This window comes from Callorhinchus milii, unplaced genomic scaffold (assembly GCF_018977255.1).
Source record: "Callorhinchus milii isolate IMCB2004 unplaced genomic scaffold, IMCB_Cmil_1.0 Scaffold3, whole genome shotgun sequence".
Lineage (NCBI taxonomy): Eukaryota > Metazoa > Chordata > Chondrichthyes > Chimaeriformes > Callorhinchidae > Callorhinchus > Callorhinchus milii.
In genome coordinates, this window is record NW_024704744.1 from 29,417,822 (window position 1) to 29,562,000 (window position 144,179).

At 40.0% G+C, this 144,179-nt stretch overlaps 5 protein-coding genes and 1 non-coding gene across 6 annotated transcripts; 4 read left to right on the forward strand and 2 right to left on the reverse strand.

Annotated features, from left to right (window-relative positions):
- Window positions 1-4,563: 4,563 nt before the first annotated feature.
- trnad-guc lies at window positions 4,564-4,635 on the reverse strand. The gene has a single exon. It is a non-coding gene; the product is annotated as a tRNA-Asp (tRNA).
- Window positions 4,636-6,507: 1,872 nt separating this feature from the next.
- Window positions 6,508-7,543, forward strand: LOC103182323 (trace amine-associated receptor 4-like). The gene is given in 2 exon segments (XM_007899302.2): window positions 6,508-6,645; window positions 6,647-7,543. Coding segments are annotated over 2 exon segments (1,035 nt in total).
- A 4,912-nt stretch (window positions 7,544-12,455) lies between these two features.
- LOC103182324 (trace amine-associated receptor 4-like) lies at window positions 12,456-13,484 on the forward strand. Its single transcript, XM_007899303.2, has one exon. The coding sequence runs from the start codon at window positions 12,456-12,458 to the stop codon at window positions 13,482-13,484; it is 1,029 nt and encodes a 342-aa protein (XP_007897494.1).
- Window positions 13,485-22,191: 8,707 nt separating this feature from the next.
- LOC103182325 (trace amine-associated receptor 4-like) lies at window positions 22,192-23,069 on the forward strand. The gene is given in 2 exon segments (XM_042333334.1): window positions 22,192-22,726; window positions 22,729-23,069. Coding segments are annotated over 2 exon segments (876 nt in total).
- An 18,298-nt stretch (window positions 23,070-41,367) lies between these two features.
- On the forward strand, window positions 41,368-56,487 carry stx7l (syntaxin 7-like). The gene is made up of 9 exons (XM_007899231.2): window positions 41,368-41,517; window positions 45,113-45,182; window positions 48,471-48,561; window positions 49,996-50,133; window positions 52,311-52,363; window positions 52,679-52,760; window positions 54,490-54,562; window positions 55,370-55,452; window positions 55,585-56,487. Exons 1-9 carry the CDS (start codon window positions 41,406-41,408, stop codon window positions 55,678-55,680), a joined length of 798 nt encoding a protein of 265 aa, XP_007897422.1. The 5' UTR covers window positions 41,368-41,405; the 3' UTR covers window positions 55,681-56,487.
- Window positions 56,488-59,782: 3,295 nt separating this feature from the next.
- Window positions 59,783-100,035, reverse strand: moxd1 (monooxygenase, DBH-like 1). Its single transcript, XM_007899305.2, has 13 exons — window positions 99,957-100,035; window positions 91,385-91,653; window positions 86,567-86,716; window positions 84,487-84,654; window positions 83,835-83,918; window positions 73,713-73,892; window positions 73,337-73,439; window positions 69,256-69,422; window positions 66,513-66,704; window positions 65,558-65,617; window positions 63,756-63,898; window positions 61,384-61,552; window positions 59,783-60,313 (listed from the first exon to the last, which is right to left on the reverse strand). Exons 1-13 carry the CDS (start codon window positions 100,033-100,035, stop codon window positions 60,161-60,163), a joined length of 1,917 nt encoding a protein of 638 aa, XP_007897496.2. The 3' UTR covers window positions 59,783-60,160.
- Between the last annotated feature and the right edge of the window lie 44,144 nt (window positions 100,036-144,179).

A 144,179-nucleotide genomic window follows, 5' to 3' on the forward strand; every position in this document is an offset into this window, starting at 1 on the left:
ACCTGCATATTAATTTTTGTGACTGGTGTACAAGGACACCCAAATCCCTCTGAACACTAGCACTACCGTGTCTCTCCCCCTCTCGAAAATAATCCGCTTTTCTATTTTTACTACCTAGGTGAATAACTTCACACTTCCTCATGTTATACTCCATCTGCCACCTTTTTGCCCACTCACCTAGCCTGTCTATTTCCCTTTGCATTCTTCTTGTGTCATCTTCACAGCTTACTCTCCCACCTAGCTTTGTATTGTCTACAAATTTAGATATTAAGTTCTATTTCCTCATCTATATCACCGATATAGACTCTAAATAATTGACGCCCAAGGACTGATCCTTGCGGCACTCTACTAGTCACATCCTGCCAATCTGAGAAGGACCCATTTATCCCTACTCTCTGTTTTCTTCCTGTTAGCCACTCTCCAATCTATGCTAATATATTACCTTTAATTCCATGGGCTCTAATCTTATGCAACAGTTTTTTATGTGGCACCTTATCAAATGCCTTCTGGAAATACACCATTTTGTAATTTTTATAACCATCTTATAAAATGTCTTTGCCAAAATTTCAATAAAAGTAGATCACTTACAGTAGTCACCTTTCCAAAAGCCTGTTTCTGCAACAGCCCCTTCAGTCATCTCTCTCCAACCCTCCCCTCTCTCACCTTGTTTGGTTTGCTATCCCTTCATGGTAAACCTCTTCAAAATGTTATCCTAAGCAAAAGGCGCTATTATAGGTGCAAGTTTGCCCACAAAATACACAAAGTTATACACACTTTACCCTATATCATGTGAAAGTTTTTGAGACGTCATAACAACATGATAAGGCACTATATCAAATGCAAGAATTTCTATTATTATATTATAAGTTGTTAAAAATTTCATTGGGCATTACAAGAACTTACAAAGGACTACTTTTAAGCATGGGCTAGATCAATTTTTATTGCAAATTGTATCAATATATATTGTAAAGCAAATTCTGTCATTAATGTTGTGATATAGCTTAGAGGTAGAATGCTGAGTTGTTCCATAAAATAATTTGCTAAAGTTTTCACATGGGATTATTACCTAATATTATGGTTGTGGAAATGGAAACAACCTAATGGCATGGATAGATTAGATTTCAACCAATTAAAAATGAAACCAGAAATTATTTATTCACAGAAAGGGTTGGTATGAATGTAGAATATACTATCCCAGAAGGTCATAAGTATATAATTGTTGCATTCATCACGTCCAGGCTCGGCTGTGCTAAATCCCTGCTTGTCAACCATCTCAGCTCCAGAAGCTGCAGATTATTCAGAACTCTGCAGTGACTGATCACCCCCATCCTCACCTAGATCTCTAGGCTCCCCATCCTCAAGAGGATCGATTTCAAATTCTTCAACTTCACTTTTCAAGCCCTCCATGGTCTTGCTCCTACTTATCTCTGTGACCTGTTAACACCATACCAACCTGTGCACTCCCTCTATTTGATGGGCACTGACCTGTGTGATCGGGTCTTCAACATTTCTGCTCACATCCTCTGGAACTCCATCCTGCAGTCCCTCAGCCTCACCCCTTCCCTCTTCAAAACCCACCCACCTCCATGACTGTCCTTTGACCACTCTCCCAGCACCCCCTACCCTCGAACCCTCTTGATTCCAACCCCCAGCTCAGGTGCAAATCCTTAGCTATCCAGTGCCTTTAGATATCCTTCAGACGGGAAATGAATGTAATTTTTTTGTTGCATTATTTAAAAGGGAGATAGGTAAGGACAAAACATCTAATAATAATATATAATAATCATTGCATTTGATATAGCGGTTTTCACGACTTCTCTAAGTGCTTCACAGAATATGCTGTAAAGTGACTTGACTGTATATTTGTGGGTGAATATAAGGCTTTTAAGATATATGGAGAAAGAACAGGGAGATTAGATTAAAAGTACAACAAAAGCAGAAAAATATAGAATTTAAAATAATTTATTATTACAAATAACAAAATGCAATGGAGTGATTCTCACTAACACAACACAGGCACTTGGAAGGAGAAATTCCATCTGGGTCTGGATTTATTCTATTTTCTTAGTATTTCAAAGCATCCAGAATGCGGCATTTTGTTGAATTCAGTCTTTACTTTGAAGCCAGATTGCTGAAACTCTTGATAACCAGTTTCAAAATTAAGGATGTATTTAAGAATCTGTCAAGTGTTGGCCACTCTGAAACAATATATCAACAGAGTAAGTCTACACCCAGGTAGAATTTCTGCCCCCAGACTTCAACATGAGGGGTCTTTTATTTAGGAAATTCTTAATCTCCTGACTACTTTTTCCTTTGTGCACACAATTGTATTACCATCAAAAGATGAATAATAAAGATAACACATTTTTACCACTCATGATTAGTAAAACACTGTGTTCAAAATAATTGCATTAAAGATTGCATAATAAAGATTGTGTAATAATCTTTGAGTTCAGTTTATGTTTTCAGTGAAGAATAGTGCACGCTTTGGAGATTTTACAAGCTGCAATCTTGTCAAGATGTTTAGCTATATCGTAAACCAATAACAGAGAGGGTCAGAGAGTTTATAGCTGTTGCCTAAGCACTAAGATGCCACCTCTTCTGGCTCCATTGGATATACTCAGCATCCCTATACTGTTGACATTCTCAACCTTTGATCTCACATCTCTTTCAATGCTAAATCAGCATCAAAAAACTGTAGATTTCTCTTTCTTTTAGGCCCTAATGCACAGAACATTGGAATAAGAGTAAGGCTGGAATTCCATACAAAGGTGCGGCCTTGCAACGATTCCAGTCTGTCTCTTATTCAAAAGGAGGGACTCCGGAAGGCATGGCCTAGGAATTAGGTGGGCAGAGGACTGTAGAAATGGCTCTAGCCTGATTCCTGAAGGTCCCTTTTACAGCCAATGTTGGATCCCTCATTGTGGTCTTTCAATGCCGTTTAACAGTGCGACAACTTGTCTAAATAAATATCATGCAAAAGAGCACTTAACAGGCTGCTTTTACTTTAGAAACAAGGACCCCACTAAACAGGGATCTAAGATGGGCCGGATCCAAGTGTTATCAGTCGGCTTTAGGTATTACCATTATTCAGAAGCTGGAAAGACTGTTTATTTTATCTGTCTGTTTAAATACGTATTTTAACCACGTTCCCTAAATAAAGAAAGGGCTGGTTTCAGGAATATTACATTTTGTACAATGTGCCACATGTAATTATAACAAAATAAACAGTCAATTCACTTTACAGTATATTCTGTAAAGTGCTTTGAGCTGTCTCGAAAATGTGATAAAGCGTTATTATCTCTGTTACATAAATGTTACACTTTGAAAAAATATAATTGTAGCTCATGAGAAACACATTCCAACTAATTTCAAACTTTATAAGTCACACCAGGCAACAATAAAAGGTACACAGTTGGAGAGTTATTATCATACCACTGCTTTTTTGGCACAAATTAAGAGTGTTTCAATAAATATTGATTAGGCAGAACCAGTTATTAATTTCAAGAAATTAAATAATCTTATTCTGATTAACTAATTAAAGGGTCTGGAAAATACATTTAAAGAGAACAACAGCAGTGAGCAAGATTCCTTTGCAAAACAAATTCTATCCAGGTCTAGATTTATTCTATTTTCTCAGCTTTTCCGAGCGCCCTAGAATTTGTCAAATTATTGAATACAAGCTTAACTTTGAAACTGGTTTTCTATATTTTGTAAAAGAAACTTACAGAAAACTAGCTTGAAAATTAAGGTTGTTTAGGAACTGTTAATTCTAGATACTCTGAAATGCTAAGAAAATAGAATAAGTCATGGCCCAGGTGGAATTTCTCCCTACTGTCTAAAATCATCATTTACACAGAATATTCAGGTGCTTTTGCACACCATTCTGAGAACTAATGTCACTAATGATAGTAGTTACTGCAATGACCCAATGGAGGCTGTTAACCTTTTGTACAAATATTTCACTTTACATCATCAGAAATACTTTACAATCATGTCATCTTTTATTTGCTAGAGTTGGGTGTTTTCCATTAAATTGTATGCATTAAGATGAAATAACTTAACTTTAGCATATCAAGTTACTCTCAGTGTGACCAGGACTGATAGACTGATCCTCAACCAAGCGCAATACAAGGATGAAACACGAGTAATCTACGCCACTCGTAGATAATCTATATCCTGATGTATTTAAGAGAAATTTCACACCACTTCATATATAAGTAGAGTAACTGCTATAAAAAATCCTTCTGTAACTAACAATAGTTATAATAATAATAATCCTTGCATTCGATATATTGCCTTATTATTTCGTCGAGATGTCTCAAAGCGCTTTACAGAATATACTGTAAAGTGGAGTGACTGTATATTTTGTGGGTGAAGCCTAGCTGCCAATTGCGCACAGCAGTGTCCCACATCCAGTGTCATGGATTGAGTGACCAATTTATTATTGTTTTAAGGAATTAGTACCCACGGAAAAGTAATCCACCAATCGACTAACAACCGGGTTCCTACTTACTGCTAGGTAAATAAAGGCATGTGGAGTAAGGAAACTTGCCCAACATTTCGTCCTGCCAGGAATCGAACCTAGGTCTCTCGCTTGACAGGCAAGTGCTCTAACCAATGAGCTACAGGACTCCTACATCTATTTAACTAATTGTTTTACTAATTATTTTAATTAAATAGATGCAGTTTCTACAAGAAAAGAATAAAAGTGATGCCCTATTGGCTGTCACATCCATACATCAATAAGAATGGAGTACACCCCTAGTATTAAAGTTGACTGTGAGAGCATCAGCCTGCCAGAGGATGCTTGACTTCAGACCATGCATGGCTGTATCATGTTAATTAAGTTATGTAATATGTGTTACTGATCACATTGTCGCAGAGGTCAGAGTGAAGCGGAGATTGGGGATGAACACACTGAAGACAATCAATAATACCAACTCGCACCAACTGGAACAGCAGATGCTTTTTCAGGGAGAACAATACTTTCTGGTAAGACTTATTGCAGCAATTTCTGGTAAAGAGAAAAGGTCAGTGTTTTAAGCCACAGATAAATATTTACAAATGTAATGAAAAATTAGAGATATATTGTTAGTTGGAAAAGCAAACACAAATAAGGCTTTTAAGATCAATAAGATCAGCGATGTATTATTAGTTTGGAAAGCAAACATAGGATATATTATTCATAGGCTCTACTTAAATCTAGTGTAACAATAATAATACTTACATTTAATATAGCTCCTTTCATGTCAGGAGGACATTTCAAAGCACTTCACGGGATGTACTGTAAAGTGGAGTGATGGTGTATTTTGTGGGCGAACACGGCAGTCAACTTGCATGCAGTAATGTCCCACAAACAGCCATGAAGTAAATGACCATTTTTATTTGGGGTGATATTGGCCACATATTACACTTCATTGCAGAATCACTGTTTGATCATTACTTTTATTGATCTATTCTATGCCATTGGTGATGGGGCCACCTCAGTTCGCTTGGGCTAGCAAGAAGGCAACTGCTCCTGATCACCTTCCAGTAACCCTTACTAAAATGTACAGTGCGTGAGGGCAGAAATGAATTCAGCTTCAATGGTCAAATAGGTTGTTGGAGTTTACTGTACAGTAGCATATATGATGAATGAACATTTTTTGTGAGATATCGGAGCGTTGAATAACTCCATCTAGAGAACACAACAAAGGAAAGGAAACAAAATGAAAAATACGCGCATCAAAAATTGCAATGTCCAATTTTCTTGAAGCAAATATTCAGTAAATAATAATAATAAACCTTGCATTTGATATAGCGTCTTATCACATTTTTGAGATGTCTCAAATCGCTTCACAGAAAACACTGTAAAGTGAGCTGTTTATTTTGTGGGCGAAACGTGGCAGCCAATTGTACACAGCAGTGTCCCACAAACAGTTGTGGATTGAGTCACCAAATTATTATTTTTATTTATTTATTCACTTATTTTTGAAGGGTTTATTATCCCCGGAAAAGCGATTCGCCAATCGACTAACACCAGGTTCCTATTTACTGCTATGTAAACAGAGGTGTGTGGAGTAAGGAAACTTGTCTAACGTTTTGTCCTGCATGGGAATCAAACCCAGGACTCCACAAGTATATAATGGGGGTGAAAAATGCATTGTTTTATAACAGTTTCAACATGATCTGTTATGGGACATAACATTTTGCACCCCAATAAATTCACATGTTATACACGAGTTTCAAAGCTGATGAAGCAAATATAGACACAGCAGGTATAATTTATAATTGCTCCGATTATAAATTAAGCACTCCGGGACGCTACCCTGAGTGAAGGGCGCTATATAAATGTAAGTTGTTGTAACCATTATGCAGTTATGAATGTTCAAGCTTCTTTAACTTTAGAGTGAGAAAAAGGATAGTTTTAATTAGACAAGTGGACACAAACTCATGTGCTACCAAAGAAACTTGCCATCAATAATTTAATACAGCCGACATACACACCTTTCCAAGGACTGCAAGATGATCAATTCAACTTCTGGTGAGAAGGTAGAAAATGTACAGTACTGCTTCGAATTTGTCAATGATTCTTGTCCCAAAGCTATTCGATTCATACCAACCTGTACTATGCTTTACATTTTTATGGTTTTTATCAATAGTGATCACTGTGCTGGGAAACCAGATGGTGACCATTTCAATCTCACACTTCAGACAACTCCACACACCCACCAACTGTCTTGTACTTTCCTTAGCCATTGCTGATTTCCTCGTTGGTTTGCTTGTCATGCCATACAGTATGCTGAGATTGATTGAAACTTGCTAGTATTTTGGAAACTTGTTTTGCAAAATTCACTCCAGTTTAGATATGATGATGAGCACAGCATCAATATTTCATCTGTTTTGTATTGCAATTGATTGCTACTATGCAGTGTTTGACCCTTTGCTCTACACTACAAAAATCACTCCTCCTGTAATAACCACATTTGTTGCAGTTAGTTGGGTAGTCCCTACAGTATTTGCATTTGGGGTGGTTTTCTCAGAGATTAATCTGGCTGGAATTGAAAACTTGTTAGAAACTAGTTCTTGCATTGGCAGCTGTGCTCTTCTGTTCAATGAACTGAGTGTTAGCTCTGGTAATAGAGTTTTTATTCCGAGTATCATTATGTTAGGTATTTATATCAAACTATTTTTGGTGGCAAGGAAACATGCCAGGGCTATTGAAGGTGTAACTGAAAAAAATAACGCTTCTGAAGGGAAGACAAATAGAATTTCGAGAAATAAAGAGCACAAACCTGCAAAAACTTTGGGTTTAGTCATGGGCATCTTCTTAATTTACTGGGTGCCTTTCTTCATAACTACCATTATTGATCCCATTATCAATTTTTCAACACCACCAATTATCTTTGATACATTTGTATGGTTTGGTTATTTCAATTCTGCTTTTAACCCCATACTCTATGCTTTCTTTTATCCCTGGTTCCATAAAGCATTGAAACTGATTCTTTCCTGTAGGTTATTTGACTCTGATTCTTCCACAATTAATTTGTTTCCAAAATAATCACTCACAGATCCTTGCATCAAACATGATGAAGCCAGGACACTGTGAAAAACTGTTAATGTGGTATGGTACTGAACTGTATAGACCAGAGTGGTCCAACCTATTGGCTGCTCGATGCCCTATTTGAGAAACGTCCGCATAAGCAATATTTTTGTGTTTCCTTTTCAGGAACATAACATACCATTTATTGGTTATGGAGAGAGTGAGTGGACCAGATGAAATGGAGTGGGGTTGGGGTGAGGTGGAGGCAGTTTGACCACCCTGATTTAGACGAAAGAGGGTTCAGAGTGCCAGGTTTAACTCCTGGTCTATACTGAATTAACTAGTATCATTAGGGGGCAGTGGGATCACAAGAGTTCATGAAAGGTTTGGATGAAGAAAGCCCTTTTCAACCCGTTTGATGTCATTATTCCAGAATACTGACTCTTATCATTTTTTCAGTACAGTATTTAATTATTTCTTAAATGGATCCTGGCTCAATCATCCTTCTTGGTAACCCAATTCATATATCAACTGCCCCTGTGTAAGTGGCTGCTGAAAACCTAGTCTAAGCTAAGTGGTGGGGGTGGGTGGGGGGTGGTAAAACCTCACTGCCAAAGTTCACACATTATGATAGCAACAAAAGATGATAGATAATGCTCATAGAAATATAGCCCAACTAGAACAACAATTTGCATTTATGTAGTGCATTCGAGCATGCAAAGTAAAATGTTTGTTTAGACATTTCGGATGAAATATCATTTTAAGCTTTTCTGTTTTGTTTCTTTATTCATTTTTACTTTATTCCGTTTTTATATAGTGTCTTTCTGCTTCTTTGTAATCTTTCCATTTCTTGTGTTTCATATCACACTGTCTCTGGCCGAGAATAGAGTTCCAGTGTGATGGGAGCAAAGATGCTGAATGCCCGACCACCATGGTGGGGCGGGAAGTGCGGGGGACCTGAAACAGGCTGGTGTCCACTGAGCGGAGGGAGAGGGCAGACTGATATGGGGTTAGGAGGTCGGAGAGGTAGGGGGAAGAAAGACCGTGGAGGTTCTTGAAGGTGAGAACGAGGGTTTTGTACTTGATTCTCTGAGGGATGGGGAGCCAGTGAAGCTGGGAAAGAATGGAGGTGAATGGTTCAGTATGATGAAATCTGAATTATGACCGAAATCAGTATTACATGTGAAGAATAATGCAGGTGAGTCAACAGTTTACTAAGTTCCCAAAGTTTGTAAACTTTATTAAATATTTTCTTGAATCTTTTATTCTGCTGAACTATTCTGAACCTTACATATGAATTTTTCACCCACAAAACATACAGTCAATCCACTTTACAGCATATCCTATGAAATACTTTAATGTGTCTGAATGACATGATAAGGCGCTATATCAAATGCAAGGATTATTATTATCTATTTTCAATACAATTACAAAGAACAATTGATAGAATTTAAGCTTCACACACAATCTGAAGGTTTTCCACTTATTTGATGCCATATTTACCTAATTCTTATTTCAGTTTTTAATATCCTTTATTAATGATCAGTATGCTACTCGTAGTACAGTATTCATAACGTACTCTGTCTTTAATTTTTACTACATTTTTCTACCTAACTGTATCTTTATCTTTTGTTTTTTTTCTTATTTTGTAATTCATTTTGTGTGTTCCTATCTTTTAGGCTTTTATTTAAAAAAACAACCCAGTGTTTATTTCTGCAATTTTTGTGAGTTTTCTTAGAAAGTAGCATAATTTTTCTACACTACATTAATTTAGATCAATGGGAGAAACGTTCTTCAAGGACTGTCCAGCTTACTCACAGCTTAGAAATAGCACAAAAATGTCTTATTGGCTGGGCTATTCAATGTCATTAAGATTGGGACATAAGACAAATACTTTAATCTCCTTAAAATTCACTGGAAGGCTTTCTATCTGAATTTGATGTGTGTCCTGCTTCATAGCCACATAAAGACACAATGTAACTCTGTGTCTGTGGAAAAGGGAACACTGATCTTACATTCTGGGTTAAATTGACTACATTTGGATTGGATTACCAGCAGCGGCATTTTGGGATTGGATTGAGCAGCAGTAGTTAGTTATGCAGTAAAGATCTTGCAATCTCTCTTGAAGGACAAGTTCCTGCAATAAAGGTATTGATAGCTTTATATTTAACTTCTATAGGAGTAAAACAATTACTTCTACGTTTTAATATTGTGCAGAATTTTTGATAGTTGCAATACTTGTCGACTATTAAGCTATTTTCTTAAATCTTTCATTCTGCTGACAGTTCTGAACCTTAAGTATGTATCTATTATCTGCTAAATTAAAATCAATTAAAAGTTGATAATATCAACTGATAACAAAAGTTGAAGGTTTTCAGTTTTATTCCATACCAAGTCATTACACAAATTCTTATTTCAATTTTTAAGATTCTTAATTCATTCTATCCTTTAGTATTGAAAGAATAACTGTTATTTTCTTTCATGCAATTCCATGCCTGTTCAACAACCTGTTGTTACAGAATAGATGCAATTATTCAATTTCAATTTTAAAAACTTGTTGTTTTGATGATTTTCTGAATTATTTGCTATTACACAATAAAAGAATCACCAAACCAGTACATGGAGGATATCTCAGTACTATATCCATAAGAGGATTATTAATACATGAGTAAGATCTATCAAACACTCTTTAAAGGTTTAATATTTAATATGAAATGGTATTGGACTGGGTGTCAGGGAGTTGGATGAGGAGTTAAGGGAAATGAAGCAATGGTCGAATTTATTGATGATGGGATGTTTGAAATGGTGAGATCCCATTTTAGAGAACTCAGTATTTGGTAAATTGTTGAACTTTTAAGAAGTTGCCAAATTCTGCACACTTTACAATACTACGTAAATAGAAACCTAAGTAGAATTTCCCCATGATGTCTTACACTGATATTTCAACATTACGTACATGGGTGCAGCTTGCAGGAGATTTACCTTAAATAATAATCCTTTTGTTTGATAAAGCGCCTCATCACGTCATTCAGACGTCTCAAAGCTCTTCACAGAATATGTTGTAAAATGGATAGACTGGGTATTTTGTGGGCAAAACATAGCAGTCAATTGGGCACAGCAATATCCCACAAACAGTTTTTTTAAAAAATTTTGGAGAGATTATTACCCACGGAAAGCGATCCGCCAATCGACTAACAACCAGGTTGTTAGAGGAAGGAAACTTGCCTATGGTTTCGCCCCACCCACACCCGATTCTTTTCACTGCAAAGTAATTGTTTTTGATGTGCCATTTACGCTGTTGTTTGCCCAAAAAAGCTTTTTTAAACTTCAGTTTTAGGATTAGGCATGAAACAGTGTGGCGTTCCTAGTACTCACTGCCGGGCAGAAAATACCTGGCCTGAATGATGGATGATACAGAAATATTACAGAGTTCTGCTTTGAAGCCTTATTATTGATTCATTATTAAGGGGCAGGCTTTGACAAAGACAGGTATAATAAATTGCTCATGTCATGATTCAACCTTTGCTCAAGCATTGGAGCCTTGCCTGTCTTGACCCCAAACACAGCACATGGTTTACGTATTGTGTTTGGGGTCAAAACAGGAAAGGCTCCATAGCTGGTGATAGAGAAGAAATGCAGATAACATTCAAAGAGTGGGTGGAATCAAATTGGGAGCAGGTTGTATCTGAAGTTAGGCATTTATGAAGTTAAGAGGAACAAACAGTAAAGGCAAACAGCTCCTGAAGGAAGGAAGGATTGATATTAGAATATTCAGAAAGCTAGACACATGACTACTGGAGGCAGAGATGTGAAATATGTAGGACAGACACTGTGCAATAGGAACATCAGATTATAAAACAAATAAATATTTATAAATGCTCTGAAAGAAAGTTGCATGTTAGAAAATGATAGAGTCAAAGTTGCAGTATTCCTAAACACGTTCAGTTCTTTATTGAAGGAATGAGGTTAAAATCTAGTTTGAAAATGCCTCCCTTCCCAACCCCCAGTTCCTTCTAATAATTTCATCTGAACTTTACAGATTAATAATCTTCTGATCCCAAGTCTTGCTTGAAGCTTAGTCATTGTGTACTCATGTTTTCTAGCTCTCTGAACACAGTCAAATTAGCACATGTTGAAATCCATGTCATCCAGCATTCCCAAACCTGTTTAAAAATCTGTCCCAGGAAGAGGGTGACAGTGATAGTGCTCCCACAATGTTAATCTGAATTGTGTTCCCTCTCAGTTTTCTTTTACTGGTGATAAGTTTGATTCTGTGATTTTCACTTCCTGGTTTAGAATTATTAGGGTATTGGTTGGGGCACTCGTTTCACAAGCAAGAGGACCCGGGTTTGATTCCCGGGCAGGGCGAAATGTTAGGCAAGTTTCCTTACTCCACACGCCTATGTTTAAACTAGTAGTAAGTAGGAACCCAGTTGTTAGTCGATTGGCAGATAGCTTTCTGGGTGTAATAATCCCTTCAAAAAAAAACAAATCAACAAATAATAATTTGGTCAGTCAATTCACAACTGTTTGTGGGACACAGTGTGCAATTGGCTGCCGTGTTTCACCCACAAAATATACAGTCAGTTCATTTTACAGTATATTCTGTGAAGCACTTTGAGAAGTCTCAGTGACTTGATAAGGTATTATATTGAATGCAAGGATTATTATTATTAATAAAAGTCCTAAAATCCAACTTTCTTAGACTTCTTTAAATTTACTCCAATTCGTCAAAAGCTCTTTTTGAAAGTTGGTCCTAACATTTCACCTGATGTGTATCTAAGTATGTTTAAATTTACATAAAATATTTTTTCTTTTACAGGAATAGCAGAATAACTACAGATTAAGGACTTGGTAGAGATTACTCCAATCAATATCTTTTAAAATATCTGCTTTCTCATCTCAGTGTGGCTCAAGATTGTGGTTACAAATGAATTCAATAAATCTTGAGAATTCAGAAGATCTGCAATACTGCTTTGAATTTAACATGTCCTGCCCGAAATCCATCAGATCAACAACAACCACTGTAACAATGTACATTTTTATTACAATTTCAATAGTAATTACAATTCTTGGAAACTCAGTTGTGATGATTTCAATTTTACATTTCAAGCAACTGCAAACACCCACCAATTACCTGGTGCTGTCTTTAGCTTTTGTGGATTTTCTGATGGGATTTTTCGTATTGCCTTTCAGCATGGTTAGGTCTGTTGAAACATGTTGGTATTTTGGGGATACATTTTGTGACATTCACTCAACTTTGGATGTGGTGTTAACTACGGTATCCATATATAACTTGTGTTTCATTGCGATTGACCGTTACTATGCAGTTTGCGAGCCTCTGCTCTACAGTATAAAAATGACTCTTCCTATGACAGCTTTGATTATTACGTTAAATTGGCTGTTTGCTATTATTTATGGATCCTGCGTGTTTTTGTCAGAGTTCACTAAAAAGGCAAGTGGTCATTATAGAACCACAATTTCCTGTAAAGGCAGCTGTATTGAGTATAGGTTTGGAGGACATATGGATGCATTGATTGTATTATTCATTCCCACCTTTATCATTTTAGGCATATATCTCAAGATATATTTTGTGCAAAGGAAGCATGCTCGAAAAATTGGAAACATGCCAAATAACATCAACTCTAAAGAAGAAATCAATGTTAGAGTGCTGCAGACCAAAGAAAAAACGGCTGCCAAAAACCAAGGGGTTGTGATGGGAATCTTTGTACTCTCTTGGCTACCTTTCTATTTAAGCAGTATTATTAATCCTTACCTTAATTTTGCCACTCCGCCAATTTTATTTGAAGCTTTTACATGGTTTGGCTTCTTTAATTCCGCTTTCAACCCAGTGCTTTATGCTTTCTTTTACCCCTGGTTTCGCACAGCACTAAAATCAATCCTTACTTGTCAGATTCTGAGACCCGAATCTTCTATAATGAATTTGTTTCCAGAGTAACTATAATCCAGATTTCATGGAGTTGCAGATAATGTGTGCACTTTAAACCAGCATTGCCACATAATTCAGCGTAAACTAACACCTGAATTATTCGTAAAAGAGAATTGGACTCATACAATGTTATATAGTATTTCCTTACTGTATTCCATTTGTTTGTGAAAACAAAATTTAAACTGGGTAAATGTAAAAGGTATTATATTTCTCTATGTTTCTACGTCAAATGTTGTTTACCATGTTACATTTTCTATAGTGCTGTATTACATTGATGTTTAACATTTGATGTATTTAACTTGGACGAGATATATGTCAAAGAAGGTGAAACCATACAGTATTTTTGAGACAACACTTTAATTGAACTTTTGTGAGGTTTAACAACTTAGTTATCAATTAATTTTTGTGGCAATAGACTAAACTATTAAATGAAAACCAAATCTCTAAAATTACAGAAGCCTTATTTTTCTAAATAAGAACAATTTATTGATGTAATGCTCTTTTTGAATTGTAAAATAAGACGTGAGATCAAATTTAAAAGAACAATACAATACAAAATTACATTTGTAAAGCGCCTTTCACGTCCCAACGGGAGGACGGCCCAAGGCGCTGAACAGTCAGGGATTCGAACCCAAGCGGAGGTGGGGGGGGATTGGAATCATGGAGGGTGGAGGGCAGAGAGGGTAGGAGGGTGGCCGAAGGCACGGTCGAAGTGGAGGGTCTTGAGACGTGCCTTTAATGAGGCAAGGGAGGGTGCGAGGCAAAGTGAATGTAGGATGGAGTTCCATAGGGTGGGGGTAGATATATCATCCAGAACTCTGCAGCTCGTGTCTTCTCCCGCTCCAGGTTCCATGACCCCATAACACGCATCCTCGCCCAAATCCACTGGCTCCCCATCCCTCAGAGGATAAACTGAAGGCCCGACCGGCAATGGTGGGGTGGGCCGGGCGAGGGATATGGAGCAGGCTGGGGCATGGTGAGCGGAGGGAGCGGACAAGTTGATAAGTGGTTAGCAGGTTGGAGAGGTAGGAGGGGGCAAGCCATGGAGGGTCTTGAAGGTGAGGATGAGGATTTTGAACTCGATCCTCTGAGGGATGGGGAGCCAGTGGATTTGGGCGAGGGTGGGTGTTTAGGGGTCATGGAACCTGGTGCGGGAGAAGTCACGAGCTGCAGAGTTCTGGATGATCTGTAGCTTGTGGCAGGAAGAGTTGGGAAGGCCAACAAGCAGGACACTGGCATAGTCAAGCCTGGATGCAATGAAGGCATGTATGAGAGTTTTGGCGGCCTGAGAGGTGAGGAAGTGGCGGAGTTGACCAATGTTGGTAAATGGATATTACAAATGCAATGCAAGAGCATTTAGTTTTCACAAAACATGTAGAAATTTATATTCATTTAATATAGGTGAAATTAAAAAAGATTTTATTCTAGTAGTATAATACTGTAACACTATCATCTGCACACATGTATATTCAAAGCTTAATGGATCATTGTTATACAAGGTGAAAAGCAGTACATGTTTCAAGAAACCTCACAAAATTCTGCCAAGAAAACTTAAACCACCTCAGCATCTAAATTGGTCAAATTAGCTAAACTGTAACAATGTACATTTGTGCGAGCAATATTTATGCAATATTGTACAAATAACAAAGTGTGTTACGAGGCTTTTCTGGTTTAATGAAAAAAGCAAGACAGGCAATTTTATATATATTAATTATATTTTTCTCTCCTGGTTTCTTCCTTTCTTTTTCTTTCTTGCATTTCATATCTTACCAGGATAAGTAGCTGCAAAAAGAAAGGAGAGATAGGTGAATGCATAAAAATGTTACAAAACGAAACACAACAATCTCAGTCTGGCTTGGAGATACTAGTGTGCGGATGTGAAACACACAGGGTAAATCCTAAAGTAAGTCATTTTTGACAACTATAATGCACTTCTTAGCAGTCGGCCACTGAACAATAATGGAAGATCTCTGGGAATAGATTTCTCCATTTTGTCTTTTGATAGTATTATATTACAGAGAAACTAAATGGCAACTAGAAAAATAACATGTGAGTTTACAGCTGTCTAACATGATAATATGAAAGCAGAACTCATGTTATCAGAACATAACTTATTAATAGCATAATGTATATATAGCTCATACCAGCCAATAGAGACTGTCACTTTGAAGTTTAACGACAAGTACTCAGTGCCTGCCTTGTATTGCCATAGGTTTTCCTATAAGAGATGTAATAATCAATCAAACTTGTTTCCTGTAAATGTGAAATAAAATTGCTGGATCTCTAAAAATGTTTGTTATTATCATGAGAAATGTTCAACAATGAAATGGTATTTTGTTCCCTAGGTGTTCAGTTAAAAATAACATTTCATTAAGAGATATTGGTGTGGATATAGATGTTATTGATAATTAATCTCCATTCATTCCCAGATTTTGTTGTGAGGACATATTTTGCAATCTGATTAAAGTTTTATTGATATTCCTTTCTACCAAACCTTGGGTAAACTTTAGGGGTATAAAGGCTAAGCTACATGATATAGATTGAAGGGATTACTCAAGGACAAATCAGTTGAGGATAAATGGACATCTTCAAAAATCTTTATGCAGAGCTCGCAGAAGACATACTTATCAAAGTGCAGCAGGAACAAATGGAACAATGGGCCAAAACGTATTATTTATCCAAAGCAATCTTGTGAGCTAGTTCATGTGATTGATGAAAAACAATGAACCATAGTTTGTTTTGAAGCAGGTTGTGAGAAAAGCATCAATGAACTCTATGATCACCCCAAACATTTCAAATTCAGTGCCGGAATGTCCAGTTGCTCTCTTTGGTGATTTTGAGTCAAATAATAGTAACTTACTTGCATTTAATATAGTACCAATACTGCCAAAGTTAATCAAAGAGAATTGTGTCAAGCATAATGTCTGCAACCGTGTAATGCTCCAAGCAGTTATCCTATATGAAAGGTGCTATATAAATGAAAGATATTGTTGTTATTTACCATCTGTACAAAGATTAATACGTGATCTAACAAATCCTATTTTCCTTTTTCTATTGTTCTGGTTGTGGTATTTTTGTGGTATCTGATCATCTGTCTGATAATACAATGCTGCGCTGTTTAACTAACACTTGCTTGACCTAGATGTTACGTCGTTAATCCACTTAAGAGTCCAATCCCTAGATCTCATTTCCACATTAATTTGATGCCTGCATATTATTATCCTGAACTAGTTAAAGACACATCCTTCTGGTTAGGACCAGGTATAAAACAAAGACTTGAAATGCCCATTTCAAACATGGGAATAAAATTTATGATAATTGAAGTACTCCTTAACTTATTTAAGGAATATTCAATAATGACCACCAACAACAATTTACATTTGTATAGTATATTTTAGGTTAGGAGGACGGCTTAAAGTGCTTCACCTGAGTTGAGGGACAGTGGGGAACTGAGGAGGGCAGTGGGATGGTGTGCAGAGGGGAAGTAGACCAAAAGTGTGCTCAAGAAGATAGATTTTATGGTGGGCAAAGTTTTGCAATTCCTTACATTTGTTCCTTACCTTTTATCTAAGTAAGAGATACAATTTACATTCATAGTATAACTTTGGAGTCCTGTAGCTCAGTGGTTAGAACACTCGCCTCGCAAGTGAGAGACCTGGGTTCGATTCCTGGGCAGAGCGAAATATTGGGCAAGTTTCCTTAGTCCCCCCACCTCTGGTTACCTAGCAGAAAGTAGGAAACCGGTTGTGAGTCAATTGGCGGATCTTTTAATTATATATTAAAGGTCACCAAAACTGCGGTCACAAAGTAAGGACATAAGATGGGCTTTAAAGGTAGACAGTGAGAGGTGTGAGACTCCGGGATGGAGTTCTACAGTGACAAGGGTGGGAGCAATGGGCATAGAACATTAAACAGTCTAATACTCACTGATGGAAGGACATGATTGGGGTGATAGAGTTGCAGTGGGTCACAGAGGTAGGGAGGAGCGACAGAACTTACTGAATGTAGGAAAGGGGAAGAAGATGATCTGTGTTTAAAATATAGGGTAACATCTGTGGTGTTCTTAAATAGATCCCACTCTTTATTTAAGGAACGCTTTTAGGACCACAAGCTGGTGAGTCTCTTCTCAGGTAGTTGGTTTGTATTTTAATATTTTTATATTTTAATTCTATGTGCAGTATTTTTGTTCTCAGGGACTTGCCTCCGCCATTTTGTTTTTATCCTGAAGTGATGGCTTTATTTGGTAAATTTTAGGCTCTCCAAAGAGGGCTGTAGATTAATTGTTTAATTTTTGCTTGCCTATGGTTCATCCACCTGATGTGACTAAAATTCACATTCTCCTAGGCTGAAAAAAAATAGCTTTCAGTGATCAGCCCACAGGGTTTGGGTCCTAGTTTGTTCAAGTACATTGTTTGGCCTAGGAGAGTAGAGATTTCAACCTCACCAAGCTGATAAAACTTGAGATAGCAAAGCTAAATCCAAAGACCTAGAGCTCTGTGGAGGACTTAAAATTTACAAAATAAAATTGTTGCTTCAGGGAAAAAGCAACATGGAGACACAGAAACCCTGAGTGGAGCAAACTACTTACCTGAGGAAGGTCACAGTCTCCAGGTGCTCATGAAAGTATTCACAATATTACAAGATTAGTTTAGATGAAGAAGGCCCTTCAACTCATCTGATCTCATACTTTCAAAACACCAATCTTACAGTTCTCCGATCACAGTATCAAGCTACGTTTTAAATGAGTCTACTGTCCTCGCTTCAATCACCTTTCCTGACAAACCTGTTCCAGTCATTAATTACTATCTGAGTAAAAGAATAACTTCATTTGTTGTCCGACTTGAAATTGCCCTTTACAACTCTAACTTCTACTGTCTTGATGCATCTTAAAGTATTGTTCTGGATTCAGTTTTTCAATCTAATTTCTATTTTTATATAGATTCATGAAGTCCCCTTTGTATTCTCTCAAGCAAATCCTTAAATAATGAATGGTCTGCATTTAGGAATACTGCAAATTGTATCTAATAGTGATACTAAGGGAAAAAATAAAGTTGGCTTTTGAATTATTATCGCTCATACTTCCACGTTATAAATGAGAAGCATTTACTGCTGGTTATAGTGCAAGCACGGCTGAGACCACTATTCATGCCTTTCAGCACAATCTTGCTCTTCAATCATCATGGCATCTTGCTACAGACGTGACTTTGGGCTTATGTATCCATTTTTTCTGACCATTTGAACTGAAATGTCTGAAAAAGAAGCCAAGGGTTTTAACATCATAATATCATAGGTTTAGTATCTGTCTTTCCACCAAAGCAATATGTTAATACAGTAATAGGGAAACTAAGTAGCCAATTTTTATTGCATTCATTTTCACAATCTACAGCACTAACATTTTATAGATTGAGAGTTTATTTCTCAATTACATTTGCTAATGTCATTTATATTTTGTACAAGAAGACAGTATCTTAATTCTATTATGTAACATATAGATTTTAAGGCCAGCAAAATCCAAATTGGCTACTTACGCAAAACAGGGGTGTGTCCAAGATTAACAAGATCACAAGATTTCTCACTCCAGATCACCCACCTTACCATCACTGCATCAAGCTGCTTTTTGAGACCAGTGAGTCAAGGATGCCTGCAAGAATTTCGCTCGGGGGTTGAGGAGAGGGGTAGGATTTAATTTGAGTGAGGGAAGAAGGGGCAGGGAGCCAGGCTAAGACCAACCTGTCTGAATGGAGTCAGGGAAGGTGTAGCACAAAAATTGCTTCCACACTGTATTGTACCATACAGAAAATTCTGCACTTTAAGACATCCTCCTGATATGAAAAGCATTATGCGAAATGCAAAGAGTTTTGTTATTCTTGCCGAGCTTGTGCAGCATGCTATTAAGTATGTTTTCTCAGCGTTTATTAAACTGTACGAATAATAAATAATAATCCCTGCATTTGGTATAATGCCTTATCATGTTGGAAGGATGTCTCAAAGCGCTTCACAATATTTACTGTGAAATGAGGTGACGATGTATTTGTAGGCAAATGAGGCAGCGCGATTGTACACAGGATTGTCCCACAAACAGCCATGGAGTGAGTGATCAATTTTTATTTGTGGATTGTTGGCCAGGACATCGAAAGAAACTATCTTCTCTTTTCGAACAGCACCATGGAATTTTTAACATCCACCTTGAACAGGCAGATTCTCTGACAATTCTCTGACAATGCAACCTCCCCCCAGCACTGCATTGGAGAGTCAGTTTAGATGATGTGAGTTCTACGTCCCATCATGGGTCTTGAACCGAAAACATTCTGACCCAGAGGCGAGAATACTACCACTGAGCTAGATTAACACACAAAATTAATGTGCACCAATAACAACAACTTGCATCTATATAGTGCCCTTCATACAGGATATGTTTTAGAGCGGATCATTTATTAAGGTTTCCTTACAACTGTTTTGCTACCACAATTTTCATATCCGATTCTGCTATAATTCATCTTGGATCAACCATGGAAAATTTGTCAAGGAAATGGACAGGCAGGTATTTACTGCTGAGGTATAATATAAAACGACTTAATTCGCTGCACAATGTTACGTCAACAAAACTGGATACAAGACCAGAATTTAATTCTTCTTGAAGTTAAGTGGGAGTGCTACTGTGTCCAATCGTGCAAGGATAGTGGCTCACAGTGAACTGGTTCACGACAAATTACAAAGTACTGTAGTGTGATTCAAGGACCTGAGTTTGACATTCTGAGTTGGATCAACAATATCAGATTACACAATTCAGTTCTTGGATACGTTTTTCAAGGATTGCATCTCCCAATACATGTATGGATCTGTCTTGAATTAGGTTATAGTAGGACACAATAAAATCCATTTTTTTAGAATTACCTGTAGTCTTTTTGCATTTTATTAAGAACAACTGTGTTATTGTATCACACACTATCTGCATTAAATCATGACTGTACTGTATGTAAATAGCATTTGCGTTCCTGCATTTTACTCTTCTTTATCTAAAAACATTCATTGTACCAATCCTTAATCATTTGTACCAGTTTCTTATCATCAATAGTCCACATGTACATTTTTCAGCAAAATGACTGTTTTACAAAACATAGAATTTGTTTTGCATTTATTGTGATTTTATCATTGCTGTGTTCTTTCCCTTTGCTTCTCTATAGCATGCACTTTCCTCAGCTAAAAGAAAGAGCTAAATACATGATCTCAGATCTCTGAATCATTTGCTGGGAGGTGTGAAAGAATAGCATGGAGTGAATAGCTCTACAATTCTCTTTCCCCCATTGTGTGGGTGCGGTCTTGCCACTTTGCCACCTCTCACAATGGCAAAGTTGACATTCTTGGCTTGTGGTGAATCATAAGTCCATTTTTATTGCATTTGGAGTGGAGTATCGTCTCCTAATCCCATCCAGTATGCTATTACCCACTACACAAATTAATATTTTTTCTAATTTTAATGTTGTCTAAAACATTGTGTAATTCTGCAGCAAATGTATAAAATGGCAAATAGATGTTGGATATAATTCAGTTAATATATCTGCAGCAGAATTATGTACAGAATTATAGATATTTTCACTAATTCATCTCAAAGTTCTTAAGATAAGGTTTATCTATTCTCTAACACTAAATATATAGTTTTGAATAATTTTAGCATTGCTGTCGGATGTTTCTTGTAATATTGTGAAGCATTTAACACCAGTCTACTGTTTTACAAATTTACTTGTATTAATCATACTGTAAAGATACAATGAAAATAGTATTTTATTTAGTAGGAATGTATTTAACGTACCATGTTTTCATTTGCTATGCAAGTAACAATTACTACAATCCTAGTGTTCGGATGAAATGTGAAACCGAGGTCCCGTCTGCCTGTTCAAGTGGACGTTAACAATCCTGAAGCACTATTCGAAAAAAGAAAGGAGTTTCTTCAGGTATTCTGGCCAATAATTCACCAAATTAAATTGGTTATTCATTTCATGGCTGTTTGTTGGACATTGCTGTACACAAATACACTGTAAATCCTGTGAAGCACTTTGAGACATCGTTCTGACATGACAAGATGCTATAACAGAGCAAGGATTATTATTATATTATTGTTTTCCAGTTGTACTACAACTTTTATTAAATTGCAGTGTAGTGCAATATGTATAGAAAACTGGATTTTATTACATTCACAATATTCCTACTGTGCCTATGTTGGGATGTTTTAGTGTCAGAGCTCAACAAAAAATTGTATTTGCAAAATACCTTTTACAGAGGATCAATGTCTCTGCAACAACTTTCACAGTATTTACACAGAAAAAGTTTACAAATTAAATATGAATTTAAGAAATTTTCAGAATTTTAAGAGAAAATGGTTTATATAGACAAAGGCTTGATGGAATTTGGGGCAATTTTTAAAAAGATATTAAGCAATTGGTAACATAGTTATGTTTAGTAATAGGTATATGCTTACATTTACTTTATACTGATTTTCCCCAGATAGCTTGGGAAATTCAAGTAAGTAATCACACTACAATGTTTATTTATATTTACTGAAGATATTTTTTCCATACAGGAACTACAACAAGTAATAAAGAAACAACTGGAATGAGAAAAATTAAAATAACCCACCTGAATATTTGAGAACTGACAGTGTGATTCAACAGTTTACAGCTGAGAGGACAAATGAATTCCACAGACTAAGAAAATAGATATGCAGTTTTGTTTTGAATTTGTTAATACTTCTTGTCCAAAGGTCATCAGGTCAGCAGCAATATACACAGTCACGTATGCTGTTATAATAATTTCAACAATAATTACAATTGTTGGAAACTTAGAGGTGATTATTTCAATCGCACATTTCAAACAACTGCAGACACCAACCAATTATCTTATCCTTTTGTTAGCTACTACCCATTTTCTGATAGGACTGATTATACTACCTTACAGTATGGTAAGGTCAGTTGAAACCTGTTGGTATTTTGGTTATGTGTTTTGCAAAATTCATTCTAGTTTGGGTATGATGCTGACCACAGCCTAAATCTTCCACTTGTGTTTTATTGCCGTCGACCGTTACAATGCTATGTGTGACCCATTGCTCTACATTACAAAAATCACCCTGCCTGTTTTAAGTATGTTCATTACAATTAGTTGGGCACTTCCCAGAGTTTTTGCATTTGGGATTGTCTTCTCAGAAATAAATTTAAAGGGAATGGAGGATTATTTTGCTGCAATTTCTTGTCATGGTATGGTGTGCTCATATTTAATAAGCAATGGGGGCTTTTGGATCCGGTCATTGCATTCTTTGCTCCCAGTCTTGTCCTGGTGGGCATGAACATCAAGATATTTCTCGTGGCAAGAAAGCACAGCAGAGTAACAGGAAACAAGTCAAACAAGATTCACTCTACAAAGGAAAACAATACCAGAATCTCATGCAGAAAGGAACATAAAAATACCAAAACTCTAGGTATAGTAATGGGAGTCTTTCTGATATGCTGGCTACCTTTTTTCATAGATACAATTATTGATGCTTATATTAAATTCACCACACCACCAGTTTTATTTGATGCATTTGTGTGGTTTGGATTTTAATTCCCCTTTGAACCCAATGATTTTCTGCTTTTTTTATCCCTGGTTTCGCAAAGCACTAAAACTTATCCTTTCCTTTAAGATATTTAACATCGATTCTTTTGTGAGTAATTTGTTTCCAGAATAAAAGCAATGATAAAGACCTGAACAACAACAACCACCATAACAAAATTACATTTGTATAGTGCCTTTCACGTTGGGAGAACATCCCAAGGTGCTGAAATGCTGAGTGCTGAGTTTACACAGACCCGTGTTACTTTTGTGAAGCTTATAGATAAGAATAGAATCCCACATCATACTGTCTGCAGATTTAAGCTTGAGAAAATTGCAACAATAGTCTTATTTTAGCGGTTTATCCTTAAGTATTCTTTAAAAAATATTGTGATTGTAAATACTGTGCACAGACAGCTATTTAAAAGTACTTTAATATTGTGATATGTTGTACGACCCTATAAAACAGCATTAATGTGTCATTCAAAACTAGATTTATTCCTATGATGCTTTTTTCATTAAATTGAATGGTGAACATGACCTTGTTAAGCCAGTGCTATTGTTTTAAATGTCCGTACTGCAGATTTCAAATTTCCTGTATGAGTCATCTGAGGGTCATCAATACGCAGATGGCATTTGTCTTATGTTTGTATTGAATTTGTAGGTGGAAAATTAGTTTGCACTTGTCAGTGTATAAACAACACAAAAGTGATGCTAAGGGAATTTTGACCTGGCACTATGTGCAATCCAAAAATAATTGCCATTGTCATATTTTAGAAATGAATATTAGAATACTTAATAATAATTCATATGACATTTGACACAAAACTCCATAGGGCCATCACACCAGTCCCTGCCAGGCTCCCAATTACTGAACAGATCGATTTCAAGAACCTCTCACTCATTTTTAAATTCCTTCATTCCCTCGCACCTCCCTCCCTATCCAAACTGCTTAGCTCCCACTCCCCCAACCGCTGCATCTGATCTGCTGGTTTCGGCCTCCAGTTTGTCCCTTTGCCCTTCTTCTCCACCATTGGTGGTCGTGCTTTCAGCCACTAAGTCCCGAAACTCTGAACTCTCTCCCCCAATCCCTGTCTTGTCCCTCCCTCCCTTCAAATCCTTCCTTTTTGAACGTGCTTACAGTCACTTCGCCCCTCCCTCTTCCCATGGCTTGTTCTCAGACTCCGCCACTGTCAAGCGCTCCTTTGATGCTACCCCGTGTGTAGGACGCTATATAAATGCAAGTTGTTGTTGTATTAAACTGCTGTTTCCACCATTGGTTGTTCTGTATGGGTGCTCAATGTGAACTACACATTAGGGGAGCTATTCTCCTTTTATGAGTAATTTGCCAACATTGGTTGGCAAACCTGTATCATTCTGAATTTGTCAATAATTTATTGGCCTTGCTTGTGTTTCCTTGTAAGGGGATTTATCACACAATCATAGTATATTACAGACCAGAAGGAGGCCATTCGACCCATTGTGCCCGTGATGGCTCTTTGGAAGAGCTATCCCATCAATCCCACTGCCCTGCTCTTTCCCTACATCCTTGCATTTTTTTCCTTTTGAAGTCCCTATCTAAAGTCCTTATCTAATGGAATCACATGGACCCAATGGAAATGATTGTTCAATATTTACAGTTGACTCTTGGACCAATGAATTTATTCATCTTTGCTAAGTGTGAGCAACTATGCATAGTCCATTTATCCCCCAGGAACTTCTTGCAATATGCATAAGGAGTCAATGGAGTAAAAGGTGCAACATGTAACACGTTAATTTTACTTGGTACTAATTATAATATTTCTAATAAATGGAGTTAAATGTATGATAAACCAGATACAGTAGACAATGTTGGGCTCACTAAAGGTTCGTTTGGACTTACCAGCTCACAGGAATCCAGCTTAATACTGATTTTTCTGGCACACCCAAGGCGAGCCTTGTTTTGACTGCTTGCTCTAATTTATCAGCAATGCAGTAATTAACACAGTTTGTAATTAACCCAGATTCTATGAGGAATTACAATTATGAAGGAGAAAATATCAGTTTTGCCCAGTGAACTGAATAACTCTTTGGGAATTTATATGACTTTATGGATTATTATCCAATAGCTCAGTAGTTAGAATAATTGTCTCGCAAGTGAGAGACCTGGGTTCGATTCAACATCAACAACAAAATTACATTTGCAAAGCGTCTTTCACATCGGGAGGACGTCCCAGGCACTGAACAATCAGGGATCAGGACCCAAGGGTGGGGGGGCAGGGTTGGGGTGATGGAGGGCAGAGAGATAGGAGAGCGGCTTAAAGCACGGTCCAAAAGGAGGGTCTTGAATCGAGTCTTGAAGGAGGCAAGGGAGGGAGCAAGGCAAATGGATTGTGGGATGGAGTTCCAAAGGGTGGGGGTAGAAAGGCTGAAAGCCCGGCCGCTGATGGCAGGGTGGGTTGGGCAGGGGACATAGAGCACGCTGGAGCCTGCTGAGCAGAGGTAGTAGACACATTGATATGGGGGTCAGCAGGTCAAAGATGTAGGAGGGGGCAAGGCCATGAAGGGTTTTGAAGGTGAGGACAAGGATTTTGAATTCTATCCTCTGAAGGATGGGGTGCCAATGGAGCCGGGTGAGAGTGGGAGTGATCGGGTCACGGAGCCTGGTGCAGGACAAGAAGTGAGCTGCAGAGTTCTGGAAGATCTGCAACTTGTGGACGGAAGTTTCTGTAGTCAAACCCTGAGGTGACAAATGCATGTATGATGGTTTTGGCGACCTGAAGGGTGAGGCAGTGGCGGAGTCAGGCAATGTTGCCAAGGTGGGGGAAGGCTGAGCAGGTCATGGCATGGATATGGGGGAGAAAGGACAGTTGAGGGACGGACAAGATACCCAGGGTCCTGACTGGCTCAGTGAGGTGGAGTGTGGATCCATGGATGCTGATCCTGCCAGTGCCTGAGGTGCGGAGACACTGGTGGAGCCAATCAGGAGAGCCTCAGTCTTGATTGACATTCAACTGTAAAAAGTTGGCTCTCATCCAGGACTTGATATCAGACAGATAGTCTGTCAGGACGTCAGTTGTCCTGGAATCGAGGGTGGAGGCAGAGAGATAGAGTTGGGTGTCATCCACATACATGTGGAAGTTGACTCCATGTCTACGGATAATGTCACCGAGTGGGAGCATGTAGAGGTTAAAGAAGAGAGGACCGAGGACAGAGTCCTGGGGAACACTGCACAAGAATATGTGGGGGCTGGAAGAGAAACCGTTAGCAGAGACAAATTGTAGACGGTGTGAGAGATAATACCTGAACCATTCAAGGACAGAACCTTGAAGGTTGAGGTGAGAGAAGAGGCAATGGAGTAGAATGGAGTAGTCCATGGTATCGAAGGCAGCAGAGAGGTTGAGGAGGCAGAGGAAGCCCTGGTCACAGATGGACAGGATGTCATTTGTCACCTTGACCATAGCAGTTTCCGTACTGTGAGCAGCATGGAAATCCGATTGGAGGGGCTCATGAAGGGAGCAGTAGGAAAGGAATGAGTGAAGCTGGGAAGCAATGACTCTTTCAAGGACCTTGGAAAGGAAAGGGAGGTTGGAGATGGGCTGGTACTTAAAAAGCAGGGATGGGCCCAGGGAAGGTTTTTTCAGGATGGGTTGATTATAGCTGTTTTTAGGCGGATGGGAACGGCACCAGATGATAGGGAAAAATTGATGGTTTCGGAGAGTAGAGGGGAGAGGAGGTGGAGTTTGGAGGGAAGGAGAGCGGTGGGGATGGGGTCAAGGGAGCAGGTGGTGTGTTTCATGCTGGATATGGTGGTGATAGAGAGGAGGGCGAGACAGGTTTTAAATGTGGAAGGAGGGATGGGTAGGGGTCGGAGAGTGGAGATGGGGAGGGCATAGTGGTTTGGAGGGTGGAGGCAGTTGAATGGATCCTCTCGATTTTGGACTTGAGGAAATCCAGCATCTCCTTATAGTCAGAGCTTGAGGAGAGAATGAGCGAGGTGTGGGAGGGTGGACGGAGGAGCCGGTTGGTGATGGAGAGTAGGAGCGTGGGGTTGTTCTTCGCCTCCAAGATTGTCTTGGAATAGAAGGACAATTTGCTGGAGGTGAGAGCGGAGCAGTACGATTCCCAGCAGGGTGAAACATTGGGCTAATTTCCTTATGCCTCTGTTTACCTAGCAGGTAGGAACCCAAGTTGTTAGTCAATTGGCAAATGGCTTTTCCAGGGGTCATAATTCCTTCAAAAAAATAATAATAAATTGGTCACTCAATCCACGAGAGTTTGTGGGACGCTGCTGTGTGCAATTGGCTGCCGCGTTTCGCCCACAAAATATAGTCTGTGAAGCGCTTTGAGACTTCTCGAAGACGTGATAAGGTGCTATGTCAAATGCAAGGATTATTATTATCCTGTCATTAAAATTCAGGTACAGGTGTAAGATTTTGAGTTCCTCATCATATAATACAAAAAAACTGATTAGCAAGATCTCAAATTGATGTTAGTACTTTATTCAATCAAAAAACGACATTGATAAGCTGTTATACTATACATACAACTGGGATAAATCATTCAGATACAAGGATGATCAAATCCTTCCTCCAGGGAGAGATGGTGACCACTTAGAGAACATCAATCATGTGTTGACAGCTGATTTTTCTCCTTCAGTGATGGTGTCTTGTTCTCCTACCAATGTATTGTATTCACAACTTTTATATCGTATTCTCATTCCAGGCCATGCCAAGGTCTTGCTTTTCCACACAAGCCACGTACAGCCAGTCCTGCTGGTTTCTTATCTTTGCTTTACTTTTCGTATTGAAGTTTAACCTGTTTACATTCCTTCAAACCTTATCAAGCAACAATGTTTTTACATCCCCTTATCAAAGATGCCTTGCTCATCCTGCCTCTCATAACAGGTGGTACCTGGTACAATAACAGAAGTTTTAATAAACACCAGGCTGCACAACAACTCCTGCAAAGTTTCTTTCTCTCTCTATCAGTTTTTTCTCACAAAAACCAGCTTGCTCAAGATCACTGGCTCCTTAAGATGAGCAGGGCATATACAACAACAACAACCAAATTATGTTTATGTCATGCCTTTCACGCCAGAAGAATGTCCAACGACCAAGTTATTGGTCACCATGTGTGAGCACAGGTACCAATACATTTTAGAAATTTTACTGTCAACAATAGCTAGCATTAATTCAATTTGCATCATTGATCAGCATTTCCTAAACAAGACAATAGCAACAACAAAATTACATTTATGGAGCGCCTTTCACGTCAGGAGGACATCCCAGGGTGTATTATGTGGAAACCCCCAGTAATTCATTTATTTGAATGTATGGCCGAGAGTGAAGTCATTGACATATGACCAACGTGGGGTCAAATACCAAACATTGGAGATTAGAGATTACTTACTTTGTTTGCCCTCATACATAATACTGCGTGCAAATGTCATCTTATACTGCCTGATGAGGTCATCTGTCCATAGTTAGACTCTAAATATCATTTAAGGCCAATTAGATGTGTGAAATACTTTTTTTTATAACTGTTGCTATTTGATTGTCAAACCATGCTTCATTGAGCGTATGTGTTCAGGATATAAACCAAACTCAACTGTTTAGCTGATTCATAAATTATTTCAGTAAGCTACAGCTTTTACTTATTTACCCACAGTTGTTCAACAAAGCGCATGAAAAGCTCCTTGAAACCCGATCACAAAACTAGGAGATAAATTTTAAATAAAAAAACAGAATCAAGATAAAAGTAAACATTGTTCTCCTTGAAATAGTGGATACATAGAACAGATGCTCCCAGCAAAGCTGGTGGTTTTTAAATTGTTTAACACCTTCAAAAAGGCACTCGTTCTTAGGAATGGAATGGGTTTAAACATAAATGAAGAGGATAGTTGTGCTGTTGGAACCAGGAGGTAAGAGTGTTATCAGTTGAGAGTAATGTTCACAAATTTAATGGGGTGGATTCATTTTCTGAGTGTGCTTCAATCGAATATTTGAGCAAAGCTCAGGAGCTGAATGGATGGGTTGAATGCATGGTGAGCTTAAAGACATTTCCTCTAATATCCTTATTAACAAGCCAACCGATATTGTCTGTCAGGATTTCTCTGTGGGGGTTGTTATTGCAGCAAAAATTATAACCAATTTTCTGCTGAAAATTCATTATTAATAGCATTAGTTACAGGAAAAGTTAACCATTACAGTTATTATTAAGTAATGCAACTATTTTTTACAAGACCAGCAGTACAAAGGCTGTCTTCACCTTCACTTTGTAACAAACAGCCTTTACTTGGATAATATTTAATTTTTTTTTGGGGGGAGAAGGTAGATCTTTCCCCAATTTCACCCCTCTTTCTTCCCAAAGGCTATGACTCATTCTTGGATATAGTTCCATGGGACACACTCATCTTTTGTTGTCTCACCCAATAATAAGGATGAAATGTCCTTGCTTCCTCCCTTTCCTCCTTCAAGGCCGGTCTCAAGACCTTTCTCTTTGACCGTGCCTTCAGCTTCCCTCTCGACTCTCTACCCCCTCCTCGCTGCCTCCCTTCCCTCCCCTCACCGCGACCATTTCCCCCCTGCTCGGGTCCTGACCCAACTGTACAGCGCCTTGGGACGTCCTCCCGACGTGAAAGGTGCTCTATAAATGGAATCTTGTTGTTGTTGTTGTCCTTCACAAACATATCCATCAATGTTAAACTAACATATTCTGCAGTTGCTGAATGCTGTCATCAATCAGGTTAAGGACTGACTTATATGAAGTCGTGCCAACCTTGACTGGAATCGTTCACGTCTCATTCAAAGATTTCTCAGCAATGACTGCAGAGCTGTTGAACAATTGATCCCTTATCAGCTACGAGCTGTACCCATTGCAGCTACACTTGCAACCAAAGGATCCAATATGGAATGTAGATTGACACAGAGACAGACACACAGACATTTCATCTTTATCTATACTCTTCTGGGAGGACTCCTGTGGAAGGATTCATTTTGGCTGTGCTATTCTTTGAGTGGGCAACTTATTGTGGCGTGCTGTTGCAGTCCTTTTAGCATTGAAGAGCAGCCGCGCTGTTCTTTGTTCTTCAGTTTAATTTAATGGGCCTTCTCTCTTTTGTTTAACAATCTTACTTATCCTTGAAAGGTTTTATTTTCACTTAGGCATCTTTATATTGATAAATATAAATGTATAAATGTATAATTTATAATCACTGGAATGTCCTCCCGATGTGAAAGGCGCTTTAAAAATGTAATTTTGTTGTTGTTGCCATGGTTTAGCCTCGTTCTCTGTTCTTTATTTTGTTCCTAACGCTGCTTAGCTACGCACGTACTCTGAGATGCAGGATGCCATAGCGCCAGTCAGCTGGCTCAGCCACCAGGTGTAACTGCAATGGGTATACGTCTGTGCTCTGTGAGGCATGATGCCACAGTGCTACTTGGAACCGGTAGCCACCAGGTGCAATTGCAGAAAAAAACGCCAAACTGAAAATAACTAATGAACGATAGGAGATACCCGAAAACAAATATGCCCATGTCACTCCCAAATGCAAGCCCTTTCCAATGAGGTATAAATTATGTTTCTGCGTCCATCGGTTATTGAAATCCTTCTTGAAGCCCAGACAGACATTGTCGTTTTATTAGTATAATAGATAAATATAATAAAGAAGATAATAGATAGAAGATAGATACAAGAAGATAGTAACAATTTGAGTATTTTAAAGTGTTTAGTTGGTGAATTGCTCAAGATTCAATCACAACATTCATATCACATGGTATTTCCCTTATGGTAACTGGTACTCATTACTGTAGTCCAACACTGAATGCATCTCAGTAAAAGTGCGATCTATATTTTTTCAACCTCTGGTACATGAGCAATAAAACTGAATACCTCTTGATGAACAATTTCAAAATGGACAATTCTTTTTACAGAAATATCCTGGAAATTGATGGTTTTGGTATTGTATGGAACAGCAACAGATAAAACTGTGCCACATAGCTATTTTGTATAAAAACATATTACAAATTAAAAGTTAGCCCTTAATGTATCTTTCACTTTCTCAATCCAAATATTTTTTATGGTTAAAATTTCAAGATGGCACATAGTATTGGCGGACACTCCAATGCAGCACTAGGGATGTGTTGTATTATTGGAGGTGCTGTTCTTCAGATGAGATGTTAAACTGAGGTTCTGCACAACATCTGGTAAAGATTCTACGGCAAGAGAAGAGAGTTTCTCCCAGTATCCCGGCGGACAATTTCCCAGACATAATTGGTCAGACTTCATAGCTGTTTGTGGGACACTGCTGTGTGTAAATGGGCTGCCCCATTGACCTACAAATACACAGTCAGTATAGTTCACAGTATCTCCTGTGAAAGCACTTTGAGATGTCCTCCAATGTGAAACCTGTGCGTGTGCACATTTCTCCCACAAATTACATAGTCAGACCATTTTACAGTATATCCTGTGAAGCGCTTTGAGACGCCTCAACGACATAACAAGGCACTATATCAAATGCAAGGATTAGTATTAATACGGGTCTCCTAATGCCCCCCCACCCCCAGTGCTGCTCAGGCTGCCCCAGTGCTGCTCAGGCTGCCCCCCCCACGCCGCTGGGAGTGGCCCTCCCGCCTTCACACCCAATTTTATTTTCAAATTTGGCGCCAGGCCCCGGGTGGGGTAGCGCGCGTGCGCAGTGGGCGGTCAGTCAGGTGACAGCGTCAGAAGGAGGTTCAGGAGAGACTCGGCTCACAGCCCCGACACCACCACCGCCCCGACACCACCCGCCGGGAGGCCGACACCACCGCCCCGACACCACCCGCCGGGAGGCCGACACCGCCCCGACACCACCCGCCGGGAGGACACCACCACCACCCGCCGGGAGGCCGACACCACAGCCCCGACACCACCCGCCGGGAGGACACCACCACCGCCCCGACACCACCCGCCGGGAGGACACCACCACCGCCCCGACACCACCCGCCCCGACACCACCCGCCGGGAGGCCGACACCGCCCCGACAGCCGCTCACTCACTGCCTGTAAGGTCCCCGGTTGTCTTTGTGTGTTAGGGCCTCCCCCCCCCCCCAGGCCGCTCCCCCCCCCCCCGGGCCGCTCCCCCCCCCCCAGGCCGCTCCCCCCCCCCCCCCCAGGCCGCTCCCCCCTCTCCTGTAGGCCCGGGGCAGTCGGAGCCTCCAGACACCCGCTCCCCCCCCCGCCCGTACCCTGTGTGTGGGTGTCTCTCTCTCTCTCTCCGTGTCCCGCTGTCCCGCTCTCTATATGTCTGTCTGTCTATCGTTTGCTCTCTGTGTCTGTCGCTCTCCCTGTCTCGTGCTCTGTGTGTATCTGTATCCCCCCCCTCCCTCCCTGTGTCCCCCTCCCTCCCTCCCTGTCTGTGTCCCCCTCCCTCCCTCCCTGTCTGTGTCCCCTCCCTCCCCTCCCTCCCTCCCTGTCTGTCTGTCTGTGTCCCCCTCCCTGTCTGTGTCCCCCTCCCTCCCTCCACCCCTTCCTCCCCTCCCTGTCTGTGTCCCCTCCCTGTCTGTGTCCCCCCTCCCTCCCTCCCTCCCTGTCTGTGTCCCCTCCCTCCCCCTGTCTGTGTCCCCTCCCTCCCTCCACCCCTCCCTGTCTGTCCCCCTCCCTGTCTGTGTCCCCCTCCCTCCCTGTCTGTGTCCCCCTCCCCCTCCCTGTCTGTGTCCCCCTCCCTGTCTGTGTCCCCTTCCCTGTCTGTGTCTCCCTCACTCCCTCCCTCCCTGTCTGTGTGTGTCTCCCTGTCTCTTGCTCTGTCTGTGTCTGTCTCCCTGTCTCTTGCTCTGTCTGTGTCCTACTTGTTCTGTATATTGCCTCACTGTCTGCATTTCTGGCTCTAAGTGTCTCTTGTAATGTCCCTCTTGTTTCATTGCCAAGTTGATGGTTTGTGAGCCAGGTTTATGGGGCGTTTCCTTAGTGGGCCGTTTTAGGGAATTTCTTTTTTTGTGTCTTGGTTCCTGCTGTGGATTAGGTTAATGTTTCATTCAACTCTACCACTTTTATTTTTGTTGGTTTTAACAATCGCTTTTCGATTTGAAGATTTCAAGGTGTAATTATTTGCGGAAAGAACTAATGACATGTTTAAATATGAGCAAATAATGTCCCAAGTGCCTTAATAGTACTTGTTTTGGTGGGAGGAGCGATTTGCTGTTGCAGGTGTTGGCTGTTGGTCACATACAATTGCAATAACTAGATCTTTAATTAGAATTAAAATTGGGGAAATTATATTAAAATATCCATTGAGTGATAGAATGGGCTTGATATTTTGAATGGTGTTCTATATAAGGATTTTAAACTCATGGTCTGGGCTGAAACTAAAATGCAAAGCACTGTGTTGAAGATACCATCCTTTTGGATGACGTGTTAACCTGAGGTCCTGTCTGTTTGCTCAGGTGGACGTTAAAGATTCAATGGCACTATTCAAAAAGAGAAGGGAGACTCCTGTAGTGTCCTGAATTCACATAGTTTAAGCCTACACCTCAGGTCTGGGGTGTATTGCATTGTTGGAGGTGCTGGTCTTCGGATGAGATAATCAAACTGAAGTCCCGTTCGCCTGTTCAAGTGGACCTTAAAAATCCCAAAACAAAACTTGGAGAAGGGAGATTCTCCCAATGTCTTAGCCAACAATCTCCCCAAAACAAAATTGGCCATTCATTTCATGGTTGTTTATAGGACATTACTGTGCACAAGAAAATAAAAATATTACGTTTTGATACCCGAGGAAAGCTGATTACCAGAGTAGCCCAACAATTATTTGAAGTCCTGATTCTGTCAATCCTGGAAATAATTATAACAAATCCCCGCCTTGCTCGCACCCCCACTATGTCCCCATCCTCTAGAACTCCATCCTGCAGTCCCTCGGCCTCGCTGCCTCCCTTGCCTGCTTCAAAACGTGTCTCAAGACCCTACTTTTAACAGTACCTTCGGTCACCCTCCTTTACTCCCCCCTCCTCCCTTGCTCTACACCCTCCCCGATCCCGACTCCCCAGCTCGGGTCCAAAACAACAACATCAAGATTATATTTGTATACCACCTTTCACGTCGGGAGGACATCCCAAGGCGCTGGACAGAGAACAGCATTTCAAAAAACACTTGATTGTCCAGCGCCTTGGGACGTCCTCCTGGCGTGAAAGGCGCTATACAAATGTAATTCTGTTGTAGCGCCTTTCACTTCAGGAGGATATCACAAATAAGCTTTAGTGTAAGTGCAGTTAGTGACTGTGGATTTTGTAGGTGATCATGTCAGCCAATTTGTGCACAGTAATGTCCTACCAACAGCTATAAAGTGAATGACTAATTTTATTTGAGAAATTGTTGGCCAAAACACCCCTAACACTCCTTATGTTTAAATACAGTCAAACCTGTTCAAGCAGCCACCAACCTGGAATAGATCACAGATTTTGCATAATAGTCCTTCTCTATTCAGCAGCTACCTTCTAATGCAACCAGTGGCCACTTTTTGTTAGCCCTTTTCACACCCTGTGCCTTTAAACCAATACCTTTTCAGCAGCCTGTCATTTAGACATTAATTCTTTGAGACAGATTTACAAAGTAGGTTAAGCAGCACCAACAAGGGTAGACGTCACTTTCACCCACTGGTTCCACATGGATGTGTATGAAAGATGGCATTACTGTCACCTGTTTTTTTTTTCCTCACGTCTTGCCTACAGCTCGCAACACATCTATTCAGAGAAGAAAGCTGTTCACCAGAAAACGATTATGGGCTTTTTGCAAACAGCAATAACTTCTGATTGTAACAAAATAGTTTTGAATTCTCCAAATACAGTGCCAGTCACTTTGGCCAGACCTCGGTTAACCTCGGACACCGGGTAAATTAGACAAAAGCCCCAGCCCCGATTCTTGTCCGTTTTAAATATGACAGTTAATTTGTGCAACAATCCTGTTGATCCAGGAAAAAATCTGCGCTGGTTGCCACAGAATGTACCAACTCGCGCTTTTTGTATCTCGCGCAGCTCCGTTCAGCCACGAGCGGCTCTAGGATGGGGATCGGAGGTGTCAAGTTGTGACTGCTTAACAGTGGCTGGAGTTGGCTGTCAGTCAGTGAAGGGGGGGGTGGAGGAACGGAAAGAAACGAGGCAATAGGAGGAGTCAAATTGTATTTGATTGACAGGTGGAGCCACTTGAGAATGGGTGGAGTGCCCCATCCATTCACGAGCAGCTCAGGCTGTCAATCACCTTGGAGCCGCCACTAATTGGTTCCCTTCCCACCCAATGGGAGGGAGGAGGGGCTGTTCCTCTGCTGGGCGGGAAGAGGCAATGGTATGTTGGTTAACCTCAGATGCCACTTCAGCTGGACAAAAAGGTGAGCCCTGGTGTGTCTGGCTTAACTGCCTTCGACTGTACATGTATTACATCGAGTCCTACCTCACAAACCCCCAACGGTATATCTGCACAAACGACTTCTCCTCCCGCTCTCAACCGGTCACCTGCGGGGTACCCCAAGGATCCATCCTTGGCCCCCTCCTCTTTCTGATCTACATGCTCTCTCTTGGGGATGCCATTCGTAGACTTGGGGTACTTTTCCACACGTACGCGGACGACACCCAACTCTATTTTTCCACCTCTCTTTGTGACCCCCAGTCCCCTGATGCTCTGTCAGTCTGCCTTTCGGATCTCAGGGGCTGGATGAGCGCAAATTTCCTTCAGCTGAACGTTGACAAGACGGAAGCCATACTCTTTGGCTCTCGTCAACGTTTAAAATCTCACAGCTCTCACCTCCTCCACCTACCCGATCTCCCCCTAAAACTCTCCGAACCCGTACGCTACCTAGGCATCAGGCTCGACCCCCAATTATCCTTCCTCCCCCACATCTAGTCCCTCACCAGCACCGCCTTCTTCCACCTCCGATGCATCACCCACGTCCGCCAATACCTCTCCGAAAGCCGTTGAAACCCTAGTCCATGCCTTTGTCACCTCTCACCTGAACTATTCTATGCCCTCCTCGCCGGTCTCCCATCCACTACCATCCATAAAATCCAGATCATTCAAAACTCTGTGGCCCGCATTCTCACCCGCACCAAACTCCGCTCCCCGGTCACCCCAGTCCTTGCCAGACTGCACTGGCTGCTGTCCCAGAGGGGATCGATTTCAAGATCCTCACCCTTGTATTCAAATCCCTCTATTCCTCTGCACCCCCCCTACCTCTCTGACCTCTTCTCAGAACAGTACCCGTTGCCTTCATTCCTCCGGTTCTGGCCTCCTCCTCATCCCCCGAGCCCTCCTCTCCACCCTCGGCAGCCGTGCCTTCAGCCACTACACCCCAAGGCTCTGGAATTCCCTTTCTCACTCCCTTCGTCTCGCTCCCTCTCTTCCTATTTCCAGGTCTCTGCTGAAGACCTTTCTCTTCGGCCGTGCCTTTGGTCACTTTGCTCCCCATATCCCTGGCTTGGCGCTGGGATCCGTTACTGTGAAGCGCTCTGAGATGCAGTCCGGCGTGGAGGGCGCTATATAATCCACGTTGTTGTTGTGTTAACTTGGTTGTATTTTTGTGGACATTTTTACAGTATTTTTAACTTATGGGTTTGTATGTGCACTGTATTATTCTTTACACTTGGAAACTGTACACACCACAGCGAACCCTTACTCAGAGGCCACCCTTAGATAAATCCCACTTTGGCCCAGTCCTTTGAGAGGTTATTGAAGAAGGGTTTGACCGTAGTGCCATAAGATCTTTAATATCCACCTGAACTTGCCCATAACATTTCATCTGAAGGACGGCACCTCCAACAATGCAGTGCTTCACCAGCAGTGCATAAAAAGTCAAGGTAGATTGAGTTGGGCTGTGTAGTAATTTTATCTTGAGAAGTGATCCTTCCGAGAGATAGTTAAATGTGAATAAGCTGCTCTTTTGAAACTTGTTGCTAACTGAAAACTTCTCCTTCAAGAACTACAGATTGTTTTGTCTCTTACCATCACATCTGTATTAAAATACATCTTTTCTTACGTACTCAGATTTTCAGCAACAGAGACAAATTGTTCCACTTCCACTGTCTTACAAATTATTTTTCAGTTCCTCATTTATCTTGTGAAATTATATACATTTAAATTGTTCCTCTTTCGGTCTTCCTGTTACAAGTTGTCATGTGTAGTGCAGGAACCTGGTCGCAACCTTCTTATAATATTTAAACTGGCAAAATCATGTCTTGCCACTTGAGCACAATGGGTTAGACTCTGGGTTACATTATGCTTTGTTTTAAAAATCCATTTATCATTGAGGGGAAAGTTGTTTCAACCAAAATACATTTTTATATAATTTGGAGATTAATTTCAGACAATTATCTAGTTGCAGTTTCAGCAAGATATTAGAATAATATTCCTCACAGTCTTTACAGTTATTTCTATTAGTTTCCTCACAATTGTGAATATTTAAGACAAGTAGTCTTTTGAGGGGAAGTATAGTTGGCTTATTGGTACTTTTGTTCAAGTGTCGTGAGGTAAACACAAAAGTATGGTATAGAATCTCAGGCATCAGAGCAGCAATGGAAATCCTTTTGGGCTTTCCCTAACATCTATACTCAATTTCCTTTAATTTTAGTGTATATATAGTACAGGAGAAGGCAGGAATCTAGATACAGTATATTGTAGCCTGAAATACCAACAGCCAAATTATGGGAGGGAGCAAATGTCTTTCATGCTTTCCTTGCACAATCTTGCAGGTTTTGAAATAGGGACCAATAATTGATAGTATGAGGTGTAACCTTGGCCCCTATTTTATAATGTTAAGTGTATTGAAAAAATTAGAAATAATAGCAGTTAGATTATTAAAATTCTGTGTAATTGTACAAATAATATTGATTAACGAATCCATCAGAAAAATGTCCTAATGCTACAAGTAGCATTTCTGTACTGCACTAATAACTTGTTTGTTGAGCATTCATTTGTTTCTTTCTACAGTTACTGGTTCCCAATATATGCTAAAATAAGCTTTTAGTAGGGCCAAAGAAAAGGGAAGCGAACTATGATGGATTGTGGTTTAATTTTAACCTTTTTTNACTGAATAGCTTTGCTCTGTTTTCAAAATGGATTATTTTTCTTTTCTGGATATCATATTTGCTAACAAATGTGATGGCAAAGTCGTACGATTTGTGATTTGTCCTGAGCCCAAGAATTTCAGTATTTGAATCTCATCCAAAAAAGTGATAGTCTCTCAGCTGCTGACTCAATTGCCACCATTTAATTTCCAGCCATTCTCAGGCACTCTGTCTGATGGATAACCTTTACTAATTTCCTGAAAACTTGTCGCTCCGAGGGAAAAGGGCTGTGATGAGTTACCCGGCGTGGCAAGTTAGGCAATGTATAATTACATAAATGTGGTTGGGATATTGATAGGTTATGACAAGTTAATCCAGAGTCAAATTATCTGGAGTTTACTGTACAATCATTTAACAGGAATATAAGGTGTTCATTCTTTATAGTGCAAAGTCTCATTGGCTTGATGACCCATTGGACATTCCTGTTTGTAAACTGAGCCTCTAAGACACTGGGTAATGAAATGTATTTTCTTGTGTTGCTTTCTGGCAGCACAGAATCCTGGAGAGAAAGTGAGATCAGTAAACACTTTCTGCACCAACATACCATTTATGAAGTAGCTTTCTGTATTAGGATAGATGCTTTTATTCTGGTGAATGTTATTCTATGACACTTTTTAAAAAAAAATGTTTTCCCTGTCCGAGACAACAATTCTTCAGATAAATTGGTCTTTCTGCTCTTGGCTGTTCGTGAAATATTGCTGTGTGCAAATTGGCTGTTTGCCTGCAGAATACAGTAAATCCTATCAAGCAGTTTGAGACATTGACTCTGAGGGAAGTAAGGGTGGAATTAACAGAGGCTCTGGCCATAATCTTTCAATCCACCTTGGACACTAGTGGTGCCAGAGGACTGGAGGGTTGCAAATGTTACTCTCCTGTACAAAAAAGGGCAGAAAGATAAACCTGGGAACAATAGGCCAGTCAGCCTAACGTCAATAGTGGGGAAACTTATAGAGACTATAATCCGGGACAAAATAAATTATCACTTAGAAAAATAAGGGTTAATAAAGGACAGCTAACATGGATTTGTTGAAGGCAAATCATGTCTAACAAACCTGCTAGAGTTTTTTTTAATGAAGTAACGGAGAGGGTGGATGAAGGTAGTGCAGCTGATGTAGTTTATATGGATTTTCAAAAGGCGTTTGATAAAGTGCCACATAAGAGACTTGTAAGCAAAATATAAGTCCACGGTATCTATGGCAGCATAGATACAGAACTGACTGGGAGACAGAAAGCGGAGAGGCTGGTGAACGGTTGTTTTTCTGATTGGAGGGAAGTGTGCAGTGGTGTCCCCCAGGGGTCATTATTGGGACCACTGATGTTTTTGATCTACATAAATGACCGGGACTTGGGAGTACAATTTCCAAATTTGCAGATGATGCTAAGCTAGGAAAAGTAGTAAACAGTGAGGAGGATAGCAGTAGACTGCAAATGGACATAGACAGACTGGTAAAATGGGCAGACACATGGCAGATGAAGTTTAATGTGGAGAAATGCGAAGTGATGCGTTTTGGGAGGAAGACTGAGGAGAGGCAATATAAGCTGATGGTACAATGGTAAAGGGGGTGAAGGAACACAGAGACCTGGGGATTCATATCAGTAAATCTTTGAAGGTGACAGGACAAGTAGATAAAGCTGTTATACGGGATACTAGGCTTTATAAATAGGGGCATAGAATACAAAAGTCAGGAAGTTATGATAAACCTTTATAAAACACTGGTTAGGCCTCAGCAACAGACTGTGTTCAGTTCTGGGCCCCACACTTTAGGAAAGATATTAAGGCATTGGAGAGGATGCAAAGGAGATTTATCAGAATGGTACCAGGAATGAGGGACTTCAGTTATCAGGAGAGGCTAGAGAGCCAGGATTATTCTCCTTGGAGCAGAGAAGGTTAAGAGGAGACTTTGTAGAAGTTTTCAAAATTATGAGGGGATTCGATAGGGTGAACAAGGAGAAACTTATTTCTACTGGCGGGTCAGTAACCCGAGGACACCAATTTAAAATAGTTATTAAAAGAAACAGGTGAGGAGAAATGTTTTCACACAGCGAGTTGTTCAGATCTGGAATGCATTGCCTGAAAGGGAGGTGGAAGCCGATTCGATCTCTTCTTTTAAGAGCGAAGTAGATAGATATTTGGGGAGGACAAGTTTGCAGGGCTATGGGGAGAAAGCGGGGGAGTGGGTTTGATTTGAATAGCTCTTTTCAAAGAACTGGCACAGACACGATGGGCCAAATGGCCTCCTTCTGGGCTATGTAATTCTATGGTTCTATGATTTGATACAGCGCCTTATCACGTCTTCGAGACATCTCAAAGTGCTCCACAGAATATAAAGTAAATTGACTATTTTGTGAGTGAAATGTGGCAGCCAATTGCGCACAACAGTGTCCCTCAAACAGGATTTGAATGACCAAATTATTTTTATTTTATATTGTTTTGAAGGGATATTACCTACAGAAAGCAATCCGCCAATTGACTAACAACTGGGTTCCTACTTGCTGCTAGGTAAATAGAGTAGTGTGTAGTAAGGAAACTTGCTTAACATTTCACACTGCCCAGGAATCAAACTCAGGTCCTCTCACTTGCGAGGCGACTGCTCTAACCACTAAGCTACAGGACTCCACAAGCTGACAGGACATTAGTGGACTGGGAGTAGAGGCACACTCCTGATAATAATTCCTCAAGAAAAAAACAATGATAATTTGTTCACTCAATCCATGACTGTTTGTGGGACATTACTGTGCGCAATTGGCTGCTGCGTTTCTCCCACAAATATACAGTCAATTCACTTTACAGTATGTTCTGTGAAGCTCTTTGAGACATCTAGAAGATGTGAAAAGCGCTATATCAAATGCAAGGATTATTATTATTTGGGTGTTATCCGCATACACGTGAAAGTTGACCCCATGTCGGTGGATGACATCACACTCTGGGGTCCCCAAGCCTGGTTTTGCCAACTTGTACTTAATACTGTCTTGAATTGGATAAGCAAATTGTATCCCTCTGGAGATTCCAGACACAGGAATTTACAAATTGTAGGTAACATACTTGGAACTCTGGTTTGGACACTTTTAAGCATGACAATGTTTTTTTCCATGTTCAAAGGTGCTGTTTGTATGCAATACTTTGCATACCATTGCCAAGATGATGTTCATTTCTAACTTTGCTGTTTGGAAAACAGAAGATATTGAAATCTTTGTATTTTAACTTTCTCCAGGTTGGCTAAAATCTACAAAAGGTGGTTACCTGAACTTTTGATGGTGGTCAACTCTTCTGTTTGATCTTGCAATTAGCCATGTCTTACGGAAGAATGGAAGATGGTTACACAAGTGGAATGGCAACCTCTCTGGATGCAAACCAACTGTCCCAGACAATAACTGCCAACATCCAGAAGATTGCACAGCAAAGTAAGTTGTGTTACAAGTCCTGTTTTTTTTCTTTTCTTCTAAGTAGCAATTTTTTTATTTTTAATGCAAGGCACTCCATTTTCATAACCTAAGTTTGAAAAAAAGCTACATTTCAGATTTCCATATGTATGCAGATGACACCCAACTCTATCTTTCTGCTTCCACCCTCAACTCCAGGACCACTGCTGTCCTAACAGACTGCCTGTCAGACATCAAGTCCTGGATGAGGGCAAATTTCCTACAGTTGAATGTGAACAAGACTGAGGCACCTCAGGCTCTGGCAGCATCAACCTCCATGGTTGCACATTACAACTCACCAAACCAATTTCATTACATCGAGGCTCGACTATGCAAACTCACTGCTTGTCGGCCTTCCCAACTCCTCTCTCCACAGGCTGCAGATAATCCAGAACTTTGCAGCCCGTGTCATCTCCCGTACCAAACTCCGTGACCCCATCTCCCCCATTCTCGCCCAACTTCATTGGCTCCCTATCCTTCAGAGGATCCAGTACAAGATCCTGGTCCTCACCTACAAAGTCCTCCATGGCCTCGCCCCACCCACCCTACCTCTGTGACCTCCTAACCCCCTACCAACCCGCCCACTCCCTCCACTCAGCCGGCTCCGGTATGCTCCACGTTCCCCGACCCACCCGCCCCACCATTGACGGGAGAGCCTTCAGCCACTCTGTCCCCAACCTCTGGAATTCCATCCCCCAATCACTCTGCCTCGCCCCCTTAGCCTCTTTCAAGTCCCACATTAAAAAAAAACTCCTCTTCGACCATGCCATCGGTCACCCCTCCTGACCCCACTCGGGTCTGAAATGCTGTACTTGGAAGGCAAGGGGGAAAAGCAGGGGCATCGAAAGTACGGTCGAGAAGGAGGGTCTTGATATGGGTCTTGAAGGTGGCAAGGGAGGGGGTGAGGTGGCGCGACTGCGGGATGGAGGTCCAGAGGGTGGGGGCAGAGTGGTGGAAGGTCCGCCTGCCAATAGTGGGGCGAGCGAGGCGGGGGACGTGAAGCAGGCCAGAGCCCGCTGAGCGGAGGGAGCAAACAGGATGGTAAGGGATTAGGAGGTCGCAGAGGTAGGGGGGAGCAAGACTGTGGAGGGCTTTGAAGGTGAGGACCAGGATCTTGAACTGTATCCTCTGTGTGATGGAAAGCCAGTGGAGTTGGGTGAGGATGGGGGTGATAGGATCGCGGAGCCTAGTGCGGGAGAGGACATGAACTGCAGAGTTCTGGATGATCTGCAGCCTGTGGAGGGAGGAGTTGGGGAGGCCGACAAGCAGTGAGTTTGCATAGTCGAGCCTCGATGTAATGAAAGCATGTATGAGGGGTTTGGAGGCCTGTGGTGTGAGACAGTGGCGAAGCTGGGTGACGTTGCGGAGGTGGTAGAAGGAGAGCGGGTCCTGGCGCAGATATGGGATCCTATGGCACTATTTGAAGAGAAGGGAGTTTCTCCCATGTCCTGGCCAATATTGCAACAACTTTCTTTGGATCGGCCTAGCTCGACAGCCACACTTGGTTCACAGAATGATCTGAATGTCATTGGTGCTCCAAGCCTCGAGACAGCTGAGTTGATTGTATCCCTAATATAGTTATTGAATTGGTTTTCAATGAGCTAAATGGGCTTTTTACCAAATGTCTTCATATGCAGATCTAGCTAATTTTTGTAACCAAATTTTACCATAATGTGTCTTGAAGTAAATAACATGCTCTTTGTTGGCCGGGGCATCTGTGGATCCTCTGAAACCTTTTTTGTTGCTGCTTATTTTACTACCTATGGGCTGTTTGTATACAGTAGAACCCTATTATGCAGTATTTGGGTCCATAAAATCCCAACTCTCCGACCTGCATCATCAGATGTGCTGCACTGTGATGCTGCTGATCATCGGACCTTTGATGTCGCTGCACATACGTGCAGAAAGCCAAGTAGCTTCCAAGTGCTAAACATGGTTGGTTTTGGCATCTATTGCCACTGATGCCACTTCGTATAATAATCCTTCCATTTGATATAGTGCTTTATCATGTCTTCGAGACGTCCCAAAGGCTTCACAGAATATGCTGTAAAGTGAATTGATATTTTGTGGGCGAAATGCAGCAGCTAATTGCGCACCCAGTGTCTCACAAACAGTCGTGGATTGAAGTGACCAATTAAAACATTTTTTTAAGGTATTACCCCTAGAAAAAAACAATCCACCAATCGATTAACAACCAGGTTCCTACTTACTGCTAGGTAAACAAAGGTGTGTGGAGTAAGGAAACTTGCCCAACATTTCGCCGTGCCGGGAATTGAACTCAGGTCTCACTTGCGAGGCGAGTGCTGTAACCACTGAGCTACAGGCTATGTGCTCCATATGTGCAGAAAGTGGTAAAGGGACCTTTTTTAAGCGAGCAGGATGTGGACTTCTGGTCCACAGGGCACGTGCCAAAAGCCAACTCGTGGTTCTCGTGTAGTTAAATGGATGCTTATCACTTCAGGTTTGTATTCTCAATTTGAAAATATGACCCCTTAAGTTATACACGAGCACTCTTATTGGTTACCCACCAAATAAAATAAGGCTGCACCAAAAATGTAAATTGCAATTTAGCATCTTGTGCATTTATTACAAACCACTAGAGGGCATCCATGGTATATTTTAAACCAACTTTGAATGGTTTAATTGAATTGAATTTTTATTGCGTCTAAACCAGAACAAAAAGCTTCAGGCTGGTTCCTAGCAGCAGTTAATTTGAAGGATTATTTTTTAATTTGGATAGGATCCTACATTAATAGTGATGCTTGTAAGGTTTAGAAGCAGAGGCTCATTGTAAAGCAGTGGTTGGGATAATAAAATTTAATGAGGCAGAAATAGCTGGTTTCACAGTGCAACATGCATACAGCTGACTAGCTTGATCAAGCGCTCTGAGACTCCATCCGGTGTGAAGGGCGCTATACAAATGCAAGTTGTTGTTCCTAAGGAAGGCTGACATCCGGGTCATTTGGTCACAACGGACATAATTTCCTGTTCACTGTTCGTGCAGACACTGATGACCCAGTGGAAGAGTCAGCCAGGATGTAGGGAACAGGTTGTCTTTGGAACAATGACTGTCCATTGACTATCTTTGGAAGGGGTGGCCTTTGAGCATAAAGTTGCCTAAAGCACGAAAGTCCTCTCGCTTTGTGCGAGAGGTACAGAGCTCCACTTGCGTTTAACACGCAGTGTGCAGGAAATGGAGACAGTGACAACCTGACTTTTTTTGGAATCTCACTTTTTTTTGTGCTTCTGAGGTTTTTGGGGTTTCCCTTATTAGACCCAGACAACTGTATTTCAATGGAGTTGCCTCTAATCATTTTGCCCATAATGTAGCATGAATGTGTGCCATTAACAGCATCTGCATTAAGTAACACCAACTTTTATTTATATAGTAGCCTTCACACTGGACGGTATCTCAAAGCACTTTAAAGTAGTTGAAACCTGATGTATGTATTTACTGTGCATATCTACTAATCAATTTCTGCTTTGCATTTAAAATGCAGCTTAAATATATAATATTTACATTTATGCTTTCCACACCTAAAACTGTATTAAGGACACTATTTTTTCCCCACTTCAGCTGCTGAGATCCAAAGGATTTTAAATCAATTTGGAAAACCTCAGGACAATGCAGAACTCAGACATGAACTGTGAGTATAATGTGTATATGGGATTTTACCTCTTTATATAAAATAGAAAAAGGAAGTGTTAGATTCCACAGTTTTATTAGTTGGTACATTTATTGGTTCCAGAGTAACTGGAAAATGTTGTCATGAATTCTCAGTGGAAAACATTTGGGGGAGGGTTGGTGAGACTTTCCCTTCTTTTCAATGAAGTGAGATTACCGTCACTGCCAATCAAAGCTTGGAAATGGCCTTTTGAAACAATGTTAGTGCCTCTTAATGTACACAGTGGAAATTGGAAAGGTACTCAAAGTAACAGGTTTGCTGGTACCTGATGGCCAGAAAGTGCTTGCAATGTGAACTGCATTTTTGGCAGGTAATCGCATGAATGTCATGCTGATTTGGGCCGCGATCAACTTGCAACTAAGGATTCATTAGTTGATGTGATTTACTGGGATTTCCCTACAGGAAACCGTTTGTTGCAGGTACCACAAATGTGAACATTCCTTTCAGACCTTGTGTCATAAAAGACCAGATTCGTATTTTTAAAACGTTCGATAATTGAGCCTCTTTCCAAGTTTCCTTTATTCAGTCTGTTTTTTCAGAATGTAGACTGAAAGGCGTTTCATAGTTTTTCAGATTGTGGAAGTGTATGTGTCTTTCTTTCAGCAGGTGGCAGTACAACAAATGTCTAATGCTGGGACAAGTTTGAGATTATCCATGTATTTTTGAATTCTGATAATAATAATCCTTGCATTTGATATAGGACCTTATCACATCATCAAGACATCTCAAAGCACTTAACAGGATTTTTTAAAAATAATGCGATCAACTATTGGAAATATTCTTTTATATTTTGCAGTTTAAATATTTGAATTAGCCAATTAATGATTGGATGTATTCCATAACTTGCTAAGCTACTTTCGCCATGCTGCAGCTTTATGATCTTATTCAATGAGGATTTGTCTGGTATGGAGATGGATCTATTTTGTACATTTTTAAAAAAAAAGTGAAGTTGGTTCATGGAGTCTTATAGCTCAGTGGTCAGAGCACTTGCCTCGCAAGCGAGAGACCTGGGTTCTATTCCCCGTTGGGCAAGTTTCCTTGATCTACTCGCCTGTTTAACTTGCAGTAAGTAGGAACTGGTTGTTAGTCGCTCTTTCTGGGGATAATAATCCTTAAAAAAATAATAATTTAGTCAATCAATCCATGACTATTTGTGGGACGCTGCTGGGCACAATTGGCTGCCACATTTCACCTACAATTATACAGTCAATTCACTTTACAGTATATTCTGTGAAGCACTTTGAGAAGTTTAGAAGATGTGAAAAAGTACTATATCAAATGCAAGGATTATTATGTTTTGTTTCATATAATGTCACTTTTACTGATTTGGAATTGCTACCACAGCTGAAGTTTAACAGTCAGTAAACCAAGCTCATTGCCTATGAAATTTCTTAAATCAAAGTCCATGTCACATGAAGTAAATTCTGGTATTGTCCAAATAAGTCCTCATTTTGCTCTATCCGTAGTTATTGATGGTCTTCTCTTTATATTTGTTCTGATGTATGTAAACACTAGCTTGTGGTGCTAATGCCACATTTGCTGATTATAAAATTTGGGAGCTAAAAATATAACTGAACATTGTTTAGCTTTTCTCTTTTGCATAGTCGCATTGACTTGTATCCAGTAATGTGCTTGGGCTACCTTTAAGTATATATCATAAATTCTTGGTAGAGTGAGAAAACGTAGTCTTCTTGAGATAGAATTGAAGAGCTTTGCCTGATAGGATCTTAGTAGTCTTTTTGGTGGTTGACTATCCTATCTAGCTCATCAATGACATCCAGGAGCAATTACGTTATCTGAATGCTATAGACCGACACACAAAGGATACAGAGATTCTTAAATGTACGAAAAGCTTATTGATTGCAATTATTGGAGATATGTCTGTTTGTTTACTCCCATCACTAACCTGGAGAGGGGCGAGAAAAGAACCTGAAGACATGACCTTCAAAGAGTCATGCCGCATGAGTTTAACTAGTAAAGAAGATGGACTTCTTTTACACAGATAGTTGAAATTTTTTATTTTTGAGCCAAGTAAACAAGGAACTGAGTGATAATCAATGCACACTAACCTGAGAAATTTACTGAGTGATCCTGGAGTGAGGTGTGGCTTTCCTTGCTAGTCTTCCTTACTCAGCAATTAGTTTTGGTCAATTGGTGATCAAGACTGTTTTCAGTACCAAGCATTCAAATGCTATTTTGCGAAAATGTTGCTGATACATTCTCTTGCAAAAAAGGTAATTGAGCCTATGCCATACAATACAGCAACTTGCCGTTCACATCTCATGCCTTAGAATGCTTTACAAAGTTAGTGTCAGACTCCAAGGGTGGTGGGTGGTAGTTATAGGCATGGATGAAGGGTAGGTTTTTAGGTGCATTTAACAACCAATAGAGGGGATGAGATGGAGGGGTTAGAAAAATTAACTTCAAGGTTAGGGAAGTAGTAGCTAGGGCTCCACCACCAATGGTGGCGTAGAGAGGGTGGGTAATGTGCAGCAGTCCTGATTTAGCTGAGGGGAAGGGGGCAAGTAGAGCTGTGAGGTAAGAGAAGATTGCAGAGATAAGAGAGGTGCTAGGTAGGCCCTGAAAGGATTTATAGGTGAAGATGAAGATTTTAAGTTGATTTATTTGAAGACAGCGAGCCAGTCTAGCCTGGTGGACTGGGATGATGGTGTGAATTTGGTGCAGGTGAGAATGGGTGGCAGCATTTTGGATTAGCTTATGCTTGTGAAACTAGGGAGATTAGTAATAATAATAATAATAATAATAATCCTTGCATTTGATATAGCGCTTTTCACGTCGGGAGGACGTCCCAAAGCGCTTCACAGAATAGACTGTAAAGTGAATTGACTGTATATTTGTGGGCGAACGCGGCAGCCAATTGCGCACAGCAATGTCCCACAAACAGTCGTAGATTGAAAATGACCAATTTTATTATTGTTTTTGGTTTTGGAGGGATTATTATTAGGCGTGTGGAGTAAGGAAACTTGCCCAAGGTTTCGCCCTGCCTGGAATTGAACTCAGGTCTCTCACTTGCAAAGCGAGTGCTCTAACCACTGAGCTACAGGACTCCACTAGTAAGGAGAATGTTTGAAACATCAAGGCAGGAAGTAACAAAAGTGTGAATGAGGTTTTGGTGGCATTTGGTGTGAGATGGTGGTCTAGTAGTTTTCTACAGAAAACTGGTATTTCCTTGTTCTACACCATTTATACTTTGGGGATTAATTGTTGAATATTTGCCTCCAATCCTAGCCAACAGAAGCAGCAGTTAGTCAGTCAACTTGCCAAAGAAACTGAGAAGTACGTCAAGGAATTTGGATCATTACCAGCATCAGGTGAACAGGTAATGTTTTTTTTCTTTATAGCAGTTTGTATTTTAAAAGTACATGTGCATTTGAATTTATAGTTCTGTCAATACCTAACAATCAAGTCCATCTCTTAACCTTTAGATTTCAATTGAATATTTGAAGACTTTTCTATCTTACAGTAACTGGAGGAATAGGAAACTGCTTGTTCTCTCAAATCTGTAAAATCAACAAATTAGAGTATATGTAGCATGGTTTCAATATCTGGTGTTCAGTTCCAAATATTCAATTTAAAAATACAAGTGCAATATTTCAACTATTCTCTAATCTATTCAATTTAAAAATTGATATTGAATTAAGATGGTATATTGCAGGTTTTAATATACGGCGTGTGTGATAATTGTGTTTAAGGCAACCATCAGAATAACTTTGTCCAATTTAGTTTTACAAGATTTGAAGTGCACATTTCAGCTTTATTCACAAAGATTGTAATTTGTAACTATCAATATGTTAACTTAATTGCATTTAAAGCACTCTTCACACAGGATAGGGTCTTGGAACTCTCTAGTGGTGGGCTTGGACGCTGAGCAAGTGGGGAGGGGGAGATGACTATAGGTGAGATCGAAAGGGGTACATCTCAACAACAACGACTTGCACTTATATAGCGCCCTCCAGGCAGGATAGCATCTCAGAGCAATTAACAGTCGCAGAGCCTGATTCCAAGCCTGGGATGGAGGTGGCCGTAAGCACGATCGAAGAGGAAGGTTTTCAGGTGGCACTTTTTAAATAAAAAGGGGAGAGAGGAGGCAAGGCGGAGTAATTGAGGGTGGGGTATTCCAGAGTTTCGGGCTGTAGTGGCTGAAAGCGCGACCTCCGATGGTGGGGTGAGGGATGATCAGGAGGCCGGTGCTAGTCGAGGGGAGGAGGTGGGTGGTGGATTGGGGAGTGAGGAGGTCGGAGAGGGTGGGAGGTGCCAGAGAATGAAGGGAGGTAAGAGAGGATGGGAGACAGAGGAAATGAGGCAGGGAATTTGGGGGCATAGTGGCCTGAAGACCTCGTCACCAATAGTAATGTTCAGGGGTCAAGGAGGTGCATCATAAGAGGCTCTTGTATTCTACTCCTAACATCAAAGATTGGTGGATGTGGTATGTTTGAATGGTATGTTCCACTGGAATGGATACAATCAACCTTTTATGGTGTTTTTGGGTGCCTTCCATCAGAACAGAGAGATACTCATCAGGACCGATCTGCACAATATGGCCAGAGAATTTTATGTTGGGTACTGATCTTTTTGATTATAAAACATTTTTACTAGATAATCTTGTGTGTGTGTGTATATATATATATATTATATATAAAGTATTTGAAAGAACCTTGTAGTTGCGATTTCTATTCTAAAGCCACTTTTGGTGATTTTTAAATGTCCCTGATCTTGTACTACACATTTTTTGTCTGTTTGTTTGTTGTTTTAGCGACAGAGAAAGATACAAAAAGATCGCCTAGTTGGGGAATTTACTGCAGCACTGACCAATTTCCAAAGAATTCAAAGAGAAGCTGCTGAAAAGGAAAAAGAATTTGTAGCCAGAGTGCGTGCTGCTTCACGTCTGTCTGTAAGTATTCACTGCTCAGATGAGATATCGCCTTTTTCATGTATAGCCCTACTTTGGATTTTGGCTTGCCCAGTCTCTCCTGAAAACCTGTATAATACCACGTCTTAATGTCTTCATAGTCTTAACCCCTAGCAGTCCCAACTCACTACTCTACTGAAGTCTCTCCTGTAAACTCTTAATATATTTTGTATATCAGATTCAAACTTGCCTTAATGGAAGAAAATAGAGCTACCCTAACCCATGGGCAGGAAACATGGATTTCTTCTGTCCATACCTGCTAACTCTGCCAAGTTTCGACTGTTTTTCAGTTAATGGTTCTAGTGAAACAGGGTTTTGAAGATGATAATAATCTTTGCATTTGATATAGCGCTTTATCACATCTTTGAGACATCTCAAAGTGCTTCACAGGATACACTGAAGTGAATTGACTGTATTTTGTGGGCCTGTTTATATATTTTAAGATATATACATATTTTAAAATGTATTTGAAGTTGGCCTGTTTACATAACGTATCCAGAGTGAAAAGTGGTTACTCATTCCTTGTGTGGCTGGGTGTGGGCCACGGTTCAGGATCTGAAGAAACAACCACAGCAGTGTGAAGACAATGTTTTAATTGCTTTGCTGCTTGGTTCCTCAGTGACATCAATGTTAATGTATTGTGACAACCAATCCACTGACTGCCTCTGAATCATTTAGATAATGAGTCTTCTCACCTGCAATTAAGGTGAATACAACTTTCTGTTAAATGCTCTATTCTCATATGCGCTAAAGACTGTTTTGACAAAGGAACAGCCAGAGTAGAAAACATTAATAATTTCCCAAAGGTGCATTTTAGCCCTGTTTACGATAGTAAATTTTAGTCAGTGTTGTACAATTACCTCTTCTCTGTGCTATACTTGGAAGACTGCACTTTTTAGAAAAAAAATCAGGCAAGCCAAAATATTTGCATCATTCCACGGAGATCTTCGTAGCAAAAAAAGGTGAAATAAAATCGTAGAATCGGTTATCCAAGTTAATACTGTTGTTCAGTTATGTACTCCCTTTCAGCCAGAAGTAGACTACTGGCCATCTAGCACCACACCATCCAAAGCTTCCTGTTCAATCCCTTTTAGTTTAAAATCCTGTCATTTGTTCCACCACCTGTACCTGTTTTATTCCACATGCCTATCACCCTTTAATTTGTTATTCTTTTGACTGAAGTGGTTTAAGATTTCAGTAGCTGGAGAATTTATTTCAATTACTTTGAATTTTTAACTCTGTAGTCACATTGGCTTTGCTTCACTTTTGAGTTCTCAAGAGAGATCCTGCCAGTTTACTAAATTTCACTTGTTTTGCCCACAAAATTCGCAGTCAATCCAATATACAATATATATTTAAGTGATATGTATAAGGCTCTATGCAATTTAACTCCTGTATTCAAGTGTTGTCAGTGACGGAATATTTCTAGTCACATGACCTTGAAATCAGGAACAACAATCAGTTCAGCAGCATTTCTTGGGTCAAAAATGTTGGATTTACTTTAGACTTCTTGCCCAAGCTTTCATTGCTAAGGAGTTCATAATTTAATATGATGGTTGTTAATAACTGTACTCCTTAGGATAGGTGAAATGATTCCATGTGGTAAGAACTGGAATCTGTGGAGGAAAGGTTGCTGTTCATAGTTTAGTATATTTGTATTATAAAATACGAGCCGCTAAACCAAACCTGTTTTTCCCATTCATCATGCACTTTTTTCCTGAGCCATTTATTTTTGTACCTATTTTTGCTTGATATGACTTTTTAAATGCATGTAAATGCTATAATGTAGAAAATATGCTCATATTTTTCAATTCTGTTATTGTAAGTTATTTTGACTAACTACCAGATTAGTATTGCATGTCGCAATCTTATTCAAGGCCACTTCTATGACCTTGAATGAGATTGTGCCCAAAAAATAATGATTTGGTCACTCAGTCCATGACTTTTTTGAGACACTGCTATGCGCAATTGGCTGCCGCGTTTCACCCACAAAATATATAGTCAATCACTTTACAGTATATTCTGCGAAGCGCTTTGAGACGTCTCGAAGACGTGATAAGGCTCTATATCAAATACAAGTATTATTAAATATTTTAAGATAATTTTGTATTTGAAGAAGACAAGGCGGAATACTTAAACGACTTCTATTCCTCTCCCAGACAGGTTTGCCTGATATTACTCAGAAAGAGGGAAAGCTTGTATTTCTTGATAGGTAAGCTTTGCTTCACAATTCTTTTTAATGAAATGTAACCATATCTTTCTTTTGTAAAAACCATACAAAGTTTCCAGTGGATCATTTCTAAGATGCTTGTGGTTACAATTGAGAATATTTCCTTTATCTACTGAAGAAGAAAAATACATAAATTGGTATGGAGTTGTCAAAACACTTCGTTACTTCAGTTTCACGTAATTGCTTTTATAGAATTTGATTTAGATATTTAACATATTTGCCATTCACCAAAATGGTTTTGTTTATATATTTAAAAGTACAAAACAATTGTAAGATTAATAGCTGTTTTTTATACAGTCAGGATCAGGTGGAAGATGGAATTACAGAAGAAGATCTGGAGCTCATCAAAGAAAGAGAATCTTCTATTAGGCAGCTGGAGGTATATCATCTTTACACAAATACATCAGGCAGACCCCGTTTTGACTTTTTCTTAAACATTTTTTTGGTCAATTGGTTTTGACACATGCAGCAACCAACAGCATGCTGAAGGCTATCCAAACTCTAATAAAATTACATTTGTATTGCGCCTTTCACATTGGGAGGACATCCCAAGGCGCTGGACAATCAGTGTTTCGGACCCGAGCTGGGGTTTGGAATTGGGGAGGGTGGAGGGCGGGGGAGAAGCAGGTTGATCAAAAGTACGGTGAAGGGGAGGGTCTTGAAATGGGTCTTGAAGAAGACGCAGGAGGGGTGAGGTGGAGGCACTGCAGGATGGAGTTACAGAGGGTAGAGGCAGAATGGCAGAAGGCCGGTCAACAGTGGGGCGGGGGACGTGAAGCAGGCCGGAGCCTGCTGAGTGGAGGGAGCGGGCAGGATGGGTTACGAGGTCATGGAGGTAGTGGGGAGCGAGGCTATGGAGAGCTTTGAAGGTGAGGACCAGGATCTTGAACTCTATCCTCTGAGTGACGGGAAGCCAGTGGAGTCAGGCAAGGATGGGGTGATAGGGTTACAGAGCCTGGTGAGGGAGAGACATGGGCTGCAGATTTCTCGATGATCTGTAGACTATGGACGGAGGAATTGGAGAGGCTGATAAGCAAGGAGTTTGCATAGTCAAGCCTCGATGTTATGAATGCATGTATGCATTCATAAGCTGAGAGTTCCACCTTCATGCCATCTATGCATTGGAAGATCCCTATCGCTGGATTGGACTTTCTCAACTTGGAGAGACTTGCTTTGTGTAATTCTGGAAAGTGTTAGGTGCAGGTTAGTGAGGCCAATGCTTGGGGACCGCAGAGTGCACTTGGGATTACTACTGGAATTTAATCAACTAAAATCCATATGTTGCCATTGAGAGCACTATTTGGAAAGCTTTCTGCTGCTTGTCCAGCTAGGACCTCCCTACCAGTTAGAACCTTGACTTGCAGGGTTAACAGGAGCCTAGTGGGAAGAATCCATGCCCTCGATGACTGGTCTACTTTAAGTTCTACCGATGACCCAGGCTGTCAACAAAGCCTTAGAGTATTGTGGACCTGCCTGGCTCAGGAACTGGACAACTAAAACCGCTTCAGAGCTGACTCGTTGCTGTCATACTGTTGTCCAGCATCTAACCCTTGAGCCAGCAAGGAATAGGAGAGGTTTCATATGCCTTTCAAAATCTGCACGTCTACAAAGTAAGTAACTGATCAGTTCTTACTTGAAGTGGTTTTACATAGGGTAGTAATTCCTTCAAATCCTTTACTATATAGCATTTGGGCCCTCTTTGTGGCTATCAGTTGTTCATTTCTCAATAAGGTAGTTGGGAGCACTCTTCAAGAACATGACTTGAGGTGGTTGTCACCTTTTCTTATAAGATTGAAGAGAGTGAGCTCATACAGCTTGTTGATCCAGCTTTCCTATCAACCTTCATGGGAATGTATCTGAAAGCTTCTTCAATCCATTTACCCAACATATTACTTAAGTCTGACTTCAGAATAAAAAAAAATCATGACATTTCCTTGAATATTGACATTAAATAAGAATTGGTGTTTATTTTCTTGCATGTTGTACTTAGCAGTTGACATACTGTTTGGCCGTATTGGAATTTTAGCTGATGCCCTCAAACTCAGGCTTCCTGAGGAACAGAAGCCTATTATGTGGGCTTGGCTTAACATTACTTTTGTTCATTTCAGTCTGATATTCTCGATATTAATGAAATATTTAAAGACTTGGGAATGATGATTCATGAACAAGGAGATCTGGTTGGTAAGCATCATGCTTTTAACTTTTGTGTTGTCTTGTATGACTTGTTGTTTTCAAATGTTGGATGAATTAGTAACTTGGTTTTCTCCAGATTTGTTAATTGCCATTAATACAGTATAACAGTGTTGAGGATGTTCTGTTTCCCAGACTCCCCAGCTCCTCTCTACACAAACTGCAGTTCATGTCCTCTCCCACAACAGGTTCTACAACCTCTTCACCCCCTTTCTTACTACCTCTACTTGTTCCTCATCCCCCAATGGATTAAATTATTTGATTGTGAGTAGAAATTAACTATCTAATGTAATAGGACCAACTGGATTCAGCTCTATTTTCATTTCTGAAATTGTGGATTCTTTTGATATTCTCACAGAAAGGTAAATATTGTAGGTAGAAATGCAGGAGATATAACTATTATATTAATGGGACCAAACTTGGCCTGTGAGAGTCTGACCCCAAAAAGCTCAGAGAGCATAAAATACCCAGTTAATCAATTTTCATGGTGGTTTCATGGCAGCTCCAATTTAGCTCTATTTGAAACATCCATTCTGCTCAAAGATGCAGATCTGGCTCCTCCCTGAACAGTCACTGAGGAACCTGGTGCAGGGTATTTCTGTGCTTCTCAGTCTTCTGGAGGCACCAATTCTTGTATTGGCAGCTCATCTGGTACCTGCCTCCTATTGTTTTTTTTTCTAAGCCTGGAACATGTTGGTAGGCTTGAACGCTTGGTTCAGAATTACACATCGCAGTATATTCTGAATAGTGTGACATCCTTGATTTCCTTGTAACACAAATGTCTGTATATTTATCTAGATAGTATAGAGGCTAATGTGGAAACTGCTGAGGTGCATGTTCAACAAGCAAATCAACAGCTGAGCAGGGCAGCAGATTATCAGGTAAAGCATTGATAGAGCATTAAAAACTATGAATAGTTTTCTCAGGACTGGCTGTGGATAGACATAATATTTTCACATTTTATTGCCATACTCAAAAATGTTTGTCTCCAATAACTGACTTGTTTTTCACAGCGCAAATCTCGTAAGAAGATATGCATCTTGATTGCAATACTGGCCGTCTTAGCTGTGGTACTGGGAGTGATTATCTGGGCAGCAGTTTCAAAATGAATTCCCAAGGATTTAGCCTAGACATTGCACTCGATCGACGACTGATAACATTAAATGGCAAAATACTAAGAATGGAAAATCTACTGAAACCTATTAATCCAAACAAGTTATTTAGGAAATTATTCCAAGAGTGCTTTGCTGTAACAAAGAATCTGTATGTTGTATTTATAATTAACTTACTATGTTTAGCAAATTAGAAAAATAAGTGCCACTGTTTTAATTGCTCAAATGTTGACTCATCATTTTCAGGATAAAATGTCTTTAAATTTTTATGTGCCAGGTTATCTCTGGGTTGTGTAAGCATAGCCTTTTTTGTTTACTTCAACCGGATTTCCACACTCGGTTAGTTATACATGTGTGGATCTGTGCTGAAGTGGAAATTCAGTTTTGCACTAAAGATGCCACATTAACCTTTTCTAATTTTCTCAACTGATAACTTGGATTTCACACCCACCCATAGTAGTCACTCATAATAACAATATATTTGGTCACTTCATGGAAAAAGTAATGATACACCTTTAGAATTCTTATTGATTTTTACTGTGATTTTTCTTTTGAGGGGGGGTCTTTGCAACATTGCACTGTATAGAGCCACTCTTTGTTTATACCAGGTTCATCCTTTATATATTGTCTTAATGAGCAAGACAAGGATTATATTTGTATTCGAAGGGATAGGGTTGAATGAGTGTTTTAATACAATTTGTGCCATTTTGTGAATGCTTGCATAGTTTTCTTTCAAATCTGGATTTGAATTAGATATAAGAAAATGTAAATATGCTACTTAATAAAAAAAGGACAAGATTGTTATATTGTGATGTGAAGTGAATTGTTACTTAGTCAGACAAGTGTCTAACTGTAGAAACCCATCTACATGCTTGAGTGTTGAACAGAATTCCACATATCTGTACCATCAACACATGGAAATTTCCATGTATAAAATGAAAAGTGCACTCTCTCCCTGGAGGGAGGTCCCATACTTACCTAATTCTAGATTGTATTAGGTGCACATTAGTGAGAACCAATACTTGGGCCTTCCCAGAGTGTGTATAGGGGTACGACTAGTCTAACCAGTTAAAACTGCCTAACTTGCCATTGTGATTAATATTTGACAAACTTCCCATTGCTTTTCCATCTTGTATCCATCTAGTACCCTACCAGTTTGGGATTTCAGGTTTAACGAGAGGCGAGTGGAAAGAATCCATCTCCTCCAAGTCCTGCCAATGACGCTGGCTGGCCTGTCATTTCTGGTTGCCATGATATCAGAGCTGCCCAGGTCTTAGAACCAGAGGAGAGCAATGAAAATAATCCTCATAATGTCCCTGGTGTTTCAGAAGGGATTGCATTGAGATGCATAATTTTAAATGTGTTTGAAAAAATAAACCCAGCATAATTATTTAGGATGCACCAACACAGTGGAACAGGACATGGGATTAAAGTTGCAAATGGCAATTTCAGGACACCGGGAAGTATTTCTTTACCCAGAAGAAACTTGATGATGAACAGGTTGCTAGGCCACAACTATTTACAAAAAAGAATAGTTGGATGCCGTGATGGCAAGATAGTAATTGGGTCTTCTAGAACAATTGGATCAGATGGGCTGAAGAGTCTTCAAGTTAACCAAGCTCTGGTATTTTGACCCAGGAGTACAAATTGAGCTTTGCATGAGTTTCAGAGATTTATTTGGAATATTTTTTCAAAGAAAATTGTGCAGTACAATAAATGGTCTATCACTAACTATATAGACCAGTATAATTTTTAATGAAATGTTTACATTTAAAAGATCCCATGCAATTGCTCTTGCTTTGCAAACCCAAACTACTTTTGTCATGTGGTGCAGACAACTGACTGGTTTACTTGGCATCCCAAGGTAGACTATTTGTTTTATGAAAAGATTGTTGCTGCATCTAATTCAAAATGATTGCCTTTTAGCAAACTCTCAAAGGTCGAATACTGTTTTAAAAAAAATACTCCACAGAGTCTAAAGTATGAAGTCTCTTTGCTATAGGTGTTATGTTTTGGGCTTTTAACCTTAATAATTCCCTAGTGTTATGCTACTTCATGGCTTTAATATTTTCCATCCTTGCCTTGCATCAGCAGGTTACTTTGCACAAACTATTCCCAGATGTTGAATGAGCCAAGTAGAAGATTTGTGCTTTTGAAAGCTTTACATTTACACTGGTAACTCTGTAGCTAGGATAATTTCCATAGTTCAACAACTTGCATTTATATAATACCCTTCATGGGGAAGCGTCACAGAGCGCATAAAAGAAGCGGAGCCTGATGCTGAGCGGGTAATGGAGGAGTTGACCTCCTGATGGAGGAGCTTGGTCAAAAAGGAAGATCTTCAGGCGGGATCTGAAAAAGGGGAAGGAAGGTTGAGGGAGAGAGTTTCAAAGTTTTGGGGGGTAGTGACTGAAGGCACCGCGCCCGATGGTGAAGAGGACAAAGGACAAGTAAGAGGCCAAAGCCAGCCGAATTAAGGTGGCAAATTGCAGCTATATTTGGAGTCCTGTAGCTCAGTGGTCGGAGTGCACGCCTCGCAAGCGAGACACTTGGGTTCAATTCCAGGCAGGGCGAAACCTTAGGCAAGTTTCCTTACTCCACACGCCTAATAATCCTCCGAAAAACAAAAAACAATAATAAATTGGTCACTTCAACCCACAACTGCTGTGCGCAATTGGCTGCCGTGTTTCGCCCACAAAATATACAGTCAATTCAGTTTACAGTATATTCTGTGAAGCGCTTTGAGACATCGAGAAGATGTGAAAAGCGCTATATCAAATGCAAGGATTATTATATAATAAAGTGAATCCCCTTCACTCATTCCAATTTGTTTGCAATGAAATTAGACCACCTGATTTTACACGAGCACAAATTACACATGAATCTTTATGAGTACTTATGTTTTTTTAATTAACTATGAAGTGTAGATAATTTGATATTCCAAATGATGTGCTGGTTAGGTGGTAGCTAGGTACATTGTAGTTGGATATGATGGACAGCTTTCTCTATTGCAAAACTGTTTGCAAACTAGTGCTGGTTGTGTACTGGAGATGGGTAAAGTAATTTCCTTTGTAAAGTAAATAAATGTTTTAAAAAAATAGTTAACCTTGAGGACAAAACTAAGTGAGTAAATTAAATGCATCTTTCCTCAAAGCTTTTAAAAAAAAATAGAGCAGAGGTAATGTTCAGACATCAACTGAATTCTCCATATTTTTTATATATATTTGTGTATTGCAAATCAATGTATCACATCAATTGTTTCTTCCCAGAGGATACCAATGCTCTGAAATTCTTTGTCTACATACTATGCATTAACCATTCATGATTTCAGTGGAGATTTTGCAATGGTACTTGCCTGTGATTCATCAGCATAATTCCTTACGTTCACTACTTTAAAACCATGCACTGAAGCTTGTGCAATGGCAACAGTCGGGTACGAATAATTAGTTGCAGAGGCCGATGACAATTACATGCATCCAGTGTGCTGGAGATTGACTGGCATTAATGTTTGATGATGCTATTGAACCAGAGGTTACAAACTGGCATTCAAAAATTATGGTGATATTTGCCACAGGAGGGTGCTACAGGAGGTGAGTTCCTTATCTGTAATTCTCTTTCTGTTACTTCTGTTATATCTAAGATGCTACACTGCATCTATTATGATTTCTAAAGGGTCCGATAGCTATTAAATTGTCAACTAATGTGTGTTGGAGAAACCAGTTTCATGTTCCATTGGATTCCTTTATCTTCAGAGTTTTCACTATAAACTCAAATGAATATTTCATCTTATAAATGTGACATGGAAAAAGATTTCTTCATTTGTGGGATTCACATTCAAGGGATTTCACAATGGCAAAGTCTCATTATTCAGGCTTCAGAATAAAAAAACTGAACCTCAGTACTGCAGACATCACACACTGAGATATGAAACCTTTTGATGAGTTGCTCTAAAAGTTAATTTGTACAGTACATCGTTGTTCTATATTATTTAATTATCTTGAGTCAGAATTGGCTCTAAATAAAAGTAGTATTTTACTACACAATATTCCGGTCTGAGCTATGTCTGATGAAAAACCTAGTGGTAGACAAGAAGTACATACACGTCATGAAACAAGTTTATTGTTTGCTTGTATTGGATCTGTCTGAAGTCGAACACAGATGTGCAACATAGGAATATAGGGTTTAGAAGTATGACATTCAGTGAATTACTGGTGATCAATTTACGTTGTTGTCAATTTCCAATTGAACAGTCCGCTTGTTGAAAACGCCATGTGTATTATTAAAAAAGCAACATCCTGGGAGATCAACAAGCAGTAAAATATTTGTGAAAAATTTCATCTTTCAATAATTATTTGCAATAAAAATTATCCTGCAAAGATGAAAGCGATTTGACAACACAATTTCATTTCTCAGCATAAAAAGTAAAAAAANGTTTAAATATAAAAATGCACAGTATGTTTATGTTTATACATGTTGATCACTTTCTTGTATTAACAACAGTACATATAAGGAGTAACAAAAGGATAATAAGTTTATCTGGGCAGTGCTGTATTGTCTGACAGGTAATTGGCTCTGGTTTGGGTTCCCAAGGTACTAGTGAATCTGGTGGTAACATTGGTATGCCATGCACCTATTAAAAGAAGAGAATTGTTTTATTTTCCACATCAGATTTCCAACTTTCTCCTACAATACAAATTTACATTTATGTTACTCCCTTTACATCAGGAGGACCTCTTAAGGTGCTGGACATTCCAGGGTTTGCACCCTTCTATAAAAATTACTATAGGAGAAATAGGATACATGTCTATGAACATTGGTTCTTTGGTTCGGCTGTTGGTCAACTCTGAACGCTATCCCACAATCCCTGCACCTCGCCCCTTCCCTTGCCTCATTCAAGACCCATCTCAAGACCCTTCTCTTCGACCATGCTTTTGATCACCCTCCCCGATCCCGACCCCCAGCTCGGATCTGAAACACTTGACTGTCTAGCACCTTGGGACGTCCTCCCGACATGAAAGGAGCTATACAAATGTAATTTTGTTGTCATTGTCAAGGACAACCTGCTTCTAGTGACAACTGACAATTGTGAAACCCAGCCGGTGTTCAGAGTAGCAGTTTGGGAATGGATGCTCCACCACGACAGTTAGGGCTAAGGGTAATGGAGGAATGTATACCCTAGTTTGGAGAAAGGATGGGAACAGAGCCTGAATAAGCAGGAATACAATTTATGGCAGGCTGCAAAGTTTTGCCATGAGGGTAGTAATCAATGTGTGATCCAAACTGAATCTGCATGCTTCCGCTGATATGAGATTATTATTATGAAGGATCACATTTGAACTTGGGATCAACAAATATAATAATACTGATAATCCTTGGATTGGATTTTATATAGCTCCTTATCATGCCTTTGCGACGTCTCAAAGCGCTTCACAGAATATACTGCAAAGTGAATTGACTGTATATTTTGAGGGCTAAATGTTGAGATGGAGTTTCCTACCCAAGCCCCCATTAGAATATTTTTATTACTAGATATGTACATTTGCTCTAGAATTAAAGCCTTGAAATTATTATGTTTCTGAGTATTGATTTGTTGTCTTCATTTAAAATAAAGTGAATAAAAAGCACAGAAGAGAACACTCAACCCAAGTTCAGGTACAGAGCACCAATAATATAGCCCTCAAAAAGTTAAAGTATACTGACCAGCCATTCTCCTGGGTTGTGTTTAGCACATCTAACGTTCATCTCAATCTTATGTACAAGATCATTAAATTCTTTTCCTTTCTTCCTGGACCATCGAAATTTATCCATTGCTTCAGTGAAGAAAAGGTTCTTGTATTTTTTAGGGCTTTTGATGATAAAGGGCCATGTCCTAAATGCAAAAATGGAAATGTATCAGAATGTAACTTATGGTGCAAGATGAATATCAGTGTCACCTTATTACAGTATTTATGTTAATATTTTACAAATTGTTAAACTATAGGACAATTGTATATGAGGTGTACACTCCAAAATATGGATGTGCTAACCACATTGTATCCCTGTTTATTCAGGAAGGTAGCAGTTATGTCAGACATGTTGAAATTGCTTGAAACCAGTCATCTATTTAGGGGAGAGGCTAAAAAAAAAATCCCACCTACTTTTCCAAAAGTGTTGAGATTCTGTCATGGTTGCCAATAGAAATTCTGTTTTATTTTGTTTCTACTTGCTGTTGTGATAGAATTCCACCCTTTGAGATTGGGAGAAGGAATAATCTCTAAAGGGCTGGGATTTTGTTGTGATAGCAAATAGAAACAGAGTGAAATAAAAACTCTCTATTTCTATCGGGTACTGTAGCAGAATTCCAACCCTTTTGGAAAAATTGATGGGATTTTTGTTAGTATGGGGGCTTGGCTTTCCCTATCCTCCTATGATGGGCTGTCACTGCTTAACACACCGAGTACACAGTTGATTGCAAAGAATGTTAATCGACTACTGTCAGTATGGTATCCTCCAAAGAAATGTTATCTTCTGTACAAATGATATGTTGTCATCTCACCTACCTCAGAACATATTATTGCCACTGAAATTAACACTGGGAGAAATCTTGCTTCCTCCAGCTGTGTTCTATATAAGACCTCGTTCTGAACCATATGTTTAACTCTGAGCAGCGGAGGCAGCATTAAAAAGTGATACAACAAGATGAATACAACACACACGGTTTGAAATAGTTCCAGACAATTCCAGGTCAGAAGGAGAACTGAGGAAAAGGCCTGGTGGAGACTAAACTACTTGTAAAAGAATAATTCTTGGTTTAGGTATTGTCTGTTTTTGGTAGTCAGAAAAAGTGACCCGTGGCCATCCCTCCAAAGCAACTGGCAAAACATAGAGCCAGGCACAAAAGACAATTGTGCTCAGTCATTCAGCATCCGAATGATTATTGTTAAAGTTTATTAAGGGATCAACACCAATTCTAGTCTAGAGGAAAAAAGTCCCTAATAATCTGAATCCCTGGGAATAAGTAGTTAAGCACATATTCATGAGTATGTGGAGGTCAGAGTTCATTTTGAAAATAGTATGCATCTTAAATGAACTTATTCAAGACTGAGATAGATAGATTTCTTATTGCAAAAGGCATTAAGGGATATGGGGATAAGGCAGGGTCAGGTTATTAGCTGGAGTTAGATTAGAAGATCAGTCACGATTGAATGGCGGGGCAGGCTCGAAGGGCTGAATGGCCTACTCCTGCTCCTACATGTTATGTTACTTGCTCATGTGTTTTCAGGTCAGTCTAAATCCTGGAGCTAAAACGGTTTCTTTAGCAGAAATATAAAATATCCTGTTTGTTCTATTGTGGTCAATAATTTTATTGGTGATAATGTTTTATCTATGGAAATCAGAAAGAATAAAGTAAAATGAAATCCTCAGCATTGCTATGTGAAAAACCTCATGTCCAGGCCAAGAGTGAAGCTTTTCAGTCTCTAAATTGGCATCTAAGACAGGGAAGGATGCCAAAGGCTGCTAAGTTGAATGGCAGCTGGTTGGAGATGTACCCATCAGATCTGTTTCTTCTGGCTGGGAGAGACAATCTGGCGGGACTCCATGAGGTCACTTTATTATAAGAAAAATATCCTTTCTGAGAAGAAACATTTCCCACATTATTATCCCTCAGTATTTCTGAGGGCCTATTTATACTGCTGTGTTACGCTACACCCTCCTGCCTGTAATGTGTGCCCAATACAATATCAGGGATTTTTCCTTAATATTATTAAAGATATTATTGGCTCCAGTAGCATTAAAATGTCAGTGACATAATCTGTTGAAATGAACCTTTATATATGGCGGACTTGTCCACTGGTGATAATTGCCTCATTGTGTTTCTTATCAGCCGCTTGAGCTGTTATCTGAAAGCAACATATGCTTGGCCACCATCCTTCTGTAAACTTCCAGAAACTAACATACTCAAATATGGCCATAAAGCAAATCCTGGCAGTACGGTCCACACCTTTACAGTGGCTATGTTTGCATCACGCAATTTCAACCCGTACATTGCTGTAGCACAAGCCTGGTGGAACTGAAAAATCAGATATACTCACACAACTGGTTGGTAAATTTCTTTGACTCCGATAAATTTCAGCTGCTGAGTTATTTCAGGAAGACTCTCACATCTAGCGAGGTCTATTTTTGGATAGTACAGTAAGTATGACAGACACATTTCATCTCTTGTGCTTAGACCACCCTACAAAAATAGCAAAAATACAGACGTTAACAGCTGTTTTATTCTTACTAGGAAAAGCAGCTGCAAAAATACATACATTTACAGCTGTTTTATTCTTACTAGGAAAAGCAGCTGCATGTTTATTTCAGTCCCACAGATTTATACCGCAAAGTGGTGTAGCAAAGATAATTTAAAATCTGTACCAGTCTGCAATAATGTCAGAGTCATCAATGTCAACAGAATGGAACATCACAGATTTTAACACAAATATATAGTTTAAATTAACTCATTTCAACAAGAAGGATTTTGTATCAGATTATTTACTGACTTACTGATTTATTGATTTACTGACTTACTTATTAAGTAAAAATACAAAGATTGAGGAAGCTACTTCATCCCTTTGTACCTCTGTTTACCTAGCAGTAAGTAGAAACCTGGTTATTAGTCGTTTGGTCGATCGCTTTCTGGGGGTCATAATCCCTCTAAAAAAAAGTTTTTTGAAAAAATTTGGTCACAATATCCACAACTGTTTGTGGGTCACTGCTGTATGCAATTGGCTGCCGCATTTCGCCCACAAAATACAGTCAATCCACTTCACAATATATTCTGTGAAGCACTTCGAGATGTCTCAACAACGTGATAAGGCGCTAGATCAAATACAAGGATTATTTATTTTCTTAGATCACCTGGAAGTTTACAGAAGGACTGTGGTCAAGCAGAAGTTGTTCTCAGATCATGGCTGAAGGACTGGTATAAAATAATTTTCCTCTAAATAATGGGGTTGAATTTGCGATATTTACAAATTGCATTCAGCCTGTTAAATTTCAATTTGTGCATTTGATATAACACCTTAACATGTCCTTGTGTTTCAAAGCATTTCACAAATGTTTACTGTGAAGTTTAGTGTATTTATAGGTGATTGCCGCAGCCAGTTTGCTTACAGCAACGTCCCACAAATGTCACATGAAGTCGATGACCAATTTCATCTGAGAGATTATCGGTGAAACCTCCAGGAGAAACTCCTTTATCTTTTCAGGTAGTGCTATGGGATCTTTAATGCCTACCGGAATAGACAGATGGGGTCTTGGTTTAATATTTCATCTGAAGCACACCCCAGCACTGCATTTTTGCAACCAGTGCTTAAGAGTCATTTGCTACATTGTGGCTCACAAATTTTGCCATCCAGGAGTTGGAATTAACTCAACAAATCCAGTTTGCAAATATCTCAAATCAGGTACCAATACAAACGTTCATCTTGCTTTACTCCTTGCTGGGGTTACCTTGCACCTGGAAGGCAGGATATTGGCAGAAACATTAACCTTTTCAGAAAGCAACTCTGTTCTGAAACTAGAAAATTATGATTTAATTAGATCGTGATCTGGAAGCACCTGAACCAATACAATTAGTATTTGGTTTCTATTTTCTCAAGTTGTACCTCCACCCTCGAATCCATATACTGGTTTCTAGTTTCCCTCAGCAGAAATGATAGGTCATTCTATTTGTGGGACATTGCTGTACACAAATTGACTGCCATGCTTGCCAACTAAATAGTTGCTGCACTTTGCAGAAAAAACAAAGTGAAGCAATTTGAAATATCTTGACATGTGATAAGGTGCTATATCAAATGCAGGATTATTATTATTGTAAACTACACTTTATTGTACTTCATCCTTTTCTTACCCATGTCATATTGCTTCGGGATGAGGTGTTATACTGGCATTCAGTCACCAAACTATCACCCTGTGAAAACATTTCAAATGTCCATTAAAAATAGTCAGACGGAAATAAACATTAGAATTGTATTGTACATTTAATGCAAGCCCATATATACAACTTGCATTTATATAGTGTCTTTCTATTAAAAGAACATTTCAAAGCACTTGACAAATGTTGCGAAAACAAGACATTTATGGAAGTTTATCAAAGACATGGTCACAGATCTATATTTTTAAGAGGTTTCAAAGGCAGTGAAAGGTAGAAAAGTGAAGAGGTATTGGCAGAGAGTTCCAGAAGACAAGACATGGTGGTTGATATCATAGCCTCCAATGGTGAAACAAAGAGAATGGAGAGCAAGCATTATAGCCAGGGTGTAAAGTAGAGGGTACAGGCTGGAGTGTACATAGATGCAGTGTAGTGGACTGTGGAGGCATTGAAGAACAGGACAATGCTCTAGTATTCTGGCCACCGATGACACTTGGTTAGGCTGCAGTTAAATAGGTGTGTGGAGCCTTGCGTGGGGTAAAATGAGCCCTGCCCACATATACAAAAGGGAGGGAGACTCCTTCCCCACCCTATTGGTATTCCAAAACTTTTCTTAAGTTATAATAGAAATATAAACATAAAGAGGTGGAGAACAGATTCCATTCTTTCCCTAGTCTGTAAACTATTATTCAATTTATTAAAAAAGATTGAGATCTTTTTTGGAAAGAACAAATCCAAGATTACAGTAAATAAAAATGATTAAAAATAGCGGATTCCTTTAGTAAAGCACCCACACATTATACGTTCACCGTGTTGCTATTAATGTAAGATTAGAAATGATTCCTCAGAACATATCTGATCGTTGGTTGCTGCTTTGTCTTGTTCGCTTCAAAAATGACACTCATAATGACAATGATATAAAATCTATCCATACAGGCAGAAGTACTCTTTCCTCTTGCAGGTAGCGGAACTCTTGAAAATTGAAGTCAAACTCGTCATCATGTGCAAGCAGAGGTTGCTCCACACCATGACGGAAATGCCTTGTTCTCAGTGCTCGCCCCGCAAGGTGTGAGTGGAGAAGGACAGCAAACACATGGATCCCAGAAGGATTTTCATGAGACAGGGCCTGTTGGATACAGAAAATTATTTAAATTACCCACTGGGTAAAGCACCAGCAACAATAATACACAGAATTGCTTCCCCGAAGTTCAGTGATTCAGGTCTAGTTAGCGCACAGAGCAATGGGAGTCTAATTCAAAATTTTGATAATCTATTCCACAAAGTGGAATTTTACAAAGGAGCATCATTTTTTTTAAAATACAAGCAAAATTACTTCCCAAAATATAGTAGCTTTGAGCGTCTGCCCACAGAGTCACTGTACTTTACAGTATGTCCTGTGAAGTGCTTTGAGATGTCTTCGCAATGTGAAACGTGCTATCCCAAATGTAAGGATTATTATTACTGGGATAATAGCAGCCTCAGCAACCAAGCTTCAGCAACATCTGGTTTATGTTTTATGAAGGATCTCATCTATACAAGAATATATAAAAAATGCCATCCTAGGTGTCATATATGCACTGAATGTAAGAGAGCAAAATCATCATTCTCCTCCTCCTGGCAGCCTCAGCACAGTGGTTGGCTTGAGGATTTCTCCATGCCATGCCCAAAGCTCGTCCTATAATTTAGCGCAGCGATAACAAGATCTTAATTTAATTCAGTAATCCGGAGAAGGAAGGGTATAATACCTAGAGCTAGATTAGAATGACTCAAAACCTAGTGTTTCACAGAATGTGTTAAATGTTTGAATCATAAAATCCCAGAAATTTCTCCCCAATAAATTTTAGGTAAAATAATCCTTGCATTTGATATCACTTTTCGCATCTTCTCAACATCTCAAAGCACTTCACAGAATAGGCTGTAAAGTGAATTGACCATATATTTGTGGGTGAAACGCGGCAGCCAATTGGGCACAGCAGTGCCCCACAAACAGTCGTGGATTGAAAATGACCAATTTATTATTGTTTTGTATGGAGGGATTATTATTTTCAACATTGACTTTGGCCATTCAGCCCATTGTTTTTCTGGCACTGCTACCTTTTTTTAAAAAAAAAAGTCGCCCTTATTATTAATCTCACTTTCCTGCTCTTTCCTCAGGCAGGGAGGACAAAAGAATATTTATCAGTGAGTCAGGCTGACAGGCGGTAGCTAAGATATGTGTGGCAGGAAAGCATCTATAGAAATAAACCTTAAAATCCCAATTGATGGAAGGTTTGAAGCAAATACTCCATATCGTGCTTTAGTTAAACAAGGCAGATACTTCTTTGCATTCTCTAAAATGTGAAGAATGATGAGGTAGGCAATGGAATGCTTCCACTTGTCTGGTGTCCAGTGACACCAGCGAATACAATGTGCTATTGAATGTGGATTGAACACAGAGTTCCTTGTTCGATTTCCCTGCTAATGCATTTCAATCAAAATCGTGGAAGAGTCCCCCTTACTAAATCAGTTATTTTCATTTCCTACTCTCTGTACTTAACAATCTCTATGAGTGAGACTGCACAGTTAGTGGAATAATTGGTTTTTCCTGTGGGCCTCTTATCCTTTGAGAGTGCCAAATTTCATTCCATTTGGGTCCTTCAACCGCTGTCAGATAAAGGAAACATTCATCCCTTCAGTCTGGACTGCAATTGAACTTATGTCCCATAGGTCAAAGGATAGTATTTTACCCAGTGCTTTAATAAATCTCAGTCATATATTTTCAAATGACCAAAGAGAAAAAAATATTATAACATTCTTCCACATAGAATTTTTAAAACTGATTATTATGTAGTACCTCAATTTTGTTTTGCATTTGTGAATATCATAATTGTGTGGTATTTTGTAAATGTAAAGGAAATTAAAATATTATCAGTAACTTTCAGAGATAATTTGGCACTACAACAACAACAACAACAAGATTCTATTTATAAAGCGCCTTTCACGTCAGGAGGACGTACCAATAGTGCAGCTCAGATTCCATCTTTCTGATTTAAATTATTGTAGTCAGCAAAAGGTTAAAATCAAACATGTGCAAAGAGGCAGCAAGACATTCTTATATTCTCTTTCAGGCACTTCAAAACCACAGCTTTGCACAGAAGACACACTTTTACTATTAGCATCACAGATCTCATGCTCCAAAGATTATGATGTTCAAGCAGAATGATAGGCAAAGTGAAGACTCTTTGGACCAGCAGTTACCAAATGATGGACTGAAGTTAGATTCAGATATGCAGTCCCAGACACTAGATCCAAGAACCCAATTTGTCTCCAGATACCAGAACTTAGTGTCCAGACACCAGAGGGTACAGTCTCCAGGCACCAGAACTTACATATTCTGAGATGTCTAGAAGACGAGAAAAGCGCTATATCAAATGCAAGGATTATTATTATAGAACCATAGAAATTTACAGCACAGAAGAAGGCCATTTGTCTGTACTGTATTTTATAAGAGCAATTCTTTCAATCCCATCTACCTGCCCTTTCCCCATACCCGTGTAGTTTACTCCTTTTGGAGTATTTTTCTAGTCGCATTTTGAAAGCTAATATGGATGGACCACAATTATGACCCCCAGATTTGACCATGTTTTAGGCATTATACCAAAATTAAGACAGTTCTTTAGAGGGAAAACAAAGCTTACCTCTTCCAAGCATTCCACAGTGCAATGACCCTGTGAAATATATTTTGGCATGTCGGGTGGTATCATATGGTAAAGACTGACCCACACACCAGTTTCAATAATCCCAGCATCATACTTCCTCAACTTAGGCGTGTAGAAAAGCTTTAGCCCAGAGCTGTCTATCAATCCTATAGAAAAAAACAATGGAACAACATTTCTATGTGTAGAAAAGTATTCAAACAACAAAAGAAATCAGCTAATTGATGAGATGTTACCATTTACTTTATGAGATTCGTCTGTTTGTTTTCAACTTCTATTCCTACTGTTTAAACAAAATACAGTTGAATTCTATCATGTTGTGGGTTTGCTTATAGTTCTATTGGGGTGTAGGTACTGACATTTACTTGTTTTTAAAAAAAATCCAAAATGCGTGCATAAATCGCATTGTAGCATTTCAAAATGCTGGCTGGCTTCTCATGCAGTAAAAAAAATGATCAACTTATAGGCCATTAGGTTGTCAACCACAAGACATCAACAGCAGAAGTTCCTCATTTCTTAGCATTGGAAACCAGCCAGTTTTCTGTGTGTTGCATGAATGAGGAACAGCTGTCAGACAATCATGCCCGATAAAAGGCAGCTGGGAATTTATGGATCCCCACCTACTGTCTTATAATTAGGGTTTACTGTATTGGTGGCTCGGTCTTTAGCTACTACACTCCAAACCTCTGGAAGTCCGCTTACCTCTCCATCATGCCACCTTTCTATCTGTCTTTAAACCCTGTCTAAATAGGACCTCTTTGACCAGCTGTGTGCAAAAGACAAATGCAAAAATACAGTATGCAAAAATGCAAAGTATACATTAAACATTTCAAAAGTGACGTGCTGAATTAGACAGATAGTTTACTGTGGGACATTGCTATTTTCTTGAAGTTAATGTAATCAGTGAGAAATATTAGAGATGTGGATCAGTGGGAAATAAATGTTGGATTTAGGATTCATGAGATTTTGGATTTATCAAGTGCATATGGACTCTAGGGTTGAAATTCCATCTAGTTCATTATATGTACAAACTTCTGAAGGGTTTTGACCAGGTAAATAGGGAGAAGTTGTTTCCATTGAGAGGGGAGTCAGTGACAAGGGGACATGGTAGCCACAAGATAAGCGGAAGGAAACTTGGGAGGAATTTGTTCACCCAGAGAGTTGTCAGGATGTGAGACGCCATGCCGAGTAGTGTGGTCCCTTGTAGCTTTCAAGATGGAAATAGATAGGTATATGGAAGAAAGCTGCTTGATGGGTTTTGGGAATGATGCAGGGCAGTGGGATTAAATCGATCACCTTGATCTGTAAGCTGAGACAAATGGCCTCCTTTGGCGCTGTAGATTTGATGTTCCTAGGCTATAAAAACATTTTGTCTTATTATTAATAATAATAATTTTTGCATTTGATGTAGCACCTTTCATGTCGGGATGACATCTTAAAGCCCTTCACAGGATTTACTATAATGCATGGTAAGTATGTATTTGTAGGCGAATGCGACAGCCCATTTGTGCATAGAAATGTCCATCAAGCAACCATGAAATAGACAATTTTATATAGACTGTTGGCCAGGACACCAGGAGAAAATTTAAGGTAGTGCAGAAGGCGTAAAATGTTCTTAAATTTAGCCTTAATTTAAAAGCTAGTTTGCTGTAGTTCTCAGAAAGAAACAAACCACCTTCCAAATTAAGACAGAAGTTAAAAATTTCCACAATTCTATACCATCTAAAATTATGTCACAGGCTAAGGCCAGGTGAAATTTCCGACTTCTAAAGTTGAAAATGTGCTTGCAGGAATGATACCTAGACAACTCAGGAAATAAAGTGTCTCTCTTGCAGAAGTTACACTGACCCACAGGGATCCAATCTTAGGTCTATTCAGGTGGACATTAAAGTTTCAATGACATTATTCAAATAGAGGAGGGAGTTTCATCTGATGTCCTAACTAACAATCCTCCAAATCAATTAATTATTCACGTCAGGCTGATAGTGGGACATTGCTGTGTGCAAATAGGCTAACATGTTACCTACAAATACACAGTCACTACACTTTATAATAAAATAATGTGAAGCACTTTGCGACACTCTCAATGTTACAGGTTGTCATATTGAATGCAAGGGTTATTATCATAGGAAGGAGCAGAAAGTAAGTAGTATTACTGCAATTTTGACATCATGGCTTCATTGACAAATATTCTTGCTTCACTCTATTTTATCATTGTCTTTCTGAATGGTATATCAATGGACTGCAAGAAAAGTAACCTTCTAGATTGTTCCCACAAACAAATGTACTGCAAATATACTCTATATACTTTTGTTAAAGGCACTGAAAAGCTACAGATATATTCACATGGTGTTCTTTCCTGTGTATGCAAAGGGATTCACATCCTCTCAGTGGTGAAACGTACATCATGCTGAATAGTTATCCTTCTTATTCGAACAATCAGTTCTTTGTGCTGTAATAAGCTTTATGGATTTCCCAGGGATTAGGGATTTGATTGTAATCTATGATGTTGTCTTAAATAATTTAAGTTAGCATATCTCATTATGTTTCAAAGCAGTACGTCAATTTAAGAAATCTGAGCATTGATCAGAATCATGCCCCAGGATGACTACAATAAACGTTGTCATAGCAAATAATTATTTCAAGATGTTTTGCCAAAAGAATTACTTGATATTGCATCCGAGTGTTATATTTATGTGAATGACAATACTATGAAACCCACACATGTTCCCCAGATGTAAGGACACGGAACAAGAAAGGGCATTCAGCCAATCGAGCCCACTCCATATAATGCCCAACCAAAACTTATTCTGGTAAGGAATATATGACAATACAATTAAGTTGATGTTTATAAAGTGCATTTTACAACAGGAGGAGATCTCAAAGTGATAAAAATGCTTATAGTTTTTGAATAGTTCTTGCTTACAGAGAAAAATCAGTTGCTGTGTTCACCTATAAATATGGTCATATATCTATGAAGCGCTTTGGTGATGCCTTCCTGACATGAAAATTTTTATCAAATGTAAGGATAATTAGGATTATTTTAAAAGCATGTCAAGTTTGAGCAATGGTGACGTGGGCTAGAGGAATAATCTGCAGGAGTCTTTGTTTAATTATCTTTAGGGTTCAGGACCATCTACAAAAAACATTCCAGGAAACAGTGGGTGGAGTCAGTGTTCATGCTAAGGTAGGCGTTTAGAGGAATTACTCATGCCTCGCTCCCTCTGTCCCAGTATCGGTTGCCTTTAGCACTATATGCCCACTCTTTGGAACTCTCTCCCAAAACACCTCATCAATTCTTTCTCCGCCTTGAAAAGTCTTCTAAAACACCCTCAAACTCCCCTTCCTTCCATCCTGTTTGACGATTCTGATAATTGCTTACAGACTTTAATCCTCTGTGGAAAAAGGTATGAGTTGTTTTTTTAAATGATTTTTCTGTTAGATTGAATGATTGAATGGCCCAAACTGAGGCAGCAATTTGCACCTAAACTTACAATACCAACGGAGTCTCGGGCAGTGAAAGCCCTGCTGACACCACCTGCAAAAGATGGTTTGGTGGTTGATGAGAATCACATCTGTGCAATATGAAGGCAGCAGAATCAAATCTGACTGGACTCACTGCCCCAGGATTTACCCCAAACTGCAAGGCAGGCCTTTGAATGATTTGGGAATTATAAATGGAGGGAGTATTTTCAATGTTATTAAAGTTGTTCAGAACACCAATATTAGGTGTTTGTATTTGTTCTTCCTTGATGTGGAGCATAAAGTATAATGTACATTGATATGCTGACAGGAATAAAGTAACAGAACCCTCTAGCACTGTGTTGCTGCTAAGCCTGTGAGCTCCCGCTAAGATGTGGCAAATCGATGGCTGATTTAGAAATTGGTGTATAATAAATAGACTGCAAAGTTCTAGCTATTTTGGAACAAATTTATGTTTCATATAGGATAAAAAGTTTACATAGCAAAAAGCAAAAATATAGCAATATGATCATATCTGACATATCTGATCTTTTTAGTATTGTAATCTATATCATTGATTCCACATAGCAGTAAATCCTACCTTCTTGATATGTTGGATTATCGTAATGTATTTCCATCATCACGTAAACTGGATCTGTTGCAGTACCAATTGAAAGCCCAGCATTGGAGGGATAGGAAAATCCCTGCATCGAGTTACAAAGAGAAATCAGCAGAATATTCAGTTAACAAATCTAAGCAAAATTGGCCGTGAGATTGCATGCAATCTTCTTTTACAAAAGAACAATTAGTTTTCCAAACAAAAAAGTTCAGAGAACCAGCTTCTAAATTACAACCGAGTTTAAGAATGTTTCAAAATTCTGCTCTTAATTTTTTAGCCCATTTCAGGCTTGAGACAATGTTTATTTATTTTAAGATGATGATACTTGCATTTAGATATACACAACATACATCTGTACCTTTCCTCCAATTGCCCATGCAAAAATGACACTTTCACATATATCAAATTCATCTGGCATATTGGGATGGTAGCATTCGTGACTGATGCCAACGGCGCTGTCGTTCAGGCTGCTGTGGCACTGATACAGCAGAATGTGGTGGACCAAGGGTTCATGTCCTTTCTGAATAATGGGCTCAACCTGAAGAAAGAAATTATAATACAGTACGCAAAAGCCAGTCAATAATCTGGTAACGCAATGCAAAAAACAACCTGCCCTTCAACCACTGAGGTGATCCGGTATTTTGCATTTACTTATTATTAACGGCAACAACAACAACTTGCATTTATACATCGCCCATCACGTGGGGCAGTGTCCCAGAGCACTTGACAGTGGTGGAATGTGACCCCGAACAATTTTATTATTAATAATAAAAATAATCACTGGATTTGATACAGCATATTTTATGTTGTGAGGGTTTCCGACAGTGCTTCACAGGATTGTAAGCAAACGTTTTATGCCACAAGATTTGGAAATGTATGCTTTGTTACTACCAGACCTTCTAGATTCATTTATACCATATAACATAATTTGCGTTTATATAGCGCTATCAAAGAAATAAGCCTTGAGGTGGACTTTGATGGAGGAAGCGAGTCGGAGGGACACCGGGATGGAGCTCCACAGAGTAGGAGACGAATGTCTAAAAGCTTGACATATGAAAGATATAAGTAAGAAATATATTAGCATTGTCATGTTTGAAGGCACATGTGAAATCTTATTTCCATGGATTTCCTTATGTATTAATATTGTTACAGAGCAGAGAAATCATCTATGTTTTTCATTAGTGTCAAAACCTCATTCAAACACGTCAATACTAAAGTTGTTTAATGAAATGCTTTTACAAAAGGTGATTCACTGAGTGAATCAATTTAAGCTACTCAAACCAAGATCAATCAATAGTTTGTGCTCCATTAGCCAACATGTGACTGAATATTTATGAAAAGATAGACTGTGCTTCTTGCTAAAACATTATTCTGAATGATTGCAATTGAATATGTTTTGTTTAATGTAATAGTTCTTTTCCCAATGATTTTCATATTGACTGCACCAGCCATATAATCTGTGAATCCCTGAATAAACAAACAAATATTAAACACAAAGAATGCTTTGTTATAGAACATTTAATCTGAATGCAGAAAAATGGTTTCAGTTGAGTTGTTCAGAGAGCTCTTGACTGCGGGAGTGAATGGGAAATGTCAAGGGTGAAGGAAAGGGTGAAAAGACAGCCACAGCTGTTCCAATTTTTCCATATGCACCATAGCAATAAGATTAAATGTTTTCTATATGAGTTTTGTTTTACCTTATACTATGATTTATGAAGATTTAATTTCTCATTCTGGGCTTTGCTAAGAACACTGAGCAAGACCAGCAGCTACCAGCAATATAAACATCAACATTTGAAAGTACAAATCTGGAAGTTTAATATCCCCTTAAAGTCATTTAAATACAGTATAACATTTTTAAAAATATATCAGGAGTAAATTTTACTATTGAAGAATTGCAGAGATAAGAATTTGAGTGATCCTGTAGTGATATTTTGCAGACAAAATACATTTCGATTGGATTTATAGATGATATTACCGTTAATAGACACCAAATTATATACATAATGGTGTTTACAATGACTGTTTTTGGCTACACAACCAATCAATATACTTTGCAACAAATTCATGCAAAGCGCTTTGAAAGATATTCCAATGAAATCCAATACAGTTCTTTCTCTCACTCTCTTTCTTTCTCGCTCTCTTTCTTTCTCTCTCTTTCTCACAATCTCTCTCTGCCTTCCTCTCTCATTTCAAATTTGCCTGCGCAGTTGTGTCTTAAAAATCAATTTGACGTGGATTGATGTAATCATAATTGAAAATTGAATTAACAGCTACTTGTTGCTTTGCCCAATACCATACCATCTGTAGGGACAAACATAATTTATATAGCTCATCAAAGTAATGAAGAATCTTACTTCTAAATTCTCCAGATGGCATAAACAGGAGTCCAATGTACACTTTGTTTCTTTGCTGATATGCCCCCAAAATGACTATAACAGACACTAGTAATAAGCACGTTTCATATTCAATATTAGCTTGGAGCTGAAAAAGCTCAAGGCAGCTATCTCAGATTAATGTTACATTCTACAAACCAACAGAGTCCTCCCTCCCACTGCCCATAAACAGCTTATTTTGTTTCTTGGTTCTTAGAATTCTCTAATATCTAGTATGGCCGCTGAATGAATATTAACAAATAAAAACACTTTCTATATGAAAGAGGAAGATATTTATGTAAAATATTTGTAGTGTGAAGCGCAAAACCCTACATTGTGACAGGGAATGTATGCACCAATATTATGTACAAAAGAAATCCTGAGAAAGATTTATAAGTTAGTTGTGTGAAATGTTTTAAGATGCCCTCCCCACCTGAAAGGTTCTATAAACAGTAAATTGTGGCTGTTGTTATCTTACAAACTTGCCCGCTCCTTTTGCTCAGCAGGGACTTGCCTGCTTCCCCCGCCCTCCTCATCCCACCATCGGCAGTCAGTCTTTCAACCTATCTGGTCCCACTCTCTGGAACCCATCCCGAAATTCCTATGACTTTTCCCTTGCCTTCTTCAAAATTTGTATCAAGATCTCGCTCCCCCCTCACCCCCCTCACTTCCATCCACATGCTCCAGCATCTTGGAACGTGTTCCCAATGTGAAAGGGGCTAATTAGTTATTGTTGTTAATAGTCTCTATCTCACACTGGAGGCCGCTGAGACCCTCGTATATGCATTCATAGCATCCAGGCTCTTCTATCCAAACGCCCTGCTCGTTGGTCTCCCCAACTCCTTCCTCCATAGGCTGCAGATCATCTAGAACTCTTAGTCCATGTCCTCTCCCGCACCAGGGTCCGTGACCCTATCGCCCCATCCTCGCCCATTCTTGTTGTTGTTGTTAACAGTGAAGAAAGGGCAAGAAGTGAACACTACCACTATTTTAATTGCAGATAAATAAATACTAACTACATTCTTGTATTTAATATACTGTATACTTTTAATGCTGAAACGTCTCAAAGCAATTTACAGGGAATGTAGGGACTGTATATTTCAAGGCAAATTTGTCAGTCATTTTGCACACAGCAGTCTCACAAACAGCCATAAAATCCCAAACTAATTTATGCAAGGATAATTCGCTAGAAACTCCTTTCTCTTTCAAATAGTGCTGTTGGATCTTTGACATCAATCTGAATTGGCAGATGAAGTCCAATGCCTCATTGAAAGGACAGAAACTCAGTCAATGCAGCATAATGTATTCTATTTTTTTTAAGACCTTTGAGATGTTTTTGTGTGAAAAGTGTTATATAAATGCAAGTTATTTTTGTTGCTGAGGACATGTTTCTAATCACACTTTTTGGACTGTCAATGATAATTAAGGAATACATTGGGTTGAGGAATATTGCAATTTTGATCCCTTCAGTATTGAATAATAATTTTCACAGAGTATTTCTACCTTTACAGGTTATATGCAGAGTGAATGTGGCATACAACAACAACAACGTGGATTTATATAGAGTCCTTCATGCCAGATGGCAACTCGGAATGCCTGCATAGACAAATATCAGCAGGGAACATTCAACCCATTAGGGTGACAGAATGTACATCTGTATTTTCTGGTCAAGAGATAAACTGGTTAAGATATTGTGTTTTTTTTTCAAATGCCCGCTGAGAGCTAGTTATGAAGGTATGTAAATTAATGTAGAAAACACTGCAGAAATATAACATGACACTGACATAGCACAGAAGTAAATTATAATCAAGGACAGGTATGAGGATTGGCAACTCAGCAGAGGGAAAGTTGGGGTACAATGTTTTTTCTGGCATAGGAATTTTTCCTGCCCCGCTGAGGCTGTTCTGGAAGCCACTATCAAATGATACCAGTTTCAGTGAATTATTATCTTCTTCACCTACTAACACTGACTGATATGGACCATTATACTGATTCCAATTAATTCCAATAAGAAGGACACTTGTGGGTTTCCACTGAACATATGGACAAGAGGCTAAAAGGGACTGCATCTCCAGTAAGGATTTCACACCAAAGGCCAATTGGATAGGGTGCTCCTGAATTGACAAGCAGTGTTAGCTTGCTAGACCAGAGCTTTTAATGTCAAGCTATATAGTTTTAGCTGGTTAGACTCCAGTACTACCCTAACTTAGACTCTGGGATCCCCAAGCCTTGGCTCTTGCCAATCTGCGTCTAATACTCTCTAGATGTGGATAAGCAGGATGTGTCGCTTCAGGGAGAGATTGCACTTTCTATTCCAGACATGGACATTTTTGTCTGGTTTAGAAACTCTTAAGCATGATGAGGTATCTGTATGTGTCGACACCTGGGAGACCCCCCAAAAATAATAAGGGCTTCAAAATTTTTAATCTATTCTCCATAAGAGATGGTGTAGACTCCATTTAAAATCTGTGACTCAAACTGGATTTGCAGATATTGTTGAAATCTTTGGTCATGATTAACAAGATATATCTAAGTTTAGATCCATAATATGAGAGGACTAAGTTATATCTTTATACAATAACAGGTTACAAATGAAAATGCCTATATACTTTTAAAAACCTGTAGACATTTATCTGATAGTCTTAATGGATGAATGAACTTTTCTTATTCCTTTTTTTTATTTAACCAGACAGGTTTGAAAAGCGAGTTGCTATCCCCAGTGACATTTTCAAAGTGGTTCAATTCTGAAACATCTAAACCCCGAAGCATTTAGCTGCCTCCCGATACCTTGTGCACTTTCAACAATTTCTGTTTCATTATGGATTTAGACTTAACTTCTAATGTGAAAACTAAATATCTTATGGTTTTGACAGGCACTGAATTATTTTTGTGATTTTATGACTTTTTGATCATTTTTCATTTGAGATTCTCTATTTCCTCCAATGATCATCAAAAATGGGATACAACTAGTCAGATGCACCAAGAGTATTGTATACAGTCCTGATCACTTAAGGGAACTTAAGGAAACTGGCTAGGCCTTAGAGGTAGTTAAGGGGGCAGCAAAAAGGATGATCCCCAGTGTTAGATGAATGGGTTATGAGCAGGGCCAATACAACATTTGCCAAAACTAGGTGGCCCAATTGGGAGGGGGAACACCAGTGCAGGCCCGAAGGGCTTGGAGATCCGCCAAAAAAAACTCAGGACCAGTGTCCTGGCTGTCGGAGCTACAATTTTTCAATTCTTTGAAATTCTTTCAGAAAATAATAATGATAAATTGGTCACTCAATCCAGGACTGTTTGTTGGACACTGCTGTGCACTATTAGCTGCCACGTTTTGCCCACAAAATATACAGTCACTACACTTTACAGTATATTCTGTGAAGCGCTTTGAGACGTTTCAAAGACGTGATAAGGTGCTATATCAAATACAAGGATTATTATTATTATTATTACAGGAGCTTACCATCTCTTGCGTCTCAGGGCCCAGCACCACACACAGACCCAGAGACCCAGAGAGAGATGCACACACACAGACACAAAGTGAGACAGAGGAGAGAGAAACACACATGCACATTCACATAGAGACACTCATGACCACACACACATATAGAAGAGACACACATACATACAGAGGGGTAAGAGAAAAACACATAGATACACTCACACAAGCACTCACAAACACATACAGAGAAGAGACACACACTCACATAGAGACATTCACAAGCATAGAGAGAGAGAGAGACACACACAGACAATCTCAACAGCGGGGCCTCCAAGTGGAGTGAAGCCCATTTCCTGCTCGTGTCCAACCACACATGTGTATCTGGAGCTGCTCCACCCACAGTAACGTTGGATAAACAGCTCGGAGAGGCCAGGGCCAGAAACTTTATTTATTAGCGGTTTCATTATGGAAAGCGCTGTTTATAGTGACCGCACCTTTCTATTGGCCCAGGTTATGAGCAGCGATTAATAATAATCCTTGCGTTGAGTATAGTGACTTTCACGTTGGTAGGACATCTCAAAGGTTTACTGTGAAGTGGAGAGACTGTATTTGTAGATGAACAATTACCACAAGCTAAGGCTCTTCTGTCTTGAGAGAAAACATCTCAGTAAGGATTTTATAGAGGTGTATAACATTTTAAATGGGACTGAAAAAGTAAAACCAAAGCGATAGTTTAGAATGCATCAAGACAGTAGAACAAGAGGATATAGGTTTACAGTTGTAAAGGACAACTTCAACACCAGGAAATTGTTCATTACCCAGAGCGTAATTAACAATTGGAACAACTTGCCAAGTAGAGTGATTGAGGTCTGGACACTAAACTCTTCTTTTAAAAAAAAACAGCTATGATGGGGGGATGGGTTCCTGAAAGGATGAGATCAAATGGGCCAAAAGGCCTTCTTCATTTGAACCAATTTTGTAATCTTGTGAACAGTATTTTTTTCACATGGTATCAAATGTAAATAATGGCATGGTTAAAGGGATACCTAGAAGTTAAAAAACTGTAAGAGGTAAAAGGATATATCTCAGATTTGATAGATATACTTAATATCATGCTCCAAGGATATGTACTAGGGTCTCTGTTGTTTTCCATCACATTAATGATTTTCAAACTGACATATGGTGAACATTTGCTGATGATATCAAATGAAGGGATATGACAAACTAAGAGTGAGCAGATGCTGTTTAATATTGAGAAAATGTAAAACCATGCATTTTTCTGAAAAACTATTGAAAAAAAGTACACCCCAAATGGCATAATTCTTTATGTCCAAGCGTGAAGATATACAAATCTTTAAAGGTGGAGTGCAATTAGAAAACATCATAAAGATAGCAAATGTGATTTGGGGTTTAATCACCAGAATGAGAATGGGGGTGGGAATTCAAAAGCAAGAAAGCAACCTTCAATTTATGTGAGATATTGGTCAGGTTACAGTTGGTATTTTCAGTGCCCCATTATTCTGAATGATTCTGTGGGAATCAGTAAGAGAAATATTTTTGCCACTGATTGGTAAATTATAAACAAGGGGGCATAAACTCAAGATTATCACTAGAAGAGTTAAGGTGTAGGTTGAAAAGAACATTTTCATGCTGAAAGTTATTGGAACATGAAATGCTTTGCTACAAGTAGAAGTTGGGGCTGAGACCATGACAATGATTAAAATGAGCATTTGGTCTTCTCCTGTGCTGTAATTTCTCAATTAAGCATGAGAGTATCCACAAAATGACATTGATTGTTTGGTTGCATTTGAATTTTAAAATGACTTTTTCATACACAGGTCCTTTTTTTTCCCAAATTAAATAAGTGGAGATAAACACTGAAATAAATCATCTCTCAGATTTGGAAGAAATAATCATTTATTCCACACTCCCAGAGAAGAGAAACACAAACTCGTCTGTGCCAGTGTTTTTCTTCACATGAGTCTCTACCTTTTCTAATACCCTCTACCATACCCTTCTATTCCCTCTCCCTCATTACACATCACGTTTCCTCTTCATGGGCTGATGCTTTTTGCTTCAACCACAGCTTCCAGCAGTCCGATGACAGCAATCATCATCATCATTTCATTTTGATTCAGTACAGTGACATTTCCCCTGCATAATAATCCAATCAAAAACTGAGAAATCATTCATCAGAATCTACAGGCAGAGATTTTGAATGGTTATTCATTTCTGAAGGATTCATTTCTTAGAAAATTATATCCTGGAATGTGCTGCAACATTCCTAAAAAGTGACGAGCTATTAAGACAACCGCAATATATTATGACTTGGTCAAACGCTGAATATGTTACATTTTGTAGTGGGGAAAGATGACAGTGTAAAAGTCATTACGACTTTTCATCAATTATGTAAGAGGTACCCTCTTACAAACGTCTAGATACTACAAGCTTTGTCTTTGCAATATTCTGCCTAAAGACCGCATGGACTGGAGTTCCTTTGTCTCCTGCTAGATTGCAGGAAAAGTTCAATTTTGAAATGTTCCAGGGTCAAATTATTCGGTTGTCACGAGCAACAAGATATGCAAAGTTTTAATCTACGCTTGTTTAGTCATATAAAATTTACCAATTGCACCTATTTGTAAAGTGTTCTCAATTGCCAGCGCACAGTAAATTTGGTTCATAAAGATAATTTCTTTAGAAAATCACATTCACTTGTTTTTCCTTTACTGATGCTTTGCAATATGGGTCACTGCCACACACAGAATTTTAATTGACACATGATATTTTATGAACAATTTAGATGAAAGGCCATGTATGAACATACTGAGTACCATATACAATATAGCACAATACAGGTTTCTAATTATAATATTTTTCACGTTGGGAAGCATCTCAAAGCACTTAACAGACCTTTCTGGTCACCCAAGCATATTTAGCACATCGGACTCATTTAAAAAGCCTTTTCATGCTGTGCTGGGAGGGCAGTAAGCTGGGTATTCTGGAAGGATGAGCTAAAATGGGCTGAAGGTCTTCTTCATCCAAACCAATCCTGTGATTGTTTTTGCAACATTATGGTAAATTCTTCAGTTCTATCTTAAATTGGAAGCCAGTTTTCCGCAATTCTTAAAAAGAACCAGTTCCCAAATTAAGACTGAATTTGCGAATTGTCCACAGTACTGTGTGATCAAACATTTTAAGAGAAATGTAGGCTACGATTAGGTAGAATTTTTGGGCTCAAATGAATTTTCCTAATGTTGGAGATGAGCAACTCTTGAAATCCGCATTGCAAAGTTCAAGCGGAAAGCTGAAATGGATCTGGAGCACAACGTATCTGTTGAGAATACATTGGGGTGAAAATTGGATGTTTTATAACAGATTGATTAAATCATTTCACCTCAAAACTATTATAAAATCTCATATTTTTTATCCTAATAACACATAACAGAAATTAAGCCAAAAATTTCATCTTGATTGTCATTCAAAATGAGAGTATCCTTTTAAGCAGCACATTATATACATTATATATATTTTGCCCACAAAACATACAATGTTCATTTTACAGTATATTGTGTGAAGCACTTTGAGATGTGTCGAAGACTTGATAAGGCGCTATATCAAATGCAAGGATTATTATTATTAAAACTGTCACAATGAAAATCTCTTGCACATTTTCTACAATTTATTTCAAACCAAAGAGATCATGCAATTGCTAATTAATTAACACATAGTTGACGTCCTCCAAATTTAATTATTCTGGAGTCCACAATTCAAGTGTGAGGCTACTATACTTTTATAAACTGAAAGGGATAAGTGTTCATTCAAGAATGTTATTGTCAGTATATGTAATGGAGATAGTACAGTTCAACCCAGAAGTTTATTGACAACTTACATTTGGAGTTATATACTCATATATGATTCTTGGATTTTTTGCTGTAATTTGGTTACTTATACCATAGATCAGGGTGGTACGACAACCTACCTCCAACAACAATTTTTCAACTTAATGTGCATAGCTCTTTCTAGGCACAGTAAGCAGTAAGAATCTTTTCATGAGTTAAAAAATATAGACATTGTTCTACATTGCTACTAATTACTATTATTTCTCTGAACACATATTTTCACATACAAAGAGTGAAATAGTAAGAATCCAGATTTCAATGAATTAGCTCACAACATTTTAATTTGTAAATAGAAAATCCTAAAATAGTATCTTTTTCTTGGATAGCACTATGAATACAACATGCATCAACTGTTTACATTTCCAGTTAGGTTTACTAAAGTTAACCGGAAGTGTAAAAAGCTAGAATATTTCTATAATATTCTCTCCAAAGCCAAAACAAGAGAACACACCAGTACCATATAAGCTCCACATTGTATCCTTCAAACCTAGTCTTGCTCAAAAAAATAAATAGAGCTGGCATTTACCCTCGCAACTCCCCAAGCAAATTATGGTTTGCAGAATAAACAACAGCTGTTAACAAAATCAAGAATTCAAAATAAATGAAAATAATTTTCTAGAATCCGTTCCACAGAGTCTGTGGGTTTTCAAGCATTCTGTACACTGAGTTTATAGCAAGAATCAAAACTCCTCTTCAGCTTCTGTAGATTGTTAATTGCTGACATTGAAATTGAATCAATGCTTAAATCAACAGTGAGCTCTTACCTTTATCACATGATGCTTTTTGTTCAGTTCTGGAAGCTTAAAGATTTGGCACCAGTAGGTGGTGTCTTTTTCAGGTACTGATATCTGTCTTGAACAAAACAAATCCAATAATTAAGGAGCAGAACGAAAACAATGTATGTGTCATACTAACTGAGTCAGCTGTCAGCCTGGCTTAGTTAGAAGTACTCTCATCTCTAAGTCAAGGTTGTGGGTTCAAGACCCACATACAGGCTTTTAGCTAATAGTCTAAGATGATCTTCTAATGCGATGCTTGGGGAGTGTGTTATTGGTGGTGCCATCCTTTGGATGAAATGTTAAACCGAGGTCCCATCTGCCTGTTGAAGTGAATGTTAAGGATCCCACAGCACTATTTGAAATGTACAGCAGTTCTCTTTTCAAATAGTGTATTGGGGTTCATATCATTCACCTGAAGAGAAGATCCAACAACGCAGGACTCAGTCACTGCTACATTAGTAGCTCAACCTACACTATTAACTCAATTTCCAATGTGGAGGGTAGGGTGGGGGGTGGGGGGGGATGCGTGGATTGAACCAACAATCCCAAAGGTGAAACTGTTACCAACTGAGCTAAGATAGAGGGGAAGAATCAGAACATAGAACTGGTGAGAGAGGGAAATCTTATTTGTACTTACGTTATAATGTCTTATATCAAATGCCAACAAGTCACTTGGAATAACCCTGTCCATGTCAGGATCCAATAAATGTAGACTTTTTCTCCCGCGGTTTAGTGAATGATATTTTGGACCATCTCGACCAACATCTTCAGGATGGTAGGCCCAAATCACCCTTACGGTGTTATCCTGAACACAAGCAATGAAGAAAGATGTGCATTAGATTATCAAACATTGAGATGTAGAAGTGAGTATTCAGTGATTGTTTCCCCCATTTACAATTTGCTCAGTGAAATGTTCAGTCATAATACAAGCTTGTAAGAAAAGCAATAACAAAGCAAGAGGTAATCCTATTCATTTTGCACAATCACATATCACTCAGTATGATTATGCAACACAAGGAACACATTCAGAAACTGATTCCGGAAATCAGGGGCGTATGATCACCCTAACCTACGTGGATGATACTGATAAAGCTGGCAGCTGTACACCCAGCTTCCGTTTGGCAAAAACTATTGTCTTCCAAGTCACTGGTGTCACTTCCTGTGTGTTCATGCATGCAGGAAATGACATTAGCAGTGATCTGGCGAGCTGGAAGTGGAAATGATGGATATTTTGTTTTGCAGACCTGTTATAATGTGGTGTGATTTTTGTAGCACTTTATAATGGGCTTCTCTTGTAGAAGACAAACTGAGTAAACTTTATTGGAATATCTGAAAGATTATTGATGAATAAAGGCTCACACCAGGGTAATTGCCATGTTTCTATACTGCGTGGTAAAATATGTTAACATCATTACTGATTCAATAGCATTGCATCAACATCTCTTTAGTATTACTTAATTTGAGATTATCATGAAAAATGTACAGAAATAATCAAGCAAATATCAAATGCACAAAATATAAGAAACTTTAAATCTTCAAATCATAAAAATGAGGGCATGAAGTGGGCAAACTTGTATGTGAGCATGAGGCTCTCAAAATCAATCTGTTCTGCAATGGAGAGCCAGTGGAGCCTGGCAAAAAACTAGGATGATGGAGGTGAGGAGTTTAGATGTATGAAAATAACCAAAAGTTAATTTTTTTTTTGACTGTTCCCTCCGCTACAAACTAGAATCCATTGGGTGAGTTCTGTTCCACCTGCATATTTTAAAACAACTCAGTGAGGAGTTGAAACCAAATTCAACTTTAGTCTCATCGTTTCTGGCATAGTAAAATGTAAAGTTCAGAAATAGTTCCTCCAAACAACTGACACCACTTTAATGCTGATTGTTTCCTATCATAGTAGCTGTTATAGTTGGTAAAATGAGGTGTCAGCCTGGCTCAGCTGGTAGCATTCTTGCCAGAAGTCAGAAGGTTGTGGGTTCAAGTCCGATACTGGGGCTTTGAAACTCACATTGTTGACACTACTGTGCAGTAAGGATGTACTGCATTGTTGGAGGTGCCGCCCTTCAGATGAGACATTGAACTTAAATCAAATCTGCCTGTTCAGGTTGAAGTTAAAGATCCCACGACACCACTCAAAACAGAAGGGAATTTCTCACAGTGTCCTGGCCAATAATCCCCCAGATAAAATTGATCATTCACTTCATGCCTGTTGTGGTACACTTTTGTGCATAAATTGGCTACCATGTTCACCGACAAAATACATAGTTACTACACATCACATTAATTCCTGTGAAGTGCTTTAAAATGTCCTCCTGAAATGAAAGGATTATGTTGAATGCAAAGATTATTGTTGTTATAAAATTTTCACAATCAGATAGCTAGGCGCTGAAAGACGTGAATCATAATATCAAATTATTATTTAATTTAGATAGAATAAATGCAGGTCATGATTTTTACATTTTCTAACACAAGAAATAAGTAATGCATTTCAGGTCTGTGGACTCTTGTGGCTAAGCCAGTATCATTAAATGTCTTGGGACGTCCTCCTGACGTGAATGTTTATATAAGTGTAATTTCTATTGTATTGTATCTTCCACCCCTGAGTCTAAAAGAAAGGAGTGGATATAAGGTAATATAATATCAATGACTAACTTATTTGACACAGTAAGACCACAAAGTCATGTACAGCAGAAAGGTAAGATGAAAATGCATACCGTTATTATTTTATCATTATTGTCACAGGTCTTCAAATTTCGAGAGAAAGCCAGGATTGTATGTGTATTATTTTCCATACCATACTCCAACTGATAATCCTGCTGGTCATCTTCCCTCACTTTTCCATCTATGTTCAACGTGTTATAATCCTGCCAAGATATTCACACAAGGGAGGATTGGTTAAAGAAGATCCTTTGGCCCATTTTATCTTATGAATTAATATGGCAATAATGCAGTCTAGTTACATTTCCTCAAGACTGGTGCCATTTCTCACATATATTTAAATTAGTCCATTATTTGTCTCCTCATTTGATACTAGGCAAAAAGAATAAAAGAACATATTCATCCCATTTATCCAATTATAGTTTTGAAAATGTTGAAAGTGTGTCCAATCTTGTGACTGTTCCGAGATACTGTGAACTGAGAGATAAACTCATATAATAGTAAAAAAAACATAGTTGACAATGGTACTCTTGAATTATAAAGGCATATTTGTTTCTATATTTTGAGTGATTTACCTGAAAGGATTGCGAAATAGATTAGTTTTCATTTGGCAACTCTTATTCTGATCAAAAGCCAACAAGGCTCCTTATCACTGAACGCTACATTCATGACTAAAACAGTTACTGTGCTCACAATTCAGTAAACCCTGGGTCACCCATGTAACAAAGTCAGGCATTAACAGTTTCATTGTAAGTGATGTAGTAGTCTATGACTGCAAGTTGTGTTGCATACATTCATCCCCATGTGCAAACCCACCTACTTTGCGACCTCCTGTAACCCGACTGCCCTGGCTGTTCCCTCCATTCAGCAAACACTGACTTGCTTCATGCCCCCCACCCACTCCATCCCACTATCATTGAGAAAGCTTTTCATCCGTTCCTCCTTTAGACTCATCATTTCTGGCATATTGAAATGTAAAGTTCAGAAATAGTTTCTCCAAACTATTGGAGGTTCCTCTTCCAACTTCATCCTGAAGTCCCTCCACCTTAGCCTCTCCGACACCAAAACCCACCTTAAGACCCATTATTGTGACCATGCTTTTGGCCATCATATCCCTCCCCTCCTTATCTCCCAAACCCATCTCTTCCTCCCTCACCCCAACACCAGCTTCTATTCCCATTCACTTTGAGATGTCCTCCTGATATGAAAGGTGCTATTTAAATCTAAATTGTGATTGTTGTAATCATTCAATGACGGTACATGATAAATCTTTATAATAATTAACTGATTAATGGTTATTAGGCTATCATTTACTTCAGCCGCTTTAATTCCAAATAATATACCAGACATGAATGCAGGTGAAAGAACTGGAGTCAACTAAAACAATCAGTAATATTACTTTCAGGCCATCACTGACTCATATACTAAATTCCTTGCATGTTATCACATGATACAAAATCCTTGGGTTCCATGTATGGCAATTAGAACATATTACAGTATTTGTACTTTCACACCACATCTGAAAGCTCTTCAAAAATATGTTACAATATCACAGTGACTGTCTCTAAAGATTTTATTCATAGCAAAAGAATTGATTCAATAAAAAAGGAAGACTTTCTTGGTTTGGCATGAGCTGCTGAAATTCTGACATAGATCCTTTAAGGGCATGGATTCGCTCTTTAATTTTAAGCAGTAATTATCCTTCATGTTAAAGCCAAACTAGTGTTTAACTACTGGCCTGTGGTCACTAGACATTTGCTTTGTATCAACATGTGCAGACTTTTCTCTCTGTGAATCATTCATGGTGGAATGTCTTTAATATATGTCTTTTGATTAAACACCAATCTTTGGAGCTTGACTGTTTTGCACTATTATCATGATCATATAAATGAAAGTTGCTCAGTATTAATTTCTCCTTGACTACTCTCCAACTTGGACAAACAAATCCAATACAATGCCATTAACCTTGCTGTATTAAGTACTGCAAATCTAAATTATAATATTTACGTGCATGAAATAATAGTGCAATAACTAACAAACAGTGAGGTTTTTCAACAAACGAACTTCAATCTAGTTTAGATTCTGGTTGTAATTTACTGCACAGAAAGGAAATAGAGTACTACTTTATTGCACAGAAATTTCACCCACAAAATACACAGTCAATCCTCTTTACAATGTATCCTGTGAAGCACTTTGAGACATCTCAACGATGTGATAAAGCACTATATAAAATGCAAGGATTATTATAGATAAGGCAATAGAGTACAATATTCTGTCAATGAAAACTGTTCAGGAAGCTTGTAACTGACATCACAAATTGCCCTCAAATAAACACTTAGATAGCAGAAAATCTGGTATTAGAAGCTAAGCAAAGCATTTAAATAGACTGCTTTGCCTTTGTCTGAAACTCTCGTGAAATCTTCATTTGTCTAACACGTTCACAGCAGTGATTTCTTTTTAAACAAAGAAGCCACTGAAATGGGCAAAAGCTTCTTCAATGCATGGCCAAGAAACTGTCTATCTGTAGAGCATGACAATTGTGTGCGAAGAACGAAGACCAAAACTGCTCCTGAAGCTTATAGCTGTGGTGCAGATAAAGCCCTAGTGAGGAACATATCAACAGAGACACAATAAAGGGAGAACTGCATTTTATCCATATTGTGCTACCTGGAAATGGACCGATTAATGATGGGACTTTTCTTGTATGTTTATAATCTATTAGGGTGTTAATTTTGTTTTACAATATAGATTCGTAGTCCAGTGCCATAGTATATGACAATTATTTTCACAGTGTTTTTTAAATATTCCTGTAATACAATGTTTTTATCCTGTTTTTATTGTATAAAATATATATTGTATTTATATCACCAAAATGAATGAATGTCACAAGATGTTGGAGAAGAGTTTTTATTTTTGGTCAGCTGGGTACATGAGGAAACTCATCACCTTGCTTAAGAGTATCCAAAATAGGCTGAGAATTCTACATATCTATGCCACCTACACAGGGAAATGTCCCTGTGTCTGGAATGAAATGTACACTCTCTTCCCAGGGAGACACACGCTGCTTACCTTGTGGGTGAAGAATGAGGAGAGCATTAAGAGCAGGTTGGTAAGAGCCCAGAGAGGACATTTGGGTATTGCTGGAGTTTAACCAGCTAAAACCGCATAGCTTGCCATTGAGAGCACTGTTCTGGCAAGCTTCCCATTGCTTGTCCACCCAGCAACACCCTACCTGTTAAGAGCTTTGCAGGAGCTGAGTGGAAAGTGACTGGTCTGCACTTCCAAGATCTGCTGATGAACCAGGCAAGTTGGTCTACCATATGCAGTGCCCTGGAGTACTGGGAACCCACCTGGCTCAGGAACTGGACTACCAAGACCACAACAGAGGATTGACTCGAATTTGACATTCCATTGGCAAGCATATCACTTGGAGGATGGCACATGAGATACAATTTACTTTAATTGCACCTTTCATATTGGGAGAATGTCTCAAAGAGCTAAAATGCAACATCACATGATAATAATAAATGTGTTACATAAGTGGGGAATAGTGGAATAGTTCTTTTACTTCCAATCTTGGGAAAGACAGCTTAGAAAGAAGGTAAAATGGGTTAAAACATAGTAAAAAAAAAGAACACGGAAACAGAAAGTAGAATGCAAAGCAATAACAGGGAAATATTGCTCAAGGTTTTTAAATATTTTACTTTTTCTCTTCCTACTTTAGTGTGTTAGGGTTAATTAGGTTGTTCTGATATTTGAAAATCTTTACTCATTAAAAAAAATCAGCGTAACAGAAACAGAATCTAACTTTGTTACAACCAGAATCTAAACCATATTGAATCTGATTTGTTGGGAAGCTCACTCTAGAGCTATTACACCATTATTATGTATACATAGGTAGACAGGAAGTCTCAGTTTTCTACAAGGGGTCATTTAAAAAGGCAGCAGCCAACATGCTCATTTGTTTGATTTTGTACCAATTCACGGCCCAATATTGCCAAACACACTGCAGTTATTGTCCAGACTCCCTTGGCAAGCAAGTCCTTGATCACTACTGATAAATGTTACAAATATTAATTAACAGCAGAAGATGTCCTTAAATTGTGCTCTGAGATCAGAGGACTTTACGATACTGGCTGGACTTGCCAAGGAAATGGAAAATCCTTCACTGGATAAATAATAGCATGTAGGAGTCCTGCGTTAAGTAATGCACATTGATGTTGCTGGGAGAGTTGCAATTTCACTTAAGCATTTTTGTGTCAAAGGCAATTGAAAGAGAGCTTCCTCCTGTCCTCAGTATGGTCGTGGTTAATGACATGCTGCAGATTTTAATATTTGTGCCCGCTATTTATTTTCTTGCATGTCTGATAGATGAAAGCACTTTGAGAAAGAATGACAGCAGCATGGCATAGTCATATCAGTCACATACATCATATCATTTGGGACCATACATTTAATATGACTTCTGCTAAGGTTTGCCCACAAATATACAGTCAATTCACTTTACAGTGTGTTCTGTGAAGCGCTTGGACATCTCCGACGTGAAGCCTATATAATGCAGCTATATATGTGTCAAATGCAAGCATCATCATTATATGATGCAAGTATCTGGACTTCCAAAAGGACTACAAAGCATAAATTATGTCAAACTTGCAATAGAATGTAAAACTCTCGAACAGGGATTTGGGGAGAGGTACGATTTCGGCGACAATATGATTTAGACGGATCCGACTTATGCGAGTTTTACTGCCATAGAATAAATGCATCAGCCACTGGCTTTACCTCTGTAGAAATCGCTGTGTGTGTGTTTGTGTGTGTGAGAGAGAGAGAGAGAGAGAGAGAATTGAATGGATGCTCAATGAAACATCTCCTACCTTGAGATAGGGCTGCCCGTTTGCAACTCCTCCTATCACAATATCTGACCAAGCCATGGATCCCGATGGCGAAAGCCCAAATCCCACATAGCCCCTGGTTTCAACTTCCAGCTCGAAGGTGACACTCTGGTTGTCATGTTTCCATCGGAGGTGGTATTTTCCTTTTGCATCCAACACTGCACAGTGACTGAACCCTTCCCTCCTCCACCCCCAGCCAGTGGCTGAAGCCTGGGCTGTCAGCAGCAGCAGCAGCAGCAGCGCTGTGCTGCCTAAAACCAGGGGGAGAAAGCAATGCAACAACATGCTTTTAATTGCGGGCTCTGTGTGTGTGTGTGTGTGTGTGTGTGTGGAGGAGGGAAGGAGGGGGGTGGAGGGGGGGAGGTCAGGGATGGGAAGGAAGAAGGTGATTAAGTAAGAGAGAATAAAACGTTCTTGCAAAGCTGTGAGAGACAAAATGCTGCAACTCTGTGAGCTTCCCCCCTGTCACCCCGCACAGGCGATCATCATCTTCCAGCTGCAGAGTCCCAACTCAAACGTCTCCAGACTTCCAGCTGCAACTGCACCGATTTGTTTCTGCCCACGATCGCGAGGTCCAGTTATACGGATCTTATTTTTTTTTTGCAACAACAAAAAAAAATTTCCCCCCTTTCCCCCACTCCCCACTCCCCTTTCCCAGGGAGATCTGAGCACTTTTGAGGGAAGTGCTGAGAGGAGCCCCCAGAGTGAGTGATCCAGTCCTGCGTGGATGGAATGAGAAAGCGCATCTTTGTTCCCCATCAGGGAGGGGGGAGGCCAGTGTCAGCCAAAGCAACTTTCTCTGCCTATCACTTGTCGGGAGCTCAAAACCGCCAGGCAAAGCTGGACATGTCCCCCCCCCCCACCCCCCACCACCACCCCCAGTGTGTTTGCATTCAAGGCTGTCAAATCCCATCACTGTGAAATTTCCTGCCTGGGCACTGTATTCACAGAGATCTGACAAGCCTCTGGTGAACACAAAGTCAGACATAAGAGCACTCAGTGCAAAGTTACACTTTTTTCTTGGAAATCTAAAACTGCTGCATTCACAACATGCTCCACCATCCTCCCCTTATTACTGTAATACTCTTAGTTTTTCCACAATCCCCCAAATTGTTATAATGCAACATGACGTTTCGCCCAGAAAATGCACGGTATATTCGCTTTTGCAGTATATCCTGTGGAGCGCTTTGAGACGCCACAACGATGTGATAGCTCACTATGTCAAATGCAAGGTTTATCGTTGTAACAACAACAACAACAGCAACTTGCATTTATATAGGGCGCTCTACGAGAGGTAGGGTCCCGGAGCGCTAGACAGTGGAGGAGTCTGACACCGAGCAAGGGGGAGAGGGAGGTGACCAGAAGCACGATTAAAAAGGAAGGCCTTTAGGCGGAATTTGAAACTGGGGAAGAAAGGGTCAAGGCAGAGGGATTGAAGGAGAGAGTTCCAGAGTTCCAACCTATTATAATAATAATGATTATTATAATAAATTGAATTAGACTTGCATATAGGGTCACTGACTACATAAGATGCAGCTGTAGGCAATGGGCTTAATTTTCACAAATATGCATTACAACAAGATTGCCTATTAGAAACAAAGACTAGTTTAAGCTGTAATTTTGAAAAATTTTGCAGTAATAATAATGTAGAAAATTAAATCTCTTTATCACTTAGTCTTAAATAATAAAGAATAATTAGATGAATTCCGAGGGATTCAAATCATGTCATGGTGACCAGGCATAGAGCCACATATGTTACATTAATGATGACTAAAAAAAGGTGATTCCTTTCCTGATACTGTACCATTCTTCATTCCTGGAGACTTGGGCTTCCCTCCCAGAGGTCACTCAGGTCATTGCCTCTCATCCTAGGCTATTTCTACAGGCAATTTGAAAAATAAAGACAGTTCTCTTCATTGCCAAGCATGTCAACTTGGAGCCAGTTCAGCTGCAAGGAGACCCTCCTTATCACTCCACCCCCCCCCCCCCCATCCTAGGAGGATAGTCACTAGTTGTTCCAAAAATGTGAATTTGAGCCCTCACTAAGTGGATAGCAGGCACAAGGAACTCACTGTGAATTTCCAGATGAAATGCATGAGAGTATTGCTACTACCTTCCTGCCCACAGTTCAGACACACATCCCTTCCCATTGAGATATCGTTCCACCAGTAGTAGGTGTGGAGCTTGAGCAACAGCTGCTTACCTCTTTGCAAACCAATCAAGATGGATTCCAAGTGCAGGATGTATGAACAATTACAACAACAGGATGTCCCAAGGTGCTGGAGAATGAGGCATTTGCATCTGAGCTGTGGGTTGAGATCAGAGAGAGATGGAGGGCAACACTTGTTCACGAACTCCAGGTGGCACCTTCCAGCAGTTCTTGTCTCAAGTCTCAGAGTTTCCTCATCAGCTATCTGATGCCTTCAGTGTGGGAGAACAGTTTACAGTAGTTTGTGACGTGACAGTTACCTTGATGTTCTCAAAATCCACATCCAATTCTGCATACTAGGCTTACTCAACAACAGCTGCTTAATCCAGGTCCTTAAGTGAGGATGGGTTTCTTGACAATGTAAAGAGGAGTTTCAAAGAATGGCGGTAGAATGGCTGAATGCTTATCCACCGATGGTGGGGCTGATATGATGGGGGACATGTAGCAGGCTAGTTTTACTGGGGAAGGGAATGGCCATGTCCATAGGGATGCAGGAGGTTACAGAGATATGATGGGTTGAGGATATGGAAGGCCTTGAAAATGAGGTTGTGAGAGAGGACAAGAACTGCAGAGTTCTGGAATTAGGAACTAGGAAGTCCAGTGAGCAGGACATTGGAACTGTCAAGTCTGGGCATGATAAAAGCAAGGCTTAAAACAGTTACAAACATATATTGTGATAAACAGCAATATAATACACATTTATGCTATGAGTCTGTCCGTAAGTTGCCAACAAAATGGCAGAAATTTGCCACCAAAAGCATAGCTTAACTACCCCATTGGTTTGAAGATGGCCTCATTGCGCTCTGTACTTCAGCTTGTGTCTGTGACTCTCCAATGCACCTTAATCGAATAGCCGAAAGGTCATCGACCTGAAACGTTAACCCACTTTCCTCTCTCCATAGATACTGCTTGACCTGCTGAGTGTTCCCAGATTTTATTTCAGATTTCCAGCATCTGCAGTATTTTGCCTTTTGCACTGTTAGTCATTTGTGTTTGGTAGTGTTAACATAATAATAATAATCCTTGATTTGAATAGCGCCTTATCACGCCTTCTAGACATCTCAAAGCGCTTCACAGAATATACTGTAAAGTAAATGACTGTATATTTTGTGGGCGAAACGTGGCAACCAATTGCACACAGCAGTGTCCTACAAACAATCATGGATTGAGCGACAAAATGGCTAATATTTGTTTTCAAGGGATTATTATCCCCAGAAAAGCGATCCACTAATCGACTAACAACTGGGTTCCTACTTACTGCTAGGTAAACAGAAACGTGTGGATTAAGGAAACTTGTCCAAACTTTCTCCCTGCCTCAGAATCAAACCCAGGCCTTCTCGCTTGTGAGGCGAATGCTCTAACCATTAAGCTACAGGACTTGCCAGTGTTTAGTGAAATACTGGTGATTCACTAAACAGTGGAGGTGCAGGTGACTGTGATGGTGTTTGCGGTATTACTGGAAGTTATGTGAGTGACTTGGGTTGCTGTTTATATTGCAATAGTTCTTCTAGATGGATGATCCACATTCTTTTGTACAAAGAGCAATGGGTAGATATAATTAGAAGACCACAGAACCCAAGGGCATCACAGTTTCTCTGGGCTCAAGTGCACTTTGAAGTCCTATGGGCTTCTACTGATGGGATTCATGGACTAATGGTTAAAAGACAAGCTTTCTATAACAATTAACTCAGTGAAATATTCTGTTTTGCCTGTCAAATCCTTCCATTGCTGGAGGTGGCAATCAAAGAGGTTGTTACCTCTCAGGCTTCCTTGTTAATGTGTGAATGGGGGAGGGAAGAAAGTAGCCATGCTGAAGATCTCCTCCACTTGGCTAATATCTATTGGACGATAAAAGACAATATCAATGTCCATAAAACACATCTTTCTTACCCCTTGAGTTTTGTGAACATCTGAATTACCAGATAAACTGTACATTAATGTGGTCCAAAGTCTCATTTCCTGCATGTTGAGATGCTAAACTGTGATTATGGCAGTTCATCTCTAACTGGGTGGCTTGACTATCTGTCAGGCAGGTATAAAACTGTTCCTGGCCAGAAAATGCTGCTTTTTTACATATTCCGAAATGATGTGGCTTGCAAGGAATTAACTGCTTTGAGTACTATATAATAAAATAATATAATAATCCTTGCATTTGATATAGCGCTTTTCACGTCTTCTCAAAGCGTTTCACAGAATAGACTGTAAAATGAATTGACTGTATATTTGTGGGAGAAATGTGGCAGCCAATTGCGCACAACAGCATCCCACAAACAATCGTGGATTGAAATTACCAATTTATTATTGTCTTTTTTTTGAGAGATTATTATCAGATGTGTGGAGTAAGGAAATTTGCCCAAGGTTTCACCCTGCCAGGAATCAAACCCAGGTCTATTGCTTGCACTGAGCTACAGGACTTCAGAACAAATGGCACTAGAAACTCACCTCAAACAGTTTACACAATGATCAAAAATACATTGATATTGTGAAGATATTCCTAAAAATTAAGCAATAATGAGCACAAGTTTTTAATAACCATTTTAGAACTTTCTCACTGGTTTATAGCTTTTGATCCAGTCATTAATCATTGCCATTAAGGGCAGAACATGTGGTTACACATCTGGGACAGAAAGGCAAAGCATTTCACCACTTTATTGGAAAGACATCAGTACAACAACAACTTGGACTTATGCAATACCATTCATGTGGAAGAACATTTTTAAACACTTTACACAAACAGTGTAGAATACTAAGCAATATGGGAAGGACGGAGCAAGGGAAAGTACTGAAAGCATGGTCAAAGAGGTAAATATTTAGAAGTGGTTTGATGACAGTGACAAAATTACAATGACATATTAACCATAATAAGCAGTTCAGTTCAATACCATCTGCATCAACTCAAAAGATGCCCCGAAATGTTCTATGACGTTAAGAAAACCAGCACACAACCTGCCTTCAAGCATCAGGCAATGAGTACAACCTGAATTACCACAGGAATGTAAAATGCTAATGAACTCAGAGAAAGGTGTGGTGCGATGCTTTGGCTAAAAGTGCCTATAAGCAGATAGTTTCAAAACATGCTGTTACATATAATTGCGTGCCTTTTTCTAATCATTTTTCTGGGACACTGATCGTGTCACAGAAAAGAGAAATTTATTGAAACATAATACTTTGTTTTACAGAAAGTATAACTTTTTTGTAAAAGATAGTTTAGTGGCATATTGCAGAACTGAGATGTTTTGACTGACAATGTAAATTGGTATTGTGAAACTTGAGCAATTTATTTGTTGATATGAACTTCTCAATTGCAGCTTTGAAATAAACCAGTTCAGACCAACTCCTTGTTGTTCACTTCCTGACATACGCAGTGCTCAAAATGTCGTTTTGTCTTAGGCTGTAAGAGCTCTGTCTTTTCATTTAAGATCACTCAAATTGTGGTTAATTCTTAAATTTAGACTAAATTTGATTGACAGATTTTTTGCGGTTCTTAAAAAGAATGGTCTTCCAATTAAAACTGAATTTTAATTTTAATATTCCACAACTACAGCTAATATTTAATGTTAAAACAAAATGGTCTTATAGACCTCAATATCTATAAAGCCATTTTGTTGTAACATTAATACAATACATGTTTACGTTTATATACTGTAGTGCCTTTCATGTCAGGAGGATGTCCCAAGACACTGGATATATTAAGGCTTGCTAGGAGTGGGAGCCTATGGAGGTGAAGGGCAGGAGAAAGATGCCCGAAAGTGCAGTCAAAGAGGAAGATCTTGAAGCGGTCTTTGAAGAAGGTGAGGGAAAGGGGCAAGTCGAAGGGACTCGTCAATGAAGATCCTCCACCTTGCCCCTTCCTTTCCCATCTTCAGATTGTGCCTGAAGAAGACATTCCTATTTGAGTGTGCGTATGGTCACCTAACCCCCTCCCACCGGCTCGGCATTGTGCTCCCCCACTGTCAAGCGTTCTGGGACACTACCCTGCAAGAGGGGCGCTATATAAATTCAAGTTGTTGTTATTAATACTGTTCTTGTTTACTTTCTTAATTATGTTCTTTCGGTATTCCCCGAAATGCGTTCTTCAATGCATAGCAGACCGAATATTTTGTTACATTTAGGTGTTTAAGTGAGTGAAGGTTCACCACATAAAACATTGAAATTTAAGGAATTAAAAAGCACAATCTCTGTGCCCTTCTCTCCCCTCATTCAGAATCAGAAACAATTCAAATAGCGTGACTGTCAATGGCTGGGATTGTTCGGATCTGTTTTTCCTGCTCCAAGTCCTAACAAGTGGAAATCTGTAAGCAGCCTACAATTTTTGACAGTTGCTATGAAGTCATAGCTGTCTAATCTTCTAATATAACATGTGGTGTTTGCAAACAATAAATAAATCACTGTTGTGTCAAACTTAGGTATCATGTATCAAAGTTACAGGTGAAAAGCATTCCAAAATGCTTACAAACAAAGATCTAATCTGGATATATATTTTACAAAATTGCTTCTTTCAATATAATTCATGTCAAGACTGCACCCTTAAGTCACGTGTATTTATAGTTAACAGTAGTTCTTCACTAATGTTAAAAAAAATCAACTTGGTCATATAAAGTCGCCGGTTTCAAAGGGTATTACAGTACTTAAAATTTGACCTTGTGGGCAAAGACACCATCTGGTGCAGCTTTAAGACATACAGTACAGACCTTGCTGGTTCAAACTCTCAGTTTATTCTGAGGCAGCAGTCAGGTCCGTGCCTTCAGCTCCTCTCTCGACTCTCTATCCTCTTCTCGCTCCCTCCCTTCCCTCCCCTCACCCTGACCATTTCCCCCCAATGCTCGGGTCCTGACCCAACTGTACAGCGCCTTGGGACGTCCTCCCGACGTGAAAGGCGCTCTATAAATGGAATCTTGCTGTTGTTGTTGTTGTCGTTCTACAATTTTGTGCTCCTGGGTTTGAGAGAAAAAGTTAATCAGGATTGTCACGGCTCTTTAGTATCCAGTCAGCCCTGCTGAAAAATGTATGTGTTTGAAGACCGTAGCCTCAGCTGTGATGCTTCCACAGCGAAATAGACTCCAACACTCTCAGCCTACATTCATGAGATCACATAAGATCACAAGAGTGGGTTAGATGTAGAAGGTGCTTTGGCCCATTTGAACTCTTAATAATAATAATCCTTGCATTTGCTATAGCGCTTTTCACATCGGGAGGACGTCCCAAAGCGCTTCACAGAACACACTGTAAAGTGAATTGACTGTATATTTGTGGGCGAACGCGGCAGCCAATTGCACACAGCAATGTCCCACAAACAGTCGTGGATTGAAAATGACCAATTTATTATTGTTTTTGGTTTTGGTCGATAAGTCCAAAATGAAGGAGCATCAATATAAGTTAGTCAGTCACAGATCCAAGAGAGTTTAAGAGCTGGTGAAAATGTGGACTGTACTGCCAGGAGCTGTGGTTGAAGCAAAAAATGTTAATTTATTTAAGAGGAAACATTGAATATACAAAGAAAGAGGGAAGAGAGAGGATTAGATGGGGTTGGGGGTTTGTGTGGTGTTAACCCACTATTGGGCTGTTTGTCCTGTTTACATGCCTTATCGCTTTATGTACAGTAATGTAATCTATCCTTACAGAATACCCATCCTACATTCTCCCCTCACAGCTTCAAGATATATTGTAAGAGCATCATGTATTCTTCCTCTGACAGCCTGTTCTGGTCATTAATTACCCTATTAAAGAAATGCTTCTTAGTGTCTGTTCTTTTCCTACCCCACATCCGGTCCCTGATCAGGACTGTTTCCTCCATCTCTGTCTCATCACCAGTCTTTGCCCTTATATTATTGCCTGATAGTAATTCCTCAAGAAAAAAAACAATAATACATTGGTCACTTCAATCCACGGCTGTTTGTGGGACACTGCTGTGTGCAATTGGCTGCCGCGTTTCGTCCACAAATATAGTCAATTCACTTTACAGTATATTCTGTGAAGCACTTTGAGATGTCTAGAAAACGTGAAAACTGCTATATCAAATGTAAGGATTATTATTATATTATTATCTTACTCCAAATGCCACTGAAGCTCACATTGATGCTTTCATTCCACGACAAATGATACAAAACTCTGCCTGTGCCATCACCTGTACCAGGCTTTGCATTCCCAGCACCCCTGTTCCAGCCAGGCTTCTGATCAGATTCCACTGGCTCCTTGTTGCAGAAGGGATCGATTTGAAGATCCTCCCTCTCACTTTTAAATCTCTTCATACCCTAGCACCTCCCTATCTCTCTGATCTGCTCACACCCCACTCCATTGCTACTGCCTTCACTCAGCTGCCTCAGGTCTTTTGCATGTCCCTCGTACCCTCTGTTCCACCATTTGCGGTTGTACTTTCAGTCACTATACCCTGAATTTCTGGAACTCCTTGCTGCAAACTCTCCATCTTGCCACTCTTTTCCCATCCTACAAATCACACCCAAAGACTTTCTTCTTAAATGCCTTCGGTCATCTGCCTTCTCTTTCCAGCTTGGCATCAAACCACACCCTGTTAAGCACTCCGAGATGCCACCCGTCTGATGGGCAATATAAGTTGTTGTTGAACTTTGCCTTTGCAACCCTAAATTTACATTTTCTTATTCTACTGTCTAATGCATTCAAATATATTGTTCTGACTTTACTTTCTCAATCCTATTTAACATCTTGCACTCCTGTAAAACAACCCCTCTGAGATAAGAATGATAATAATAATCCTTGCATGTCACTAGAAATCATCATTGCTCTATGCTGCACTGCCTCTAGCTAGGCCCTGGGTAGCCCCCTCATGTTGTACCAACTGGAACAATATGCATTAATAATAATAATAATCATTTGATATTGTGTCTTATCATATGATGAAACATTTCAAAGCACTTCAGAGGATTTTCGGTAAAGTATAGCTATTGTGTGTTTATAGGTGAATGTGGCAGCAAACTTGTACACAGCAATATCCTATTTGCAACCATGAAGTGAATGACTAATTTTATCTAGTACTCATCATTGCTGATACAGCTTGAATCTGGCTTATTTGGCAATATACCCTGGCAACCTGCTTGACATTTTTATTGTTACTCACAATATTTTGAGATAATGAGTGATGAGTCAAGTAACATCCCTGGATCTCTTTCAGAAATCCCCTTTTGAAATTTCCAACCCATTCATTGAGTACAGGCACCTCCTATTTTTAATTACTACATGCACTGACTTGCATTTATCTGCTTTTAATTTAATATGCTAGTCACCTTCTGCATACCCCATCAAGTTTGCTTAAGCTCTGTAGTTCGCACACTTCAAGTGACCACTTCAACGAGGCATATGCCTGTGGATCCACACCAAAGCAAGAGTCAGCACTTTCAGGAGAGGGGGGAAGAAAGTTGGCCAAACATTTAAAATCAGGAGAGTCCCACTGTCCCCAGTGGCTTCTCTACATTGAGAACATTGCTTTCTCTTCTCTCCTTTCCTTCACAAGCACATAAGGCAAAAAACTAACTATAAAACATGGGCAAGTTTGGGCATGGGCAAACCGAATCTGAGGAGGAAAAAAGTTTAACAAACCTTATTACTGTAACTGGATCAGACAACTACAACTTACCATAGGGTCCACAGCAAAACATGGAGTGCAACAAGATAATGAGAATTAAGTAACTTCTCCCCCTCCCCCCCAACCACAAACATGTGCATGCAATTGAAAGAAAAACACAAAGAAACAACAAAATAATTCTAAAGTCATACAGAAAGGAACAAAAGCTCCAAAAATAATGAGACTTAATGCTGTACTTTCAGAACTTCTCATTTCAAACAATGTCACATGATCTTTTAGTAGCCACACAAGTATACTAAATATAGGTTAAGATAACCATAAACCTTGCATTTAATATTGTACCTATGTTGCACTATTGTTTGTCAAGCACTTTACAGATAATCACCAATAATCTCTGTCAAGTGTACTGACTGTGTATTTGTTCGCAGACAAAGGTTATCCCCCAAAACACCATGAAGTGAATGATTGTTAGCCAGAAAAACAGGAGAAACTCCCTTCTTTTCTCTATTGCATCACGGGATCTTTAATGACCAGGCAAAACCTTGCAACTCTCTCCCTTCATCTCTCTGCTTTGCCTTCTCCTTTCCCTTTTTCAGATCAGACCTGAAAGCCTTCCTCTTCGACCGTGCTTATGGTCATCTCCTCCCTCCCCCCAGCTCAGCGTCAAACTCCGCCTCTATTAAGGTTAAGCTGACTTCGTGAAAATAGAGTCTGAAAGGTCATCTGACAACTGTATAAAAGAACGGTAGCTTTAGCAAGAAAGTGGAAGAGAGAGACTAGCTACCCGTAACACCTGCAACCAATATCTTAGAGAAAGAAAACAAAGATCGAGATAACTGTCAATATTGATCGAGGCTCACAAAGCAACAATCCTGGTACCAGTCGGTCAGTTGGTTCTTCCTCCACAACATTGGTGCGGCCAACTTTATTTGTTGTGAACTGTACTAAATATGCGTAAGCATTACTGTTGATTGATTAACTGATCGTAACTTGCATAACCTTGTTAATTTGTATTAATAAATATCAATTGATCGAAAGAATTTGTGTCGGTCCTTATTTCATCGCAGGCTCAGATATTTGAAAATCTTTACACCCCGTTATTAAGAGTCTCACTAATGTATACATTCCTTTTTAACAGGAAAAAAAAGAGTGGCCACTGGTTGCGTTAGGCAGGTGGTTGCTGAATAGAGGTGATTGCTTTAATAGATTTGACTGTATAAAATATATTTTATTAATGTACGAGTGAGGAAGTGTTTCGGAATATGAGCTCAGAAAATTCATATGCATATTCATGAAAGTGAACAGATTCTTGAAAAGAATGCAAATTGCAAAGCAACTAAAAATAATTTCAAAATAATTTTTCAATAGAAGGGCAAACAAAAAAGAAGCTTCCAAAGATACACTATTAGCTTGATCTGCCAATATATCTGTTCCTGCTGTAACTAGCCTGAGCTGAGACTTAGTGTTGTCTCCACAGGTTCTCTAGTTTACACACTTCTCTGGTTGACTTTGCTTCCTGAAGGCTTCCACTCAGTTTCTGCAAGATTATATCTCCCGCTCTCCAAACCGTCATCCCTCCGGCTCCCCGGATGTCGTTCCTTCTGCTTCCCATATAATAAGTGATTTATCATCACACCAGCTTCTGATTAGTGGTGGTGGTAATAGGGGGGGACAAGGGGGCTGGGGAGACGATAGCCCAGAGATTTCAGCACCCCTATAAAACTTGTTCCATCACTACTGCATTGTCCCAACACGAAAGGAGCTACATAAATACAATCTGTTTTTGTTGTTCTAGTTGCTGGGTGGTTTATTGCCTAAAAAGTCTATTTTTGCTGTAAAACATTCTGCTCACTTCTCTCATGCATCTGTGTTTTTTTTAACTGTTATTATTGCTTAGCACAAAAATAATCATAATTAAAGAATTAAGAAAAGAATACTAAACTTAAGGAGGAGAATATTAATTAGGAAAAACTTAACATGCTTAATATTTTTAGCTCTTCAAAGCTTCTGTACGCACTGCTCCATGCCCAACCTGGCCTGCCCCAGCATCGGTGGTCGGGCCTTCAGCCTCTTTGCCCCCACCCTTTGGAACTCCATCCCACAGTTCTTTCACCTTTCTTGCTTCCTTCAAGGCCCATATCAAGACCTTTCAGTTAGACTGCGCCTTCGGTCAGTCTCCTTCTCCTATCCTCCTTGCCCTCCAACCCTCCTGATCCCAACCCCCAGCTCAGGTCCAAATCTATGACTGTCCAGCGCCTTCGGATGTCCTCCAAACGTGAAAGGCGCTATGCAAATGCAATTTGTTGTTGTTGTACGTCTTTTTGCAGTGTACTCTGGGGCCACACTAGACTTTCATATCTGGGGTACCCCTAATCTATATATTCCTTCAATTTTCAGGCCATCCCAAAATTTTTCAAAGAATTCCTCACAAAGAATGCAATATGAAACATTGGGCATTTGACTTCACAATTAAATTTGACTTCCCGAATGCTGGTTCCTGACACTGCAAACCGGAAAAGGCAAAATCTGTATTCAACTGTTTGGGTGTCACACATACTAGATTCACATTAATAAATTGGTTTCAAAGTGTGTTAAGCTTTCCAGATTTTTCTTTGGTCAGCCAAGTGTCTGACACATGCCAAAATCCATCACCACGCAGTTAGGAGAATCCAAACCAAACTTCTGAGAAGTTCACATATGCACAGAATTCAGATCAGTAAAATTACTGTTGTTACATTGTAATTCCTTAGTGCCATATATTGCATCAATGTATAATCAACCACATTTGTACTTATGAATTCTTTCTTTTTGAGGGCATGTAAAGCTGATTGGCTATGAAACCAAACAGAAAAACCACTAAACAAGTCATATGAACAAATCCCCCAGAGGAAGCTAATACATTACACAAGCTGCTATATTTGCATATGGTACTGACTAGCTTCTTGTATCTGAATTTGACGGCCTAATTTAATAAGTAAACATGTGCGCCAATTTATTTTTGCCAAGAGCAATAAATGTCTTGCAAAAAAAATCTTAAAATATCTTTCAAAACAAACCAAACAACTCTGTGAAAAAGATTCACAAAGTCTGCTTTATTCAAGGTCTGTCTGTTTTATTCAAGGAGCAAGCAACATGCAAATACACTTTCAAGCCTGATAGTGCAATGTGTCATTTTCTGTTAATATCAGCGCAAGGTCAACATGCAACCTCCAACATGACAGGCATGCAGTCTGTATTCGTTGGACGTTTCTTTCTGTAAGTGAATGTGGACAGATGATCACTTGGACTCCTGCTAGTATTGTTTATTATTCTGTTGTAATTAATGAATTAGTGTCAAAGAGAGTTTAAATAAAAATGAATTATTATTGTCAATTTAAAGTTGTTTTTTTAAAATCTTATCAGTAGCTATTTTATTTTGAATCATAACAATTCTAAACAATTCTACTTACCATAAATGGCCTAATTTTCCTTTCTAAGGACACTTCTCATTCTCATTATTAATATTTTGGGGGTCAGCCTGGTGTCTGACACATGCGGCAACCCATCACCGTGCTTAAGGGAAACCAAACTGAGAATTTCTTGTATAATAATAATAATCCTTGCATTTGATATAATGCCTTATCACATCTTTGAGACGTCTCAAAGCGCTTCATAGAATATGTCATAAAGTGAATTGACTGTATATTTTGTGGGCAAATGCAGCAGTCAATTACTCAGAAGCAGTGTCTCACAAACAGTCGTGGATTGAGTGACCAAATTTTATTACCCCTGGAAAAGCGATCCGCCAATTGACTAACAACCGGGTTCCTACTCACTGCTAGGTAAACAGAAGGTGTGGAGTGAGGAAACTTGCCTAATGTTTCGCCCTGCCTGGGAATCGAACCCAGCCCTCTCACTTGAGAGGCGAATGCTTTAACCACTAAGCTACAGGACTCCATACATAATTCTGTATGTGCTATTTAATTGGTCTGGGCTTCACAATAACCAATAATAATAATAATAATAATAATCCTTGCATTTGATATAGCGCTTTTCACGTCGGGAGGACGTCCCAAAGCGCTTCACAGAACACACTGTAAAGTGAATTGACTGTATATTTGTGGGCGAACGCGGCAGCCAATTGTGCACAGCAATGTCCCACAAACCGTCGTAGATTGAAAATGACCAATTTATTATTATTTTTGGTTTTGGAGGGATTATTATTAGGCTCTGTGTGGAGTAAGGAAATTTGCCCAAGGTTTCGCCCTGACCTGCCTGGAATTGTACTCAGGTCTCTCGCTTGTTATAAAATAGAGAGTTCAGTCAAGATCAATGAGATGCAAATCGGATGACTCCACTGTTGCCTGATGCACTTCCTGGGATAGGTAATACTGATCAATACTTAATTTCTCTGATAACCTTGTTGCTCCCATGATCCCATCTTGAGGTAATGGGTTATTGCTCTGGGTATAATCACTGACTGTGAAACTATGATAAAGCAAACAATTGTTTAACAACCAAATTGCATCCATTATTTCATCATTAAATAAAAGTAAAAATGGGACCTCAATTTTAACACTGTTAAGATGTCCGAACCTAAAATGTTCTCTCAGTCAGCGGTTGTCAGAAGTAGACGTAAGTAGGACTGCAACCGAATTGCTATCAGGTAGTGGAAGGAGTTTAGCGAAGCCCATAATTACTTTGGTTTAGGATGTTGGATTCTGAGGCCCATTGCAGGACCCAACCAGGATAACAGAATGGAAGAATTAATACAGGAGTTGATTGTACACGCCAGAGTGAATGATTTGTTTTGGTTGCTACATGCAGGGATGAGAGGTGAGAGCATTGTGTAAAGCAGTATAAGGAATTGATTCAAGAAAAGAAACTAGATAAGAGAAGGAAAAAGGGTGCAATTATACAGACACTGTGGGTTATGAAGCAGTTCATGAAGCAGTTATGAAACATTTTATGAAACAGGCCATGGATAAGAAGTTCAGTGCTTATCAAAAAACCTGAAACAAGTGAAGTTGGAAAGACAGGTGTTAAGTGATACGTTTGAGGTAATGCAGAGCAGTTAGCAAGAGAAAAGTAATCAGCTAGAATCTGAAGCTAAAGTAATGAAAGCCAGTGTAGCTATGCTCAGCAAGCGCTGCCCGGAAGCAAAGGAATGGTGCGAAGTACTAAATAAGATGCGTCAATAACTAGAAAATGATGATGGAATGTTACACACACACTTCAAGGATTTAAAAATAGCATAAGCAGACCAGACTCAACAAATGACTAACATAAAGTGAGGACCCACTTTTGTGCATAATAAATGTAGGAATGCGATAAACATGCTACAGCCAAAGTTAGACAAATATTAAATCAACGTAAAGTTTCCCTACATCAGGAACTGGACTACAAAGACTGTCAGAGAGGTTTGGCTTGAATCTGACATTCCATTGCCAAACATGTCACCTTGTAGCCAGTTCAGCTCCATGGAAACACTGCTTACCTATCCCTAAGCATAGTCACTAGTTGATATTTGACCTTACAAGCATGGATTGGAGCCTTCACTAGGTGGATGCCAGGTACCAGGACTCCCTGTGAGCTTCCTGGTGAGCAATACAGCTCAACATATAATGTGTGAGAGTTTTCTGCCATCTTTCTGCCCACAGCTTGGGCACACATTCCAGCCCATTGAGTAATGGTTCTACCATAGAACCATAGAATTATACAGCACAGAAGGAGGCCATTCAGCCCACCGTGTCTGTGCCGGCTCTTTAAAAAAAGCTATCCAAATTAATCCCACTCCCCCCGCTCTCTCCCCATGGCCCTGCAAACTTGTCCTCCCCAAATAATTATCTACTTCTCTCTTAAAAGTTGTAATCGAATCAGCTTCCACCACTCTTTCAGGCAATGCATTCCAGATCTGAAAAACTCGCTGTGTGAAAAAATTTCTCCTCACTTCCCCTCTGTTTCTTTTAACAACTATTTTAAATTGGTGTCCTCGGGTTACCGACCCACCTGCCAGTGGAAATAGTTTCTCCTTGTTCACCTTATTGAATCCCCTTATAATTTTGAAAACTTCTATTAAGTTCTCCACTTAACCTTCTCTGCTCCAAGGAAAATAATCCTGGCTCTCTAGCCTCTCCTGATAACTGAAGTCCCTCAGTCCTGGTCCTATCCTGGTAAATCTCCTTTACACCCTCTCCAATGCCTTGACATTCTTCCTAAACTGTGGGGCCCAGTACTGAACACAGTACACTAGCTGAGGCCTAGCCAGTGTTTTATAAAGGTTCATCATAACTTCCTGACTTCATCATAACTTCCTGATTTACCAGTTGGAGGTGCATTGCTTGAGTAGCAACTCCTTACCTCTCTGTAAACCAGTCAAGGTGATTCCAAGTACGAACATGTGTTCATGAAATTCCAGGAAACACCTTCCAGCAGCTGTTGCCCCAAGCCTCAGAGTTTCCTCATCAGCTATCTGATGGACATCTGCCTTCAGCATAGTGGATAGGATCTTTATGGAAGAGCATGAAACATTAATATGTTTGTAATTTAAACATTATATCAATGTTTAAATACAATAAATTCCTGATAACAAAACGCTGACTTAACTTGTCACTACCACTTAAGTAACCATCCTTGATGTTCTCAAGGTCCAAGCCCATAATTTTGCCTAATTTAATTATTTATCATAACTAATATTTCCAAAAAAAGCAGATAAATTGAACAAATATTTATTCATAAAACACCCAATTTGTCAATAAATCCCTTGAAATTTAAAGAAGCAATGAGATCTAATTTCTTAATAGATTTCTTCATATGACATGTTGAATTATTGTATCAAATTTCTTAATGTCGAATGTTCTAAGGAAATAGTCTGCCTGTTCAGGTGGACATTAAAGACCTCATGGCACTATCTGAAAAATGAAGAGAGTTTCTCCCTGTGTCGTGACCCATGATCCCATGGCACTGTTCAAAAATGGTTATTCATTTCACGGCTATTTTGGGCCGTTACTATATGAAATTTGCTGCTGCATTCACTTACAAATGCATTTCTTATTTCATCAGTCAGTTAAGAAATACCACAACTTAGGTCCCAAAATTGTATTAATATGAAGTCCTGTAACTCAGTGGTTAGAGCACGCGCTTTGCAAGCGAGAGACCTGGGTTTAATTCCCGACAGGGTGAAACCTGGGGCAAGTTTCCTTACTCTACACGCCTGATAATAATCCCTCAAGAAAAAAAATAATAAATAAAAATTAATAAATCCATGACTTTTGTAGGACACTGTTGTGCGCAATTGGCTGCCGCATTTCACCCACAAATATACAATCAATTCACTTTACAGTATATTCTGTGAAGCACTTTGAGACGTCTAGAAAATGTGAAAAGTTCTATATCAAATGAAAAGATTATTATTATTATTGTTATAATATCTCAAAATGTAAGAGGTTTAAACAAAATTAGAGGTAGGGTAATAAAAAGTGTCCAAATATATTACTGTTTAAATACAGTAAACTCCTGACAACAAAACAATGACTTAACTTGTCACTACCACTTAAGTAATCATGCTGTCAATATCCTGATTGCTTCCCATGGAAAATGTTACTAAAGTGACATCTTAACTTGTCACTCTGCTTTACACGTAACTAGTCACATTCTAGAAATTCTTGTAAGTACTTACATTGGACAACTCATCTTATAAGATGACATCTTGCATCCCAGTGGCTTCTCATGCTGTCCGAATTCAAGATCCTCATCCTCGCCTACAAGGCCATTCATGGCCTTGCTCCCTCCTACCTCTCTGACCTATTATCCCCCTACTTACCTGCTCGTACACTCCGTTCCTCTGGCTTTGGTCTGCTCCACGTCCCCCGCCCCAACCGCCCTACCATCGGTGGCCGGGCCTTCAGCCTCTCAGCCCCTAGGCTCTGGAACTCCATCCCCCAGTGCCTTGCTTCCTCCCTTTCCTCCTTCAAGGCCGGTCTCAAGACCTTTCTCTTTGACCGTGCCTTCAGCTCCCCTCTCAACTCTCTACCCCCCCCTCGCCCCCTCCCTTCCCTCCCCTCACCCTGACCATTTCCCCCTCCTCGCTCCCTCCCTTCCCTCCCCTCACCCTGACCATTTCCCCCCTGCTCAGGTCCTGACCCAACTGTCCAGCGCCTTGGGACGTCCTCCCGACGTGAAAGGCGCTCTATAAATGGAATCTTGTTGTTGTTGTTGTTGTTGTTGTTGTATCTAGTGCGGTCATTCGGCAGAGGTTGGCGTTCATGAGCTCATGCATCAAAGAGGCCTCTGTTCTTTTGGAGGGTTGGACCTTGGCCTCCAGTCCTGCCTCCTGTGCTATCCTGTGACTGGATAGGGTGGGAGGCCATACGCCGTCATCCAATACACCAGGACCTCTGTATTAATATAGGGAGGGAGACCAATAGACCAGAGACATCTGCTATACATCCAAGCTTGTGCACCCAACCTCCGCTGAGCACCCACACAAATCACAGCACCTCCTGAGGCCCAGGAAAATCTATGCCTAACTAGCCACTCCAGATACTCATCATTGAGCCCTTTTCCCTTTGGAGTGATGAGTTATCAGGAGTTTACGTAACACTGCGGGGCTTCCTTTCCTTTGTGTAGGTACAAACTTTATTGTGGTATTTATTACCCTACCTCTAATTGTGGAGTCCTGTAGCTCAGTGGTTAGAGCACTCGCTTTGCAAGCGAGAGACCTGAGTTCAATCCCAGGCAGAGGGCGAAACCTTGGGCAAGTTTCCTTACTCCACACGCCTAATAATAATCCCTCCAAAACCAAAAACAATAATAAAAATTGGTCATTTTCAATCTACGACTGTTTGTGGGACATTGCTGTGCGCAATTGGCTGCCGCGTTCGCCCACAAATATACAGTCAATTCACTTTACAGTGTGTTCTGTGAAGCGCTTTGGGACGTCCTCCCGACGTGAAAAGCGCTATATCAAATGCAAGGATTATTATTATCAGAAACATTCTCAAAATATTTATCTTTTTCTCTTGGGGATTTGTTAAGAGGATAAGAATAAAAAAATAATTTACATCCATAAAATCTGAAAGACATTAAGCAGCTTTCTGAATATCTTAATTACTGTCTGTGACACAGTTGAAATTTAAATAGAGTTTTGCAGCATATTTGGTAATTGGCAGTTAAACCAAACCTTCCATTTATAAACTTCATAAATTAGATTAAAAGATTAAAAGATTGAAATGCATGGATAGATCTCAAACACCACAGCATTCACAGTGCTCAAATTATGTACATTCCACACAACATCTGGGATCTGAAATGCTGAAGCCCATGCAATGCACTTCAAAGCAAAAATGTATTTGGCACCTAAAAGGCACACCAAGAGACAAAATAATGTTCCGTCAAGGCAAATGTCCATTTTACATTGTTTACTTATTCTGGTAACACTTGAAAGCAGAAGAACTGAATTTCATCTTGAATATACTTTTGATGTTGCTTTTTCCATTACTCCACAACTAAGATATTTTTTNATGAGTCACAGGATCATTACTGAATCTTTATTTGTTTTCTCTAGGGCTAATAGTTTATTGGTGAGTTTCTGATGTACATCTGCCATTAGTTTCCTTTCCTTTTTCTGCAGAAACCTTGTTCTAAATGTTACTGGATCACCTAACACAAGAATGCTTCTCTTTTACTTAACTTAGTAAAGAACATCCCTCATTGGTTATTTCAAAGAGAAACTCAGGTAGTTAACCAGAATGGGTGGTGAAGGGGGAACAAACATTCTTACTCCAATCTACTGTTGCACAAAATAGCAGAATTTTTATTTTATAGCATTTTCAATGGTAAAACATGAATAATTATTGTTTCGTGGAATAACTTGTTTTGTCAAGGGTGTGTACTTGTAATTCCGTTGTAAAGAGGGAGCAGTGGAGGCAAATGTTAGGATGCTGGGAAGGAAGACAAAAATAAGTTGGTTAGTCAACTTAGGCCATTTTTATGGGGCCAAAATAGTGGTCTGGGATAAGGCTTACCTTGTTCCCCGGAGAAAGGAACGATACTAAGCTGAGTGAGAGATAGGAAAGAGGAAAAGGAAAGGACAATGGGCTCTGTGAGATACTATAACCTTGGTTTGTAAAAGTGTTTTGAAAAGAAGAATTTAGAAATCTTAGAGGAGGCTTGATAGAGGTGTATTCTTCATCTGAACTAATCTTGTGATAAAACAAAATAATAATAATAATACTTGCATTTGATATAGTGCCCTCAAGACATCTCAAAGCTTTCTCCTTTATCTAGATTTAGGCTATTGCTCTTAGGAGCATGGTATTCAAATCAGGTGGTGATGCATTTTGTGCAAAGGACTGCTCATTATAATAATAATAATAATAACAATCCTTGCATTTGATATAGCACTTTTCACGTCGGGAGGACGTCCCAAAGCGCTTCACAGAACACACTGTAAAGTGAATTGACTGTATATTTGTGGGCGAACGCGGCAGCAAATTGCGCACAGCAATGTCCCACAAACAGTCATGGATTGAAAATGACCAATTTATTATTGTTTTGTTTTTTTGGAGGGATTATTATTAGGCGTGTGGAGTAAGGAAACTTGCCCAAGGTTTTGCCCTGCCTGGAATTGAACTCAGGTTTCTCGCTTGCAAAGCGAGTGCTCTAACCACTGAGCTACAGGACTCCATAATGTTCAGTTCCAGTGTCGGGGAACAATCAATGACCAAGCACTCCCAATCTCCCCCAGTCTTATCGTATTTGGATTTTATTACTTTAAGATAAGCATGCCATTCAAACTACCCCTTTTGGTAATTTTATTCTTCAAATAAAATCACTTAAACATGACCTTATATAAATTTAAGGCTCTTGTATTGTAAATCATGGCTTTTAAAATCTGTATAAGAATTACCATCAGCAGAAACTATGTAGTAAGACGATGAAGTCTGGTTATAGATCAAAGTGTTTGAGTCGTCTATTTGACCTAATCATTGAAACCATGTTTTAAGAAAGCTTGGTTCCAATTATATTGAATTTACGTAATCCACTGAAAACAATAGCATCTGTTTTCAAACTGTCTCTAAAGTTATTGCTGCTGAAACAGCTGTAAATAAATAATAATAAACCTTGCATTTGATGTAGTGGCTTTCAATTAGGGAGGATATCTCAAACAGCTTCAAAGGATTTTCTGTAAAGTGGAGTGACTGCGTTTTGTAGGCAAATATGACAGCCAATCTGCATAAAGCAACATCCCACGGGCAGCCTCGGAGTAACCCATCAATTTTATCACGTCTTTAAGACGTCTCAAAGCACTTCACAGAATATATTGTAAAGTGAACTGACTGTATATTTTGTGGGTGAAACGTGGCAGCCAATTGCGCACAGCAGTGTCCCACAAACAATCGTGGATTGATTAACCAATTTTCTTTTAAGGAAAAAACAATCCACTAACAACCGGGTTCCTACTTCATGCTAGGTAAAAAGAGGCTTGCGGAGAAAGGAAAATTGCCCAACGTTTTGCCCAACTGGAAATCAAACCCAGGTTGCGAGGTGAGTGATATAACCACTATGCTACAGGATGCCACAGGCCATGGTTACAGGCCACAGTAAGTCTCATATGGCATTGGAGTAGCTTCTCACACTGTTGAGCCTGATCAAATATACTGCACAGTGTGTACATGAGCTTTATGTACAACAGGGGAAAGGGTAATATCTTGAATTTAGGATATTAAGCAATGATAAATAATTTTATGACAACGGAAGTGAAAATGTCGTGTTCATAACTGGAGTCTCCAGAGTCAGTCCTATGTTTAACCAGATGTACATCCCACCGAATTGTGAGAAATCTCCAATGTGATCTGTTTTATGAATGGGTCAGACATCTGCATACCAACTAGAGCTTCCAGGGTGACATATGGGTGACATATCTCCTTCTATACATACAGCAGAATTCACCCCAATATACATCAATACTGTATTTTCACACTAAAGGTAGTGGAAATCTGGAATTCTCTCATCCAAAAAGGATGCTGGATCAATTGGAATTTTCACCACTGAAGTTGCTAGATATTTGTAAGGTAAGGTTATCAAGAGATATGGAGAAAAGGTAAGAAAAAAGGCAGACAACCTGAGCCGCTCCCTCTGAAAATGTCCCTGTTCCCACCCCCACACTCCGCTACTCCCACTCTGACCTTCTCTCCCAATGCCTTCTCGTCTTCTCTCTCTCCTGGACCCCACCATTACTTCCCTCTGCTCCAGCTTAGGTATCCTCTGCCGGGCCCATCGTGGCTCCTGTAGTTGGTTGTCCCAGAGCAGACGCCCCAACTGTCCCATTGTTTACTCTTTCCGCACCAACCAGCTCCGAAAGGCAAACAACCCCTCCCTTATCCATACCCTCTCCAACTCTCCCCCCTCCTCAAACTCCACGGTCACTTCTCCCCCACAACTACAAATCCTCTCTATACCACTCTCTCCTAGATCCCACCCCCCCATCCACCCACCAGTGAACCTATCTGCATTTCCCTCCAAAATGTCCACTCCCTCTCCAATAAAGCCCTCACTATCCATGACCTCATCCTGGATGAGCACATTGATATTCTTGGGCTTCTGGAAACCTGACTCTCCCACGGTGACCCTGTCCCCCTCATTGAAGCCTCCACTCCTGGTTACACCTTTCAACAGCCCCCCCCCCCCCCCCCCCCCCGCCCCCACCAATGCTGCGGAGGGGTAGCCATTATCTCCCAAGCTTCCCTTGGTCTATCCCCTATTCCTCTGGCTGTTTCTCCTCCTTTGAGCACCTCACCCTCTACCATCCCTCCTCTCTCTCCCTCACCCCGTCACCCCACAAATATCCTGGCTCCTTCCTCACTGACATCTCCTCTCTCCTCTCATCCCTGTGTCTCTGCACTCAACGCCTGCTCATAATGGGTGATTTTAACATCCACCTAGACTCCCCTTCGACCACCTCCTCAGATTTCACTGCCCTCCTCTCCCCCTCTAAACTTCACCCTCCACATCAACTCACCGATCCACAACTGTGGCCATTCCCTTGACCTCGTCATCACACGTGGCCTTGACATTTCCGACCTGTCCATCATGGACAAGGCCATCTCGGACCACTTCCTCATCTCCCTCTCCTCCCGTATCCCCCTCCCCCAAGCCCTCCACCATCTTTTTCCATTCCTGGAAAAAGCTTCCCCCTGAGTCCCTCACCAATGGCCTCTCCTTCTCGGACCTCCTCTCCCTCTGGTCCTCCACCCACATCAAACTTGATGCAGCCATCCAACTGCTGAATGCTGTCTCCACAACCTTTAATTCTCTGGCTCCAAGGCTGTTTCCAAATCCACCCACTCCCCCTAGTACACCAGTCATCTCCACTCACTTAAAACACAAACCCGGACTCTCGAGCATAGATGGCAGAAATCCAGCCTCATGATTCACCACCATCTGTAGCCCGAGCACTTCTGCACCTACCGCTTCTCTCTTTCACAGGCTAAAACTAACTTTTACTCCAAAGTCATCCTGGAGGCCAAAAACAACTGAAAGACACTGTTTTCCACTGTCCATCACCTCCTCCGTGCAGTCCTTCAAGCTTCCTCTATCCTCACATCAAGTGCTAAGTTCGAAGAAGTCCTAGACTTTTTTGCCTCAAAGATTGAAAAAATCTGCTTGGCTACATCATCCTCTCACTCCCATATCCCTTCCACCCCACCCAGACTATCCGCCTACTCCCTCCGGCACAGCTCCTGCCATTCCCCCCTCCTTGCACTCCTTTACCCCATTTCTTCCTCCTCCCTTTCAACCACAATCACCTGTATGAAGTTCACCACCTGCTGCCTCGACACCTTCCCCACCAGCTGCTGGTCACTCAACACCCCCTTCTCTCCCCCCATTGGCCGACACGGTCAACCAGTCTCTCTACTCAGGCTCTGTTCCACTCCTCCTTAAAACCGCTGTCATCACACCTCTCCTCAAAAAACCCATCCTCGATCCCTCTAATCTCTCACACTACCATCCCATCACCAACCTCCCCTTCCTTGCCAATGTCCTGGAACACATAGTTGCAGGTCAACTTCGGTCACATCACTCCCTCCTCGAGCCCCTGCAGTCTGGTTTTTGCCCTGTCCACAGCACAGAGACAGTGCTTGTCAAAGTCACAAACAACATTCTCTATATCTGTGACAAGGGCTCCCTCTGCCTTCTGATCCTCCTGGAGCTCCCTGCCATGTTCAACAGTTGACCATGCAATCCTCCTCCACCCTGCTCCTCCCTCATCCACCTTAGTTGGAGCGCACTCGCGTGGTTTGAGTTCTACTTAACCAACAGCCTCCACTTCATCTTGGCAAATGGTTTCTCCTCCTGTCCGCCCAGTCACCTGGGCTCCATCCTTGACCTTCTTCTTTTCCTGATCTATCTGCTCCCTCTTGGTGATGTCATCCGCAGTCATACGGTAAACTTCCGCATGTATGTGGATGACACACCAATCTACTTTGCCTCCTCCAGTATCGACACCAGGTCCCCAGATGTTCTATCAGCTTATCTGGCAGACATCAGGACCTGGATGAATGCAAACTTCCTGCAGCTGAATGTGGACAAGACGGAAGCCATACTCTTCGGCTCCCATCAACGTCTTCACTCCTGCAAATCTGAACTCTTCAACCTCCCTGGAATCTCCCTCAGACTCACCGAACTATACGCAATTTAGGCATCCAGTTCGACTCCCAGCTGTCCTTCCTTCCCCACATCCGGTCCCTGACCAGGACTGCCTTCCTCCACTTCCGCCACATTACCCATCTCTGACCGTACCTTAGCCCAAATGCAGTCAAAACCCTTGTGCATGTGTTTGTCACCTCCCGCCTGGATTACTCAAAACGGACTCCTCACCGATCTCCCCAGCTCCACTATTCATAAGATCCAACTCATTCAGAACTCTTCCGCCCGCTTACTGACCCGGACCAAACTCCGTACCCACATCTCACCAGTTCTGGCCAGGCTCCACTGGCTCCCCATCACCGAACGGATCAACTTCAAGAACCTCACACTCGTGTTCAAATCCATTCACTCCCTGACACCTCCCTACCTCTCCAATCTCCTCACTCTTCAATCTACCACGTGGCGCATCCACTCGAATGATACCAGCCTCCTGCTCCTCCCTCGCACCCTCCACGCCACCATTGGAGGTCGCGCATTCAGCCACTACGCCCCCAAACTCTGGAACACTCTCCCTCAATCTCTCCGCCTTGTCCCCTCTCTCCCCTTTTTCAAGTCCCGCCTGAAAACCTTTCTTTTCAACCGTACTTACGGTCATCTCCCCCCCACCCCCTCTGCTCGGAGTCAAGCTCCGTCGTTGTTAAATGCTCTAAGATACTACCCTGCGTGGAGGGCGCTATATAAGTGCAAGTTGTTATTGTTGTAAATAGAGTTGAGGTACAGATCAACCATGATCTAATTAGGATGGTGGAACAGGCTTTAGGGGCTGAATGACTTAACATAACATAACATGGAGGAGCAGGAGTAGGCCATTCTGCCCTTCGAGCCTGCCCCGCCATTCAATCATGGCTGATCTTCTAATCTAATTCCAGCTAATAACCTAACCCTGCCTTATCCCCATATCCCTTAAACCCTTTTGCAATAAGAAATCTATCTATCTCAGTCTTGAATATGCTCAAGGACTGAGCGTCAACTGCCCTTTGGGGTAGCGAGTTCCATACATTCACCACCCTTTGAGTGAAGAAGCTCTTCCTCAACTCAGTGCGAAACGTGGCCTCTAATTTTAAGGTTGTGACCCCTGGTTTTAGTTTCTCCAACCAGGGGAAACAATCTCCCGCTATCTACTCTATCATGCCCTTTGATGATCTTATAGATTTCAATAAGATTCGCCTCTAATTCATCTATATTCTAGAGAATATAAGCTCAAATTGGTCAGCCTATCCTCGTAACTCATCCCCTTCATCCCTGGTGCTAACCTAGTAAATCTACGCTGCACCCCCTCCAAGGTAAGTACATCCATCCTTAAATAAGGAGACCAAAACCGCACACAGTATTCCAGGTGTGGTCTCACCAGGGCCCTATACAGTTGCAGCAAGACTTCCCTACTCTTATACTCTAATCCTTTCATAATGAATGCTAACATACCGTTCGCCTTCCTAATTGCTGCTGCACCTGCAGACTAACTTTCTGTGATTGGTGTACAAGGACACCCAAGTCCCTCTGGACGCTAACACATTCCAATCTCTCCCCTTCTAAAAAATAACCCGCTCTACTGTTTTTGCTACCTAGGTGGATGACTTTGCACTTCCCTACATTATACTTCATCTGCCACCTACCTGCCCAATCACCTAACCTATCTATGTCTCGCTGCATTTTTTTAATGTCATCCTCTGTGTTGACACTTCCTCCTAGTTTTGTGTCATCTGCGAATTTAGATATATTAACTTCGATGTCCTCATCTAGATCGTTGATGTAGATGGTAAATAGCTGAGGCCCAAGGACTGATCCTTGTGGCACTCCACTAGTCACATCCCGCCAATCTGAAAAGGACCCGTTTATCCCTACTCCTTGTTTCCTACCCGTTAACCATTCCCCAATCCACGTTAATATGCTCCCCCCAATTCCATGGGCCCTTATCTTTTGGACTAACCTTTTATGCGGCACCTTATCGAATGCCTTCTGGAAGTCCAAATAGACCACATCCACTGATTCACCCTTATCTAGTTTACTGGAAATATCCTCAAAAACTCTATGAGATTTGTCAAACATGACTTCCCTTTTGTAAAGCCATGTTGACTTGGCCTAATTATATTGTGCTCCCTAAATACCGCACTACCACATCCTTAATCAATGATTCTAAATTTTTCCTATCACTGATGTGAGACTAACTGGCCTATAGTTCCCCATCTTTTCCTTTCCACCTTTTTTAAATAGTGGTGTGACATTTGCGATCTTCCAATCCATGGGGACTGTTCCAGAATCCAAGGAATTTTGGAAGATCAGACATAAGGCCTCCACTATCTCATAAGCTACCTCTTTTAAAACCCTGGGATGCAAGCCATCCGGACCAGGGGATTTGTCACTTTTTAGTGCTAACAGTTTCCCTAGCACCAATTCTCTACTAATGAAAATTTCCCTAAGTTGCTCCCTGTCCTTATCCCTTTGGTGCATCTTTATTGTTGGCAGACTTGTTGTGTCTTCTAGGGTGAAGACAGATGCAAAGTACCCATTTAGGGACTCTGCCATGTCCTTATCCCCCATTACAACTTCTCCCGTCTCTGACTGAAGTGGACCTACATTTACCCTCACTAGCCTATTCCTCTTAATGTATTTGTGAAAACTTTTACAATCAGACTTAATGTTCTTAGCTAGCTTACCTTCATACTCCTTTTTCTCGCTCTTAATGAGTTTTTCAGTTTTTTTTGCTGGTTTCTAAAACTCTCCCAATCTTCAGATTTGCTGCTTTTCTTGGCAGTTTTATAAGCCTTTTCTTTTAATTTGATGCTTTCCCTAACTGCTCTAGTTAGCCACGGATGAATTGCTTTCCCTGTGGTACTCTTATTCCGCAAGGGAATATGCGACCGCTGAGAATTTTGCACTACCTCCTTAAATATTTGCCACTGTTGGTCTACATTTTTACCTCTTAATCTTATTCTCCAGTCTATTTTACCTAAATCTTTCCTCACACCTACAAAATTAGCCCTATTTAAATTCAGAATACTTGGTTCGGATTTAACTATATCCCTCTCTAACTTAATGCAGAATTCAATCATATTGTGATCACTCTGCCCTAGAGGATTCTTAATACCTAATAATAATAATAATCCTTGCATTTGATATAGCGCTTTTCACGTTGGGAGGACGTCCCAAAGCGCTTCACAGAACACACTGTAAAGTGAATTCATCCTCACCTACAAGGCCATTCACGGCCTTGCGCCCTCCTACCTCTCTGACCTACTATCCCCCTACCTACCTGCCCGTACCCTCCGTTCCTCTGGCTCCGGTCTGCTCCACATCCCCCGCCCCAACCGCCCTACCATCGGTGGCCGGGCCTTCAGCTTCTCAGCCCCTAGGCTCTGGAACTCTATCCCCCAGTGCCTTCGCCGCCTCCTCCCTTTCCTCCTTCAAGGCCGGTCTCAAGACCTTTCTCTTTGACCGTGCCTTCAGCTCCCCTCTCGACTCTCTACACCCTCCTCGCTCCCTCCCTTCCCTTCCCTCACCCTGACCATTTCCCCCCCTGCTCGGGTCCTGACCCAACTGTACAGCGCCTTGGGACGTCCTCCCGACGTGAAAGGCGCTCTATAAATGGAATCTTGTTGTTGTTGTTGAATTGACTGTATATTTGTGGGCGAACGCGGCAGCCAATTGCGCACAGCAATGTCCCACAAACAGTCGTAGATTGAAAATGACCAATTTATTATTGTTTTTGGTTTTGGAGGGATTATTATTAGGCGTGTGGAGTAAGGAAACTTGCCCAAGGTTTCGCCCTGCCTGGAATTGAACTCAGGTCTCTCACTTGCAAAGCGAGTGCTCTAACCACTGAGCTACAGGACTCCACCTACGCTGCCAACTAGCCCTGTTTCGTTACACAAAACAAGGTCAAGGATGGTTTGTCCCCTAGTTGGTTCCTAGGCTTACTCCTGTTCCTATCATCATTTGCCCAAACAAACTTTGACCACTTTATCAATCTGAAAGATGTGCCCTAAATCTTAATACAACTAAACAGAAATGATATTATGTTAATGTTACTAAATTAGCTGTACATTTTAATTTACATTTACAATTTACAAACTGCTATAAAGTGCATACAATCATCTCTATTCCAGACAGATGGAGAGGATCAGTCTGTGCGCCCATTCAAACTAGAGCAGACCTTGACCCTGCCCCCTTTTTGTTGCTAAGTTCAAATAGAATTCAATTGGATACCAACAAAAGCAGCTATTGAGACAGAGGAAAAAACAGGCTATTTAGCCAGTCAGAAGCCAGACCACATAACTTGTTGTCATCCATTCAGATCCACTTTGCCGGATATCATCTCAAGATCGCTTTGCTCAGCAAGCTCAGCTTTGTATGCAGCTAAACAAGATGGCCAAAAACAAACAACTAGTTTTTGTTTCATAACAAAATGACCTGCTGTGGACTCAGCATGTTAACAGCAGAAAATTGACTTTATTCCAGATTTTCTTCTGTTATGAGTTGACTTTGTGATCTTGCAGTTTGAAAATTTTTTACACAACTATTTAACTGCAATTGAAAAACAGGCATGTTGAAAATGAGCAACTCACTCATTTTCACTTTGGGATTCCATATGCTGGTAGTACTTAAACACATGTCTAATGATGTGTTGGTTGGTGTATAGTTTTGGAGTGGTATGGATTGTTAATTAATTCTGCGGTTGCATGGTACTTAACATATTATAATACAATATTCTACTTTAAAAGAAACAAGGATTAAAATTGTACATTCATGAAGTACTAGAAATGCTTACTATTGTCCTGCAAGTTTTAGAAGTTGATTTTTATAAACAACTGAGCAGTCGATTTGATAGCAATTACTATAGCTATGCAAACACAGAAAACAAATGTAGGTTACATCCATGGGAATCTGTAGCAGCTTTAAAGTTCTGCGTGTCTGTTACCATTTAGTTGACTTGTAATCTCAGATTACAATTGTTTATGGCAAATTGTTGTTTGCTTTCTGATCTGTTCTAATTGAATAGTTATGCAGTAAATATTTCTTGTATGGTATGGGGAAGGAGTAATTTTTCTGAGGCTCTTTGGCAGCTGTTTTGCAGTGCCTCAAGGTATTGTTTGGTTGCTCCCATCCATTTACACAAAATGCCAGTTTAAGCAACTAAGTTTTTTTTAACTGAGAAATTATGGAGGTAAGGGAGAGAAAGCACACGTAGAACAGTGTACAGTATATGAAGCTTCAGATAAACAAGAGAGGCAGGGTCCAAGTAACTATGGCTGGAGCAGCACCTTGGGACGTCCTCCTGACATGAAAGGCACTATATAAGTGTAACCTAAAAGACCAAACTCAGCTTTGTGTACCAGTATCAAATATACACATTCAACAACTACACTTCTCAGTATTTTTTAGCCTAAATTATTTAAAGTAGGTTAAGACTAGGTCGGATTGCTAATGAAGATAATACTGCAATTAAAATGAGAGTAAAATAGTTTAATAAAGGTGGACAGAATTCAATATCCACCACAGCACATGTGAATCCCAAGCAAAATTTCCCTTCGGTTTCACAACTCAGCAATCTGCCTTTCAAGTGCCTCAGAGGAACTAATTACTTCAGCCTTTAGAGAATAGGGAGAATTAATAGGTTTCATTAATCATGCCCTTGTGCCTCAAGTGTTCGATGTGATCGGATCCTGTCCTCAACGGGTCCAAGTCCTTTATCTTGGAAAAAATAATGTTAGAGTTCTAGCGGTTCTTCATTAGTTCAATGATTTGGCACTAAAGTAATACAGATAGGAGTATCCAAGCTTTAGTTTGTACTTCATTGTTAGGTTTCAGCAGGAAACATCAGTGGAAATGCTACTATTAGCCTCAATACAATAAAAGTCATCTTTGCATTTAATATAGCACCTTTCACATTAAGACAGCATTTCATAGTGCTTCAGAAGATATAGTGGAAAGTGACTATATGTTTTGTAAGCAAATGTGGCCAATAATTATCACACAGCAATGCCCACAGACAGCCACGAAGTGGATTACAAATTTCATTTGGTGGATTGTTGTGAGAAACACCATTTTTTTTTGAATAGTGCCATGGATTCTTTAACATGCATCTGAACAGGCAGATGGGACCTCAGCTGAACATCTCATCCAAAGGATATAAGCTCAATGTCCAACGTAGGGCTTGAACCCACAAACTTCTGACTTGGAGGCAAGTGTGCTACTAACTGATCCAGGCTGACACACAAGCTAGGAAGGGAGAATAAATCTGTCCATAATTTCAGTTCTGATATTGTTCACTGTCTAAGATCACATTTGAGGAATAGCCATGTGGTTGAGCCAAAGGAGAGCTCTTATTATTCTTGGATAATATTAAACCATCCCACTGGGGGACAAAGAAGGGGGGATATGGGCAGAACTCACAATTAACCTGTAATTAGCTTTCCCCTTAATGTGTAAACGTCAGACATCCTAGTGTGTTGAACTACATCATTCATCATCGCCATTGCCTCACTTCTTATCCCCTATTGCTGTCTAATATCCTGCTGATGCATCACTGATCAAACACATCCACTCTTTTGTCCTCTAACTGATCCAAGTCTCAGTACCATAGAGCATTGTGCTGAGAACCCTTGTGTTCTAAACCTTGTGTTTTCAGAGCTTCTCCTAATGTCAGACATTTGTTCATAACATAAGGTATACAGTCCAACTGCTTTGCCATTGCTTATGTTAGGTTCCTTTTTTAATTTAATCAGTAAAATAGCAGACTGTATGCTGAATACCATTATAAAACTGGTTACCTAAAGCATCTAGCAAGAAAAACTGTTCTTGTGTGTTATCCATTTTCAATTGGATAATTGATAATTTTGCGGTGTATCAGGTTTCAGTACAGTAATGTTTCACAGCTGTTGACATTGACCTTTGCTACCTCCCCTCAGGTTCTGGTTCTGAGAATTTCAGAAATTTTGATCCAAAATATTGACTCAGGCAATGTGGGTAAGACGTTTAAGTTTGAAGATTTCGGAAACCTGTTCTTGTTTGTCATCAATACAAGTATTTATAATTTCCAGTAGGAAATAGGCTATGATGACAGTGGAAGGGGAGGTTGTGGTTATAACAGATTGAGGCCAATGGTCAAACAGTTTGATGCACTACTTGTGTGAATAGTGCTAATTTAAATGCAACTTGTTGAATGCGAGTGTACTGTTCAAATGAACCATTATGTTGCACCTTCCTACTCTCCTCAGATTACTTTTATAACGTAATACTAATGCTCCATATCATTGTGAGTCAAATCATACAACAATAATTCTAGATGGCCAAAGGCTTGAGACACACCATAAAAGAGCTGAAGGAGGGAGCAAATCAATGGGACTCCAGGATAGAGTTCTAGGGAGTTAGGGCAGATAGACCGAAGGTGGGGAGCTAGGGCAGGAGACATGAAGCAGGCTGGTGCTTGCTGAGCAAAGAGAGTGGCTGATTCGGTACAGTTTGAGTACAGTGGGACAAGATCTTAGAGGGATTGGAAGGTGAGGAGGATCTTGAACTCAGGATGGGGAGCCAATGGAGCCGGGCGTGAATGGAGGTGATAGGATCACGAGCCTAGTGGATAATTTATATTCATATGGTGCTTTCATGTCAGGAGTTTATCCCAATTTGGAAACAGGTTCTTATGTACTGAATTAATTTGATATAATGCCTTTGTGACATAAAAATGTCTCAAAGCACTTAACACAATGGGTTTCTTAAGGCAGACAAATGTAGCAGTTCATCTGCAGTAGTAAAATTCCATAAACAGCAAATGAATGACCAGTCAATAGTTTTGGTGAATGTGGGTAAGGGGAGAACACTGAACAGCATATTCTCTTCAAATCTTTGAAATAGTGTAAACATCTATCTGATCTGGTAAACAGGACCTCAGTTTAATATCTATCTGCTAACTGTCCACTCCCTCCGCTCAGTGTTTTGCCACAAATATACAGTCAATTCACTTCGCAGTATATTCTGTGAAGCACTTTGAGGCGACTCGAAGACATGAAAAGTGCTATATAAATGCAAGGATTATTATTATTATCTGAGGGATGGTAACTCCAAAAGTGCAGCACTCTTGTCATGCTCCACAGGAGTATCATGTCCTTGTGATAGTCTGAAACCAACAACATTCTGATCCAGAATGATCCAACCAGGTGATTCTGGTCTCTGACAACCAGACCAGCTGATCCTGGTTTCAAGCTGGAGAAGGAAGCAAATTATCCTGCAATCTCGCCCTCTGGAGTGCAGTCCATGTTGCGCCAAACTCTGTAAAATAAAGAATGAACAGGGTGATGTGAAAGAGATTAGAGTGTATTTCTCCCACTAGCATGACATTGCATCCTGTGTGCATTTGTTTTTACTGTAATTTTTGTACTCTTTGTTAGAGGTGTGCTGATTTGTTTCGGTTTTGCTCATAATTGGAACCACCATCAAGGTATTTGTGGAGTCCTGTAGCTCAGTGGTTAGAGCATTCGCTTTGCAAGTGAGAGACCTAAGTTCAATTTCAGGCAGAGCAAAACCTTGGGCAAGTTTCCTTACTCCACACACCTAATAATAATCCCTCCAAAACAAAAACAATAATAAATTGGTCATTTTCAATCCATGACTGTTTGTGGGACATTGCTGTGCTCAATTGGCTGCCACGTTCGCCCACAAATATACAGTCAATTCACTTTACAGTATATTCTGTGAAGCACTTTGGGACGTCCTCCCGACGTGAAAAGCGCTATATCAAATGCAAAGATTATTATTATTATTATTATTATTTGTAACATCCTGTCCTCCCCAAAAGCCAAAAGGCTTCCATGTAGGAGGCAAACTCTGAGCCACTTGAACAGAGACCAAGTTATATTATGGTATTCCTTTACAATACTGAAACAAACTATTCCAAGGAATGCCAAGGCTCTATGGCAATTCAGTGGACACACACAAGGGCTCAGCTGATGCTGTAACTGAAAGAGCTAAGTTCCAGGGGTTCATAATTCTTACTGTAAAAGCACTTTTACAGCTGCCAAATTTATCATTTTTTTCACAGGAGCTAACTTTCAGCACAAAATTAGAGTGAAGTTAATGTGTGACCAGGAGCCATGAAACAGGTTACTGTGCGTGGACAGGAGCAACGAGACAGGATAGTATAGTGAGGCTCCGCAAGCCAAGCACCCCCATCCTCACCCAGCTCCACTGGTTCCTCGTCCCCCAGAGGACTGAGTTTAAAAATCCTCATCCTCACCTTTAAAATTGCTTCATGTTCTTGTTCCACCCTACCTCTGCAACCTTCTTAAACACCACCAACCCACCCATTTCCTCTGCCTGACAGGCACTGGCCTGCTTCATGTCCCCTGCTCTGCTCATCCCACCATTGGCAGTTGGGCTTTCAGCCAATCTGCCCTCACACTCTGGAACTCCTACCAAGAGACCCTTCTGCTTTGAAGGGTTGGCTGCACCTCTTGTCCCAGCTTGTTCTCCACCCCTCCTTAATTCATCCCCCAGCACCGGCGCAAATTGTTCAGTAGATTGGGGTGCCCTCCCTCACAATTGGTATTGCTATATAAATGCAATTTATTGTTGCGTGCGACAAGGAGCAGGGAGTCTGGTTAGTGTGCAATGAGGAGCAGGGAGTCTGGTTAGTGTGCAATGAGGAGCAGGGAGTCTGGTTAGTGTGGAGTGAGTATCAGGGATACAGGGCCAGGTGTGAGAAACAGTGGATGTAATGGAGCTGGGAAAAGTAACTGAGCATGTATTGCAAACTGTTCCTAACAGGCAAATTTGAGTGTTTTGGGACATTCTCCTGGTGTAAAAGATGTTATGCACATGGAATTTTGTTGTTGTTTTTACAGTATGTAAACCAAGACTACAGATTTGAAATAACTCCAAAATTTTGACCGCAGAATTCTTTGTCATCCTCATATTTAGTTCTGGATTTGTTTGATTTGCTGACAGCATCCTCTGTTTATGATATTTACTTGGGATCTTGGCTGTCTCACTGCTGGGCTTTGGTGCCCAGACTGCAGTGTGACAAGCTTTGAGACATCCTCCTGATGTTTAAAGGTGTTCTAGTATATTCAATTAAAAGCAAAATGTTTTGGGATCTTATTAGAATTAGACAAATTTAATAAAGATTCACTGTATGATAGATGAACCTGTTAAAGGTACAGATTTGTTTTTAAATTCAAGAGCATTTGTAAAATTAAACAGTGTATGGGTTATTGTAGTGTCTCGAATCTATGTGTTGTAGCCATCAAAGAGCAGCCTACTCCTGCTTATTCCAGCCAAGGTCAGTCTGCTGCTCATCACCACATAGTTAGGTACTGGCATTGAAGGCTTAGTTGTCAATCTGACCATGTGATTTACATCACAGAAGGTAGCAAGGACCGCAATGCAGATGCTTGTATTTGTGCAGAACCACGCCGAAGAGAAAAGATTCCTTGTCATTTTTGTTTCTATTTCACTTTCTCCTCCTGCCTCATCATCTTGGAATCTAACTTTCTGGCTGGGCTTTCAGTCATTTCCACTCTCTCATCCCCCCACCCCCCCACCCCTGATCAGGAGCCGTCAGGTGTGTGAAGCCCTTTGAGACGTCTTCCCAATGTGAAGGATACTATATAAATGTCAATTATATATTTGTGACATGCCAATTTCTTCTTTTTCTTGAATTTCAGTGTGGCAAAAAACTTATCAGGGGTTGAAGCAAGAAGTTTTGAGTCTTTCAAACACAGATTAGATAGTTTTCTTTTAGGAAATAACATTATGGGATATAGAACATAGGCAGTTCAGGAAATACGTGCGTGTGACCACCAGGAAAGTGGAAGGCGAACTAGATAGACCTTGGTCTTTTTTCGTCCAGCATTTCTTATGTTCTTATCTACATCCAAATTTTCTAAACCCTTTGTCACTCTAATACATAATATACCCTAAGTTTCTCCCCTCCACCCTCCCCACGATACCAACAATCTACAATTGATCTAGTAGCCCTCTGCTACCATCTTCAATAACTGAATAACTTTTTGAAAAGGGAGACAGTGTGGGATATTGTATGACAAATTTGATAATATTAAAACTGGCAATAACATAAGAGGTCACAGGCCTGTTTGCGCATTCAGAATATACCTCCGTTCTGTGTTTATCTACAAAAAAGAGGGAAAGGGACAGATGTGGTTAGCTCAGAGCCGTGCTAATACCAGCGGTAGCTATAACTGGATTGCTGTATAACTGATTGCAATGACGAATTGTAGTGCTGGCTCCTGGCTATTTTCTCTGAATGCTCGTAGCTGGGAGCTGCCAAACCCTGGCTTAGGGATGGTGCAGATGCATCATGGTTATGGCCTCGAGCCTTGCCTTGGTCAGGAGCAGAGACAGTTCCGGTGAAGTAATTGTGAAGCCACATGAAATAAAATAACTTCCACATTGGCAGAGGTCAGAAGTACACGTTGTTCTCTGGAAGCAGCCAAAGAAAACAAGCACCACAGTCCAGCTGGATAATGAATAACAAAGGTTATGTTTCTAACCACAGGGCAAAAATGATTCCTGGCAAAGGTTTCAATTTCACGCACACAATTGAAGGTAAATGTGTCAGCCTCACTCAGTTGGTAGCACTGTCATTCTAAGTCAGAAGGTTGTGGGTTCAAGCCCCACATCAGGCCCACATTGTCTAAGCTGAAACTCGAGCACAGTGTTAGAGGTGTGCTGCAGTGTTGGAGATGCCATCCTTCAGATGAGATATTAAATCAAAGCCCTGTCTGTCTGTTCAGGTGAATGTTAAAGATCCCACGTACTATTAGAAAAGAGAAGGAATTTCTCCTGGTGTCCAGGCCACCAATCTCTCAAATAAAATTGATCACTCACTTCACTGTTTGTGGGACATTCCTATGTGCAAATTGGCTTCTGCATTTATAATAATAATCCTTGCATTTGATATAGCGCTTTTCACGTCGGGAGGACGTCCCAAAGCGCTTCACAGAACACACTGTAAAGTGAATTGACTGTATATTTGTGGGCGAACGCGGCAGCCAATTGCGCACAGCAATGTCCCACAAACAGTCGTAGATTGAAAATGACCAATTTAATTATTGTTTTTGTTTTTTTGGAGGGATTATTATTAGGCGTGTGGAGTAAGGAAACTTGCCCAAGGTTTCGCCCTGCCTGGAATTGAACTCAGGTCTCTCACTTGCAAAGTGCTCTAACCACTGAGCTACAGGACTCCATTTGTCTACATAACACACTGCACTTCACGGTGTATCCTTTGGGATGTCCTCCTGATGTGAAAGGTGCTATGACAAATGCAAGGATTATTTTCAAAGGCAGGACCACCTATAATGGGGGATATTCTGAAATGTATGTTATTATTAATAATCCTTGCATTTGATATAGTGCCTTACCACTTTGTCAAGAAGTCTCAAATTGCTTCATAAGATTTACTGTAGAGTGTGCATTTGTAGGGGCAGCCAATTTGTATATTGTAATAAAATGCAAAATACTGCAGATGCTGGAAATCTGAAAGCAAAAACAGAAGTCACTGGGAACACTCAGCAGGTCTGGAGAAAGGAAAATAAGTCAACATTTCGGGTCCTCAAGAACTGGGGTATGTTGGGAGGGAGAGGCTTTTAAGGGCGAACAGAGAGGGGGGAGGTAGGGCAAGGAAGACAAAGGAGAAAATGGTGTAAAGGACAGGGGATGATGGTTAAAGAGGTGTTAATGATGCAAAACAAAGCGGGTAGGAAATTGCAACAAACCAGGCAGACCAGAGAGAGAGAAAAGGTGTGTCTGGGACCCAGATGATGTGGTCACAGCAGAGGGGGAGAGGGAAGGTGAGCTGTTATCGTCCGAAATTATTGAAATCAATATTGAGGCCAGAGGGCTGATAGCAGATAGATGAGGTGCTGTTCCTCGAGCTTGCGCTGTGGCTCATTGGAACAACGTAGGAGACCATGGATGGAGAGGTCAGAGTGTAAGCGGGAGGGAGAATTGAAGTGGCAAGAAACTGGAAGCTCAAGGTTGTGTTTGCGGACAGAACTGAGGTGGTCGGCGAATCTTTAACCCGTCATCCCCTGTCCTCTACCCCATTTTCTCCTTTGTTTTCCTTGCCCTGCCTCCCCCCTCTCTGTTAGTCCTTAAAAGCCTCTGCCTCCCAATGTGCCCCAGTTCTGATGAAGGATCATGGACCCGAAACGTTGACTCACTTTCCTTTCTCCATGGATACTGTCTGACCTGCTGAGTGTTCCCAGTGATTTCTGATTTTGTTGCGCATTGTAATGTTCTACAAACAGCAATCAAGTGACTGACCAGTTTTATCTAGGGGATTGTCTGTCAGGATACCTGGAGAAACTCCCTCCATGTGTAAACCATATGCAAAGTGGGAATTACAGGTACGCTTGATTATATAATTGACAATTAAAAGGTTTATAGATTTTTTTGTCTTAGTTATATTTAAAGGCATACACAATTCCCTCTGTACATCTGGGTTCAAACATTGTTAACAGAATTGTAAATTAGACCCTAAAGTGTACCAAGTCACAACTGAAGATGTGTTACTTCTCTTTCAATTATACTGCCCTGAAAAAAGGAAGTATTTACTAAGTCTATTCAATTAAACAGAATAGTGCAAGTGATCAGGGGTTTGACTCAAATGGATTTTGTTTCCAGCTCTGTGTTTTGGTGAAATGGAGACCATATCTAATTCCATTTGAGGCTTCAGCTCCACATTTGTGGGAGAAACATAGGCAATGTAAAGTGATGAAATTGTGCTTCCATGGAATGCGCTGGAGGAGAGGTGATTCTAACCTCTTGTACTGTATTGAGACACTGGATTCAAATAACCTTCCTTAATTCAATCCAGTTCAATAATCTTGTTTTCAATGCAGCCCTTCCTGTATAGAGCAGAAACTAAAATAACTGTTTTTTTGCTCTGTGTTGGAGATTCTGACTGTGCTAAGGAAAGAATCCATTGCAATGAAAGGCTTTCAATCACTGTTAACCCACTGCTCGATCTTCTCAGTCGGCATGGGCTCTCCTCCAAAATAAAATTGAGACTGTTTTCTAAGTGTTAAAAACATAGGAACAGGAGGAGCCCATTCAGGCTGTCAAGTCTGTTTCTCTAATTTATTAGATCATAGCAGATCTGGTAGTTATAGTAGTGCTGATACAGTACTAGGTCAGACAGGTCTGCAGTAATCCAGGGCACTGCTAATGACAGACCAGCGAGCCTGGTTCATCAGCAGGACTTGGGGGAGCTGACCCTTCACTGATTCTCTTGTTACTGTTAACTCTTGTTAACCCTGCAAGCCAAAGCCTTAACCCATAGGGTGGTCCTAGCTGGACAAGCATCAGGAAGCTTGCCAAGCAATGGTTGCAATGGCCACCTCGGCGATTTTAGCATTCCATAAGCCTCGGCTTTTGCCAACCTATATTTAATACCTTTTGGCATTAGATGAGCAGAGTGTGTTCCATTGCAAAATAAAGTAAATGTCCATGCAAATGCAGAACTTTAAGTAGTTTGGATACTCTTCAACAGGGTTATGGGTTTCCACAAGTGATATCCAGTGGACTAAAAAAAAATGAATTTGGCCAGATCCACCAGCAGGTCACAGGTTCAATGTTTCCTCTGTGCAGAGTTGACTGCCCTTTGCCAGGGCAGCAATTCGGGTATGACAATTATCCTTACTGCTCCAGATATAGGAAGGAGAACAATTATCTAGCAGCTCATCTGGAATAGGTGCATATGGGGAATGGCCAACACTCTCTGTCTAGACTCAGAAATGAAGAATAACCACTTGGACAAGGTACTGAAGGGTGAATGGTGCCTGTGCAAAAGTACTCCAGCATCAGTCAGCACCTTCAAACAGGGAGAAAAGTGACAAATAGGACCCGAGTTGATATATTGATCTCTTGAGTAAACTAGCACCAGACATGAGGCAAAATGTAGACTCTGTCTGGATTTTTCTCAAAATGATTAAAATTGAATCAAACATCAACACAGCTGCAATTGGTGACACAATGTTGTTACAGTGCACACACCTGTTTACAAACCTTGTAAAAGTGCCTTTCACGCTTTTTATTGGAAATGGAAATCCACTTGTATCAAATTAGGTTTAATTACTTCAAAGTAGTAATATATACGTTTCAAAATAGCACGCAGCCTCTTGAAAGTAACATGAGGCATTTTAAAATAGAGACTTGGGAGGTGGGGAATTCTGGATGTTGAAAATTCCAGATGTGGCATTTGGAAGTTAATATTATCCTTGTGTTTAACAGGAAGTGCAGCACTCAGCTAATAATACAATCACCTGCAATCTAAGCACACCACAATTATTATTGTGAATTGTAAACCATCTGCATTGATCATCAATGACAGAAATGTTAAACCCAGGAGATGTTCACTTTAAATATCGCACCAAACGAGTGGGGGTTGGGGGGTGGAATACTGTAGACTTTAGCCCCACATTTCACAGCAAAAGTACATTACTAAATATATTGAGGTTAAATGAAACTATTTTAGCTCTGATTTACTTCCAGCCTAATTTATACTTTAGCTTCTTGGATGATATGGATAAGTTATATGCAGTGAGAAGCAGCACAGACTTTCATAATGGAGTGACATTCAAGCAATATTAAGTCATATTGTAGGAAAACAGGAACAGGCCATTCAGCCCATAAAGTGTGTTCCACCAATTTATTAGATCTTGGCACACCTTTTAATGCCCCACACCTTGGTCATACTACTTAATATCTTTACTACCCAACTATCTATATATGTCTCTTTAACTGTCCCTAATGATTTCCACCTCTACAGCTTTCTTGGTCAGAACAGTCCACAATTTTATGTGTGAAGAAATGTTTCTTACCCTCAGTTCTAGCCACATAATTTCTCCACATAATGTTCTAATAGATTGGTTATAGTTGGATTAACTTGCATCAATTTGGAGATTGAGTTAGATCACAATCCCATAAACAGACCATATACCCACAGTAAGGAAGCTGTATTTTCCATCGCTAATCAAAATCTTACCCTGGGCTATTGAGCTCTGATCTATTCCCAGTACTTAATATATTTTAAAAAGATTTTCTTCAATGCAAAATTGCATGCTGATTCTGTATGGTGTAGCATAGATTCTGGTGTACTACTTGTCCTTCACTCCCTTATTCCACCTTCAATGGCAGAGCTTTCATTCCCCTGCTTTCTGAATCTCTCTTTTGAAATTCCTTTGCCTTACACGTTCTCTTTCTGCCCCTTCTCTCAAAACCCTTTTGACTTTACCTTTGGAGGACCGCATCCACAAATTCCCCTTCCTTTCCTCCCAGCTGAGTGATCCCCATCACCTTTGTAAAACACATTGAGACATTCACCCTATATGAAAGGTACTGCATAAGTGCAAGTTGTTGTATTCTGTTGTCATGAATGATGCAGTTAATGTAATTAACATTAGGGTTTTGAGTTAATTACCACAAGTGAGCATTTTCAGCATTGAATTAAGCAGCCATAAGACATCAGTGCACAATAAGTAAAACGTCAATGAAAATGATTATCGGGGGAGGAACTGCCTAAGCCGAGTTGACATTTCCCTCGGCAGTGTTGCCAGCCAAATACTTACTGCAATATAATGATGAAACTAGCACACATTCATGGCAAAAATTCCTGTTCATTACTTCCAAAGGATAAGTATCTGCTTAGGAATAGTCCAGTAAAATTCTGTTAACTGAAGACTCAATTTGACAGCAAAATGATTCAATAAAACAAACTGTTCATGTGAACATCAGAGGAGACTTGTCTCCCAGAGCTCAAGCTGTGCGACCACCATCCGCAGCAATCAGACATGTCCTCCACCGTCAAGTCTGATGGTGATGTCATCCATAGGCATGGGGTCAATTTCCACATGTATGGGGATGACACCCTACTCCATCTCACTGCCTCCACCCTTGACTCCAGGACCACTGCTGTCCTGGCTAATTGTCTGTCAGACATCAAGTCCTGGACAAAGCCAACTTCCACCAGCTGACTGTTGGCAAGACAGAGGCCCTCCTCTCCTCAAGTGCTGACATGATCACTATTCACAGCTGCACTCTTCACCTCGCCGAGCCAATATGGAACCTCAGTGTCCTGTTCGATCCTCAGCTATTCTTTAAACCCCACATTCATGCTGTGACCTGTTCCACTTTTGCGCACCTCCACAACATTGCCCGGCTCCGCCACTGCCTCTCACCCCAGACCGCCGAGGCACTGATCTACACTTTCATCACATCCATTGGCAGTCGGGCATTCAGCATTTCTGCCTCCATTCTCTTGAACTCTATCTCACAATCCCTCTGTCTCAACTCCTCTCTTGTCTCCTTCAAGTCCCATTTAAAGACCTTCCTCTTCGGCCACCCTCGCACCTCCCCGCTCTTCACCCTTCCTGACCCAATTCCCAGCTCGGGTCCCAAAGCCTGATTGTTCAGCGCTCTGGTACGTATTTCCAACGTGAAGGGCGATGTACATGTGTAATTTGTTATTGTTGTTGTCTTCACTTGCACGTGGCTAACTGACCAATCGCCAGAGACCTGGGGGTAGGGAGAAGACCCTGACGACATTCATGCAGGACTGTAGAAGGAAATGATTTGAATCTGAGTTCATCCAGACTCAGATTAATTGTTTTTTATACGAATGGTCGCTGGGAAAATTATTCAATAAAGCAAATTATTTGAATATTAATATTCAATTAACTAATCTATATTCTCAGATCAGGCGTGCAATTGGTTTGGGATTTCCAAATTCTATTCAATAAACCAAACTATTCAATTATCCAACATTTAATGAACCGAATTTCTTGGTTAGAGGATAGAGGATATAGGGATAGGTGCACACGCTTTGTGTACTGGAAGTACAGTTTTTCAAAACTACCATTTGAAGCGAGCCAATCCAGGCTCCCGCAACTACACTAGCTCTCTGTGCTCTCGCTGATCAAGTTCAAGATCTTCATTCTCACCTTTAAATCCCTCCAATGTCTCATCCACCCTACCTTTGCATTGGAAAGATGTCTTAAAGAGTTTGACCTTTCGGCTTGGTCCCTACCTTCACTAAGCGAAGACTGGCCTGCTGTATGTCCCTGCCCTATCTGCCCCACAATTAGTGAGTAGGCTTTCATCCATTTTGCACCACTCTCTGGAACTCAATCCTGAAGGTCATAGGTATTACAGAAGTCAAAAGCAGGGAGTAAGGAACAATCAATTTTAAATATATATAATCTTCTCATTTGATATAGCTTCCTTCATGTCAAGAGGATGTCTCAAAGTGTATTGAGCGAGTGTAGACCAGAGTGTAATAAACAGATACTGAAAGTAACAAATTTAAAAACATATGAATGGTCATGTTATTCAGAGCAAACCCTGTGTTCTAATTTGAATCCTTAACTTTTCAGTCTTTGAAGCAAGCATCGCAGAACTGCAGAACAACATAAAAGATCAATGTTCCTGCTGCCACCCGATGATTGGTATCAGAACTGCATTGTCCTGATTTTACATCAGGGGTGGTGATGAGAAGTGTTCAGCAAACACACAACAATTACAACATCGTCTTGAAATATTTCTGTGACTCACTGGCAAACATTTGGTCACTCACTGGTAAATATTTTTGTCACTTGTGCATGACTTATTGTGGCAAAGGAATGTCCTGATTTTTATCCTACTTTCCTCCCCCCCCACCACCACATCCCATGCTGACATATAAACAGTCTTTTTTAAACTTCCTCAAAGCAATTATTTTAGCTCCAGTGAGTGACAGGTTCATGTCGTTGCTCAGTAGTAGATTTCATGCTGGCGGGATCCAGGGTAAACTCACCACCAGACTGCTTCCTTCCCTTTGTGTCTGGAATGCAAATGTAAATACTCTCGTCTCTGCCCAGTGAACTTGCATTGTAGTGTCCATTGTAGAAGGCTTCTGCACTACAGTGAGTGAGTGGTCTGTTCACAGGAGGGTTGAACACATTGATCAAACTGGGGGGGGAAAACATTGGATTTGGTTCACTAACGGTTACATGGCTTCTTTGATGTGAAGCATTTGCAAGGTGCAATGGTTTGCTAATTTTGGAGATTGGATCAGCCTAAAAACAAATTTGATCTCCTGCCAGTTACACTGCAGGAATCATTCAATGTCAGGGTATCCATCCCATTTCCCATCTTTGTAAACTGGCTCATCTATTTCTTAAACATCAGTTGTAACTTGCTGCTGCTGGTTTTAATAATAGGAGAAAGGCGTGAAGGATGTGCATTTTGCTTAAAGGTACCTCACATCACTGCCTGCAGTACATGCTGGTCTGCTCTTCTGTTTCCATTTCAATAATCCAGCTTTGCATAAACTTTCTCAATTCTAAAGGAGAAAACTGTGATCTAAATTGGCAGAATGATTTAGATGCAAATCTTATGAAAAACATGCCTGGGGCATAAATTGTAAATTCGGTTGCAAATTTGGACGAGATATGTTCTTTATCAAAATTTCAGAAAATTACATCTATTTTCCTTCTCGTAAAATTCAATTGAATTATCTCATTCCTCATTGCGGTTTTCTTCAGACTTACTGGGCTGAGCTGCCTGTCAATCACAGTTCTGTTATTGAAGCTGAGACAGAGGGTGTGTAAAACTTTGCTGAATGGAAACAATTTGACCCACATGTTTCAAAACATGTTTTAAAAAAATAATCAAACCAAGATAATTTAAAACAGGGATCTTGATTTTGAGATTATATTTCACTGGTCTCTTAAATTTTCCACCTTCTCCCAGCACCTTGTGGTGTGCTTTAATTTTCAACAAAAATAAACATTTTAAAAATGGTTTGAGTTAAATATTAAAATTTGGGCAAGTAATGATTCAATTATTCAGTGTGCTTGGAGTGAACCTCACAGAAGCTTTGAAACTACGAATGTTTTTATAATGGAATCAAAGTGTTTGGATTAGTTGTGTCATAGGTTATTTGCTTTGGGACAATCATTTCCTGTTTTTTGCCACTTCAAGTGTTACCCAGGGTTTTTCCATACAGGAACTGCAGCAAAGTTTTGTTTTACTTGATTGTTTGGCCTCTCCCACTCTTCCTAACCCATTGTATCATAGAGTATTAGTGTATTAAACACAAGAGCAAGGAGGCCATGTTACATTTGTACAATATGTTGGTTTGGTGGTAGATATGTGTGCCCAGTGTTGGGTATTTCATTGCAAAAAAACATGAAAGGATGCAAGGAAAGGATACAGCAAAGATTTGTTAGGGTGATACTAGAGATGAAAGGTTATAGTCATATGTAGAGACTTAACTTAAAATGAAACTGATTTTGCTGGAGCAGAGAAGACTATGGAGGGATCTGATGGAGGGTTTCAAAATTCTGAATGATTTTGATGAGGTAAATAGAGAAGGATTACTTCCACCGATTTGTGAGAAACACATAAACAGAGAACACAAATGGAAGATTATCAGAAGGAGAAGAAAGTGGAGGTTGGAATATTTTCTTTTACACAAAACATAGCTGGAATGTGGAATACTTTATCACTCATGTCTGTTGAAACCAAATCAATGACAACTACTTGCATTTAAATAGTGCCTCTCAAACAGCATCCCAGAGTGCTTGGTATTGAGTGCAGATCAATAGCATGATTTCAAAGTGAATTGGATCAATTCTAGAGGAAAAATAACATTAATCATAACAATCCTTGCATTTGATATAGCAGCTGATCACATCATTGAGATGTCTCAAAGCACTTCACAGATTATACTGTAAAGTGAATTGACTGTAGATTTTGTGGTCATTAATGGGTATGGGGAAAGAGCATGGTAATGAGATTAGAGTAAGTAGCTTCCGTGGGAGAATTAGCAAAAACACAGATAAAATGTGCTGAACGGCCTCCTTCTGTACTCTTCACTGTCTACACATCTCAATATCCACGGCTTCCCTTCAACTTGCTCCCTCCCCTCATTCAAGGTCCATCTCATGACCTGCCTCTTTGAACACGCTTTTGGTCATTTTCCCCCTCTGCATCCCTTAAACCTCCTTCCCTCAGCTCGGATGCCCAGCCAACAATGTCAAGCACATTGAGAAGTCTTCCCCAAATTAATATAAGTGTAAATTGTACGGTATTGCTCAGCAAGATTACGATAGACCAATTATTGAGTTAAAGAAGGAATCAGCAGGTAACTAGCTGCGTCAGAGATAATCGGGAACATTTTAGAAACTACAGTGAGGGTGGTGGGATGTAAAGCGTGTCCCTTCATTCACTATCAGAACTCAGAATGTTAAGACGAAAATCCTAATTGTCCAAATGAATGACAACCAGAGGCAAGTGAGCTGTTGCTTCCTATATTTCATGTCCTTGCTTCTGGCTGATAACTTGCAGTTGTCATGAATTTAATTCAGCTGGAACCGATGATAATTATAGCGGGAGGCAAAATAAATCATGTTAATTGTAGAGGAGATTGCTTTTAACAAGATTCACAAATTGAATATGTATAAATAGTTGTTGACCTCCACACAATATAGATATATATTACCTGTACATATATTACGTGTACAACACAAGAGACTTTGAGCTCAAGACAAATTGTCCTGTACCAACAGGAAAGCTTGAGGATTCTCATAGCCTCACTACACTTCAATAACCCTGCTTAAATAAATGAGGGTTAACTCTACATAGGTAGTTCTCCATACTAGAGTTTTAGGCTCTTGTCTTGTAGTGAATACCACAGGCAAAACCCTTAGTTTACTTAGTTATTCAATGCTAGTCTTTTAGATTGATTTACATTGTTGATTTGTATGTTTGCCTAGCCATACACAAACATATTTAACAGTAACTTTGTAAAGCATTTTTGGATGTTTCAATGTCAAAAACATTATATGAAATGCAAAGATTATTATTACTAGTGGAAGCCACTTAAGCCAGTCACACGGGGCTAACGGTTTTGTCCGGTTTAACTGGCGTCTGATGTTAACTGAAGTTCTTTTACCTCTTCCCAGTAAAGAAACACAGCCTGCAGCATGTGACTGAGACTCTCCACCAATGTCAATCAATTGCAATTTGACCCCACCCCCTTACTGATTGACAACTCAAGGCTGCTTGTGAATGGCTGGAGTCCGCTGTCAATCAATCGCATTTTGAGTCCTCCATCCCAGAGCTGCTCTTGGTGAGTGAGGAGACACAGCCACGACCAGTGTGGCATTTTGTCCGGATTAACCAGATTTTTGTCTGGATTAAGGGAGGGGGGAGTCTTCCTTCCTTCCCAACCTCCCTCCATCCCTCTCTCCCTTTCCTCTCAGTGATAAATAGGAAGGGATAGAATTAGGAAAAGTGTAATAGTACTCCAGTATTTGTTTGCTTTGGTTTACTGGAGAATGAGACAAAAAAATGCTAAACTTGGTATTGTTTATTGCCGGTAATAATTGTACTGTATTTTAATATAAATTGAGATGAAATTCTCTTATTTTTCTCTTCCTAAAGAACATTTTACATTAGTTGCTCTCCTGCCTTTAACTTCTTCAATTGAATATTTTAAAACATAAAAAGGCTCAGTCGTCTTGTGCTGGTTTACGACTTAGTTGGAGACTTGTTTGTTTTCTATCATCTTGTATTTGCCCAGACGGATGAACGTTGGTCTCGCCAAATACAGCCTGTCAAATAACATGTATAATAACATGTACAATAATATTTATGTTGGAGTTGGTAGTGTTTGTAGTTATGGAGATAGCTGTTCGCAATGTCAGGTTAGGGCACAGGAAAAAGAAAGAACTTTGTTTGTTATTAGCACCAGTGTGTGCAAATGCATGACTTCATCTACTGCGTGACAGAACACTGAACCCTTCACTGGGAATTTTGGCTGTGTAATCTAAGCTCAATGGGCATACACCTAAAGCATTGTCAGTATTAACACTGATCAGCTTTGTTACAAAGTACTTATTCAAAAAAAAATCCATATTCAGAGAGAAATAGCTGCCAAGATTTTGTGATATTGTAGTTGTAGCACTTTACAGATAGAGTATCAGATTTATTATTTAGCTTTATCCCATATTTAACCTTGCCTTTATTTAATTGATCACTGCCAAGGTGGGAGAAAGAGCACAACATTACTTTCTATTTTTAATACCTAAACGATGGAAAATATCCCACAATTAATATTGCCTTAGCTAACTCATCCAGGGTGGGTTTCTCAAACATATGTCACAATTTTAGAATCAAAGACTGTCTAAAACTGAAATCTTCCATCGTTGACGCCGTATTGAATACATCAGTGGAGTCTGCGGTCCAGTCTATTCAACTTTCCTAACTAAAGGACCAACTGTGGTGGCAGGAGTCAGAAATGGGGAAACCCACAAGCGGAAAACACGAATAAAAATAATGTGGTGCTAATCAGCTATTTATGTTGCAATGTTTTCTTTCTGATGCTCAGAAGATGGTGTAACTTCACTCACAAAATACATAGTCACTGCACTTTACAGGCTATCCAGTGAAACGCTTTGGGAAATTGATCCTTAGTTTTCTTCCATGTGTTATTCCTTGGAGCATTCAAAATAAGCTTTTTCTTTGTAAATAGTTTATTAATGCTTATTACCAAAGGAGGAAAGTATTGCCTAGTTTTAATCTTTTTTTTCAAGTTTCCCTTGACGTTTGATGATAATGTTACATTTTTCTCTTACAAAGTTCCGCAGAGCTGAACTATAATTCTGTGCTAACTGATACAGGTAATGTAATAATAATAATCCTTGCATTTGATATAGCACCTTATCACATCTTTGAGATGTCTCAAAGCGTTTCACAGGATATACTGAAAGTTAATTAACTGTATATTTTAGGCGTGAATGTAAATAATTAATAGAATAAACATCTGGGTTATTTGCATTTATATTGTGATTATAGGTTCGGTAGCAGAACCTTCTGGCTTTGGAAGCATTTCACCACCAAACAATAATAATCATTGCATTTGATATAGCACCGTACCACATCATCGAAATATCTCGTCCTTAGGGGGGAGGTAAGCTGGGTCTCCTTGGAGTTGAGCTAGTTCCAAGGTAACATGTTTGGTAATAGAATGGAGCCCATCCTCTGTGGCGGTCTTGGTAGTCCAGTTCCTGAGCCAGTTGCGTCTGCATTACTCCAGGGCACTGTTGATGACAGCACAGCCAGCCTGGCTCATCAGCAGAGCTTGGAAGGGCAGACACTGGTGGCTGTGACTCTTACCATTCAACTCCTGTTAACCCTACAAGCCAAAGGCCCTAACGGGTAGGGTGGTCCTAACTGGACAAGCGGTGAGAAAGCTTATCAGACAGTGCTGCCAATGGCAAGCTATGAAGTTTCGGCTGGTTAGACTCCTGCAGTACCTCAATGCAGATTCTGGGGTCCCCAAGCCTTGGCTCTTGACAACCTATGCCTAATACTTTCCAGAATTAGGTAAGCAGGAAGTGTCCCTCCAGGGTGAAAGTGTGCATTTCATTCCAATAATATCTCTGGAATTTCTAGGTGTAGATGGGATGTAATGGACCTCTGTTTGGTTTGGATACTCTTAAGCATGGTGATGGATTTCCACATGAATCAGCCACCTGGCTGACCAAAAAAAATCAAAATGTCTCAAAGTGTTCCACTGAATTTTTTACAATTCTGTGCAATGTTAAATTCTAGGCGAAATTGTCTTACATCTAAAGACGTGGTAGACTTGCAAGCCACACAATTTGGTAATGATGGGAGCAAAGTAGATTCTGTCTCAACACCTGCTTGACAACTTTAGTGCTCATAGTAAAGTACAGACTAACCAGGAGGTGGCAGCAAAACTATAAAGCAACTCATTGTCGGTGGGTATGTTTTCCAAGATAGTCATTCAAGAATTTCTTTTTTAAATACTTCATGGTAAGCTACACAGAGAGGTTCCTCATAGCAGTTTGGCTCAGTTGGTAGCACTCTTGCCCCGAGTCAGAAGATTGTGGGTTCAAACTTCACATTGGAACTTTGAATTGACAAAATTGAGGTTGACACTCCAATACATTGATGGAGGTTTTTTGGGGATACTGATGGAAATGGTGTGCATGGTGATTGGGTTTCCTCACGTGTCAGACACCCAGTTGATCAAAAATAAATGCTGCGAATAAAGAACATTTAAGATTATTAAAAAAAATTGTGAAACATGAGCTACGAATTGTGTTATTTTGTGGGGATCCTCGCATTTTTTCCTTTTTTTTCCTTTGATTTTCTCCCATTCCTTTCGTAATGGCACGGTCAATGTTGGGAGCCCTCTAATATCTCAGTAAAGTGATCATTCTTCATGTATAGAGAATATGTTCCAGTGACCTTATTGTCTGCAGATACGATCGCAGGCAGGCCTGGCTCTGTTCTATCCCAACTTCTGCACAAGTGCACTTCCAGTTTGAGCCACCGGATAGCAACCAGGAGCTGTACTGTGATGCTGAGGACAAAAGTATTTTATCTCCCTCACCCCCCAGCACCACCGTGGCTAAGATTGACTTTCTCAACACAGACCCAGAATTAAATCTGTGGGTGGTTATTTTCAATGATCTGAAATCGTTAAAAATCTGATGTCATTAGCATTCTACATTTTGAAGAAACGTGCGTAATTTTCCAGTGATGCTTCATTGATTGAATCAGATGACTTTTTTATTTACATCGGTGTGGTCCATATAGGATACCAGTCAGGATTTGATGTGTATTGAACAATAAACAATTGCCGGCTCAAAATTTTACTGAGTCTTAGCCTGTAAAACCGCTTTGTCTTAACATTTAAGAACATCATGTTACTGTAAAGCAAATTAACAATGTATTTGTAAGGCAAACGTGGCATACAATTTGCATGTAGCAATGTCCCACAAACAGCCATGAAGTGAATGTCTAATTTTATCAGGGGAATTGTTGGCCAGGTCACTGGGAAAAATTCTCTTTTCAAATAGTGCATTAGGATGTTTAAGATCCACCTGAACAGGTAGATCGGACTTCTGTTTAACACCTCATGAAAAGGATGGAACCTCCAAATAGTCGATCACAGAAAGGTGGCACTTTCACACATGATCAAATAGACAAGAGGAAGGAGCGATAGAGTTGCATATTTATTTAGTCCACTTGAAAAACTAAGGTAGATAATAATAACCTTTGCATTTGATTATAGCACCTTTTAATGAAGTTGAGACGTTTCAAAGCGATTCACAGGATATACTTTAAGGTGGATTGACTGTATATATTGTGGGTGAATGTGCCTTATTTCATGCGTCTTGAAATAAAATTATCAACTGCAGTGAATATCGTTCCTTCCTCTTGTTTTTATTGAGCATGAGCGAAACACCACCAGCGGCGATCGACCAGTTGGCAATCCCTGGCCTGGCCTGTGAGTTCAAAGTCCAAATGCACACAATCAGGTGGAATTTCTCCCCAGGTGAGGTTTTGGACTTTAAGTTTCTTATCTTGTGAGTGTAAGAGGCGCAAATAAGTTCACGAACAATGGTTTATTTACTAGAAACCACCATGTGGGGAAGTCAGAGGAAATCCTGCACTGTAGGATCACCATTTCAGCATGACATTGGCACAATAAGGCCAACTGAAGCTTGACCGATATTTGAACTCAAGAGACACAGTGATGAGTAAAGTGTTCAGACTCAAACAAAAGAGCCAAAGTTTCTCTCTTTATGTACCTATCAACAATCTCAAGACGATTACAATCTAGAGACAGATTTTGCCAACAACAGCTTTGGTGATGGCTTTGCTAGCATATTACCAACAACAGCTTGTACAGCATTTATAAAGCACCATCGCTTTGGATAATGTCTTGGAGCGCTTCTCAGGAAGGATGCTAAGCAAGGGAAGAGAGGAAGGAGTAGGTGTCCATAGCCATGGTAGAAGAGGTAGGAAGAGGCAAGATAGAGGGGAGATGAAGGAAGTTTCATAGGTTTGGACGTAGGTTTGGGCATAGGTGTTGAAGATTCAGACACTGATGCAGGACACATGTCAGGCTTGAGTTTGTCGGCTGGAGGGGGTGAGCAGAAGAATGGAGGGGGAGAAGATCACAGAGAGGGGAAGGTGCTAGCTTGTGAAGGAATTTATAGGTGAGGACAGGTGTGGGGAATCTTTTAGAGAGACGGCTGCAATTTCAGCACATCATTTAGTGGGTGTAACCGTAAAGGTTACATTCATGACAAGTGTTTGGTCAGACCACCTGAAGCAATGATTGAATTGTGAGAACATAAGCTATTGAATTCCTAGCTTATGCTGCACAGGAAGCCTGATCCACACTTTCTGCTCTGAAGTCTTATTGTGGGAGCCCGAGTAGAGTTGTGTACACGTGCAGCTAAGCACTAGGCAGCAGTGAATGCTGGTCGGTTTACACGTCTAGTGGTGAAGCCAGGCTTCAGCTCAAACCGCTTTGTTTCTAACACGATTCCTATTGCAATTTCATGATGATTTAATGCAGAAAGGCATAAATCAGTACTGTACAAGAGAAGACAAGAATCATAACCAAAACAAGAACTCAGTGTAAGTTAATAAAAGAAAGTAGTCGAAAGAAGATAATAAAAGAAGATAGTGGAAAAGGATTTTTTATGGAGAGGAATGCATATAAATAGGAAGGGAAATGTTGCAAGAACACAAAAGAGAACATTTAACTAATGATTTGAGGGTATGGGGAAGAGGCAGGTAATTCAGACTCAGATTGGGCTTTGAAAGAGTATGATGGGCTAAATGAACTTCTTCTGCGCTGTAATTTCTATAGTTTCTAACCACAGGGAATGTTTTAGTGACAGTACTGAGCACAATTAAAACCCGTGACCATAAAACATGTCCTTAATGACAGGCTTGGGTGTGACTGTTCTTTCTACATGTACTTAGAGAATCTGATTATTATCTTGTCAGTGCATTTTACTGCTCTGATGATTGCTGGCATTAATTAAAATCCCACAGCATTCTGCACAATCTGTTGAATTTATTGATTACTTTTTAAGTGGTACTTTTCCCAAGTTATTTCATTTCAAATACTATAAAGTAAATGGACTGTTTCTAACATAAGTGTGATTACAAAAGATCATTTTATTTGTACAATATTGACATTCAAAGTTTTCTTTATTGAAACATAATCTAGAAGTTAATGAAACATACAAAAAGCAGGGCTCGAGCTCTCTATGTGGCTGAAGTCTGTTTTGATTGTGCAGTTGTTACATGTGATAAATCTGTAGTTCAGTGTTTGACCAGAATATCTGTGATGTTTTGTGTTACTTACTGGGCCAATAATGAATTCAGAGTTAAAGTCAGTAGTCCCAATATTGTTCCACGTTCTCCTAGGAAACAAACCAACTGGAGTATCCAAAGGAATTCCTGATGAGTTTCATTATATTCTTCCA

Excerpts from the sequence above, each read along its gene's own strand:
- moxd1 (XM_007899305.2), bottom strand. The coding sequence starts at position 100,035 with ATGGAGAGTTTGCAGCAAGGAGTTCCAGAAATTCAGGGTATAGTGACT. Across the intron at positions 73,893-83,834 it reads AAAAGCATCATGTGATAAAG|GTTGAGCCCATTATTCAGAA; the intron begins GTAAGAGCTCAC and ends TTCTTTCTTCAG. Across the intron at positions 61,553-63,755 it reads GAAATTTACCAACCAGTTGT|GACATGGCCCTTTATCATCA; the intron begins GTGAGTATATCT and ends TTTTGCATTTAG.
- stx7l (XM_007899231.2), top strand. The coding sequence starts at position 41,406 with ATGTCTTACGGAAGAATGGAAGATGGTTACACAAGTGGAATGGCAACC. Across the intron at positions 41,518-45,112 it reads CCAGAAGATTGCACAGCAAA|CTGCTGAGATCCAAAGGATT; the intron begins GTAAGTTGTGTT and ends TCCCCACTTCAG. Across the intron at positions 52,761-54,489 it reads CTTCTATTAGGCAGCTGGAG|TCTGATATTCTCGATATTAA; the intron begins GTATATCATCTT and ends TGTTCATTTCAG.
- LOC103182324 (XM_007899303.2), top strand. The coding sequence starts at position 12,456 with ATGAATTCAATAAATCTTGAGAATTCAGAAGATCTGCAATACTGCTTT.